General features: G+C 41.3%; 4 protein-coding genes and 1 non-coding gene across 7 annotated transcripts; 2 read left to right on the forward strand and 3 right to left on the reverse strand.

Moving 5' to 3' along the window:
- The first annotated feature begins 2269 nt into the window (after positions 1 to 2269).
- Positions 2270 to 2341, forward strand: trnah-gug (transfer RNA histidin (anticodon GUG)). The gene has a single exon. It is a non-coding gene; the product is annotated as a tRNA-His (tRNA).
- A 1904-nt stretch (positions 2342 to 4245) lies between these two features.
- On the forward strand, positions 4246 to 88660 carry LOC139646568 (FERM domain-containing protein 5-like). Its single transcript, XM_071522469.1, has 14 exons — positions 4246 to 4347; positions 62126 to 62230; positions 66427 to 66469; positions 66710 to 66788; positions 71563 to 71660; positions 76649 to 76772; positions 79877 to 79964; positions 80428 to 80516; positions 81619 to 81682; positions 82328 to 82419; positions 82536 to 82610; positions 82794 to 82862; positions 83009 to 83115; positions 88071 to 88660. Exons 1-14 carry the CDS (start codon positions 4246 to 4248, stop codon positions 88658 to 88660), a joined length of 1725 nt encoding a protein of 574 aa, XP_071378570.1.
- Positions 88661 to 92683: 4023 nt separating this feature from the next.
- On the reverse strand, positions 92684 to 100950 carry wdr76 (WD repeat domain 76). Of its 2 annotated transcripts, none has more exons than XM_071522481.1 (15): positions 100815 to 100950; positions 99475 to 99609; positions 99269 to 99379; positions 98906 to 98998; positions 98453 to 98511; positions 97788 to 97905; positions 97376 to 97477; positions 96562 to 96602; positions 96206 to 96359; positions 95735 to 95893; positions 95164 to 95279; positions 94852 to 94950; positions 94533 to 94685; positions 94371 to 94424; positions 92684 to 93833 (listed from the first exon to the last, which is right to left on the reverse strand). In XM_071522481.1, exons 1-15 carry the CDS (start codon positions 100845 to 100847, stop codon positions 93578 to 93580), a joined length of 1683 nt encoding a protein of 560 aa, XP_071378582.1. In that variant the 5' UTR covers positions 100848 to 100950; the 3' UTR covers positions 92684 to 93577. The 2 variants fall into 2 exon arrangements, with proteins under 2 accessions (XP_071378582.1, XP_071378581.1); XM_071522480.1 differs by having other exon boundaries at positions 100794 to 100929.
- A 301-nt stretch (positions 100951 to 101251) lies between these two features.
- Positions 101252 to 107317, reverse strand: LOC139646553 (pro-cathepsin H-like). 2 transcript variants are annotated; one of them, XM_071522454.1, is made up of 12 exons: positions 107243 to 107317; positions 106950 to 106981; positions 106670 to 106775; positions 106403 to 106473; positions 106177 to 106281; positions 105127 to 105213; positions 104904 to 104959; positions 104702 to 104783; positions 104547 to 104615; positions 104035 to 104141; positions 102830 to 102958; positions 101252 to 102685 (listed from the first exon to the last, which is right to left on the reverse strand). In XM_071522454.1, exons 1-12 carry the CDS (start codon positions 107313 to 107315, stop codon positions 102610 to 102612), a joined length of 993 nt encoding a protein of 330 aa, XP_071378555.1. In that variant the 5' UTR covers positions 107316 to 107317; the 3' UTR covers positions 101252 to 102609. The 2 variants fall into 2 exon arrangements, with proteins under 2 accessions (XP_071378555.1, XP_071378556.1); XM_071522455.1 differs by having other exon boundaries at positions 106950 to 106970; positions 107243 to 107313.
- A 1955-nt stretch (positions 107318 to 109272) lies between these two features.
- On the reverse strand, positions 109273 to 138872 carry LOC139646552 (ras-specific guanine nucleotide-releasing factor 1-like). The gene is made up of 27 exons (XM_071522453.1): positions 138597 to 138872; positions 133328 to 133434; positions 131727 to 131874; positions 130604 to 130696; positions 129563 to 129816; positions 129364 to 129443; positions 128513 to 128706; positions 127007 to 127116; positions 125523 to 125641; positions 124992 to 125152; positions 124319 to 124382; positions 123298 to 123434; positions 122734 to 122816; positions 121782 to 122030; positions 119500 to 119885; positions 118900 to 119010; positions 116254 to 116424; positions 115639 to 115745; positions 113998 to 114110; positions 113526 to 113586; positions 113210 to 113316; positions 112976 to 113060; positions 112539 to 112736; positions 110876 to 110955; positions 110415 to 110532; positions 110118 to 110186; positions 109273 to 109365 (listed from the first exon to the last, which is right to left on the reverse strand). Exons 1-27 carry the CDS (start codon positions 138870 to 138872, stop codon positions 109273 to 109275), a joined length of 3774 nt encoding a protein of 1257 aa, XP_071378554.1.
- Between the last annotated feature and the right edge of the window lie 5307 nt (positions 138873 to 144179).

Genomic DNA, 144179 nt, shown 5'->3' on the forward strand with positions numbered 1-144179 from the left:
AGCGGCAAAGGTGATGATATGGTCTTTCTTTTACAACATATCGAACTGTGCATATACAATAGGCTGGCTAAACCACAAATTCAAAATGATGAAGAGGCCATTCTCGGACCTTAAACAATTCAAACTGTTTGAAGTCACTTAGAAAAATACTTATTTTCCAGTGAACAATTTCCTTTAACTCTTGATAAGATGGTTGTCACATCTGTCGGTACCTTTGTTGCAAAGCTAATACGTCCTCCTGATGTTCATGTTGTTTGGTTAGGTCCATTCATAAAACTGCTTGAAATGGACATGTGTGCACGATATGAGCAATTGCATTGACTCGAATTCCTGTCATATTTCTTAGACATACAAGATGGAACATTTTTGGAGACAATGTGAATTGTGAAGTTGGACCTCCATACAATTAACCAACTAGATAGCGACATAACGTTACTTTCTACCAGATACATGCAGTGCAGCGACGGGGAGTCACATCCTGCAGTTACATGAGGACGATGCACGATTGTAACATTTCAGTTTAGAGCTTACCTTCGAGTTTGTTAACCAAATTCCCCTCGAGTTTCAAGATGTTGTGTTTACTGGAGAATTTTGTTTGATAACCTCCACGTTGTGCGTTACAAAACGTAGGAGGTTCCCTGTTACGTATGCAGCAGCGACCAGCCAACCAGAGGAAAGACGGCGAAACCCTGAGAGACGTTCCAGTCCCACCAGTTTGTCATTTGTCCACCAGGTGTCGCTACTGCAAACAAAATTTGGAGTAGACGGTCAAAGCGCTGCCAACCTCTAGTACTGACCCGTACATGACCTACAGCAGTAGTTCTCAACCATGAACAGAGAAAGTAGGTTTTCATACTAACCAAACACTACAGCAACTGATTCCACTGATTAGTTCTTCCTCTCTGGTTGAAGCTGTGCTTATCTGGTAACAGATAGATCAAACAAATGGAGTAGTTGAGCGTGAGGTCTGAGGTCAGCATGCCTTCCATTTAGTCTCTTGAGCGCAGGTGTGTTTGAGTCCAGTGTTTGGACCCTTGTGGGAGATCAGTAACTTATCATTTGGTGCCTTTCCCACTGTGGTCACTCCATCCTAATAAGACAGATTCTTCAAAGATGATGAATATACAAAAGGGGGGACTGTCATAATCTGGGTCAGGTCTTTTGTCATTGTGCAGAGGACTCAGATCTAGGGTCAGATTTTGGAATTGCAGTGGCAATGTAACATGTTTTTGATCTGATATTGCAAAGATGAATGAATGAATGAATGAATGAATATTTATTTGTCCGTTAGGAAATTTGTTCTGTACAATCATCGGTGGCAAACGACAAACAAAAAGAAAAGAAACATCATCACAAGACAAACAGGACATCACATTAATGTCATAACAGGACACAAAACATACATGATTGGACATGGGGGGGAAATGGGGAACAGTGGGGAACCGTGGGGAACAGTGATCAGAGTCCGTTGTTGATTAGACCTATGGATGTGGGGATGAATGTTTTATTTGTTCGTGTTGTCCTGTGGAGTGGGGTCCGAAACCTACGTCCTGATGGGAGTAGTTCATATTGGCTGTTGAGTGGATGAGTAGTGTCTTCTATGATCCGGGTTGCCTTGTGTATCGCACGTGATTTGAACAGTGATGTAATGTCCCGGCATTTGATTCTGCAGATTTTGCTTGAGATATTAATGATTTGTGTTACTTGTTTTTATTGACGAGTGTTAAGGAACTGAACCAGACGAGGAATCCAAAGGTGAGAATGTTTTCCATGAAGGTTTGGTAAAACCCCCTGTTGTTTTCTCCACACGTGGGACTAGTGTGTAGACATTTACACAATTAAAAAATGAATCAGTAACAAAAATCTTCTCTTATGAGGGTCGCTGGGATAAATCCCTCAGATGGGGGCTATGGACTTAAAGTGTGTCTATTTGGGGGAATGTGACATGAAAAGGTTTGAGAAGCCCTGCCTTTGAGATAAACTGTCAGGTATGGGTATATCCCACTCAAAGCCAAAAACGTATTGACTATCTGCATATGGAGAGTTACATTTCATAGTAGCCTATTTTAAAGTATTTTTTTTTTAAGATCGAACAAGACAGGTTCTGGTTTTTATTTCAGCCATTAAATGTAGGGTTTGTTCTAGTAGGGAGGAAGAAATGACACAAACCAACAGCTGAATTCTCTCCAGTAGACCTGTCCCTCCCAGTTGTACAGCATTCAAAACAGCATGTCTGAGCCTCATGCGGCACGACAGCTCATCGTAGCTCGCCGTGATCGTATAGTGGTTAGTACTCTGCGTTGTGGCCGCAGCAACCTCGGTTCGAATCCGAGTCACGGCATTGTGGAACAATGTCACGGCAGATGAGCTGTGTTTTGAATAAACTACAGACAGCTACAGTGGGTACTATTTGGCTGTTCCTGATCTTGTAACAGAACCCGACTCGGTATTTACTTTAGGCGAACGTGCAGCACCCTTACCGCATGGTTGAATCGGCTATTATCTCTATTGCCTGCAGGCCAGGCGGTGCTTATCTTCTGCATAAACATTTGAAAAGGCTTTTAAAGATTCAGACTCATGCCAGTAGTCTCCGATCATTGTACCATCGAAAGCAAAGGTGTATGCAGGTTTTCATTCCAACCAAACACTACACCAACTGAGTTTAATGATCAGCACACCCTCAACCAGAGACGGGATCAGCTGGTGTAGTGTTTGGTTGGAATGGAAACCTGCAGACTCGTAGATGATGGGAAAGGGGGATCCGGAGTTTCAGAGAGATTCAATGTGTCAAAGGCAAGATGAAGCCAAATATTCTGTATCTAGAATAATATGAACTCTTATACGGATATTTTCCCTACTTCAATGCGCTTCCCGTAAAGCGCCACCAGAAGGAGACATATTATAAAGAAACATGATACTTCAAACTCACCGGGGCATGGCGGGAGTTTTTCTCTATTTCTCTATCGTCCTCAGACGTCATCGGAAGTTGAAACCTATTCGTGACAAAATGTTCTCAGAAAAAGATGAACAGGCGCAATTTGATTAAGATGGGCAGCGCCACAAGCTGGCGTTTGCTTGTGGCAGGAAGGTTGCCAACATGAATGCCGGCTCGGAAATGTGGGTGGAGAAAGTGCATGAGTACCGCTCTCCTCTCCCTGAACCCACGAGCAAGGCATTTATCTCTCAGCTGGTCCAGTGGAGCTGCTCAGTGGCCAACGGTAGAAGACTGTGCAGGATGTCAGGTGTGAATGTAACAACTTGGATGTAGTGCTGGAAAACAGCATGGTGCTCTGACAAATAAAGGTTAAAAACATACAAATCTGGCAAAGATACACACCTACTACTCGCGGATGTGCCTTGGTGCATTAATTTACGTGAGGCGCGTGAGGGGAATCCTGTAGCCTATATAGGATGGAAACAATGTTTCTCTTTACCGCTTTGCGTAGCCTACACAATACCATTAATGTACAAGGAGTATTTGCTGTAGTCGTGCTGACTGAGAGAGAGAGAGAGATCAACCTGTGGATGATGGAATGATGGTATCTCTTGCTGCCTTCAGGGGCTGTGGGAAATATCGCGATTACCTGACCAGCGCATGAACGACCCAACAATGTAGTAACAATGGTAAGGTTAATGTGATAATATAATGGCTGTATATTTCTAATTTTACGACTTGTTTAACTTGTTGTCAAATAATAAAATGTACACCAAAATACACATCATTGGTTAACAGCTAACAAAAAGAAAAAATAAATTACATGACCATTGTACATTTTCTCTACTTCATGGCTATTTACTGAATGTCGGAGCTTATTTCGAAGTCTCTGAAGGCAGCATCTCTTTCATGGCTCGCCATTGGCTGACAGCCCCGCCATTCAACCCCTGCTCCGCCCAGCAGCATTGAGAGCGGCAACGACGAGGAGGGGGGTAAAGGTATGGTGATGAGGGGAACAGAGTAGCTGGAGCAGAGCAGAGCAGCGGCAGTAGCGCTCTTCTCACTCCTCGCTGACTGAAGAAACGCAGCGTGGTATTCCAGCCAGCGAGCTGTCTGTGCGAGCACACACACTTGCACAGCCACACTGGTAAAACGATGCACCACCACCGCCACCACCTCTCCACACTGTCGTTGCTGCTAGTCAGGTGTTGGACCAAAGACCAAGGACGCCGTTAACGTGACAACATCTAAACTTGTCTGTATGTGCTGTGCGCCGTTCTTCCTGGTCCCGTACGCAGACGAACGAGAAGATGCTGAGCCGATTGATGAGTGGCAGCATCAGGAGTCTAGACAGGGAATGCGACTGTACTGTGAGATTGCTGGACGATTCGGAGTACACCTGCACGATTCAGGTCAGTGGGGACAAACATTTCCTATTTATGAAATTAACCTGGTAACCTATATTTGCGCAGGATGTTTTATTGCCATGTAACAAGCGGGTGACGAGCAGGTAAAATTGCGCTTCCCTACACATTTAACCCCCCCCCCCCCCCCCCATTTATTACCAACGCATAGAGAGTGTCCTAATTAATATGAGAGGTGTCATCTCCCTAAACTCCCCCTCTAATGGTCTACCACCTATGTGCATGTTGTTGCTGTGTGTTTATGATATAAGGCCTCTGTCATCATGAGGCTGCAGACCTGATGTTGCTTTCGTCACAGACATTACCTGTGTGGACATCCCATGACTGCATTTGGTGTGAGGCACGCACCTGCATTGCGTAGCAAATTCAGTGGTTACCCAAAAGCAATTTTCCGTATTCCATTGGAAGGTGTGCAGTGTGGAAAAAAACACTCTATACTGACAGTTTTTAATCTGTATAAACTGTTGCCATTCTGCAGCTTCACAGGCTTTACATGCATACGAATGCCTTAGAAAACTAATCTTGATAATCTGATCTTGAATGATGCATTCCAGTCAAGGGCTCAGCTAGGATTTCCGGATCCTCTGGCTAGGTGAGACAGAGGCACAGCAGAAGCACCAGAGCTAATTTAGTTCATATTTAACCAGGGGAAAATGTTGTTTACCCAGAGTCTACAGTTAGGCTAAATAGGGGGAACATGTTTGTGTTAACAAGGTACAGTAGATGTCCTCTCCTTGCCCTTCAGTTTGACCATGGGTGTGACCAAGGAGTGTCAGTGTGCTGTCGTGGAAAAACCTTGTAACTCCAATTTTTGTGATTTTCATGTTTTTATTTGAACCAAAGGTTTACATGTTCCTTAGATCAATTTCCGTGATACTAGGGCCTATTAAATTAATTTACAACTGTTGATAAGGTTTTGTGGTTGTCAGTCTTAAAATAAGGCTGTTTTTCTCAATTCCTGAAAAGCTCCATGGGGGTGGGAGGGGTCCCTCTGCCTAATATAGCTTGCTTTCTCTTTGGCATCTTGACTGATGAGTAGCCAGCCAAAATTTGTTTTACCAATCGTGCTGAACCACAGTGTGCAAAGCTTAAAAAAAGCAAAATACTGTTTTTCTGCTGTGCAGTATAAAGCACATGACTTAATACATAACAGCACCACTCTTGCATGGCCTTGCCAAAAATAACTGAAGTCATTAGCGAAGTAAGAGGAAACAAATTGAGGATAACCTTCGGAATACATTCATTAAAACTGAGAAATGAAAATAGTAGGCTTTAAAACAAAGTCAAAAGTAAAGATATGGGAAGGAGCACTGCATAGGGTCTTTAGTGTAGACTGGACAGATGCTCTTTGGATATAGCTAACAGCTTAGTCGATTGAGCCAATGTGTAGGAAGTCTGTGAAATTCTACATGAAGATCTAGTAAAAACCGTGTAGTTTCCTGTAGAAAAACCTCCAAGGCACTCTGTCTGTCTGGCAAGAATAGATTAAAACATTGCAACTAGTCTGGTCCTCGCCAGGGAACAATACACAGCAAAGGACAAAGGTATATGGATATATTTGAGTATTACATTACTATATTCATGTAGACCAGTGTTTCTTGAAAGGCGTTCCATGCATTCATTACCCTGGTACTAACAATTAATTTGTCACTCACTCACTCACTTGCTCACTCACTCCCAATTTCTCCCAGGTCAGACTTCTTAAAAGTATTTGTCTTTATTTCTTGTTCTTTGAGTTGTCTCAAAAATCAATTGTTATATTGACAGTGAGGGAGGGAGAGACATGACTAGAGTCAATAAACAGACCGTGTGTTTATGAGGGAGAGAGCAGAAGAGGGTGAGAGCAAGCGATGGGGATTAGTGTGTATTACCTCCTTTGTAGATCAAGTGTGTGTGTGTGCATGTGCGGTCTTTTGTGTGGGTGCGTCAGTAAGAAGTCTGGTTGTGTGCATCAGCTAACCTGGTCGTTTGAGTTGCTGGAGTTGCTTTTTGATGCTTGTTACTCTGAGGGATTCTTTCGCTGCTGAATTAGGGATGACAACACACAAAGACCATCACCACCTGCTCGTTTCTTGGATCTGACGGCAAAGCCGAGGCAAGCCTTTCAACGTCTGACTAACAACTTAAAGTGGCAGTGCTCTGGGGACAGATGAAATGGTGATTTTACATCAGCCTTTCATTATTTCTCCTCATCCTGTCAGTAACTAAAAAAAAAAACCCCAACAAGTGGGAGGCCCATAATTGTTCATCAGATATCACACAGGTAATGATGATGCTTTTAAACGTAATTTGTGTAGGATTACACTGTCAAATGAATTGTGGTTGTGAACATCGGCGCTATGTTCAGTAGCCGCTGTTTTTTGTCTTTTGGCATCTTTCATCATTTCCACTCCCACGGGCTTTTGATGAAGCACAACTCCAAAACTGGTCTCAATGGAAGCAGAAATCAGATCATCGGGGCTATTGTTTGCAACAACAATAGTCACATATTTGCTGGCATTAAAATGTGTAACAACTTTTAGAGAGAGATGTTAATAAGAATGTCTTACACATCTGCCAAAAGGACATGGTAATGACTGGTACTGGAGCGTGACAACATTGTTGGCTCACAGCAGATGAGAGCGGATGGCTGTTCTCATTTCCTGGCTCACCTTGGAGATGTGGCCCAGAATAAAGGGCCCTCATGGGGCTCGGCAAGGGTCACACCTCCCATTTAGCTCGATTAGCCTACACCTGGAACCACCGCTGCTGCATGTTGTACTGAATTCACATCATAGGGGAAGGGAGATAGATACGACCGCCCTACTTGGGGGAAAAAAGTGCAGTGTGAAGGCGGTGTGGAGTGGGATGAGAAGGGTCACTGGCTATAGGCAGCCAGAAGGGGATCAAAGACAACATGTTAAACATGTTTTTCAAAAGGTTGGACACCTCTCCACCTTTCAGCATGGCAGGACGGCCTAATAGGACCCCACTTACCACGACCCATCCACCTCACACTCATGCTGTCCGCTTCTTCCCCTCTGTCCACTTCTTCTCCTCCCTTACTGACAAAAATGTGGCTGAGTACACCATGGCCCTGGAAGCATGATGAGAAACATGATTTGATTTCTCCAGTGCTCAGAGAGAAGCTTGGATTGATGCAGGTGGACTGTGATGACTCACATGGACGACACCATGGTTTCCTGGATTACGGACTATCTAACAGATAGGCCACGTTTTGTCCACCTCTGCAGCAGTGTGTCGGACATGCTGCAGAGTGGCAGGAGGACAGCTTTCTTGTTCACAGCCTACACCTCTGACTTCAGATTCCACTCTGGGTCAGGCCCCCTCCAGACCTTCTCTGATGAGTCCTCTATTGTGGGATGTATCAGTGAGAGCAAGGACAAGCATAGGAGTCTGGCGGGGAGCTTTGTTGGGCGGTGCAAGGAGAACCATCTGCAGCTCAATGTCAGTAAGACAAAGGAGCTAGTAGTGGATTTCCAACTGAGCAAGAAGCCACTGATACCACCGTCCAGGATGAGGTGATGGAGGTGGTGCAGTCCTATAAGTACATGGGGGTGCATATCAAAAATAAACTGGACTGGTCTGACAACATGGAGGCACTGTACAAGAACAGGCAGAGTAGGGGAGAAGTGGGAGGCAGGCAAGATAAACAAACTGATGAAAAAGGCTGGCTCTGTTGTTGGGGTGAGGCTTAACACCCAGGAGGCAGTAGCAGAGAGGGGGATGAGGACTAAACTGAACTCTATCCTAGGCAGCACCTCTCATCCTCTCCATGGTGAGCTGATGCAGTGACAGAGCACCTTCAGCCACCACCTCGTCCCCCCAAGGTGCAACACACAGTATCTTAAGCCTAGGTCACACTAGATGAGTTTTACGCTGATTCTAAGTCCACCTGGACCATCCTGACCATCGGGGGGAGTGGAGGCTGGTTTTTCATGCTTTTTTAAAACATGTTTGATTTTGTCAGGCCAAAGTCTGGTCAGGCTCACCAATGCTTAAATCTGAGAGTGACACTGGCAACAGCCAATGGGAGTTTACATCAGCAAGATTCCCAACTCCACTTGCTCCACTTTTGATAAGCTGCAAAACAATGTTATTTGGAGGAATAAATCATGTATAAAATGGCAACGTGCCTGGATCAGTCCACATAAATATGCAGTTGCAAATTAAGTTAAATAAGTCTTTGTAATTGTATCTATATTTTGTAATTATACCTATTTTAATTGTACTTCTTTTGTAACAGTTAACTGCTCTGAACTAATGGGAAAAAGCTTTTGAATGACAGAATCGGATAGTGTGTGATTCCTCGTCTTCATGTGTGAAATCGGGAAAAGATGGTCCATCTTTTCCCGACACGTTGTGTGAACAGTTTTTCGAGTGGGCGGCAAGCGGACCAGTCGTTTAGTCTGAACTGCCCTCGTTGGGCAAGATTTGAGCAGTCTTCAGGTGCTCTTTTGTGCCAACAGCCATCAGACTCTACAATGTGTCTTGTTCAAACGGTCCCAGCCTCAGCCAACTAGGAGGGTGCTGAGGCTGGGTGCCTGCATTGTCCATACAAATGATCCAGGACTGCTTTTTGCATTCATATACTGTGGACTAATCTGTACAACATCTGCTTGCACTGTTTCTAATCTGTACATGTCTTCTGGACATTTTTTGTCTGTACATATGCTGCCTTCATCTATAAATATGTTCCGATACTGGGAACAAACAACAGCGCACATTGTCAGTTTTCAGTACATATGACACCTTCATCTATAGAGTTTTTGATAAGGTGAATAGTGTGTAATGCACATATCCAGATCTGCACCTTCTGTAGACCTGTTAATGTGAATACTTTTGCACATCCTGTATAGGCTGAAATTTCACTTTGTTTTACTTCATATTCTCATTTTGATTTAATTTATGTCTTAAATATATTGATATATATCTGTATTTATTTCATACTGCATTCATTTTTTTCTTTTTTTTTCTTTGTCTTGATAAGGTCTATTGCTGTTATTTTGCACAACCTCTTAATGCTGGAATCCATACTTTTTGAAACTGAATATATTTAAGTATGAAAAAATATATACTGTATACTGTAGACATTTCAAATGAATGATTTTCACCACATAAGTAATTTTATGATTGATCATATCTTTTATATACCATGACAGGACACAACTATTTGCTGGAATTTTTTATTTTGTGTTATATAGTGTTTCATTTCGCTGTAAAATATAATCTCAAATGTATCATTCACTAAGTGCATGTGAAAAGGCTGCTCATGAGAAATAAAAGTCTACAGAAAACTTCAATCCTCGTGTTGGACGGCCTCAGACAAGTTTGAACATGTGAGCACTGTCTTTGCACTCATCGTTTGAACCGTCAGGTGGTTGCAGTGTGCCCATAGGACGTGAATGCAGCATCACTGCAGCTGTCCATTTCTCTTTCACAAAATGGATGAAAAGATGAAATTTCAGGGATCGGTAGAGTATCACAAAAGGAATAAAAGAATGGACCTCCATTATAGCCCTTTTAGCAGCATACCAAAATGACTGCTCATCTTCACCCTAGAGCTACACTTAACAATATATGAGGATGGAGGACATTCACAGGCCTGACAAGCATTTCTTAGGGCATTGTAGCTGGGCAGCAGTGCTCTCAAATGGGAGTGAAATACAGAGGGGCTTAAGAGAGAGCAAGAGGGAGAAGTTGGAAGAGAAGATACTATAGATTTAATGAGCGGGAGAGAGGCCCAATCAGACGGAGAGATTTGAACCTTTTTAGCTTGGGGCTTTACTCCTTGTGTGTCCTTTGCATTGATGCTTTCTAGTTGTGCTGTATATGTCAGGAGATCAGGCTTTCATTTACAGTATTTTGTCTGCAGTTTGGATTTAGCCATAGGCCATTTACCATAGAATCCTGGCTATATTGAGTGATATACAGGAGCAGAATGCCTCTCACTATCAAAATCAATACAGTGTGATTAAAAAACAAAGGGAAAATCCAGGGATTATTTAGATCCAGAGTTTGTTTGGATGGGTTTGAATTGTGTAATCATGAATTGTGATTGTGGTTTAACATCAAGAACTAGAAATTGCAGTTAATCAGCAGTGTCTCATGCCAGGCACTGGAGAATAGTAGAATAAACTCCATCCAATGAACTCTAATGGGTTCGTTAAAGGACTGTAGGCTATTGGACTCAAATCAGCCTTCATAGCATGAGATATAAAATGTAGGCCACATAATAAATGTAATATGGCTGATTGAGTAAAACTTACATTACAAATAAAACCTATAGTTCAGTTTTGTTGGAGGCATATAGGCCATTTGATCTAAATTAATATTCCTACTGTGAGCCAAAAGATATATTGTGTATCAGAGAATGAAAACAAGATGAATGATAGAATAGCACTGATCCAGAGAGACATACCTCATCACTAAGAGTAAGTGGTTTAGTCACCTGGCACAGCCCAAGATCCTCTATAGCCCACTAATGAAATTAGGGCTGTTCCTTTGAAGCCAAATGCAGAACTTGGAAGGAGCTCCTCTTGTTTTGCATTGTGAATGCATTATTGAAATAGGTTGCTCTTGTCTCCTAAGTGGTCTCTCTGCACTCATTGTTTTCTGCTTGGTGTGCACTGCTAAAATTGGAATAGAGGTTGTAACATATTTTGTTTTCATAGAGACATGCAAGTCTGGTCTTGCTGGTGTTGTCTTCGCCTCACTGGTTTCAGACTAAAATAATAATAGCTAAAGATAGCAATAGTTTATCCCTAAATCAGACAATAAACAAATTCATTGAACGTTTGCCCAAACCAGACCTGGGCCAAATAGTAATTTGCAAATGCCTTTTATGGTTTGTTTTGATCCAGAAGGGTGGGGTTTGCTACACTGGACAACACAATGAGTGCCAGAACATTTACATAATCACAGGAAAGTGTTTGAAAGTCAATTTAGTATGCTTGTCTGTGATTGGCATCTATTGTAATTGTCCTGATGCAGTTAACTGCAGCTATCCTTGATTTATCCTTGATATATTACAATGCATTTCAGTTGTTTGACTTGGTCCCAGGGTTTTCAATATATCATCTGTCAGTTACAGGCAAAATTAAAGAATGGTTTTTCACAGATGCTTAGATCTTTTATGCCTTTGTGGCTCACCTTCAGTCAAAATAACCAGTGTTTTATGACAAATGTGGGGAAGTGATAGCCTAAAAGTTTGAGACCCGGCCCTGTGACCATAAGGGAGCTGGTTCGAAACCTGAGCCAGCTGGGAAATGAATGAATGCTCTCCTTTGCTAGACAACTGGTGTCAAAACGCCTTCGATCAAGGCACCTAATCCCAGTGGATCTGCTCGGTGGCCAGTAACCCAAGACTGGTTGTATTGGGAAGCTCCCAGGTGTAGGCTAATGGAGCTAAATGGGAAATATTTTTAAAGGTGCTATGTTTAGCATTTTTAAACATCTACTGTATATATTATTGTCAGAAACAGTGCAATACGTTAGTGTAATTGCTGAAAATAAATGAGACCATGGTCGAGACGATTGGTATCCTGTATCTCACACCAGTGATATTGTTAGTGCTGGTGTTTCTCAAATGAAGACCCCATTGTTTCCTGTCACAAAGAGGATGTTGAGACTTGACCTTTACTGTGAGATCCGATCCGATGGCACACAATGTAAAATGCAGTGTGGAGGCCGACAGAGGCTGCCAATCTACTCAGCTTTTTTGTCTTTTTTGTTTACTGTAATTATACGAATGTCTCAAAATCAATGTGGTCATGATTTGTTGATGTTAAAATGCTACACATAGCACTTTTAACTGTATGAATGTGAAGCAGGGTGGTGCTAAAACAAAGATCGTGCCTGCTCAGTCAACCTTCGCCAAATAAATAAAGGTTTAAAAATATATATGTAAATAACGTTGGATAGGAACATGAATATGAATTTCACCTGACGTCCAAACGTTTAGCCTGTGGATCAGAAGCATGGGATTCAGGCAGAGCTTTTTGCCCATAATAATCCATAGACTGGGAATGCTGGTCCCCTAAGTAGATTTATTTCTAACCGCTCAAGGCTTAATATAGAATAAAAGTAGGATGTGCTTTAGACAGGGCTCCTGCTTATCAGCCTCGCTGCCAGCTATGTGCCGCCCTGCTGAAATCTGTGAGAGAGACATGTCTTCCTGATTTGAAGGCGCCCTGCTAAATAACATGTTAATCCATAATGTGGAGAAATGGTGAGATAAGCCCTCAAGGCTTTGGTGTGCTCTCAGATTAGGACACTCGGCTGTTGGCCATGACAGTAATATCTACGATTCCAGTGATGTCAGTGCCTCAACTCCACTCACCCCGTTGATTGTCATTTTATTCTGCACACACACACTCAGTGGTCTGAGATTATAACCAACTGATTAAAGTAGCTTTCATTATTCGGTAGTAACTTCAGGTTTCTTTTGTTCTTTCAAGCTGCATCTGAATTCAAATGCTTTTCCCTTAATGCTATAGGCCCATATAAACCAAGACATTATATTGGCTGCTTCATGGTAATGAGCAATCAGTTATTTTGGGGGATTATTTTCATCTGACACAATACCAATTAGTGATTAATTAGTGCAGCTGATTACATTGTATTTTTTTGATGACAAAATGACTATTCCAAAGCTTATTACACAGTGGATTTACTTACATATTTAGTTTTGTATTATATACATTTAACATAAACAATGTGTTTGAAATAATGTGCTTTAATAGTCAGCTTTGCAACTTTAGTCTTTCATTTAACCTCATGAATGTTCCATAAAGGTAAATGATTCATAAACAATACAAAATACAACGACTTCAAATAGTTGCAGGGATACACCTGAGCTGTCTGGCTCATTGTATGTAGGAGTAAAAGAATGAATACCCCATTTGTGGGGAAAATGAGAATTTTGACAAACAAACACAAAGGTTGCGAATCAGTCGGTCATTGCAGTGCTCCATTATACTTTCCCACTGTACTCTTCTCCATTGTACTACATGGCACTTTGTGTGTTGGCCAGGCTTTTTGAGCCCCAATACAATATAATACAATATTTTGGCAGCAGGTTTCATCTAGAGCTTTTGGTCATTTTGTTTGGTCTTTATTTTAACACTTCAGTTTTACTTGATCTTAATAGATTATTCAGTCTTATACATGACATTGGATTCCTAATACTATACTATGCTATACCTCCAAAATCTTTAAACATCTATTTGAGTTTGTTGGGGAATATGCAAATCCTTTGCTGTATTACTTGCTGTATTTAAATAAGATTTTGAGCCATATCTACAAAGATTCTTGATAATCTTCTATCTGTATTGGGATTTTAAAGCCAGATGTGAATGGGGCCTAAAGCCTAGAAGGCACTGCATTCTGTCAAAAGCTTCCATGGCGATGATGACGGTTGAAATGGTGTATTTAGGGTTGGAGTTGCTGAGTTGTTGCTTTTCTAGAACGTGTGAATAATTAAAATGTGTGACAAGAGTGAATATTTAATGATATGTTACCTCGGATGCACATGTTGCTGGCGGGGTTCGATGAGGTTGGCCTGCAGTATGTGATGCAGCGATAGGATAATCTGCCAGTTCACTTAGGCAGTGGCTGCTCCGTGGTGATTTCATCGGGTTAGCTGAAGGAGCCACAGTTAATAGTGAAGGGAAGCTTATATTCTGCATGCTTGCTTGCTCTCTCTCTCTCTCTCTCTCGCTCTCTCTCTCTCTTTGTCGGTCTCTCTTTGTTTCTCTCTTCTTCTCTCTTTTTCTTTCTGTGTTTTGTCTCCTGGCTGGCCCCTGGATTCCACAGAATCCCCTCTTTGTTCCTCTTCACTCTCATCTCTCTCTCTCTCTCTCTCTCTCTCTCTCTCTCTCTCTCTCTCTCTCTCTCTCTTTCTCTCTCTTTCTTTCTTTCTTTCTCTCTCTCTCTGTCTCTCTCTCTCTCTCTCTCTCTCTCTCTCTCTCTCTGCTGCAGTTCAGCGGATTAATGAGCTCACCCTGAGAGAACCTGACACCGGTAGATGACATAGCACAGACACACTATACATGACACAGCAATAAAGAAAGACACTGGAGGCCGTTCACTGAAAGCTATAGGCATTACAGCTGTTGTTATACAGTTAAACGGCCAGAGGCTGTAAATATGCACAGTTCACTCAAAGAGCTGAGTCGATATGAAGCAGCTGCGTTAAAACATAACACGTTTGCACATGACCAGCATTAGTTTGCACTAGTAGTAAGGAAATGGTCACTTTCACATACACACATGCAATCTTATGTCTGTGTCGCCCCAACTGCCAGTCTCTCCGTTTCTTTTCACATTGCTTTAACCAGAACAATCTCAATATTTTTCTTCTCACACCAAAGTTTCACAGTCAGCGGTCATAATAACACAGGAAATGATTATATATAGATATAGGTGCAAGTTTCTCTCATAACGAAAAATCACGTGGTGTGCAATGGCTTTTTACTCTAGGTAAAACAAACCTTAAGGCAACAAACAGAAGCCAGGTAACGTACAATATATTCATTCTCTGCTTGTTTTTTTTTTGCAGTGATGAATTGCGTCTCTCAGGGAGGCGGTGTGTCTTTGCAGTTGCCTTTGATGCTTTTAGTAATAGAACGGGAGAAACTGGAGACTAGAAAACATCTCCATTGTGAGGCATTAGGTGTTTGTCTGTACGCACACACCTGAAACACCAGGGCGCTCAACTCCACACACACTCATAAGGAAATGAGGGAGTGACTGCAGAAGAGTAGGTAAAGAGCACGTAGAGTCAAGCTGAGCTTCATCAGTTTAATTAAAATAGTATAACGATCCAGTGTTGGAGGTTTTATGCACCACATAGTGTGAATCTCAGTCCCCTCAATGGCTCATTTTAATTTCATAGCTGAAACATAATTAAGTAATTTTCCTGTCATATTTGGGAGGCATCAAGGAGATTATGGTTTTAATGTGGGGAACAGAGCAGCAGAAAGACTGTAACTAACACAACTAAAATCACCCCTCTGCTTGTATGGGGGCAGTTACATCACAGAGAATATGTAGTGGTACCACTGCAGGCCTGAGCTGAAGTGAAAAAGTTTTAGAAACTGAAGTTCCTTAGTGTCTCTCTCTCTCACTCTCTTTAACACTTACTCTTTTGAATGATTGAATGTTTCTTTGATTCATTCATTCATTCATTATTCATTCATTCATAATCCATCCATGCAGTATCTTCTATCCATCCATCTGTCTCTCAGTTAATACATTCTGTCACTGTTCCATGCTCAGCAGCTGCAGTAAGGAGTTACAGGTACAACTTTTCCTCAGAGAGTGGCAGTGAAGTTCCCCAGACTTGAGGAGAATGCATCTGTATCAGCCTCTCAACACCAGTTCATATGAAGAATGCCTTTTACCCAAGCACAGGCGTTCCATCTGGGAAACCTTTAACACTTTACTGAAATAAGAGAGCAGTTTCTTGTTGTCAATGGAGTCTTCTCTCCTCCTCCTCTTCCTCCTCGCCCCCCTCCTCCTTTCTCTCTCTTCTTCTTTTATGTCAAACTTGAAAGGGGAGACAAGGCTTATTTGAGAGCGCAGAGGCTTGCTGCAGAGTCGAGGACGTCACTGGAGGAGAAGAGTTCAGAGACTGTGGTGATTCCATGTAGACCGACGATTGTGTCGGCCGCAGTCAACTTGAAAATTATTCTGTTATTTCGGCGTCGACTTGGGTACTCATGTGTAATTCATCATCCGATTCCATTAGGTCTCCTGCGTTTGATATTTAATCAGCATATTAATGATGTTTTCGTCGAGGTGCTCATAATTGTCGCCGTGCATATGTGCGCTATCTGTATGTATGTGTGTGTGTGTGTGTGTACGGGGTATTAGTGCGACGTTCGAGAGAGAGAGTTGATTTATGTTTTTGTATTTTCTTGCGTGCGTGTACAACATTCTCGTGTGAATTTGCGGATTAACGAGAGATGGCACCAAAAAAATGTAGCTGGTGTCAAGTCCACCGGGGGATGAATTGGGTGCTTTGTAAAGGAAAGGCAAAAAGCTTTAATTACACACGGATGCTGATGCCCTGTAGGGCTGCCTGCTGGCTCGGCACATTACAGACAACAATATCCTTTGTGTGTGTGTGTGTGTGTGTGTGTGTGTGTGTGTTTGTGCTTGCTCGTTTGGATGTGCATATGCGTGAGTGTTAATGTGTGTGTGTACAGGTGCTTTAGGAAGGAAGGTTTACATTGGAAAGGGGAAATGGAAAGAAAGGAAGAGGGAGAGAGAGAGAGACAGAGAAAGCGATGGAGACATTACAACACTAAAGATGCACTGTAATGAGTGTCTCTCCGTGACTCTCACAAGGGTAACACTGCCTCTGCTAATTATGCTGCGGCATAGTGACACTATATGCAGATACACTAATGATTGATGTGATTTAAGAGATCACAAATTGTTTGTTTTTTTCCTCAGGCTAATTATGTGTGGGTGTACGTCTATGTGGGTGTGAAGTGTATCACATTACTGAGCATCACATTTTTTTGTACAGCCATGAAAGTGCTGTTTGTAATCTGCCTTTATCTAGCCTATTGAGTGCTGTGTATGTGCATGTGTAGTATACAGGCTTACCATAATATATTCTGTGTGTGTGTGGTCAGTGTGGGCTGCGTGTCTCTGTGTGCGGTGTGTGTATTTATGTCGTAGTTGTCTTGTTTGTCGTCTCTTGGCGGTGTGTGGCTTCCTGCGCTGTGATGTTGGCTGAAGCGGTGCTGTTTGGATCCACACGGTGAGTTTGAGGGGTATAGAGGGGTAGAGGTGGGAACCATACAGCCTAATATTGCAATTAAGTCCATGTTGATACTATACAATAGGGATGGGACGATATGATTATCGCATGATACAATTTGATACGTGATATGGGGTTCCTGATTCAATACCACCACGATACGATGTAATAAATAAAAGTTCAATGACTGTGCACAAAGTCTGACTGTGCAGAATTATGTTCATTTCTGAGCCACAGATCTTTCTAGCAATAGCATTGGCTTGTATCTCATCTGTGATTATTACAGCAGAATAAGATGTAGCTAATATCATGATTAATTTTTCGGCCCCACGATACGTATTGTCACATTCTTATATTGCGATATAATGAATTTCGATATATTGTCCCATCCCGCCAAGTATCAGTATTTTTATTTAGAATCATAATCGTATGATAGAGACATGCAAGGTAAGAAATACAAAGGGTTTAACTCAGCAGATGATGTGCGGTTGTCTAGGATCACACCCAATGCCACTTTAAAGTGCTCAATAGTAGAACTGTCTTTCAATGGAAGAATGATACTCTTGTTCTTGTAATGGGTTTTGTTATCTTATTGCCTTAAATTATATTGTTTCAGCTGTTTACTGCAGTCACATAAAAACTCAAAATGCACAATATATTGTAGTATCGACTCGCAGTGCTTACAGTAAGCAAAACATTCAGAATTGGGAGTTCTGTATCATGGAGGATCTGCCATAATAATGTTGTATAGGTGAACTTATTGGTGATATTCACCCTAGTGAATGTGCTGTTCTGTAGGAGTTAGCAACTTTTCAGTCCGGAGCTCACACACACACACACACACACACACACACACACACACTCACACACACACACACAAACACAGGAGATACACAGAAGGGGAGCGCTTCCTGAACAAAATAGATGTGCTTGTTGTTTCTAAAGTCATATTCAGCAATTATTCTCTTTCTATTATCATCCTGGCCAAAATGCTGATGTTCATTTTGACTTATTTCCCTGTATGCATCTAATTTACATATGATTTCCTTGAAATTATTGAAAGTTAAACACAAACATGATGAAAACTGGAGGTATATATTATGAAATCTTGACAAGAATGTTACAAAAGCTACGCAGTTGAATCCATTATACCATACATTATAGATAAAGGTTGGATTGATTATTTCACTAATAGCATCACTGATAATAGCAGTGTGTCATGCCAGTTTGCACATCTGGGGATTGCATGTCCACTGAATTTGCCCACCTCACACCTTCACTATGCCAAGATATGTGCTACAATAATATTCTGTTTTTCTTTTTGCATGCATTTCCTTTGTATTTTATATATATTCAAGCAAAATAGCCCTGAGATCATTCTCACATCTGAATTTGTGTACACTTGTTTCTGTTCATGTTACAGATACACATAATGACAAAATAGCATACAATATTTATTGAAACCTTCCACTTCAATCTGCCATTTTTTAAATCAGGAAGTCTGACAAATCATAGCCTACAGGAATGTAACGCTGAAATAGGCTGACCTAATGTTTAATTTTCTTTTTAGCAGAACAATTTGTCTTTGAGGATGCAGCATGGTCAATGAATTTCTAGTTGTATCAATATGAGACAGCAGCAATGCAGAGCAGCACTCGACTCCACTCCTAACATAGCAGAAAGACAATGCAGCATCTCCCTCCTGATTAGAATGCAAATCAGCCTGCGTGATTCCATTCACGTGATTGGAGGAAATCTTCTTCCACCATGTATTCTCTGGAGGGCACGACCAAAAGTGGGAGGTTTTTGGTGCCTTTGAGAATGGGCCTATCATGTTGAATCTTGCACTCTAACTGAAGCTGTAAGAATTTCATAAATCAAACATAACATGTTTCCTACAATCATCTCAATGCTTGAATTTATGGTATTAGTGTTACTGTCTGTATAAATACCTGTTTACCTGCTCATCATCTTTCAGTTAAATTTGTGCAAAATTCTAGCTACAGTACATACAGCTAATTTAACATGATTAATGGCTGATCTTTCAAAGTATAATCACTCCAACTGTAAACTGAAATACCAACAGTTGACTAAATGAGATGAGGTTCTTTTTAGTTCATGGGTTCAAGCCTGCAATACAGCAGGTCTCAACATGTAGACAAAACTTTATTGTTTTCGCCACAAACTGCTTACTCTGTTCCTCTGTCTTTTAAAATCAAGACAATGATGTGAGACAGACCCAGATTTCTCCCAGTATATCCATATTGTTTACCTCGTCTGCCAGGGAACCTTCGCTTTTCGTTGGCTTATTCTAAACTGAAGCGTTGTGAATGTCAGCGGTAGGATCTTCTCCCGGGAAAACATAGGAACAGAAGTTAAAACAAACCTCCTCGGCTCTTCGGCTGGCTGGATCGGGATTTCCATTCGGGAGTTGAGCTGGGAAAAGAGTAAAACTCTGCTTGCAGTCTGCACTGATATAAATTGCATCTAGACCTATCAATTTTTCACAGGGCTTCGGAAGAGAAACATTGTTGATATGCTCAAGAAGTGCTTTTGTTAAATCTCCTTGGTTGGTCCCATGTGGTTTGAAAACTAGTGACTCTGAATTTAGCAACAGTACGTTTCCCAGTGCTAGATACTTCAAAACATCTCATTCTGGTGCGGCTGATACATTTCTTAGGGTTAATTTTGTAGTTCATGGCTCCTGTGGTGCCTTTGCCCTTTAATTCAGTGGCATCATTTATCACAACAATTGAACAACTGAATGAATGTTGACTTCATTGTGATGTATTGTGCGCTGTCATGTTGCTCAAGATATTTTGCCTTTTTTCTGCACCATGCCTCCACATACCTCTAGAAACAGATTAGAAACTGGATGAAAGTCGGAGTTCTGACACTGGCTGAGATGTGACACAGTCTGTGCCACTGTGCTCTGCATTTTATGTGAGTGCATCTGAAGGCCTACATTGCCAAATGTGGAAATGTGTAATAAGAAAGAGGATATTTCCATACCAATCTGATACAGTTGTTTTTTATGTAAGGAATGTTGAAAGTTTTGAATCAGTGTTTAAATAAATAAGATCTTGCGCTCAGAGATGTCAAAGAATGTGAAGCTATTCATTAGTACATGCAATGCCAACCACGTAATGCGTCATAACGTGGCAAATTTTCTGCCTCATGAAGTTTTTCTGGAATATCAGAACAGGCCAATCACTGATCTCACACTTTGATTGAATATCTGTTCACAACGGCTAATGAGCCAGAACATTTCTAATGCAGGAATGACTGTAGCTGCATCAGGTAGGCAATTCACATATATTTGACAAGGATAGTGTTTCACATATATAGATTTACAGTATTTGTTGTGGCCCAGTAAGTCATATATCAGCAGCCATATCAGCAGTCTTCAGCAGTGTTACTTTCCACCACCACAAAAAACCTATAGAGACACTCAAGGGGAATCTGCAGATCGATTCTTTCCCAAGCTCTGTATTTAACAGGGGGAATACATTCAATAATTTTTATTAACAAAGGCAACACCTTCCACCTTTTCCCCTTCAAATGCCCCCCTGACTGTGTCCGGATCCCTGGTGCGACCTAATGGCAGGCTACTGTACCTCTCTGTTAGGCGTGAGTGTCAGCTGCTCCGTCCAGTAGTCCACTGTGGTCTATTTTTACACTCTTGCTATAGCAGAGCGACTGTATGTGCATGGAATATTAAGCACTCCCCCTCCCGCTCGCTGTTGGTAAGTCAAGTCGTCATCGGCTCGATTCCATACGCACAACGGTGCACACTTCAGTCAAGTGCCAGCCAAAGAGCTCCCGCTTCTTCTCCTCCACTGCTCTCTCGCTTTCTCTCTCGCTCTTCCATACACACATACAAACACTCGCTCACAGTCTTCCTCTTTCTCTCCTTCTGTCCTCTCTCTCATCCCTCTATATCCCCTTGTCTCTTTACTGAGCTTAGCTTCTCCAGCCTAGCCTCCTCTTCCTGGCATAGGAAGCAGCGTGATTACTAAGTAGACAGGGCAAGAGGCTACTTTGTAATCTCCTGACGTCCCGGGGAGAGCTGGTGTACCGATACATAGTACTGTGATCTGTGTATTTCTGTGAGTAATACATGATCAGACCAGGTCTTTTTCTCAGTGTGTGTGTGTGTGTGTATTTGTAAAGACTAGAAGAAGAAGAAGGCCTGTGGGAGCTCTTCCTCTCTCCCTCTTTCTTCTTGGCTCTCAGAGAGGTGGACGGCATGAGAATGACTCACTGTCAGAGAGATTGATCTCGCAGGCCTGATGCGCGCTCTCAGATATTGGCATTTCCTACTTTTAGCTGCTGACATTTTGTATAACATACTGCTTTATGTTAAAGTTATACAGCTATTTTGGACGTTCATGGACCGAGCTCTTGTTCTGCAGTGCAAAAGCTTGTGTTTGTGTAACGGACAGCAGCTTTTGAGTGAGTTGCGCGAGCAAGCATATAACTGGTAATTCTTCTTGATCAGGACTCCAGGAAATATAGATTTGTCTCAATGTTTGTTAAATATATTTAAAATTAAAATGTACAGCAAAAGAGACAAAGTGAAGCCCCCCCAATTTGGGATAGTTAACTTGAAATGCATGTTTAGCACTACATATGATGTTTTGAGCACCAGCTGCTCAGCAAACCTATGTGCAAAGTACAGTCAGACCAAGCTGATCAATATTGGTGACAGCATTATTTGACAGTCTTCTTATCAACACATTAGTGCTGAACAAGCTGCTACCTGACTTCTTTCTGTGTCTTTCTTAGACGCACGCACACACACGCACACACACACACACACACACACACACACATACATGCATGAGAGTACATACACAACTAGACAAACGGACCGCCAGAGACTCACGTACTGTACACACATACACACAAACACACACACACACACACACACACATACACATACATACATGTATGAGCGTGCATACATATACAAATAGACAAACGGACTGCCAGACACACACATACTGTACACACACACACACACACACACACGCCTTCACACAGTACCATGGCAATGAATCTATTCCAGACACGTTTTTCATCAATCACTGCAGCTCCAAGGGCCACAGTATGAAATATAGATTTGGACGTCCGCAGAAAATCTAATTGGCTGGATTGGCACTCAGCCCTTCTGCAGTAATGTGTGTTTTGGGCTGCAGTGGAGCTCTCTGTGCTCGTTTTAAGGATCTTGGCTCCAGCTTTTGAGATGGTCATCATGAAAACAGAGAGCTGGAAGGCGTAGCTAATGTTTGAGAGTCACCATCCTATCCAGCAGCTATCCTAGCTTGTCATTACAGCCAGGCCTGTTCAGGCTTTACAGACTACCCAGTCTGACTCAAGGGGGTTTTCATGGGGGAATAATGCCAAGTCAAGTCAAGTTGAGTTTATTTATGTAGCCCTTCATCACAAAAGCATGTCACAAATGAAAGAGCCTACCTAGATCTAACTAATCAACAATCAATCACAAAACAAAAAGATGCAATACAATGTACAAGCAAAACATTAGAAAGCAAAACAAAGCACAAGACACAAGATAACATGTTGGAAAGACATAACAGGCCTACCTAACCTACCTGGCCTAACCTACCCAACACTACCACCCTTAGACCCTCAGTGATGGCAGGAAAAACTACTAAGAAAACCTTACTAGGAAAAAAAAATGGGAGAAGCCTTGGGCGGCACAAGTCCAAGAGGGATCCCCCAATGGGACAGCTGAGTGTGCAATAGGTCCTGGGACAAAACTATGCCCTCTACTTCCCAACAAATTTGGCACACAGTCAACAGCAATTTATTTTTCCTCTATCCCTTTGCCACACCCTCAGCCTGCTGTTTGCATCTCGCTCAGTCTCTGTGTCCATGTGGGTGCGGCATGCAAACAACAGCCAGCTAGAATACACACAAAATGATACCCATCAACCCCATAGTTTTGAGGAACACGTTGGATTGTGACAGGTGTGTGTAAGACTACAAACTGACAGAAATTACATTAATGTGACTGTATGGTCCCTTGTCTTTTGATCATTGTTTGGAAGTAACAGGTCACATGTAGCATGCATGGTCATGATTGATTACAAAATTATAACTGTAATAATAATAATAATAATAAACTTTATTTGTATAGCACCTTTCATACAAGAAATACAGCTCAAAGTGCTTTACAACAAAGAAATTACATGCATGAAAATAGACATAGAATGAGCATAACATAAGATGGAAAATAAAACCCACTGAATAATAATAAAAATAAAGTTAAGAAATAGAGTACATAGAATGCATAAAATCAAGTAAAATACAACATTTTAAAAGAAGTGCAGCAGTGCATAAGTGTGAAGCAAAGTGCAAAAAAAAAGAGTTTCAGGCCTGTATCAAGAAAGTCATAGCTAGTTAAAGGCTAAAGTGAAGAGATAAGTTTTTAGCTTTCTTTTAAAAATATTTAGCGAGCTGGCTTCCCTGATATCTATAGGTAGTGTGTTCCATAGCTTTGGGGCGTAATTGACAAAGGCTGCATCCCCAATTTTCTTTCCGCTGTTGCTGGGAACCTCCAATAAACCAGCAGCAGATGAGCACAGTGTTCTTGAAGGCAAGTAGTGAACAAGGGAGTTAGCAATGTAGCTTGGTCCTAGCCCATTAAGGGCTTTGTATATAAGGAGGGGGACCTTAAAATCAATTCTAAATGTTACAGGAAGCCAGTGTAGAGCAGCTAAAACTGGACTAATGTGCTCTCTCCTCTTGGTTCTGGCTAATAGCCGAGCTGCAGAGTTTTGAATAAACTGAAGTCTCTCAGTGTTTTTTTTCGGGAGACCAGTAAAAAGTGTGTTACAGTAATCGAGTCGGCTTGAAATAAAGGCATGAATCAGTTTTTCAGCATCTTTTTGATTTATAAATGGTCGTACTTTAGCTATGTTTCTAAGGTGGAAAAATGATGTTTTCGTCACCTTGTTAATGTGGGACTTGAAGCTTAGATCTGAATCCAGGATAACACCAAGACTTGTAACCTCAGATTTAATCCAGGGAGTCAATGTTCCCAGATTATTAAACAGCATTTCCCTTTTTGTTTTAGGGCCGACTAGTAGCATTTCAGTTTTGTCCTCGTTTAACTTTAAAAAAAATTTGCTCATCCATTTATTTATTGCCAAAAGACAGGTAGTAATGGAGTTTATAGCTGCGGCATCATTTGGTTCAGCAGAGATGTACAGTTGCGTGTCATCCGCATAACTATGGAAACATACATTGTGCTCTCTAATGATGTCACCAAGTGGCAGCATGTATAGTGAGAATAATAATGGACCAAGGCAGCTCCCTTGTGCAACCCCAAAACAGATGTCATGTTTCTCAGACACATGATCTCCAAGACTGACGTAAAACTTTCTCCCTTTGATGTATGTTTTGAACCAGTTTAACACACAGTCAGAAAGACCAACCAACTTTTCAAGATGATTGATTAAGATATCATGATCAATCGTATCAAATGCTGCACTTAGGTCTAAGAGGACAAGAATTGAGACCTTATTTTCATCAGAATTTAGTCTGAGGTCGCTGATTATTTTAGTAAGAGCAGTTTCAGTGCTGTGGTATGTTCTAAAGACTGATTGAAATTCCTCCAGGATATTATTTTCTTTAAGAAAGGAGTTTATTTACACTGAAACTACTCATAATATTAGAGAACTTTGCTTCAGCCTTGCTATCTAGGAATCTCCAAATTTCTGGGAGTACTTATGAGAAACTTTGTTGGAAGGAACATGTTGATCTTAAATCCATTGGTATTATAAGGAACATTTGTTCTCCAACCAAGCTTGCTTTTTAACTTTATACTAAAGCTTGATATATCCTTACCTCACTTATTGCAATGTTGTGTGGGCAAGTAGCCTACTTATTCCTCATACCTAACCCTCCAAAAAACAAGGTAAAAAAAAAAGTTTGTCAGAACAGCTACCATCTCAAAATCTTCAGAGCCATCTGCACTTCTGTTTATGAAACTCCATCTTCTGACACTTTTTGATATCAACATCTTACGAACTTGTGTTTTCATGTTCAAGCTCAAACGAATGAACAACCTCTTGCCAGGGTGTTTCCAGTCTTATTTCCGCAGCAACTCCTTAATTCACTCCTACGGCACAAGACAGTCAAATAACCTTCACCTCCCACTGTGCCACACCTCAAGAAGTCAATTTTCAGTTCGATATACAGTAGAGGGGTCACAACTGGGAATACATTTTCTTATTTAGCCTATTTATCTCCCTCCTTAAATGCATTTAAAAGAAAAATAAAAGAGGTTCTTATTTTAGATAGCTGCTAATGTTCATAGTCATACATTTGATCGCTTACCACATATCCTGGAGATTCATGTCATTTATTAATATTAATTGTATTAGTTTTCTAAATACTATTATGTAACTATATTTCAGTGATTGCATTTTCTTTATTGTAATTACTTTAAATGAACTCTCCGTGATTGTAAATTCATTGGTATAACCTGGGTGAGGTTTTGACATAAGCTCATCTTGGGCTTTTTACCTCACCTGCACAATTAATTTTTCTCTTCTTTTTTATTCTTATGATTATTACTTAATATGTATATATTTCTCGTTTGTTATCTGTTTTTAATATGTGCAAATAAACTGAAACTGAAACTGTAAGAATGCCGAAACAAACACTATTTTATATATCTTGGACATGCTTGTGTATGAGCATAATTACACTATTAAACTTGCAGTCTTTAAATTAGCATAAATTGTCCATTTAGCTTCATATTGTATGGATTTGGAAAGAAAGTAATTATTAGTATTTTTTTTCAAATGGAAGTAATCCAAACATTACTGAATGCATTCAGATTAAAACTGTGAGCCATCCACTGGATTACATTAGCAAGTTTTTAAGCAGATAACCAGTTATTTGTAGCTTTATTTTTTTGAAAGTAACCTTCTCAACTTGCTTCTGGATAAAAATGGTTTTCTTTTAATGCCGTCTGAAACTGCCTTGCCTACTACTTATTTCTAATATACACAGGCATCATCTAATTAGTGTTCTCAGGTTGGTTTCTGGGCCTCCAGCACCGAGACAAGGGCAGCACTTCATTTCCATGCTTTGACACAATCCCTTGCTTTTCACTGATGATGAGATGCAAACTGCAACTCGTGTTCTCTTTGACTAGCCTCTCTTTTCTTCTATCTCTTCCCTCCCTCTCTTTCTAATTTTTCTCTTGGTCTTTCTGTCTTGTTGCTTCTCTTGTCTCTCTCTTTCTATTTTTCTCTCTCTCTCCAGAGCCTCATCGGGATCTCAAATCAGCTATATCAAAAGACTGAAAAGGTTCTCTGCCTCAATTAGGGATAAATACCAACTCAGAAGAGCCCATAATGGACGGGCTGCTGCTGTGGCTTCACTGTGAAAACTTTCCTCCATTTACATTTGCTCTGCATGGCTGGCCTGATGAAAGACAGCGGAGCCTCATTTGAAATTCAAGATTTCTTTTTCCCACCCGCTCTTCCCTAACAGAGATCTAAGCAGCAGTTTGATTGGAAGATTTACTCACTGACTGCACTGGCTGAGGATTTGACTAATCCCAGCAGGCCTGTTTGGACAAAAAGGCAAAAGATGACAAGGTCATTTCCTCTGCGTTTGATTTAGCCTCAATGGCTAACTTCCTTACATGAAAATCCCTTCCCTTCTTGTGAAGGTGCAAACATCTTTCTTTTCAGTTTTAACTCCATGGTCCTTGTAGGTTGCAGCCCATTTACACAGGATTTGATTTGTCCAAAGTGATAAAGGCTAATTATGCAAAACGCTGTATATATGTGTAATTCATTCTGTTTAATTCAGTTTGTTATTCAGTTTCTTACTCGAATAAGTTGGTCTTCCCAGAAAGTCGACACAGCAATATATTTATTGCACAACAAATGGGTTTTCTATTATACCTCTGTTATTTTTTGAGAAAATAGGTTTTGTTCAGCATAACATAACTTGCTGCACACATTAGTTTGAAGATAAGGTCCCAATCCAGCGAGCCAAGTCATTAGGCTTCTCTCTGGTCCTGGTTGTGTATGGTCTTGTCACAGCACTAGTGCCTCCCAGCCAGCCAGTGACTTTCTACCGTCCTTGGATTTTGGGTGACGCTAGGGAACCACGGGTCTCCATGGCAACAAGCTTATTACATCACTGCTCTCCAGCTGCTGTCGTCAAGCTGGTGTTTGGCCAGGCTCTGCGGCAGCCCAGCAGTGACTCGGCACACACACATACACACACACACACACACACACACACACACAGCTGAGCGTGCCAGAACCCTCACTCTAACCTCCTACTACTAGAAGAGCATGGTCAACGTACACAACAGGCTATGTGCTGGGTTACATTTGCACAGTGGGCAGTTTGTTTAAATACATCAGTGGGGATCGTGGGAAGGGAGATAATTGTTTCCATTCAGATTTTTAGTCTAAAATCTATAGTTAACAAGGAGATTGTTTTAGCACAACAATTTGTGCTAAAAAGCTGAGTGCCATCTCTCTTAAGCGTCCTGCATGTGCATGTCGGAGCCACACAATGTCAAGTTGAACCTCAAATGTGTATAATCAGTATAGTATAAGATCAGTAGTATAAGATCATAAAACCATTCATACTAGTGTCACATTTCACAGTTTTCTCACTCTTAATCAGAGCAGCTTACAGTAAACACAACTAGCAGAATAGGCGAACATTCATATGTTGCAATCATCACTAAGCCCAATGATACAGTACAAGAAACAAAGCTGAGAAAAGAAAGAGGAAATGGCAAGGAGCCAAGGAGGGCCTAAAGAAGATGATCCCCCTTATTAATACAATTTATTACACATGAACCAGTAGATTTTATGGAAACTGTATAAGTGAAAACAAGAATTTGTTAGACCACCATGAATTGGAGTTATTGAAATAACTGAACCTGTCCAGTGGTGCAGTACAGCGAGTTGAGTTTGTCAAGGTTTTGCTGTGGCTCCTGAGACTCTGATAGCTTAGCTTCACCTCTTCACTTGTAGCCTCCTTTACCCCAGTTTGGCTTTTGCCTGGGGGAAGGTTAGTTCTTAAAACATTTGGCACTTTTTAATGGGGTTAACAGTCTGTCTTAGCCCAATTTTCAGTGGGCTGCGTCCCTGTAGATCCCTGTGATAGATGGCCGTGTGAAAGTAGAAGCAGCTTCACTTTGGCTGGTTGAGATTTTTGTGGGTATGTGTGTGTGAAGGATGTGGTGGCGGTTGGGCCGAAAAGGTCCGAGATCACGAAGGTTTAAAAAGCCAACATCCTCAGCTCTGTCACTTACCAAACCCCAATGCAGCTGGTTCTCTTTTCTTAACCCATGTGCCTGCCAGCCAGGTTGTTTCAAGCTCAAGAAGGTTGAAAAAATCCATCCGTGTCCCCCGGCCCTGTCATTCATCAAGCCGCCATTACCGCCACAGACAGGACAGCGAATCCCAGAAGGCCTCTTGTACTTCCTGCCTCACCAGAGGTCAATGTGACCTTGCTGCCTGACTGAACTCTCTCCGTTCTGAGTGCGTCCCCGTAGACGCGAAACATTTATGCATACACGGTGTGCCGTGGACCTGGGGCTCTCCCACAGAGGAGAGAGATGAGGACAGAGGAGGTGGAGAGCATCAGGTGAGCTGTGGCCTGATTGAGAGGAGAGAAGAGGGAGGAGGAGAGGATGATGGGGAGAGAAGAGAGGTGAAGGAAATTTATACAGTTGCCTTTTATTTTATTATGTAAGTATCTGTTATCAGAGTACATAATTCTTTTTAGGTCATGTTTTGTATTTAGAATATAATGTCATTACGATCCAACCCAGTGCATGTCTGGATGTTTGTGTACAAGCATGTATGTGTGTGTTTCTGTGTGTTTCTGTGTGTGTGTGTGTGTAGACTGCCTGTCAATCATGTATTACTGCAGCCATTTATTTTGATAAGGTCAGTCATTCTCTAGCTGCTTGCACTGACAGGACTGCTTCATTTTGAGCAGGGATCAATCACAGGGAAAACCAAAGGTCTTTCTTATGAAAGTTCACAGTGGAGAAAGACAGGACAGAAGGGGGAGAGAGACTATGGCATGTCACAAACAATGCAAGCAGGATTTCAATCATAACTTGACAGCTATCAAGATGTTCCCCTCTTTTTTTTTCATTTTTTAAGAGGGGAAGTCTCTTCTCCGTCAGTATTTTACTACGTTTCTTCTAGTTAATACAGTGTAGATAGAAAGGAAAGTGAAGAAGGAGAGATGAGAATATTTTGACAGTTGGACCCATTATGACGTGGTTTGCATACTACAAGCTGAGCCACTACGAATTACATCTGCATGGTAGTGCAGGCAAGGGAAATGGACCCAAAATGCAGTAGCATGATTTAATATGAAAGCTGTTAATGAAACATAATAAATATCTATGCTTGACATGCCACCCTAGAGTCACAAATATACAGTAAATGCTGTATAGGGACCATGAGCTACAATTGGTGTTATTTTCTTGTTGACTTTAACATAGTTTAGCAATAAGGCCCATAAACACCCATTATCTAAAGCTAATTGACTCCTTTGCCTTCACTTTTTTGTGTGAATCCATATTGCACTGTAGATGAGTTAACATGAAAAAGACTATTTCAGCTCTTTGTCAGTGCTCAAGCTTCCCAATGGCTGTATCTCCTGATAAAACGTAATGCACTATTTGAAGATCTTGATTTGATTCATAATGACAGGTAATTGCAATTAGTGTAAGGCCAATGCTCTGATGTAATGAACCATTACCCAGCCACGGTACCCAGTTAACCCAAGACAGTTCTGCTCACCTACATCTGTTTAAATGAAAAGCACTTGAGCATGTTTTTTAGCTCATTTCTGCCACTCATGTGAGTGGAGTTGCCTTTAAACATTCAAGTGACCATCATTCAAAATTTCAGTTCAGTAACTGTATTACAGAAACATCCTAGCTGTAAATTCTTATTTTGCTTATGTGTGCAATTGGGATTGTTGCAGTCACAGAAGCATGGGTCTCAAGTGATGTTCAGTTCATAATCCAATCTTATCAAGTTAAACACAAGTTTATAAATTGTTTTTTATGTCTTAAAGGAAGATGCAGAATTAGCTTGTATTCTCTCAAGCATGTTCCTCCAAATTATAGAGGCTCTGATTATAAATGCTAGATCAATAATGGATAACTTTTATTAAACTTGTTTTGTGCCTTATAAACCTCTATGTTACCCACATTGGTTTTTCTCATTTACTGTTAACAATCGCTGTCTGTGCTGCATGGAATATTTCCCATCTCTATTGCTTCAAAAAGCATTATCATTGTCATAAAGGTAACATTTCATTATTTTAATGAAAGTGGTCATTTTGTCTCTGAATCAGTAGTAGGTTTAGAAAAATGTCATGTGTGTATAGCGTTGACATTCAACACCCGTCCACAGTGAAAGGTTTTCATTTGAATGGCAGTTTCACCCTGACCAAATGAGCAAACTGTTCACACCTCGCTTTAGCCTGAGGGGCTATTGAAGAGGTGCTAACTTTGGAATAAAATGTCTATTATTCAGATTAATGGACTGTCACCCATTTGACATTATTTCACAAAGGTCGTCCTCTTTAAACAGATAGTTAGTAGTGCCACAATCCAAAACCATTTCCATACTTTTTGCTTCTACTGAATGGTTAACAGCCTCTCTACTGTAACTCCATGAATTAACACATCCTCAAAGCTAATATTCCTCAATTAATATTTATTATACTAATTAATATTTAAACTAGCTATTTTGAAGTTAAGGTAAGGTAAGATAAGAGAATAATGTAAAATGGGTGACATATTCCTTTAATGTTACTGGTGACATGCAAATCACAAAATCAAGAGCACCTCTGTCTGAATGGGTGACGTAGAGCAGTGATTCTCAACCTTTTCCATATCAAGGACCCCTAATTTAGTCCACATTAGGGCCACGGACCCCCATTTCATGAGATTTTGTCTCTTGGACCTAAATCTGAGAATATGTTTTTTTGTTAGATATGATTTTGTCCAGAATTCTATGACTATATGTACTGTAGGTAGAGAGATAACAGTCAAACTATGATCAAAATAGTCATTCTTCTACATTCTCTAATTGTATTAACTTCTTGTAAATGAAATAATGCTGAAGTTTAACAATTCATCAATTTGCTGGGGACCCCCTGGAACCCCCTCAAGGACCCCTGGTGGTCCCCGGACCCCACGTTGAGAACCACTGACGTAGAGTGATTGAACGGTACTTCAAAGTGCATCAGTTCATCTAGGCTTTCACTTAAGCACCTTTCACATAATTATTTAGTGCAATTAGCATTTTCCATTAAGTCCTCAGCTGAATCAGATGATGTCAAAAATAGTTGGTTCGCTGAAAAATGGATTTCTATCTGATGACTTGACATGTTAAGCTATTGGTCTAAAGTGCTTACTGGTAGACCTTTAGACTTTCCCTGAACTCTCATCTGAAAGTATGAGTAAGACCCCACCATTGTCACTAATTAATGAGGCAAGCATGAGGTCAGTATCTCATGCAAAGCTGACTAGTCAAGCTGACTTGGCAAAATTTCTTTCACCCCCAGTTATTTCCTACAGCTTTCGATGTGGCTTTTGGTTGCATAATTGATCAGGCCTTGTGGGGCCAAACCACCTGAAAGTGCTTATGGGTGAAATCTGGCTCATGTCGAAGAGACTGCTTAGGTATATGTGATTAGTCTTTGACACTCTATCCCCGTCCAACACCTGAGCCCATCAGCCAAGCACGTTCAGTCCACTTCAGTTCAGTTTAGTCTTTATGATACTCCCAGAGGGAGATTGATTTGCAGCAAATAAAAAAACAACCACCACCCAGTACTCTAGTGCCTCTCACACAGGAGGAAAAGCGGTTTGAAACTACCTTTTGGCAGTGTGGTGTTAATTTTGAGACCAACATTAATCTGCTTTCCCACCAAGTAATGAGGCTGGTTTGATGATAATTTTTTTCTTATGTAAATAGGCCTAGTTATAGCAAAAATCCAGTATTTATCAAGATAAGAATTTGTGCATTGCCAAAGCACCCTTTTATTTATTCAAATTCTATGGTTTGATTATGATGAATGGTTCCAGCTCTGTAAATGCAGCATCGCTGGTTTTGGTGTTAAAGAATATACACCGGCCTTTTGGTGGCTTCGGAGGGGCAGTGTGAGTGGATCTGCATGTCTAAATAGCTTCCCTGTGTATTAGGACAATATGTATGTCCACCATGCCACCTCTCTCCCCCAGGACCAGCCTGGCTGAAGACAATTAGAATGCATCTAAAAGTCAATTACCAACTCAAAGGATCAATAACAGCTCTGTTCTTTACAGAGAACAGAGGCTAATAATGATACCGAGCCCTCAAAACCCAATTTTCTCTCAATTAATCCATGGTTTGTTGAGCTGGCTTGCTCTCAGTCTGGTGGGCTCTGGCATTCCAAGCGTCACATCATTTGTTCATTTGACATTTGTTCGATATTGCACCGTTGGAGTAATGATGAATGTTTAGCAGCCCTGACTGTTACTATAATATATTGCAACTCTGCCTTATAGACCTCATAGGATATCTGGATGCACATAATGCATATTATTTCACAGTATGCATATGTGCTGGTCAACTCTTTCATGCATACATTTACTGTTTTCAATTAGATGAAACGTTGGGGCTATGGACTGGCTGGTTTAAACAGGGCTTCAGAGCTACTTTCACAGCCTCTTTATCTGTCAGCCACTCTCTAGCCGATGCAGTGAGGGAAACGAGGCCTGTTATGTTAGAGGTATGGCAACATGTGGTCATTGAGCTCAGCAGCTGGCTGTCTCCCTTCCTCTCCCCCTTAGTGCGCAGTGACAGTGACTCAATTCTCTGAGGTATTTTAGCTTTTAATTGAAAGGCTTGTACTGGAAGTAGCTGTCCTTAATGGAGTGTTTTCTCATAGTGACTTTCACCCCTTCCTCCTGCTTGGCGAGGTGCGCGAGCTGCACCTCCTCCCTCTGTTCTCCAGGGATTCTGTCATAATAAAGCTCTGGGAACCAGGGACTGGAATCAATTTAGGCTCCCAAATTCTCTCTTACATATATGCAGGATAGCAGGGTGTTGAATTTTCATGAACAGGCTTCATCCTGTCCCGGTTTCTTGGAATTATGGTTTTGCATCTCTTTGTTGTAATGGCATCTAATGAGTTAATATACTCTTCCCAGAGATGGTGTTGTGGTCATGGTCAAGACCGCTGCCTCTAGAACCGCATGTACGTACTACTGACTAGAATCAAATCGCAGTGTAATCTTCTCTCTTAACCCCTTGAACTCTGATTTTCCCGTTAAATTTCACCTTAAGTAGCTCCAAAGTTATATACTATAGCACACTTATATTGAATGAAATATTCAAACTCAAGATTACATTATTTATGGCTGCACCATTACATTAAATGGTCTTGTGCATCATTTTATATACATTTCCATGTAATTAAGCATAACATATTTGGTATCTTTGGAAACCTGGGGATCTTGACTAGAATTTAAAATAAAGTTCTGTGGGTTTGAACAAAGCTTGGCTGTGTAATATACGTTTGTAATGATGGACTCACTGGTGGGGCCGGCAGGGTGGAAGGTATGTCTCCTCCAGGCTTTTATTCTTCTCAATCTTCCCACTGTCTGAATGAAGAAAAATTATGAATGAAGAAAAATATGAAGGGGAATGGAGTGCTCACTCTCCTGTTGTGGTGGTTAAATAAACTATTCATCACAACAACGTGTTGTCGTTTAATAAAGGCACACACAGTCTAAGTATGAAAATGATTTAATCAGCTGATCTGCAGAGTAGAGTAGAGGTCTTCAACAGACAAGAGCATCTGCTAAAGAGAGAGCTGGTCTCAACAAAGTGAACACAGTTTCTAAAGAGACAGGAGTGAAGTGTGTATGAGGTGACACCTGGAAGCTTAGGCCAGGTTGTGCATTATCTCAAGGACTGGTACATTGTGACTATTGTTATTCAGAGTGCCAGACATAACCTGTCTCACTGTCTTCTCAGCCCAAGCTGAGACAGCCACTTAGAGTCCTTTCTCAGGAAAAAGGAATGCTGCTTTGTGTATACACATACTGTTCTCATGGATCTGTCATTTTATAGCACTGTGAGCTTGCCTTTCTGTATGATCCTGTTCTACAGTTCTCTCTCAACAGTCCCCCCTTTTCTACTAGTTTGTACAGACTAGTATAACAAATGCATTAGTGTGCAGAGTACTGCACCAAGCTCCCTAGAAAATACAACCCTTGTACTAGAGGAATGAATCGTCAGATATCAATCATCATCAAGGCAGCAATGTCCACTGCGGGATCATACGGATAGGCGGGATGCACGACATTAATCTTAATTACGTTTACATTAGACATATAGTGATAAAGCAGTGTCTCAGCACAACACATAAAGCAGGAAGTAATCCGCATCAAGGGAATAGCGCACCGCATCACAAAGAACAGGATTTTCAGACCAGACTGTATTTTGGCAGAGATCCCCTATTTGAGCGCTGCTTAAAATGTGCTGCAGAGGGGAAGCTGGCATAGCTGTTGGGTTTGACCGTGCCTGCGCCCTCAGAAGAGGCTCCACTCACACCGCCGGTGCAAAGGAGCAACGGGGCAGTGCCGTGTGAAACGGGCCTGCTGGGCCCTACGTGGGTTTGTGCCTTTAAATGCTGTTCCAAGTGAAATATGCAGCTCGGGCTGAACTGCAGCTGTAGCCAGGGTGACCTGCTGTGTAGAGCCGTGCTCCACTGTAGGCCTCACACTCCCTTTTATCATACTTACATGGCAGTATGGTAAAACGTCAGTCAGTCCGTGTCAGTTGACTAGCAAATAAAAGCTTGAATAGGTTAGGGGTTAAGCTACCACAACTCAACAGAGAGACAGGACAGAAAGATAGACGGGCCATCAACCAGACAGACAGAACCTCTTAGTAGTCTGCTGCTGCTCTCTGTGAAGACATCCCCTCCTTGACATGTCTGTCTTGTCCGACGTAATGTCGAGGCCCAGACATAAACAATCTGAAACATGATTCGTGCTTTTTTTTTTCATTCCGCCAGTGCGCCTGGTCTGTGTGTGAGGAGTGTGTTGTTGAGCTGAGAGCTGTGTGACAGGAATAAGAACGACTCCTGGTTGTCCTCTCAGGGGCTCGGCGAATCTGCAGCTCAGCCAAATAATTGTCTCCTCCGCTGTGTCGCGGCATCCTAAATGCCGCAGCAATGTTGTCCCTGTCACTGGCTGCTGTTGCCACTGGCAGGAAAGGAGAAAATGCTGCCTCACCTGTAAAGCTTTGAAAAGATGTTTTGTGCCAGTATAAGATTATGTAAGTAAAATAATGGTTTGTTTTAAGAATTGCAATCTCAGCTTTTCACCCGAATGCCTACCTGGAGTTTTTTTTTTCCTTCATTAGTATGTATTGAATGCAGTAATTTCCAGAAAAGCCCAATTGACAGGAATGGGAAGGCATGCTCATTATCTACCGCTAATCCCAAGACCTTGTTTTCCTCAATATCGTCAGTCTGTGTATGCAGTGATTATTTGTGTCTATGTGTTTTCGTATAGTGTGTATCCGTGTCTGTGTGTGTCCAGTGCATGCATGTGCATCCATCTGTCTCCTCTGTGTTCTGTTTCTGTTTGTGTGTGTGTGTGTGTATGTTTGGGTCCCATTAGGCTTGCCAGCTTTACTGTCATTTTAAATGAGGGCAGTTTTATCCTTCTTATCCTTGTACCCTGGAATTGACCAGCCCAGAGAGCAGCATGGTAATAGGGGTGAGATATGATGTAATCCATCTGGGGCCTCCATCTTCTCAACCTAGTTACAGTCAAAAGCATAAGCATTGTGGTATTAGGCTCAAGTTAATTATTTTCACAGTTCAGTCAGTTTCAGTCAGTTTTCAAAGATGAATATGAAGCAAATGGCTTTCAATTTGAAACCATGTTACAGCAATGACACCAGCAAAAAAAAAACACTTTTTGAGTGTATTGGTATTGCACTAATCTGTCCACCATAAAGCTCCACTGTGACATCTTGGTCTAATGAGTCAACAGCTAATGTTGTAGTGCTGCTGTGACTATAGGAAACAACTGGTGTTCTAACAGATGAGGAAAAGCCAGGACACGCCAGCTGCTGATTCCACCATTTCATTGGATCTTAGTCATGTTAAATGTATCGGTTGGAAAGCAAGAATTTAGCTTTCCACCATCTCTCTTGTTAAATTAAGAAAAAACAACACCCACTGCCTATGAGCTGATGATGTTTTCAGTCCTTTGCTGTAGGACTGAAATGCAACTGCAGCACGTGGTGTGACTGACAGCTGTAATATGCTGGCTTTTCTTAATTTGTCCATGCATTGCCTTGGGCCAGCTATCTACTACTGGATGAGTCTGTGTTTATTTCTGTTTGACACACTTGCTGTGTTGCCGCCGAGTTGCATTTTAATGACTCAACAAAACCCACTTTCTGGCTTGCTTTGCGTCCCCCTTGATAATGCAGGCCATTGTGAATATGTGCACTACGGGGCGAACATAATATCTTTGAAGTTGTGTTGTTTACATGGACTCCAGCGGTGTCCCCGGTGTGCTGTCCCTGAAAGATGTACAGAGGGGCTGATATGATTAGAGCAATTAGTCAGTGGTTTCAGGGGGAGGATGAATGGTAGGAAGGCCCTTGAGGATGTTAGAGCTCAGCATGTTCACTGTCTGCTGCCGTCCCAAAGACTCCACACACCGCTCAATTCAGGAGTTTATGCATGAGGAGTTTCATTCCGAAAAAAGATATCCACTTTTTTTTTGGAAATAAATGTCACCTCGTCTGAAGAACTTTGCTTTTGTTTTTGAGGATTGAATGCTCTGTGATTTTGAAATATTAACTGAATTTCAATTGTTCTTATTACAATCAATTAGTATTCATGATGTTTGCTCTTAAAGTTAGAGACCACAGATCTAAAACTAATTTATACATACCACTGTACAGTCTGGAGCTGCTCCAGGCTTATGCAATGTTTGTCTTACAGTATACATCAAAATTAACTTAATTAACGAGGCTACTGTCAGTTCTGAACCAGATAATGTCTTGTGATCCTTTCAAAATCATCCTGGGGTCTGGCACAGTTATCTTTTCCAGTTCATTCTCTATGGAGCTGTACATTAGTGTGAATCTCCAATTAGTAGCTGACCAAACTCCTTTGGGAGATAGTTATGATTGTTCACTAACACAGACCGAAGCATCTGTTTGTTTTCATGTTCGCTGAATGGTGTAGTTTTAATTTCATTTTTTCCAAAGTTGTTTGATAGCAATCCTGCATGCACATATCGATTTCTTCCTGCATTCATGGATAACACATTTTTGAATGTTTTTAATTTTTTTTTAATTTTGAATATATCTTGTCTTTGCAATTAGCACAACATGTAGACGTCGACCATGACATAATATTTCGCTGTGAGGTTCAACCCATTGTGGGTTCACAGATCTCTAAAGTACTTGTTCAGAAAAGTTTTGAGGATTTCTGAACCTGTGCTAATACTACTTTTGCAAGGCAGGCATGGCGAGTGCTCATCATAGCCTATTTCACTAATGGAATCCAGCAGGCTGGGCTTATTGACATGATTCAGCCAGACTTTAATCTAGTTAGATGAGTTGGTTTGCAGTAACTCTTGTCACTGGAGATATTTGGTACTGATGCCTGGGATGAAATGTGACAGTGCTGCAGAAAGGCCAGAGCAGCAAGGAGAGACAGTTAAAGACTACTGAAGTCATCGCATGCCACTGGAGCAAATCTGAGCAATGAATGTGTTTTTGCAGTCGATTCAGTTCAGTGTATGTTTGTGTTACACTTGACAAATTAGCTGTGTCTGTGTTGCACCTGCTAACACTTAGAAGTGACAAGCTTTAACACGATAGGTGTTCACATGACTCTGCACGGCAGGACGTAATGGTACACCAAGGTGTTGTATAAAAGACAGCTGGCTGTGCTCATGCTTGGCTGATTATCATTTAGTAGGGAAAACAGAAAATTGTGGAAATGCCTTTGTCTCACCAAAGTGAATAAAATGCCTTTTCTAGCCGGTCTCTGTTTGGAACATGCCAAGCAGAAGCAATATACCTCTCCATCCTCTGGAGTGCTGTTTGTGCGCTGACCCTGCTGACTGTGTTTATGCCGTGCCCTACCATTGCCTTGATTCCCTAAACACATCCGTGATGATTTATTTTCTTCTCTCTCTCTCCTTTGTGTGCCCCTTTCCCCTTCGCCCATGACATTAGCGCTCCCTTTCTGTCGCGTGTTTCGGAGACAATCGGGCAGACTTGGGTACGACACCGGAGTGTTGTTTTGTGTATTGTAAGCAAGCACAACAAAGAGGAGACATCAGATACTGTACAAGGAGAAAAGTACACATTTCATCTTAAAATAGACCCGTTGACAAACTCTAAAAGCCTGGTTGAAAAGGGTTATACGTTCAGAGTGTTGCCCCTCGGCACACTTCAGAAATGAGGGCATGGAGATTTGGATCTCTCAAACGACTCAGCAGGAGGAAAGAGAGGCTTTGAGAGTGCTTCTTTATCCTGCAGGCGCTCACTCAGGCCTACACAGGAGCTACAGTGTGTTGGTCAAGACCTCATCCAGCAGAAAACCTGTCTCTACCAACTTCCACCCAAAGTTTCTAAAAAAGCTCTTCTCCTTGCCAGCTCAACCGATAGCCTGAACTGTTTAGAGACTACTAAAGTTCAAAAACAGTAAGAATAATAACAGCAAGGTCTTGTTTGAATGAAACCAAAGCATGGCAAACATTGAAGCATACAAAACCAGTAAGAAAAGTGCTGTCATTGTGGATGCCTCCCCTTTCATTTCGTCTTTTCATTTCATCTTCCTGGCTGAACCAAATGCTGATCTTGCTAAGAGGTTGGCTCAACGCTGTTGAAAGAGTGATAAGAGCATGTCACCTGAGACTGATGAGCACTGTAGTACAGTGTATCAAGCAAATATGCCACAGCAAATGTAATGAATGGTGGGCCAATTGGTCACCTTAGCAACCACAGTTAGTAACATAGCAACAATGATGCACTGTACAGTATGTTAGATATGTATAACAGAGAAGATAACATTTCATTGTGACTCCACATGAGAATTGATGAGTAAGCTACTGATTTAAAATGGACTGCCTATGTTAGAATTGTCTCTTCAACATTTTAGTGTATTTGATATTTAAAAAGCAGGCTTTTGTTGACCAAATACATTCTGCACAAATGGAGGACAAATGTTCAATTTGTATGTACAATATGGGTTGAAGGACAAGAAAGCTTCATGGATGATTTACTGTCAGCTTGTAATTCTCCACTATGGGCCATTGACTTTCTTATTTAAGCACACACCATCATGGATTTCAGAATCAGATCTTGCACTTCCAAGCTGTTTTTTTCCCCATCAAATGTGTGCATATGCAGTGTTAAAGGTGCTGTGTGGGTGGTTATTACTGTTCATGTGCTGAGGTTATATGGATGAGATGAATACAGCGGAGGACTGTGGTAACGCCTGCAGCTTAAAACATTGAACATTACAATACTGTGGTGTAGTGTGCAGAACAGGGTTAGAGAGGTAGAGAATTTCCATACCAGGCAACAGATTTAACAAAAATACTACTGATTTGAAAGAGCTTTTAGGAAAAAGAGCTTCTAAGGACAAATGGTGAACAGTAAAGCTGTGGAGAAAGAGGTGATCAATACCCAAAGAGGATCTCCTGATCTCTAATTCAGAACATTTTCTGCTTACTGTAAAGTGCAATAATATCCACTAGTGCACAGTCAGTGTTTGGCATCGCTAATGTAAACTGTGGTGTTCAAACAGAAAGGTTTGCCATACAAGGTGGCAATTTTCTCTGTGGGTAACTGTAAATGATTGCAGTGGTAGGTAAAAACGTCTAGGCAATTATACACATAAGAAAATTACTCTCGGTAGGGATTTTGAATGTATTTTTTAAAGATCAGCTTCTGAACAATGGAAATAATCCAGATAATGTTGCGCAAATGAGCAGGCATCCAAGGAGCTTCAAATCAAATTAAAACTAGTAATGAGTAAATGGTAAGCATACAGAGTAAATACCAATTTAGTGGCCTTTTTGTTCTATTGACAGTTCATTCAAATTTGACAAAGGTGAATTGTTTTCCTCACTTTTCCCCTAAAATGTAGGCTATATTAAACAAGGAGGGAATATAGCAATTAATTTTAAACAAAGAGAACAGGCCTGAAAGTAAAATGTTCAGAATTTGTGTCCAAGATCATATTAGAGATTAGACTTGTTTGAAATAGTCTTTTTTTTTCTTTGTGCCACTTGGCTTTGTTCCTGCGAATTGCATGTCTGTGAGCCAGTGTATGTGGAGGTCAGCTTCTCGGGAGGGGCGTACAGCAAACACACACACACACACACAACACACCACAGGCCGCTCATCTTCGCAGCCAGCGTGATTCATGCGGCTTGTCTTATTGTAGCAAGAAGAGTGTGAGTTCAAGATGTTCATTTTCCCCAAACGCAATTCCCTATTCTCTTAGTCATTTGTAGAAGGCTCTGCCCTTTCCGGTCTCTTCCTCATCTCATCCGCCCACACCAATATTTGACCCTAACTGCAAGGGAATTGTCTCACATGGCTCAGAGTGAGTTTAGCTGGTGCGACCTTGCTTCAATCCCTTTGCCCATAATGTCAGAAAATGTATGTATGTGAAGTAGGTGCCTGAATGTTAAGTGCAGCTGTGGTTTCCTGAAGTGCTGAACCAGAACCCCGGTCTGTTTTACTCAGGTTTCTCTGCCTGCTTCAGTGCCATGTCCAGCTGCCTTTATCGACAGATCGGTACAAGAGGCAAACTGTTTTACTGCTGCCCTGGCTCAGTTTTCCCTTCACATAAACTTTTTGGCAGCGTCCGGGTTGTTATGACAGAGCGTCGACGACCACATTGTCCCCAGAGGAAATGGATTAATACATCAAATGTACACGTGTTCTGGGGCGTCCTGGTGGCTCAGTTGGCCGAGGTGCGTGGCCGCGATGTCCTGGGTTCGAGTCTGGCATGGGACCTTTTGTCACATGTCGTCTCCCTCTCTCTTCCCCCTTTCCTGTCTCAGATGCAGTGCTTCTACAGTGTCTGTGCGAGAATATCTTTCTGTGTGCACACCATCTGGAGCTGAAAAGTACATTAATGAAATAAGATAATGATAAACCATATGTGTGTGTGTGTGTGTGTGTGTGTGAGCGTGGTTGTAAGATAGCTGAGCCTAAGGACGTGATGTCTGAGCTCTGTGACACCGCTGTGTCCTTCTGACTCCTCGTCTGGATGCAAACGCAGCAGATGTGGGGCGCCTCCCTCTATCATGGGCCGTGATCAGTAACACGTTTGACCTGCTGACTGCTCAGTCAGGGCAACATTATCGGCTGTTAGCACTTTTTACAGAGGAGAGTCTGTGGTGTCGGAGAAGTTGAAGCCTTTTGTTACAGTCTTGCCCTCAGATGGAGGGTATCTTCTGGAGGCAAAGCCTAGCATGAAACCAACGTCTTTCCATAAAGAATATTGAAAGGTTTGTGCAAAAATACACAATCGAATGGCTGACATGGGATCAGCGTCTAGAGCACAAGTTAAATTTATGTGTAGCATATTTTTTTTGCATGACAAATCTTATTTGCAGCCCAGATGTTTTTCACTGCATAGCTTTCAAATGGTGTCCATGCTAATTTATCAGTGTATCGGTTGATAAATTAGGTTCTTTGCTCATTATTTCAACCACAATATTATACTGCAGCGAATCTTATCGCTTAACTCTTCACGCTGAACCAAGTGGTTGCTCAGCCAAGTAATAACATCTATTAGCAGCACTCCTTCAGTTAATCTCTTAAATGGACTTCCATTATAGGACCTAGGAAGCAGAGTAATTGTTGGGTAAAGTGACTTCGGGGCATTTGCTCCAGTTAGCCTCTCTGTTTCAATACTTGAGCCACTTATTTCTGCCACTTTGCATGAATGGAGTAACTTTGAAGCCAACATTGGACTAAACTGACTCTCTAGAAGTTTAAACTGCTACTAGAGTTAAAAACAACAAAGGAAGAATAGCATAGTTGATTCTGTTTACCACTTAGTATTTCTGTAAAGTTGCAGGTTTGTCTTGCTCACAGCGATCCACATTCATATCTGCAGTACCTGTAGCACACAACACGTACTGCAATTACAACAGCTAATGTTAAAGGACTACTTCCACTCTTGTCATTCAACTAATTTGTGATGAGAGGATTGGCACCAAACCTCCTAAAAGTGACAAAATGGGAACTTGTAGAAGCTGGATGGATAATTTTAACGACACATCTAAACAAAGGCTTGTTTAGGGGAACTGGTAAAACAGACATAAAATCTGACAAAAAGAATGAATTCCTTCCTTCAAGACTTCAAGACACAGATATGATTTTGGTACTCATTCCCACAGAGATGTCCCAATCAAGTCATCAGCTTATGCGCAGTACATATCTGCTGTAATGAAATTCCTTGGCAGTTTTCCCTTTTATATTCATCTGTCAGTACCAACAGCTGGTTGACCAACAAGTCCAGCTATTGAAGCATCCAGATTGTGTTTGATGTCTTGCACCATCATTCAAGTAACAAGCGTTGTAGAAAGTGTGGGCTACTTTGAGATGTAAGCAAAGTAGACATTTGAGTAAAGAGAACCTTAACACTATTAAACAGCTGACAAACCAAGTCACATTTGCAGCTGGATCCCTTGTCCCTTAGAATGTATTATTCCAGAGAAATCCACTGTCGCTGATGTTATTGATCGTGGCAGTGTTTTTGAAAGCCTGTGAAGCTTCTGAAAGAACATTGCTCTAAATGCTTCTGAATTATATAATACAGTATCAATAGCTGCTTGCCTATCCACACTGTAGTTTAATAATTGTGAAAAATTACTAGGCTTACTAATCTATTTACTATTGATTATGAATGATGAAACGTGAGTTTTAATAGACATCATACACAGCACGGCCCTAGAGTGCATTTTAGTTGTTTCTTGATTTTCCTTTAGCTTAAGATTCATCCTACCAGAGTTGTACTTTATTTATTTCAATTGGTCTACCTCTCCTTTCTAGTCTTTTTCCAATAGGATTGCTTGGCTTTTGCTGCCTGCCAAAAAAACAAGTTAGGAACAGATTGTGTTCTAGGCTATAATAAACCCCTTTTTCACTGGGACTGCTTTAGATCAAGTTTTTGTAGACATGATTGGTTTAAAATTGATTCAAACATTATTTTAAGGGTTTGCTTCATGGAGATCAGAACTCTTCTGCATTTTAATGCTTTCTGCTGTCTATTTTTTTTCTGTCCCCTCTGCCTGTGTATCCCTGGTGTCCTTTTGTCTTCTGTTGGGCCAGGCAAGTGTACAAGCTGTTGGTGCCCTTAATAATACATACAACAGGAGCATCTTGCTGCCAGACCTTGCAGCATTGGAGTCATCAATAATAAACGTGTCTGTGGTTGTGTTGTCTGGTCACTATGTGAGGTGGACTTCTCTCTGTCAGCACCCCATGGAGTTGCTGTCACACCCAAATAATCTATTAAGCTAGAGTAGTGCTTTATTAATCTATTGATTGTTATCCAAAGTGAGCCGCTGGCTTGTTTCTGGTGGAGCTACACATCATAAGAAGGCTGGTATGTTTTCATGAGACTGGATCCCTCTGGGAGAGACAAAATGTCTCAAACAGCAACCCCGATCTAAAAGTTTCAAACATGTGGGTGCTGTCACTCCAGCTATGACATGAATCTATATGTCAGACCATTATTTGGAATCTCTATTTAGGTGTTTAGTGCTATTTTGTGCCATCACTGCCATCCCTCCCATTCTATCTAATGTGTATTATTTCAACCAGAGAGACTATGGAAACATAAAATGAGTGAACACAAAATTATTTATTGAATGAGATTTGGCAGGACCCCCAGGACCAGGAATAGACTTTTTGGGATAGGGAAGGCCAATATGGAATCCGACCTCACACTGGCAGCGGTGTGGAGGTGGAGTGGCGAAGAGCCTGAAACGACAAAAAACTGTGAACAGCAAGAGGTGTGCTTTTAAGCTGTGTGAACTAATTGGTTACAGCTGGTTGCCGATTGAGAGCCGGTGTGCTAGGGTGAGTCTCCCTGCTAGAACTTGCGTTCCAACTCCCATAAGCACCTCAAAAACATTAGATAATGATGCCATATGGTAAAACATTGTGATGTTTTATGTTGGTAGAAAAAAAAAGGCAAGATTGATGTACTTGACAGGTAATCTAGTCCAGAAATGGGAAGCATTATAAAGACACAATTTCAAAGTAAACCCATTAAACAGCACTCATTAAGTTAACTTTTTTGTTTTTTCCTCCAAATTTAAGGTTTTGACAGTCGACTGTAATCCATGCACTGACACTGATGGCTGACTGCAGAGTGGCTGTTTTAGTCCAGTAGTCATGGGCTAATATCATTTAGCACTGCTGCATCAGGCTGTATGAGATCAGCAGGAGCAGCAGCCCCCTGTGGCCTGACGCTTTGTTCAGTCAGTATTGTGTTCTACTCATTTTTAACTTATGTAGCAAAGGATTAAAACTGTTTCCGTTATCAAAAGCCCTGTTTTCTCAGCTCAGTATATTACTCAGGATAGCTTTTCTATATGATTGGCTCCTTTGAAAACCAAACAGGCAGCCATAACATGTCATTAGCAGGAATCAATACACCTCAAGCACTAAGAGGTGATGTTAGTGTTATGCTGGAGGCACTAGATGTCAAAAACATGAGGGTGATAGTCTGAATTCTAGGGAAGTGAGCTTGTGACTGGAAGGTTGCCAGTTTGAAGCCCCAGACTGGCTGGGAAATTGGATTGTGGGAAGTGAATGAGCAGTGTTCACCTCACTCTCAGTGGTAAACATTGAAGTGTCCTTGAGTAGGAAACTCCCCCGACTAAGCTAACTAGGAGCGAGTGTGTATGTGTAAAATCTACTCCTGCAACAACACTACAGACCTTCACTGTGCATAATAATGTGTTGGGTGCTATCCCATTTAACGTTTTAAACATGTGTGAATTAGTTCACTCTGTCTATGTACACATCAAACATACACCTGCAGCAGAGGCTGCAGAGTGTACATCACTCTGCCTTGTCGTTGTGGGCGCTTCCTTGTCTCCTATTGGCATCTGTCACAATCAAGGAAGCTCCATTTAAAATTAAACGCCAGCTTACCATAATTATGTATGCAAGACAATATAATACTGTGAACATAATTGGACTGAAGATGATTGATGGGTTATTTTTTGTTTACCTGATTTTTTTTTATTGGAGATTGAGCCCTTGGTGTGCTATGCCTTGTGTAATGAGCTTTCTATGGGAGTCTATCTTAGACACATCTGTGAGTTTACTAGCACCGTCTCACACTCTGACAGACGCCAGATGGTGCAGGTATCAAGTGGTGTGTTTGCAGTGGTGCTCGAAGTGGATCGGAATTAACTCTGTCGATGCAGTGATAAAACATGGTATGATGCTTAAAATAGCACCATAGAATATCATTATAATTTAGGTGAAATGATAGTGAAATTTAGTTTTGGCAAAGGTGTTTATGCGCAGCCTGAAACTATTCCTTGATCTTGCTCTCAATCCTGAAGGCAATATAATGACAACCGACAGTAAGCATTTATTTTTTCTTCTGTGCCTTATTCTGATACCTTTTATTACAAATTTGGTTTCATATTCAAAGCTGCAGTAGGTAAGTTTGTAGAAAAACAGTAAAACAAACGGCCTTAGCTCCCCTCTCCCCTCCCTCCCCTACCCACTCAGTCAGTTGCAATTGACGTGCAGCTGATTGACAGGTCTCCAGCTCCAGAGCTGCCTCAATTGGTCAGATGCCTGAGCCACAAAATCTACTTTGAAAGCAAATAGCAGAGCCATGGCACTATTAATATGCTGACATTCTGACATATTACCATATTAATTTATGTTCATCCAACATGGGGATTACTTTTGCTGAATTCAAACAAAATGGCAACTTATACACCTTACCTAAGGAAGCTTTAAGTTTCCAAGACTGAAATTCCCATCATCCCCACTCAACAGTTAAAACTTAGTGTTTTTTCACTCTTAATGCAATTATATTTCTAATTATGTGCAATTATATTTCTAAAGAAGCTGCAACACTAAAGTGAGGTCTCATGCCAGAAACCCTCAAACACTAATAATTGAAGCTGTAGAGGACATTACATTACATTCCTATTTGCAGGAAGTCTCTTGTGATTAGGAGCAGTGTTCCAGATTTCTGGCACAGTTTAATGTCTTTGAGTGGATCCAATTTAGTGTGACCCTTTATTCCTTAAAAGGCTCCATTCAGAATGATGGTAATAGTCAGATGTGATTTACAAATCAGTAATAGCTCAAGGCCAGTGTCATCTCCAGTGCTTCTTGGGGATTGAAGATGACATCACTCCCTCATCAATAACATGCATTTAATTGTTTTTGTATCACTCAGTCAGTTAAATGTGTACATCAGATTTTCATCAGCCCCTCATTCCAGATTCAGGACCACAACGTTCACATTATCCATATTGTGATTGTCTGCCTTAATCAATTAGGACATTCCCATTGAACAGTGCATTGAATATTCTGACTTTCTTACTCCCAAACACTGTGCACATGAAATAATGCTCATTTCCATGATATTATTGAACCTCCCTTGGTGCATCTGTTGATGTCATATCAGCCAAGTCCTCCTGGTGAAGAGCAGCAGGAGGCTCAGGCAAAAGCAGCACTCTCAAATACAGCTGACAGTGTCTCTGTTTACATGCACAGTGAATTACACTCTTAACCCAGTTCTTCAAGTAACCTGGTTTTGGATTGACACATGTAAATGTCATAATTAAGTCAGAATAACCCGGTTAAGCTCTTACTCTGATATTAAATGGGTTAGTGTGGCATGTAAACATCTTACTTCTTTCTCTTTTGTTTTTGGCTATTTTGACTATTGGGATCATTATTTCTTCCAACGTATTAAAAGTAACGTACTACTGCTCCAAGAGGGAGGTGGTACCAGGCAGTCACACATTTTCATGCTGGCAGACCGTTTTATCTGTGGACAGGAAAATTCTGTTAATTGGTTTATTCCTGGCAACAGGGTATCAAAGGTCCATGTAAACCGCTTAACCCGAATAAGACCTTTACTGAAGTATGGCCAATAGCACGGTTTCTCTGTGCATGTAAATATAGCCAAGTGTGTCTAATACAGAATCCAGTATATATACACAAGGAGGTGTGGAGCTGAACATGAAACCAAAACCGAAATAAAACTGGGAAAAAACACAGTAGCATTCCTGCTTGTAGATTTCAAACCACGTATTTTTACATTTCCAGTGAACCAAATGTTAGTTTGTGTATTTTTGTTGGCTTCTCATGATGTTAACCAAGTCAGTTTATATATTTGGCTGTCTCTGATAGGCTTGGCAATAGTCACTAGACTGAGAAACAATGTGAATGAGTAACATTTTACACATTATACACATAAATTACAGGCATTAAAAGAGACTGGTAGTATCAAAAGTCATTTAGCTGTACCCTGCAATTACACAAATGGCCCCAGTGTATCTATCTTAGCTCTACTAAAGGAGATGGTGATGTTATACCAGGATGTGCGAGTTGCATTGATTTTACATGGTCTGCCCTTGGTTCCTCTGTTGATGTCAGATCAGCCAAGTTCTACGGATCCAGAACAGCAGGAAGCTCAGGCAGAAGCAGCGCTCTCAAATACAGCTGACAGTGCATCTGTTACAGGGACCAGTATGGGAAATGTGATGCACATAATTTCCTCATCAAGTTGTAGATCTATCCCTTGTGTCTTCATTATTGAGGCCATCGTCTGTCACACACACACACACACACACACACACACACACACACACACTGGTGTGTGCGCTACATGTGGGGCATCCAAAACCAGACACAAACTTTGGGCTCTTCCTTGACGATACAGGAGAATGCTGTTCCCCTGAAGCCCTACGGAAAGGAAGACGTTTTTCAGAGCAATGCATTATTCAGACGGTTGACATACATTTAAATAGCAGGAGAAAACAATTTCAAACAAATTCAGATTCTACATGTGTAAATAAAACCCTGAAAATTCTAAATAGCAAAACTTTTAATTGTGTGTGACAACAACATTTTAATGATCCCACCCAATCCACTTTGCTGTGGATAGTGTTTTTCACTAGGCCAGTTTGATTAAGGTCCAGATAACTAAGGTTAAGCTATACAATGAAAGTGTTAGCTGGGCATACATTACTTCAGAGCGTGTCTAAATGCCTGACACGGCATCAGTCCACCGCTTTATTACAGACAGCAAGGATTCAGCTGCACTCCCACTTGACTTTACAACGGAGCCATTTCCCTGCTCTGAATGCTTATCTTTATTATCAATTCATAGTTATTTTCACATTTCATGGTCACGGTCTGTTGAAACGGCGGTGAAAGAGTTTTGCTCTTTTTTTCCTCCTGCCTGTTCAAGACGTGCACACACCACAAAGTCTTTTACAAGACTCGGAGGGCGACCTGTGAGTTCTGCCTTCACCGTGAGTCACTCGCTCGCCGGGATGTTTACACAGGCCCGGTTCGCCGGGTGTGTGGACGAGATGGTAGTTGACGCACACTCACTTACATGAGATTATTATGTCGGATAGTCAATGCAGGTGACAGGCTGCCAAGTCCGCTCTCTTCTCTGGCCATAAAGATGATGGGATGTGTAGATGACTGGCTGGCTGGCTCTCTGTCCGTCCATCTGTGTCGATCCATTTGTCTGTCTCTCCATCTATCCATCTGTGTCCTGAAACATATTTCAGCAAATGTTAACTCAGAATTATTATAGACCCGCTTGCATATTCAATGAAAGATTTAACTGGCTAATTCAGTGTATTAATTCAGATGTGTTGATGTAGAATCCCACCAGAGGAACCATGTTTAATAGATACATCCTCCTTTGATCAACTCATTTGTTCTAATGCCTCTAATTTATGTGTATAATGTATAATATGTTCACACCATATCTCAGTCTAATAACTATTGCCAAGCCTATTGGAGATTATATTCTTTTTGGAGACCAAATTAAGCAAACTTACTCTATTTAACAGGCTTGTGTGTAATAAAAGATCAAAACTAGATGGATTAATTAAACTCACTGACAACATTTTTCTGCTAAAATCTGTTCAACTCTGTAGAAAGATGGGCAGTATCTTGCCATGTGAAGGAAAGGCACCTTTTAGCTACAATTTTGAATTGGCCTCCACTCTGGGTTCATGCATTCAAGTCAGTACACTCATTATTGTAATAGAGCAGTGTTTCTTAACAATGCCCAGTTTGCATCTCCACATGCCAAGAATACTAGTTGCGGAAGTTTTATTGAATTTGCATATCCCCAGACAAGACAAAGTTTACTAAATGTGAGTTCCAACCTGAAGACATGTTCCTTCTGCTGTAGAGGTCGAATTTGCATAGCAGCACGCAGACGTCATCAGTATGCAGCACAGTTAACTCCATTTATCAATAATTCCGACGTGTGGAACATTGAAGGATGTGGAGATCGGTCGGCCATTTTTTGAATGAAATATGCAGTTGTTAATTTCTATTGGTTAGCTGATTATGCAAGACTTGAGAGACGAGACTTGTGTCAGAAAAGGTGGATTCTATGTGACGCACTTTATTTGTAAAGGCTGGAAAAAACATTGACACACTGTGTAGGCATACTTGAGTTAGTTTATTATCATTATTATTATTATTATTATTATTATTATTTTGTACACAATGCAGTGTGTGGTCTGGATGTAGTATCTAGAGTTCATAACAAAATTAAAATCCAAATATTAAATATGTCACATATTGTAAGTGCATTTCCAGATAAATCCAGTTTACCAGTTTTTTTTTGTTCTTTTCAACAGCTTGATATGTTCACCTACACTAAGCAGACAAGCTTTAAAGCATTACTCCATCCTCTTTCGAAATGGATCCTATTTTCCCATCATATTCCACCATACTGATCGAGTCTGACCAAAATCTTGTCATTTGCTTCATGATAGAGCTACTTACTTGCTTGCCTGGGCGTGTGACTCTCCACTAGTCCTACAGGGCCAAAAGACACTCCAGAAATCACCCCTGAAAGCACCCAAAGCATGTCTTTTCCAACATATTGACGCTCACTCTGTAATGATGGGAAAAAGACGCTCACTCGGGTATGATGGAAAATGGCCGGAAAATGAGGTTGAGGTTGAAAATGGCCAGAGTGACGCTTTAAGCTGTAGGACTTCAGTGAGGACTTAGTTTAAGTGCACTGCTCTGTCCCTCGAGCTGGAGGGTTAAAGGAAGGACAGAGAGAACAGATGCTCAGTTTGGCTCCTTTTCATGCCATGCACATCGTTGCCCTTTTCCTGGAGAAATACCTCAGAGACTGTTAGATCGGGGCAACAAGGCACTTCACGACTGTTATCTTTCTTTTCTGTACTGTCGTCTCTGCTTTTCTCTTCTCTTGTTCTGTTTTTCTCTCCTTTCCTTTATCCTTTCTTCTCCTCCCCTCTACTCTCCTACATTCCCTTGTGCTCCCCTCCCTTTCCCACTCATAGCTTCCCTTCTGCTCTCCTCTCCTCTCTGCCCTTCCTCTCCTCCTCTCCTCTCCTCTCCTCTCCTCTCCTCCTCCATCCCTTACCAGTGCGATCATCCGGCCGTGAGAGCTTGCAGAGCAGTTCGGCCCCCTGCCAGCCCTTGTGTTCACACAGGCGTGAGGTGGAGGGAGGGTTTCCTGCTCTCAGGGCTGCTGCCCCACTGTGGCATTGCTGTAATGGAGCCCCAAGGGGCCCGAGCCGCTCTCTAAAGGAGGAATGATTTACACGGCCCACCACTGATTGTGAACGCAGACGCAGCATAGTTGAGTCCCACTGGGCCACTTCAAGGGCAGTAACACTGCAGCCTGCTGACGGCGATCGTCTTTTAAAGAGGATCGCTGTCTTTTCTTCTGGCAGCTGAGAGGGTTTTTAGGGACATGTGGATGAGCATCAACAAGGGAATGGCGGAGGCGTATTACATTGAAGACGTACTCCAGTAATGTCATACCTGGTGAAAGCACTTTGTTGTCTCAAGGGTTTGCTTGGCGCCAGTTTGCATTGTTCTGCCTTGTGAATACAGGAGCTGTTGTGTTTCGTTGGAAGAGCCTTTTGTCGGAAGGAGGATGTCTGTCTTTGAGAATACTAAACTGTGTACAATTGCAGCAAAATAAAATCCACAGCACAGAGTGGTAAATTAGCTAGTGGTGGGTGGTATATCAGTAGAAACAATACACCGGTAGAAATCTTTGCCAGTGTTTAGATTTGATGATATCAATTCTGCCGGATAAGCCAGAAAGGCTGGAGTTTTGGTTGAACATTAGCCATGTGGACGTATTTAAATTCTACAGACTAAACGTGAAGCAGGTTGTCATCTTTTGCACAATTGCTGAACACAGTCTTTATGAGTAGTGGCCATGTGCATTTGTATATGTAAGCGGGCACTGCTTTCCGACCAAGCGAAAGCCAACAGAATGAAGAGATTGTCTTAGACAAAAAGAGAGGCAATTGCCATACTGTGGGCTTGGTTAGGTTATAAAAACAGAAAACTATAGAAAATCATATGCAAGCTTTGTAGCGCAACTCTCATTGCCAAGGCTGGTAATACCAGCAACCAATTTTACCACCTTAACACGAAACATGAGTACAGGTATTGTAAAAAAAATAAATAAATAATCAGTCTTATCAAAACGTTTGTGAGTTCCAAATAAGAAGAATCAAAATACTGTGAATAGTGTGATACCTGCCCTTAAATTTACAAAATGTTAAAGTAACTGCACTATTGAAACGCACAAAAACAGGCGTTCCCACAGGGTTCTTTTAACAATTTTCAAATGATACTACTGGAAAAATGAGTATGAGTATGAGTATTTGATATATACCCTACTGTCCACAATTTAAAAAACATTGTGATATAAAATTCAGGCCATACCACCCACCACTAATTGTGGCACAGGTGTGTATGGCTGGATAACTGTAGCATAACTGTTTAGATGAGTTTCAGTGCTGTTTCTTGAGGTATGTTGAGGTTAAATCCAGGAACAAGCAAAAACCTTGAGCAATTTAAATAATTGCAACTGTGCTTCACCAGCTTATAGCCAAATGTCAAGAAAGTAGAGTATGATGGCTGTACAGAGATCCATAGGCACCAATCTTTGGGAATTACATGCTGAGCGAGTCTAATCCATAAGCACTGAGATGAGTCATCCCCATAGAATAACCATTGAGTAGGGTTTTATTCACAGATTTAACCCCAGTCAGCAGTTTTGACATTGCACTGGTGTGTGGCTCATGTTTTTAGATGAGTTGTGTTGAACTGGTGTCACTCATGGAACAACAGCCAGTGTCTTCCACGCTTTTACTCAAGTATAACACTACACTTGATCAGAGCACTGGAAAATAAAACTCTAGCCTACAGTTTCTGAGAACAATTGCTATTCTCGCTGTATACATATGACCCAGTTAGTGTTTTTGGTCTTGACTTTGGTTTTATGAAGTGGTGTGATGCGTTTACAACAGGATTACAAAGAGGCTTGTCAGAATACCCACCATTCACCTGTCTGTGTTTGGCTAACGTGCTCGAGGTAAAAAATAGTCCATGAAATAATGGATTCAGCAGTAAAATTCTCACTTTCATTAACTATTGAACTCAGCTTTAAGAAGCGTGGCTCATCATGAACTGCTTGTTGTTTCGGTCCATCCGAAATCCTCCTGCCCCAGTGTCTTTGTTTTGGATGGACTGAAATTACTCCCAGTTAATGATAATCAGATTGTCAGAAATATGAACTATCCCTTTAAGTTTCCCTTGAGGTAGCTCTGTATTCAAGGGAAATTCCAGCACATATTCTTTATCTGCCAATAAACACTTCATTTCAGCTGTGGAATGCCATTTTGTAATTTTCGTTCCACTGCACCATGTTGCTGAAATTTATAGTAGCACCATTACATCACCATGGTGTTGAACTTGTTTTGAAGTCAGTCAAAATGTAGAACTCCTATTGATCAAAGTGTGAAAAGGTTTTTTTTCAAGTTTGCAAACCTTGTCTGGTGTAACCTACCTGTATAACGTCTCAACTTGCTGTATCTGCGCACAGCGTTACAGACTTGTTCCTTCCAACACACCCAAGCCTAGACTGCCAGAGAAGGCATGTGAAGAGTAAATGGCAGTCAATACCATTCAGCTGCCAATCTACAGGAGCATCCACTACAGTCTCTCACTCCTGTGTCGGCTCCCTAGAGTATACAAAGTACACATTACCATATCATATGATTATAGTAAACCATTTACAGGCTTAGCTGTTGCCTTGGAGGCAGCACCTTTAAACGCAGTGAAAATATGCATGGAGATTATGCAATGGGGGGGCTGGGACATGCTGACTGGCAACACTGAGGTTGAGCCCCACAGTAGCAGGAGCTGTTAAAGCCCGCCATGTTAAATTTTCCCACTTAATCACCCGCTATACCCAGGAGCTCAGAGCTCTATGTAGAAAACCCATCATCGTCTAGCATCAATGAAACAAGCCGCTATACCAGAAGCGGTAACCTTTCAGGGCCCTTTCCTCAGTTGTTGCAATTTCCATCCTCAGCTTAAAATGACACCATCATTTATTGATGTGGTGTTTCCCAAGCTGATATGGAACCTGTCTCAATAATTAATCTGACGCAAGGCCCCGCCCAGCCGTGAGAGCGGCACGCTGCTGCTGACACTCCACCAAGGACCCCAGTGATCATTTGGCCCCAGTCTGGGTTATTTCCATCCCTCCGTTTGTCACTTTTATTATATCTGTGATGAAGCGCTGCGCGTGCTTCCATAAAGCTCTAACAGCCCTCCGCCTGTTTAAAACATTCCTCTCCAACTGACAGGCCTGCACTAATCCCATTTACCCATGAGTCACAGCAGCTGATATTGCTGTGCCCACTGCACACCCCCCATCTTACCATCATTAATACTATCATGACTACTATTACTACCACTGCTACTACTTCAGCTACTAATGCTACTTCAGCTGTTTCAATGTGACAAGACCATACTCCATTCTGCCTATGAAACCACACATTTATTGTTCAGAAACTGTAGCTTTTCTAGTTATTTATACTAATGTACATGAGTTCAGATACATCCAGAGGTTCAGCATGGCTTGCTCAAGGACATTTAAAGATTGTCATCTCATTCACACAGACCGCTTACCAGACTGAACAGAATTTTGCTCGTTGTTTGGCCCTTTTTTGATAAGCCTGTAGTCTGTAGTAAGTTTGTGAACATATCCAAGGCTGCCAAATATCACACACACACACACACACACACACATACACACACACACACACACATACACACACAAATATGCAACACGTACAGAGCAGGCCCTCCAGGCCACCCGTTTGTCCAGACCATGCAGACAGACCAAGGAGTGAAATCAAATCGCCTGGCTTTAATGATGTCCCCATGAACTGAATGGAAGGCGACAATGTAATCACGGCTCTGACTCCCTCCTTCCCTTCTCTTTGCCAACATGAGGTCCCAGCCCAGACGGTGCCATGACTCTATAGGCCGTTCATTCACTATGGTAATTAGGATGAGACTGCTTTGAGGAAAGGTTTTAGTGCTGAGGGTCCAAGTGGGCTTGGAAAGTAGTTGATGAATGAAGTTTAATTAGTTAGTTGGTTTAATTACCCCTGGAAATTGGTTTGGGGGGTTGACTGATCAGTGGAAGAGATGGAAGAAACACAAAAGTGCAGTAGAGATACAAAGACTTAACTAAGCCTAGTCTTAAACTTAATTTATTTATTTGTTTGTTTTAATGGAGATCCACATTTTACCAAGTGAAAACAAGCACTAGTTACATGACTGCCAGTTGTGAGCGTTTGGCAAATAATGTGGCAAGTTTAAGGTATTTTTCTATGACAGTTACATTTTTTAGCAAGACCACTTACTGAGATGACAAAGGGTTTGGAGTTGAAAGATAGTACAAGTCATTTGTTTACAGTGTTGGATAACATCATGAGTGACAAGATTAATAGGTTGGGCATAGGGAACAACAACACATGTTGTTTTGATGTATTTTCTCAGTGAGGAGTTATGCATTGTAATTGTTGTTTTATGATGTTGTGTTTGATAAGGTAGGCCTACAGTAATTTTTTGTACATTCGCAAGGTTGTGGAGAGTGGTTGTTTTATGTTTTTTTTTTTGTCTTTTACAGGCTGCAGGTTTACAGGTTGCAGGTATAATGTAGAAGTTTAGGCATGGCAGTTGAAATTTGCGAATAAATAATTTTCAATAAAGCTGGTTAGTTTTATGTGTTGAGTGATAGCTTTGAATGAATCAGGGGCATAACATTGATATGTTATGTCTTTTTACAACAGTGTTTGTCACACAATGTTGTGTCATAAGAGTGAGTTTACATGAGGGCCATCAACTGGCCTATAAAGGTTACTACCAAGGACCTATTAAAAATCCTACAGTCATTTAGTGACTTCAGCAGATCCAGAGGGATCTAGATGTATGTGCTTGCTCTGCTGGCAAGCATAAACAGAGTCTAAAAGACACAACTTTACATGTGCTTATAGACTCCATTAAGTCTGTTAAAGTTGTCCAGTCCTGGGCAAGAATATATGAGTTCAGGTGCACTTGATTTAGTTTGCTTAATCTTAATTTAACTTAATCAACCTCAAGAGTGGGCTCATTATTTGCTGCAGAAATCATTATATATTCAAATGTATTCAACCACTGTTTTGCTGAAGTCTGTTATCAACTCGATGTGGGTACAGAATGATTCCAAGTGAACCCATAGGAAAACGGGTCAGCATTAAGCTCATGAATAAGTCCAATTCTCCACAACGTGATGAGATGAGCTGACAGTAGGCAATTCCTAAGCCGCCCTTGGTTCACTCTGAAATGAGATGTAGCATTATTTCACGATTAAAACTCAACTCATTAAAACCTTTCTAAAAACCCAATTATTATGGCCTCACTGCAGGACTTAGCTGTCGCATGAAAAACTCCTGACTCCATTTCCATGATTTTCCTGCTTGTATGTTTATACACAGTGTAACAAACATGACTTTGAATTGAATGAATTTCATGACTATTCATGAAATAGGCCAGGTGACACCTACTGTGTGATGCGTTTCACCTAAATGTACTTGAAGGGGACATGGAGATGAAGGGGAGGGGGCAGGTTGTGCCTTGAGGGTTGTGCAAAATGTGTGCAACTAAGAAGAATTTGATTACAATATTTGTAGTAAGTTTGTAGGGCCAACAAAAATCAATCTAAACTCAATTGTACAAGTTCCAAAATGTATGGCCATTAATCTAAAAAAAAAAGTTATTTTATTTCCTGGTGTTTTGGTGATGAAAAGTTTTAATCCCAAAATAGCATGGAGCTAATTATTTCTGCAGGGCAATACAGCCTTACATAAGGGAGAGAGAATAAGGGAGAGAAAGCAGTGAGAGAAGCAATTCCCACACTGAAATCACATGACCTCAAACCACATAATAGATCTGCAGTGCATCTACTCAGAAACAATAACGCAGTGCTTTAACTGGTAATGTATAGTATTTCCTCTCTCTAACCACCAGTCTATTGCAGTTTGGCTCTGCGCTTCAATCTCATAAGGATGTTGAAGGACACTTAACTTCAGATCGATAATGTTTCTGCCTCAGAGCCAGCTTTCCTATCCCTCCGGACCCATGGTCAGCTTGCTCAAGTTCAACGCATCTCATCAGTATGCAACACAACACAACATATGCATTACAAGTGTTTGGTCAGCTGCCTATATACCAGAGATTATGCTGCTTTATGCTACTGCTGTATTTGGTTTGAGGGCAGGCGGTAGGAGCCGAGCATGGAACAAAAGAAGGGTATACTATGAACTCCAAACTTTTTAGAGGACATCAGGGCGCAGACTCATGGACATTACCAGGAACAACAGGATTGCCTACGCTCAAAATAATGAAATGTTTTGTAATCACATTATTTTTTTTTTCTTTTCAGTCTGCCTTCAATCAGGAAGCTGAGCTCCTGGCACAATAAAATGGCTACTTTAGGCTCTACATTCATTTATAGGCACAGAGCCGACAAGACAGATAACAAACTGGGCTACAGAGCAATTGAATCTAGAGAAAAAAAGATCTAAAAGAAAAAACACCTAGCGAAAAATCTCACAGGGACTTAGTGTCTCTGGTACTCTATAGTGAGTTTATAGTGATCATTCATTCACTGGTTTCAATCGGGAAATTTAAGAGATTATATAATATATTCAAATAACTGTAGACATTGGCCAATCTGGGATCTGTGGTGTAGCAGACCTGTTCTTTACCAGCTGAGCTAAACTCAAACTGATGCAGCAGCCTGGCTCAGAGTCTCTACAGTTGTGTTCTGTCCCACATTGGCACATGCACAGTTTTTTTTTACATTTTTGGAACCAACTGTCCAACCTACAGAGTGACTTATGCTAGCTGCTGGTCGCAGCTAATAACATCTATGATGAATTTGTCTTGGTGCAGAAACTCACATGAAACAGTGCAAGACACGCATTTATTCAGTAGTCTATACATATACAGTCTACTCCTTCACAATGCAAATGTCAAAAAAATCCCCAAGCAGCCCTTGGGGCTTTGTCAGAACAGCTGATAAAGCCAGTGTAGGAAGCTTGTGTGTTTATGACTGCTGCTGCTGCTAGAAGGCAGTGAAACGCATCTTTTTTCGGAAGTATGGAAATTTTTGCTTTGGGAGTTGAGCATTCTTCATGAATGGCTGCTACTAATACATTTCATTCCAGTTCATTTCTTTGCTAATTTTTTGTACTGAGATAAATGGCCCTGCCTCTCTGTTGTTGTTTAGTAACTACTGACTTGGACGTGGGTCATCAATAACATCTCAGACGCATGCAGGCCGACACATACACACTCACAGATACACATATGGAAACACAAACACACATTCAGGCTTGGGCATACACACACATACACTCCCAAACACTGGTGCACACCCATGAGAACACACACACACACACACACACACACAGTAACAACGTGATTAATTAGGAATGCTTTTTTGGGCTTCGCTGAAGTTTACACTACAGTGCATGCCAGATGGAGGGAGTGGGAGGTACAGCCTCTGAAAATGTTCTGGATCTAGAGGTTTCACAGGTGTACCACAGACATTTATAATAGAACAAGAAGCATTGAGGCTCTGTGTGTGTGTGTGTGTATGTGTGTGTGTGTGTGTGTGTGTATGTGTGTGTGATTCTATTTTTGCTGCAGGGCTAGTCAGCAGGCCTGTCCTGGTGAGTCGGTTTGTGTGTTGTGACAATGACATACAGACACACTGACAGAGGAGAGAGAAGATCAGCCCTGTGTCCCTGTGCACCCTGGGAAAGGTCGGGCCAGTGTACAGCCTGACACAACTGGACCCGATGGGTTTGGGTTGGGTCGTGCTGAATTTCTCATGTCATTGACTGCGCAATAATCTGATATTAACCCGATTAAGACAGTAGGCCAAATAAGAAATTGCCATATAAACAGCATTTACCCGAATAAGGTCATTGTCAGAGTAAGCATAATCACATTAAGACATGTGGAGGATTTTAGTCACATTATTGAAGCACGTTTTAGAAGTGTATACACCTCAATCCAACTACGACTCTCAGAGTATTTGTGGCTTTTTGCGACACAAGTGGCAATCCAACTGCTTGACGACGCATGCTCTACCTTCCAGTGACTGCAAATTTGTTTACAGAGGAAAAAGATGACTGACACTAGAAAAAAGAAGTCCCAAAATTTTTGAAAAACTGTCACCATGTTCAGGATTCTATTTGCAAGTCTGTTTGCACCTTCAATAAAGGCTTAAACTGTCCATGTGCTCCAGTGACTTCTCATTTGTCCCATTAATCAGGCTTTGCTCTGTAGCATGTAAACAGGAATATGAATGGAATAGTTCTATAAGCAACCCATGTAAACAGCTTAATCAGAATATTGTCTTATTTAGAATAAGGCTAATAGTAATATTGCTGTCCATGTAAACATAGTCATTGCTTTGGTTTGGTTCAAAACCATTCTTGAAAAATACTATTATCAGAAGTAAATTATTAGCATTTTCAGCCTTACTAGAATAATTCAGGCATATACCCCTTTGGTGGTATACTGTAGTTCACAAAGTTATTGGGAACAGTTTAGGCCAGAATGGCCAGTCCAACAACAGTCTGTACTGTTGGCCACTGAGCAGCTGCTCTTGGAGGTTATGCACCTTGGTCAAGGTCACCTTTTCAGTAGTTACAGGAGTAGAGAATGTATGATCGTGATGCAAGGAATGAACTTAATAAAAAGTCAGATTCTGTTGTATTGTTGAACTGTTGCAACACTCAGAACACAGCCTCACGAATGACAGTAAGTGCAGGTTGAGCCAGAAGAGCACATGTTTCATCTGCATCCAAAGAGAGTCCTTAGGCTAACTCAAATCAGAATTAATGTTGTCCCAGTCTAAGTCTCTGCCACCTGTCACCTGAGGTGCGTTTCGGTATCGAGCAGAGCAGAAGTGTGGAGGGGCTTCATCACAGGGATCCACACATTGTCTTAAATGGTACATATCAGTGGGCTTTATATCATATCTCCATGTTGATATATGGAGCAACTATTTTCCTTAAGGCCAAAACACATACTCCCTCCCCCCACAACCGCTGCTGAAAGAAAAATCTAGCAGAAACGCCATTGTTCTTATTATGTTTAGGCTGCTATTATTAAATGAAACCACTCCTAAGTCCATACACATCCTACCTGTTCTTTTACAGCTGATTGGCATTTCTGTCTCCCTCTCGCTCTCCAGGCCGGACTCTTGGCTGTGTCCGCCTTGCTTAAAGATGAAAATTGTAGACGCAGTTCAGAGGCTACTATTCCAAAGCAAAGATGTCAATTCTTTTGATTTTCATTAGGCTATTGCGTTCGATGTGAACAGGTCATGAGCTGTCCATAGTGCTGAAACAGGGCTATTCATTGTAAATGTATATTAAATACAAAATTGCAATACAGCCTGCTTCTGAGGCTTAGCTTCTAAGTTATAAAGTTAGATTTTACCAGCAATAAAAAAAATAATTGCTACTTACCCATGGCGTTGTTTACAGCAGCACAGCTGAAAAGTTTGCATGCGGCTCGAAGCGGAAGCTGCTTCCTATTGGTGTTCAGGCGCATGCATGACGCACATCATAATACGCGACGCACCGCAGCGACTTCTGTGTGTTTTCGGCTTTAGTTTGCTGTGCTGTGGCATGCTGTATTGGGATGCATTAATCAGTGTCAACTGGCCTTGCTCTCTCTCTCCTTGCTCAGGGTCTCTTCTCTTTTTTTCCCTCTCTCTATTTGGTTTTCTCTTTCCCTCTTCTTTTTCCCCCTTCCGTTCTCATATATCTGCCTTTGTCTTTCTCTGACTGTGCATTTTTGTGTCATATTCTGTGAATGCAGTGTCTGTCCTAAAGGACAGAGTAGGGTATTTTATAGCGTGTCTCATCTCTAAAAGAGGAAATGCTACATCCTAACAGAGTTGGAGAAATCGTTCAAACCCACTCCAATGTCAGAAATGCTATCCTTCATCCAATGAAAGAGCGAAGCTTTGAAATTGGTAGCACTGGCACCTATTATGCAGGCAGCACAGGTCTCCCTTCTTCGAGAACAGGAAGGCGACCCGCCCCGAAAAGCAAGCTGTAGTAGTAAGAGCTGCAAGATTGAGAGGACTGGAACTATTTTAATATGGCAGTGACTCAGTTCGGAGCAAAATTTTACTTGCTATGCAATATTAACCAAAGCTCCAGTTACTGGCTGATGTTGTATTTGTCTCTGCAAGTTACAGTATTCAGTTGCAGCCTTGTTGCTGTGTATCTTATTGTTCTAATTAGAATAATTGTTATTGTTGATTAAGACTTCAAAAAATCCCAAATAAAGAATCCATTGAAAATATTTTGGGTCTTTTTGAGGCAGATACAGCTTTCTGTTACGGCCAAGAATACAATATATCTGAATTTGGTTTCAAATATTTTAACTAATAGAGGTGTGTTTGACTTTTCCTGCCAGACTACTTAGTGACCCAAAAATGCGGGCACTTTATTTTCAGGGCAAGACAAATCAAGGCTGTTTTTTAAGAATACAAAAGGTATTCAGTTAATATATTTGCCAGGGTCTGATTTCTGCACTACACCGCATGGGAAATTCCTCCATTCTTCTTCCCCCAGCTATTCACCCTACCTACACCTTGTCTCGCTACTTCTCCAAGTCTTTTTCTGCAGCTGAGATTTCTCAAAGCCTTCGCATATGGCTGCTGCCGGGTATGAATATTTGATAGCCCTCAGATATCTCCCCCGAGGGCTGGTGAAATATTAAAACACTTTCTGGTGTCCGTTATTGAAATTTCAGCTTCTCATAGGCCCCGAAAAATGGTCTTCCTGATTCATGTGACAATGTCCATATTTTTCCTCAAACTTCAAACCTCTCCTCTACGTATTTGATAATCTGTGACATACTTGCTGCTTTACCTGGGAAATACATATATCCAAAGAGCCTTACAGCATCTTTGTCTGAGTTAAGATTTCAATGTTAACATTTTTGCACTATTCATTCATCGCTGTGTATTCATTCAGTGTGTCAGTGTATATGCAAATAGGAGGGGTGAGGGGGCAGTGGAGTCCTGTGAAAGGGAGTAAAGTTGCTGTTATGTATAATTTGCAACACTGGGTATATATGCAAAAGCCTTTCTTTTGATGCAACAGATTACAGTATTAAAGTCTTTTGAATCACATGAGAAGGAGTAAATTAAACTTTGTCTAACATTCTCTCTCTGTTCCAGCGGGATGCCAAGGGCCAGTACCTATTTGACCTCATCTGCCACCACCTCAACCTGCTGGAGAAGGACTACTTTGGCATTAGATATGTTGACCCAGACAAGCAGAGGGTAAGTCTTATTTTGACATCAGGCCCAACAAAATTTCAGATGAATTGGATTTGATCCGACTGGATGAGTGTCAGCCGGTGATGTGTCACTCTGTCACACCATGACTCATAGTTTTTTTTTCCCTGTCATCTATCCATCTTTTCTTTCTCATTTCCCTTAACTCTCTTTCAGTAAACGGTAAACATCAGGTTTTGGTGTCAGCCCTTCAGAATCAAAGAGCAAGGCCTTCTTTAGACTCATGATTTTGCACCGAGGTTCAGCAATCATCCATCATAGAAGAGGAAGAGATACCAATTTCTCCACTGACACAAGCCTCAATAGGCCAGAATGCAAAGCAGCCACAAGACATGTTGCGTTTGCACAAGGGGCAAAAGACAGCTACCAGCAAAGACAGCTATCGCTATCGCTATTGCTCTCTCCACGCATAAAAACTGGAGTAGAGTTAGCTTTATAGTGGATATTGGACATTTGTTGCATATTTGTTTTTATACCCTCAATAACTTGTAAAGCAAACAGGTAAAATCACAGTAATGTATATATTGATTGCTAAAAGAGGAAGAACCATTTACAATCACTGGTCTCAGTGTATGAAAGTAACCACACACATAATGTGCTTTTACTCTGCTTTAAGTTATTTAAGTCTTTTAGTGACTTCTGTTATGGTGATTAAGTTTTGTAACCTCAGGGCACAAATACACGGATTCATATCAACAATGCATGGGTATCAAACAAAGAATGAGGAAATTTTTTATGAGAAATTGACTTTTTGAAAATACAAGCTATTTATAACAGTAAGGCAGCTGCTGTAGCTGTTTCCATAAATGGATCTCTGAGAATCCATAATCTTATTCACAGTGTGGTTTAAGAGAACCATGAAACGATTAGCAACACTTCTCCTTCTTGGAAACTTTTCCTAATTGCATGTTTGTGCTGAAACGGTAACTGGTTTGTGTTGGTTTGCAGAGACGGTGTGGTTTTATCAGGTTGTTTTGTAAAGATGATAAGCTATTCAAATGCAAATCAAAAAGCTCAGAGGGACTTTATGCTGATGCAAGGATAAGAAATCATCTGTGGCCACTTCCTTTAAAAAAAAGCCCTCTTTAGTCTGTAACTCTCTGTGCGTCCTTTATCTTTGTGCCAGTCAATCTTCACCACCCCTACACTGTCATTCAGGCTGCTGGAGCCTGTAGATCAGCAGGCAGAGCAGACAGGGATTACCAGTGGAGTCTCAGATACAGAGGCACAGCCAGATACTTCTCTCAAAGGATGTTAGGTAGATAAAAGCTCGGTCTTCCCAGTCTAATGAGTCTCTCTGTTCTACTGATATAAATATTCATGACTGGTGGGTGGGCCTACAGGTCAATTGCACAAGAATGCAAAATGCTGAGACTGAAATATCATGAATATCAATCAAAGATAGGGATGCACAATTTAACAATCTGAGTTAATGATCAATTATCAATGTTCGTTAGGCCCAAACATGTTACAAGCCCCCCCAACACACACACACACACACACACACGCCACACCACACACACTTCAAATCAAAGCATTTTCCAAACCAAGGTTCGTGCTATTATTGCTTGTTCATGAGTCGGATCCGGATCCGCTCCAAAATTTAATGGGTTCTTCCTTGGCCCATGCTACACCCTTCCACAAAGTTTCGTGAAAATCGGGCCAGTAGTAGCCAGACAAACAAACAAACAAACGGCACCGAAAACATAACCTCCTTGGCGGAGGTAATAAATCATCAATTTTTTTGTGAATATCCCTAAAAAGAGGTGAAAAATGAATATAGTCCTTGCATGGCTTGAACTGAGCGGTTGCTAATCTTGCACTTTTGAACTGTGAACTGGATTACAAATTATTCCAAGGCTTGAAGTGGTTATCCACTGTCTTTGTGGGTTCTTTGTGGACCATCTTTGGATTGTAGTAGTGAAGCCGTCAACCAACTGCTGTCCTTCCTCACAGCAGAGAGGCGTGAGAACAGGTGAAAGCTGTGTGAGAACATTGTCAAGTCATAATAAAAAGCTTTTTTTTCAGACCAAGTGTGAGTGCTAATTTTGAGTATGCATCAAATTTAAGTACTTGGAGTACTTTTTTTTATATTGACTATTTTGGCCAATCACTCTTTAACCATAAGGCCTATAGAATCAAAAGATTTGTTTCCTCAGATTCCTTGGCTCCAGTTTGCACGCAGCATATATGGACTTCCTAGATTACAGCTATTGCCCAGAGTTTTGAAAATACAAACCATGGTGCATGAATGAAGTTGACGGTGAAGATTTGCAAAGTCTAAATGCTTGATGCTAGAGCAACCAAAACTTCATTGTGACAAACCACATTTGGTCAAGCTCCATTGTGCCACCATCATGCCAACCTTGCAATAGCAACTATTTTTTAAAATCTCTCCCACAAAGTTTCCTTAAATCACTACCAAATTTTACACACCGCATATTTCAGCTGCCTACATCATCTTTGTATCACAGCATTTTGGCCATGACACACAGAAGAAGTTCACAGAACAGCAAGGGAGGCATATTTCTAAATGCTTAATGTTAGACCATCCAAACGTCACATACCTGTTGGCCTCAAGGTGTGTCAGACCACATTTGGTCATGCTGAATAATAGCACCATCATCAGGACAAATTGGCTTATCACTGAGATGTACAGCTTTTCCATAATGATGAATCAAGCTTATATTCTCACTGTCAAATCATTTGCCCCATAGGCATGGACTCCACTATATTTAATTATTGTAATTGTAATAGATTTTCAGCTGTGTGAAATAGCATTGTGCTCTAGGAAAGTCTGAGTGGAAAAGTGAATAAGCAACCGCCTTCCCTGCCTCAGTAACTCCTAACTGCTTCAGTGTATCTGTTCAGTGTATTTTCACTGGGCAGCTCCTCGCTGTGTAACTGTATGAATGTGCGTTACCAAAGAAGTTAATAATTAAAAGCTACAAAATGCATCATGACATCGGTGTAATTGCACAACTATTGTACTGTCAGCATATTAGTGTGCATCTATTGTCAACACTTGTCATTATCCAGTGGTGGAAGAAGTACTCTGATCCTTTACTTAGGTAAAAGTACCAATACAGCAATGTAAAAATACTCCATTACAAGTAAAAGTCCTGCATGAAAAATCCTACTTAAGTAAAAGTACATAAGTATTAGCAGCAAAATGGTCCCTCTGAGTGATATTTTATTATATATGACATCATTAGATTATTAATACTGAAGCATCAGTGTGTACCCAGCATGTTACTGTTGTAGCTGCTGGAGGTGGAGCTAGTTTGAACTACTTTATATACAGTTAGCTAGTTTAGTCCAGTGGTTCCCAACCTAGGGGTCTGGCCTCTCCAAAGGGTCACCAGATAAATCTGAGGGCTCGTGAGATGATTAATCAGAGAGGAAAGAAGAAAAAACAAAGTTCTGATACACAAATCTGTTTTCAGTTTTTGGACTTTTTCTCTAATCTTTGATTTTTGCTGAAATATTGGATCATTTGAACATTTATTGAAATTAAACCATGTGAGGTTTAGAGGGAAAAATCACTATTTGGTGGAGCTGTTAACAACTCATAGACATCTGAAATGTGACCCTGACTACACACTGCTTTTTGTAAGACGTCAAAAGCCTAAATGGTTGGAAACCACTGGTTTAATCTTTAACAATGTGTTGTATTTTAAAAGCTTGTTATATTATCCATTGTGTCAAATCTCCATCTGAAAAGTAACTAGAGTACAACATTTCCCTCTGAAATGTAGTGGAGTGGAAGTATAAAGTAGCATCAAATGGAAATACTCAAATAAAGTACAAGTATCTCAAAATTGTACAATACTTGAGTAAATGTACTAAGTTACTTTCCACCACTGTCATTATCTCAACTCACTAGAGACAGTTCTCCTCATGATGGTTAGCACTAACAGAAAACAGGCTTCTCTTGATTATCTTCCAACCAGCTTTCTTTCATCTCTTCTCTGTAGAGTGGCTGGGTGGGAGTGAGTCTAAATAAACAGGAGGCAAGGAGAGTGAGAGTAGTCCTCGTGTGCCTCCCAGCTACAGACTACAACGCGTCATGCTCAGCTGCAGAGCAGTCAGGCCTCAGACTGTCAGTTTAGCAGCTAAGGATTCAGCTCCAAAAGAGCCGGTGCTACAATCAAATGTTTTTCTCTTTCTCTCCCTTTCAGCATTGGTTGGAGTTTACAAAGTCAATTGCCAAACAAATGAAATGTAAGTATTTAATTTAACATCCCTGATTAATCTTTGCCCATTATTTTAACTGCATGGTTTTATCCACTATTTCCAAATCTGACCAGATCAATAAACACTTGAAGAGGAGAATTTTGTTATCTCTCATGGCGCAATACACAAATATACAAAACACACAAATCACATCAACCAGAGGCAAAAATAAAAGAGGTGACAAATTATAATGGCATCAAATTTTAAGTCTTTGTTTTGCTTCCCCAGCCCAGCCTCCATTCACTATGTGTTTGCGTGTCAAGTTTTACCCACCTGACCCTGCTGCCCTGAAAGAAGAAATCACCAGGTAAGATTTTGAGATGGCTCGGTGGGTGGGGGGGCATCACATGTACTCATGTGTTGTGAGTTTGATTCCGACAACCTTTGCATGTCATCTAGGGCTGAACGATTTTGAAAAAATATCTAATTGCAATTATTTTGACTGATATTACAATTGTGATTTGCGATGTTAGAGGGAATGATAATTTTTACATCATTATTCTCATTTTCATTGAAAAACGTATTAAAATGATTATGGTGTGATTTTTGCGGGGATCTGTACCAAACAAAGATGTTTTCTTAAGTGTGTAGAATATGATGTGTAGGCCAGGACATCTCTGCAGCACGACAATATTTAATTTAAAATGGTATTTTGACACACATTTTGCCTTTAACAAATGTTGCGCCTCCTGCGATTTGAAAATTGCAGTAGGCCATATTGCGATTTCGATAAAATTTTGATTAATTGTTCAGCCCTAATATCATCACCGGGTGTCTCTTCTATTGTTCCTGTCACTCTCGACTATATTCTCTATAATAAACTAGAATTACCATAAACATCTTCAAAAAATAAGGTGGTATCACCCAGTGAGTGTAACCATCTTATAAAATAATCCAACCTATTTTTAATCTCAATGCAGCTTTAATATTGAAAGGGCAGAAAGTGATACATGTACAAAAAAAAGCACACAAGCTCAATTTCATAACATTATCAAGAAACTGACAGTGATTCCATGTGCAGGGGGATTTGAGTATTCCCTTTTTTTATAAGCTGCAATGTCAGGATGCTCTGCACCGCTACTGGATTGTGTGTGGCAGTCTTGACAGCCAAACAAACTGCTGTGAGGAGTAAAGCCAGAGAAGCTACTGAGCACAGAGATCCTTATAAATCACATCTCTCAGCCGGCTGCCATGCAGTGAAATCTCTTATTCACTTTCCAGCTCTACTTGATGACATAGAGCTCCAGCAAGGGAGAGCTTCACCATCTGTTCTGACACTGACCCACAAATGCATGCACACACACACACACTAGGATTATTATAGATATATATAGATATATATTATTTAAACAATAACGTATCTTCCACTAACTTAAAGTTAGTTAACGTAAAGCAACAGCAAACTCAGCAGCAATCTGAATTCAATCCATTTAGGTCAAAATAATAAAGTATTTTTGACATGAGTTGTGCAAACTGCGCTGACACTACAAGATGAAAACATTTCACATACACAGACAATCACACAAATGAACATACAAACATAAACACACATATAAACATACACACAAATACACATATAAGAAGGGAACACCTGCATACTATAATATAAAAAGGCTCAGTGTATTCCCACACACCCTAACTCTTCTATGACTTTTTGCAGCAGTGCTCAATACTACTGTACTATTTATTGCTTTGTTGCTTGGAGAGGAGCAGAATCACAGATGTATGAAATGAACACTGGGTGGGAGATTTGAGATGGGAGCATTCTCTGGATGCAGTGGATGCAGCCAGAAGATTTGGTGGCTCCCGATGGACCTCAGCCCAACTCAGCAATCATATTATGAATCACAGTCAGTTCTCAAAATGATTATAGCTCGGGTTCGGCCTCAAGTTAGGCCACACAATCCATATCCCTTATGTCTAATGAAAACCTTGTATGTCCAACATGGCAACTTGTTTTGGATTGGCAGTCATGCATTCATTTCTCAAATTCTACCTGTTAAACTTATATTAATTATAAATGGAGTTTTAATGGGGGTTGAAAGGTAGGGTCGTGCAGTTTACTCAGCACATAAAGGGTAATGTAGATCTCATTTGAGATACAAGTTTTCAGGCACAACACCATGGTTCACTATGATATCTACAAAGAGGAGCTCCAAAACTACAACATAGAATTGAGAAATGCCAGACAATCCTTTTTTGCCAAGATCATTAGTGAAAATACAAACAATGCACGTACACCTTTTACTACTGTTGATAGACTGATAAATCCCCCAGCATCAATTGCCCCAGAGCTTCTTTCTACTGCTAAATGTAATGAATTTGCCGCCTTTTTCAGTGATAGGATTGTGAGTATCAGACAAACTATCAGTGCTTCCATGTCTAACAGGAAGGTGCCTCCATTTCCTTCACGCATAAATAATGTAAGTAATATGGCAAATTTTACTGCTATTGACTACACAACACTTGAGAACACTATACAACAGCTTAAGTCATCCACCTGCTGCCTTGTCCCCATGTCTTTAGCTGTTTGGCGAATGAGCTATTGCAAATTGTTAACAGCTCTCTTTTATCTGGTGTTTTCCCAAATGCTTTGAAAACTGCTGTTATTAAGCCTCTGTTAAAGAAGAGTTGCCTGGATGCCTCTGTGATAAGTAATTACAGACCTATTTCCAATATCCCTTTTATTAGTAAGATCCTGGAAAAAAATGTCTTCAACCAGCTTAACAACTATTTAATTTCAAATGCTCACTTTGACCATTTCCAATCCGGATTTAGACCCCATCATAGTACTGAGACAGCCCTTATTAGAGTTGTGAATGATCTTCGTATTAACACAGATTCAGGCAAGCTTTCTATCCTTGTACTTCTGGATGTACTTCTTTGACACTGTTGATCACACAATATTATTAGATAGAGTAGAAAATTGGGTTGGACTCTCTGGCCCGGTCTTAAATTGGTTCAAGACCTACCTGCAAGGGAGGAACTACTTTGTGTCTATCGGTGAGTTTGTCTCTGAAAGGGTCAGTATGACATGTGGAGTTCCACAGGGCTCAATCCTTGGCCCTCTTTTATTCAACCTCTACATGCTTCCACTAGGACATATCATACAGAAAAATAGCATTCGTTACCACCAATTATGCAGATGACACTTAGCTCTATATATCTCTTTCTTCAAGTGACTTTGGTCCTGTAGATTTTCTGATTCAGTGTATTTGAGGAAATTAATGACTGGCTGTGCCAAAACTTTCTTCAGCTAAATAAAGACAAAACTGAGGTAATTATCTTTGGTACTAAGGAAAAGAGGCAGACAATTAGGGCTCACCTTGACTCCCTGTCTCTCAAGAGTAAAGACCAAGCTAGGAATCTTGGTGTTATTATGGATGCCGATCTCAATTTTAACAAACAGATCAATACCATTACATGATCAGCCTTTTATCATCTTAAAAATATAACCAAAGTACGGGGTCTTATGTCAAAACCTGGTTTAGAAAAGCTGATACAAGCTTTCATTACCAGCAGGTTAGACTACTGCAATGGTCTTCTCTCCAGTCTCCCCCAAAAACACTCTGGGGTGGTTACAGCTCATTCAGAATGCTGCTGCCAGAGTTCTGACCATGTTATATCTCTATGGTTCTGACTAAAAAAACAGAACACATTACACCAGTTCTTAGATCACTGCATTGGCTTCCAGTGTGCTATAGAATTGATTTTAAAATTCTGCTGCTTGTCTATAAAGCGCTAAATGGCTTAGCTCCAAAATACATTTCTGTCCTGCTCCTAGGATATGAGCCACCCAGACCTCTGAGGTCATCTGGGACCAGTCTGTTAGTTGTTCCGAATGGTTTTTAATGGAATGCCTTGAGACTGGCAGTGCCAGTCACAACGGAGCTACTGCTGTGCTAGACCCAAACAGGACTAGCAAAACCAGGAGACTGTATTACTGTCACTCTAGCAAGCTTGCACGTTATGCTACCCAACAGCGACGTTTATAATTTTTATTATTGACCTGTAAGAAAATGCCTGCCGCAAAACCCGGTCATGAGTGGTTGCTGCCAGCCTGTTAGATGCAGACGGCCTGTAAACTAATTGTCTATATCCACCGATTCCGTTAGGTTGCTATAAAACAGAAAAAGCCAAAAACTTATCCATTATGTACCAAGCTATATTTGGCATTACAGCCCCAAACACAACCCAATTTCGGCATAATCGCTAATGTTTTGTTTAGTTGACTCATATTTACCGCTACTTAAAACGAACGATTTCCGCTGCCAACAGGTGCGAGTTATCCACCCGGAAGTATAGCCAATCTGTTTGTTTACAAACATTCTGATTTGGCCTATAGGGGCTGTGGGGCCTGCCTATAGGGTGGGGTAAGACCACTGGAAAGATTCTAGGCTCCTTCGAAGAATCCTTCAAGATCTCATCTAAATTGATTTCCTTTTGAGAGGAAAAATTGTTATACTGGCTGACCAGAGGTATCACCAGTGTGAGAGTGACTGCTCAATATCTTTCTTTCTTTAATTTTTAATGTAATTTTATGTATTTTTTCTGTTTATGTGAAGCACATTGTATTTGCCTTGTGTATGAAATGTGCTATATAAATAAAGTTTGCCTTGCCTTGCCTTAACTGGCAGGGCCACTGGAGGCTTATGCTGTAGCAGAACAAAGCGAGAATTCACTATCTGGGTGACTATCAGGAAGCAAGAGGTCCCAATTAAGGGAGGAGACGACAGATCAGAAGAAGCCTATCTGTCTGTGTTTGTGAGTTTTGCCGCTGCTCTAACTACATGTTGGTCTCTGGGGTCTCTAGACCAGCGGCAAGAACAGACACACACACAAACAATCAGACAACACTCAGTCCACAGGCCCTCATTTACCAAATATTCTCAAGCCTTCTTCTCCACAGCCCCTCTCTAAACTTAAAAACCAAGCCTCAAAATTGTATGGCACAAGGGACATCTTAAATTGTAAATATCCACCGTGTGTTGTCTGGAAAAGGAAAACAGGCCCTTGTCGGTATCAGTCCTATCTATATGATAATGACCTGAATCGGTGTTTGTCTGTGTTCCATTCCACAGATATCTAGTCTTCCTGCAGATCAAGAGGGATCTGTACCATGGCCGCCTCCTGTGCAAGACATCAGACGCCGCTCTGTTGGCTGCCTACATACTGCAAGGTAAGGTTTGATTGTAATTTTTTTGCTGATGTCGCTAAGAGGCTGTAGGACTTTCATTAGGTCCTTGGTGAACTGCGCAGGTCTGAAATGCCTGTGGTAGTTACCTTTACAGACCAGCTGATGGCCTGTAAGTTACTGCTCCTGCTGCAGCTGTTTTTCTGTGCAGTTTCACTTGAAGATTGCTCACTCCATATCACATCTCTCAATCATTCAAATTGCTCATGGAAGTGTTTTGCTAGCTAGTAGAAGATTAATTTCAAGTTTACTGGTTTCCATGACAAGGTAAGTCATGTCATTTTACAACATTAGATTGTTTGACGAAATGAGTAGAATGTGCGCTTTAACAGTGTGAAAACATATTACTATAGTGGTGCTCTTTGGAAATGGGTAAGTAACTTAGATAGTTTGACTTAGCTTTTGCATATTGTTGAACTTCTTTGTTAGTGTGCTTAATATTTTGTTAAAGATGTAACGTCACGGTACTAGTCCTTGATAAAGTTATCAGTAATGTTAGCTGCAGTAGTGAGCTATTATTGGTGATTTGATTTGATTTTTCATTGTTTAATTTCAGGGCACTTTTCAAAATTTGTAAATGTGGAGGGTTTTTTTTGTGCTCAGCTTTGTTGTCATCAGCTGTAGTCGGGTGCCATTGTTGGCAATCCTGGCTTTGTAGTCTAGACAGTGTTGTAAAGATGCTCACAGCTGGAATTTATGTATGTAGTCCTAAGGTAGTTTTAGCTTTAGTTTTAACAATGCCCAAAACTGCCAAAGTGTACCTAAGTGTACCTAGTCTGTCTATGTACTGTATGTGTAAATGTATGTAACAATTTGAACTGATTTACTGTGAGGAGGCTGGAAGTGTCATTTACTATGAGGAGGCCAGAAGGCATGTGTGGGGGTGTACGAGCATGCTGTCTTTACAAATAAACCCACAGATACATGAGTGTATCATTCTTTGGTAGTACACCTTATTGGTAATGCTTGCAACAACATGAGATTACCTTGACTAGAGATGCCCCTCTGCAGGCTTTTCAGTCATATGATTTCCATGCGACCTTGACTTGTTGAAAAACACTTGCCAGCTGTATAGTCAGCTGTGTTCCATGTTTTGGTGTGTGTGTGTGTGTGTGTGTGTGTGTGTGTGTGTGTGTGTGTTTGTGCACACGCAGGCACATTCTTGCGTACAGGCACGTGTTTGTGTGTTTGACAGTGTGGGTGTGTGCAAATGTGTGAGCCTGTGTGCTTGTGTGTTTGCTCTCTGAAATCTTAGATGTGTGTGTTAAGAGGTTGAACTAGTGCAGACTTGTTCCCTTCACTGTTGTTAGATGGAGACCTTGTAAATCTGAATTTTTTGCTTTTATCTTGAATCGAAAGTCCTTTATAGGCTGAGTAATTTTCATAACCCTAAGGTCCATAAAACCAATTTAGATCCCATTATCATTTTTAAAATGGAGGGGACATCAATGAGAAAATCAGCCAGTTTCTCTGTGAATTTTCAAAATAAGGTGACCGTTTTTGGGAGATGCTAGGTTTTCATCTGACAGGCCCCTTTGGCTGTCAGGCTCATTGGCATGCAGGTAGCGGAGCCACATTAAAGAACAGTTCCCCTGTCTCACACTCTGCCAGCCAACCGGCCAGCCTGCCAGCCTTCCCCCTCTCGGTCACTCCCTGAATCTAAATGCTTCTGTGTCCCTGTGTGCCCCTACCTACCACAAGAAAGAGCTCCGAGCCGTGTTTTCGAGGGTCTCACATTTTTTGACCTCCATTTTCAAACAGAATCATGAAAAACTGGATGTGTTGTGAAAACTTGCAGGATTTGTCCAGTAACCTCATGATTTTGCTCCAGCCTGACACATGGGACAGCTGCATACCTGGTTCTGATCACTGAACAGAACTGAATCTGAGTTTATTTTACTGTTTCTTCATGACAGCGAAGCAGATGGTTCCACACTCATCTCACGCTGTTGTCATCGCAGGTATTTAGGATGCTTAGGATAGTTGAAATTCAAGTTAAAATGTTCATCCTCAGCACAGAAAATTGTGCTGTTTTCAACACTTTCTCTGTTACACTTGATGTTTATGTGGCTATGCCACCCTTATGGTACGGCATGCAGGGTGGCCTTGTTAGTGAGGGTCACAGGTTCAAGCCCTGCAACAGCTAATGTGTCCATCCATCACTGCCAAAGTATCATTTAGCAAAATGCCAAACCCCTACCTGCTCCAGTGGGGGCTTTTTTGCCTGTTGTATACATACTGTGCATGTGTCTTGGAGAGATAGGCAAAGACACAATTAATTACGGTTATGGTTCATATAGTGATAAATAGATAGATACTGGAGAGCATTGAAATAGATTCAATTAGTTGATAATCTTTTGTAAACAGGGAGTTTAGACTGACAGCGAGGCTCTAATTTTCAGGGAGGCAGCCAGGTGTACAGAGGAGAACAAAGCAAGGTTACAGTATATTATAGGATGTTAAAACTTATTAAGTACATATACATTTTTTTAGATTTCACCAAAGGTGCAATCTCCCACTCATCATGCAGTCCTGGCAGACTAAAAGCAAGCACTCAAGGATAGTGACAGGCTTTCATTTAACAGATTATTCAAGGTGTCTCTTATCTGGTATCTATACCTTTCAATTCAGGTAACATGTTTCACTAGATTGGGAGCAGCTCATTTTTCAAAATGGCATATATGGATGCTTTTGTGTCCTTTATTCCATCTCTTGCACTGGTCCTGTTGGGGTGTATTGAATTGTAGAGTGGCCATGCTAAGCCTTGCTTAATAGCTCAAAACTCCAGTGATGAGATATCCATTAAAAATTGAACGGCATGATGCCACATACAGAAGAAATTTATTCTCGGTTGATTTGTGTTAGCTTACATTAATTATATTTTAGATTTACATTGTTGTACTTGCAGTGTTTGCATTTGCATCAGTACTAATCCCATTGGAGAGGAATCAGGAAATGGAAGAATCCCACAGAATAGAATGCATAATCAAATGTTTATCTTAATAGTTTAGTCATTTTACATTTGTACTTGATGTGCTGTACATTCTTACTCCTATTATATGTTCAAAACGAAACATCATTAAAAGATGCAATAGAGAATTTATTTGTCCATGTAGATTTTTGGTGTATTCATGTATGTTCTTGAAATGTTTGACCTGTAATGGAAAATAGGCATACTAGAACTTTTCCAGCCCATCATAACAGAAAATACAGGTCTGCATTACTCAAATGTTTACAAACACTATATGAACTAAAAATGCAGCTGTCACATACTTCACATCATTCCATGTGACAAAAAGATCAAACAATAGAAATCACTGTCAGCCTGATTCAGACTGTTATGTGGGTCTTTTGCTGATCTGAATGCTGGAGCTGTTCCTAGTCAGACTTGGACTATTCAATGCACACACTGAGGATTGTTGGTGTGCCTTTGCTTGTGGACAGGTTTATTGAACACCTCGGCTTCTTTGTCCTTCCCTTGGTATAGTGGAAAATCAGGCCATTGACTTTTCTCCTTTTCATGTCTTTCTGCAGAGGCAATGCCTTTATATACCGTGCATCTTCAATTCAATTTTGTTTAGGGCAGCAGCACACAAAGATTGAATTGGCAACTTGCCCATGGGACATTAATTGAATACAAACACAATAAAATATACTCTCAAAATCTGAAATGAAGATTTTTTTCATATCAAAAAATACATTTTTTAATTGCAACTTCGTTCTACTCGCCAATTGCTCATTGCATTTAAACTTTGTACAAATGCTTGCCATGTCTGCATCACATTCCAGTTGAATGTTTATGGAATGTTGTGTTTCTTATTTCTATGGATTTGCTCTTCTGCTCCCTGATGGCCCCATGTTGATGACACCTATGATGTTTAGAAAGCCCACAATATGATGGGAACTGTCCTTGATTGTGCGTCTTTGCGTGTCACTGTCTGGCCAATGCCTACAGTATTCTTGTGTCTGTTCAGTACTATTAAGAGCTCCGCCAGGCAGAGAGAGAGAGAGAGAGAGAGAGAGAGAGAGAGGCTTGAGATATTCCTACAACATCCTTGGACTCCCAGTCCAGCTGACACAGCGCCTGTCATCAGGAGGGAGAGAGGACCTGGAGTGACATGGGAGGGATGTCAGCTGTGTGATCTGGCTCTGCAAATCATCACTGTAGAGCAGTGATTCTCAGTTCTCATTATCAAGGACCCTTATTTAGTACACATTAGGGCCACAAACCCCCATTTGATGAGATTTTGTCCAGAATCCCATGACTGTATTCTAGGTTGAGAGATGACAGTGTAACTATGATCAAAATAGTCATTCTTCTACATTCTCTAATTGTGTTAGCTTCTTGTAAATGAAATAATGGTGAAGTTTAACACTTCATCGATTTGCTAGGGACCTCCTGGAACCACCTCAAGGACCCCTGGTGGTCCCCGGACCCCACGTTGAGAACCGCTGCTCTAAAGGCAGCACGGCAGTCAAGGCCCTATCGATGCGTAAACACTGGATGCCCGGGATGTCTATTACACTCAGCACATTTAAACAATTCCCCTGCAGCCCCTGCGCGCCCTGCGGTGCCGGGCCTTTTGATGATCCCTTACAAAATCAACTGACTTGTGTGTGAGCTGAAGCTGTTTATCAGCTGTGTGTTAGAGTGTGGGCTGGAGGAAGAAGGCAAGAAAAGAGTCTGCATTCCTTGCTCTTTTGAACATGTACTTCATTTTGATGATATTGGTTATAGCTTTGAGCTTTTTGTGACCCAACAATTCATATCCTGATTGCTGTCATTGGCATTAATTAGTATGGAGTTAAATGGATTTAAGTCAAAATCAGAATCTGCATATCACAATGTGAATATACATGAACATAATCAATGGTTGGAATCGGTGGAGTGGGGCACACATGTACATGAAATATAGAGTGTCCTCCTCAACAGGGAAGTTAAGTTCTACTTTGTTTGCCCTCCTATTTTCCAGCTGAGATCGGTGACTACGACCCTGGGAAACACCCGGAGGGCTACAGCTCCAAGTTCCAGTTCTTCCCCAAGCACTCGGAGAGGCTGGAGCGGCGGATCGCTGAAATCCACAAGACTGAGCTGATGTAAGCTGACACCTGTCTAAGTCCCTGTGTCCTCCTTCAGGTTCACTCCCACAGCCGCCACAGTGCAGCCCCTCGCTCAGACACACCTAACTCTTTAGTTTGCTGTCATGTCTTCCACTCGTTGAACTCTTCATCTTCATCTGTTTCTTAAACTCGGGGTCAGGAACCAAACTGCACCACTGCCCCAATGCTGCTAGGTTTCCATATGGCAACAGTAGCATCATGTTTTGACATAGTGATAATACCTGAGAGGGCTTTGTTAATTGTGATTATGGGTACAACAGTGATCCAATAGGTACGAGCTGTAGCCGATTCATAACTTTCCATTATGGTGGGAAGGAAAGTTATGAATCAAAAGCAGTTAGGAAGGAGAGCCAGCGGTTACTATCACAACTTTTTTGACAATAAGCGAAATAGGAGAAAATCTTTCACGGATTACCTTAAAAAGTATCACACACAGGATATTTCCTGTCATCAATGATCAGGAAATAAAATTCATTTTTAGCCTCAGTCCGACCAGAAAAGGAAATCTCATATTCAGTATGAAAGTAGATATTGTGATTAGATATGCAAGGCCATAGGTTTGTAATTTCATAGCTGCTTTATGTGCTGAGTGTTCACTCTGCTCATTTGGTTTGACGCATGAGTGTGTGTGTGTGTGTGTGTGTGTGTTAGTGTGTGGTTTCTCTTTGACGCCGTAGTATTTCATTAGTTGGTGATTAACCTGGGTCAACCCTGCCTGTCAACAGAACCTTTCTATACCTCTCTCTCTCTCTCTCTCTCTCTCTCTCTCTCTCTCTCTCTCTCTGTCTCTCTCTCTCTCTCTCTCACACACACACTCACTCACACACACACACACACACACACACACAGGTGGACACAGGTGCTTGTAGATTTTATCCTGCACTGCCCTCTAGTGCTCACCTTGCCTCTTGTTTGAATCAGTTGTCTTAGTTTTGCCTGAAGCTGTTTTACATGGGAATAAAGGTAGGGGAGGGTAATAATTTATTTTACCAATCACAATGCAGGGCAGCGTTCAAAACTTTGGGGTAGATGGGTCTTAAATTATGTATACGGTAGGTTGGCTAAGGTGTAATTGCATGTGCACCCATGTGAGACGCAGAAAGTGGGATGGTGGAAAGAAATCATGACTATCTACGAGCACCAGAGTGGAAGCAGAGAGCTCTGTTCTCCATCTGAGTCAGACTAGTTTGACTCAGACAATAACTGTGTCTGTCACTACTGATTAAAAGTAGAAAAAAGTGTATACGGCAGCTGGATTTTGTAGTTGTTTTTCGTTTAATCCTTTATTTCCTTTTGTCAGTACACCAAATCTGAGTGCAGCAGCTGTGAGAATGTTATCTATACCATCTCTCATTTATCATTATTTATAACAGACAAGGTCAGTGGGTTTTTTATGCCTCCGCGCCGGCGAAAGCCGTGGCCAGAGGCATTATGTTTTCGGGTTGTCCGTCCATCCATCCATCTGTCCCATTCTCGTGAACGTTATATCTCAGAAACGCCTTGAGGGAATTTTTTCAAATTTGGCACAAATGTCCACTTGGACTCAAGGATGAACTGATTAGATTTTGGTGGTCAAAGGTCAAGGTCACTGTGACCTCACGTCCGTCCCATTCTCATGAACGCGATATCTCAGGAATGCCTGGGGGAATTTCATTACATCTGGCACAAACGTCCACTTGGACTCAAGGATGAACTGATTACAATTTGGTGGTCAAAGGTCAAGGTCACTGTGACCTCACAAAAAATGTTTTTGGCCATAACTCAAGAATTTGTATGCGAATTCATACGCTAATTATGGCTACGCTAAATATTACAAAATTTCACACAAATGTCTAATAGGATAAAATGATGAAGTGGTGACATTTTATATCCAGAAGTTCAAAGGTCAACTTCACTATCATCATAATGTTTTGCTTACCACTGTAGCTGAGAAAACGTTCTTGGGTCATTCTACAAAAACAATGGAAGTGCTGTCACTTACTTTTGCAGACACCAAAATCCTTTAAGTTGACCTAATAATCACATTAATTACTGTATATGTGTTCAATAAATAAAGACTGTCCTTGCAATGATAAAACAAAGTTTATTGGCGGAGGCATACAACCACGAGGCGGTTATTTATTTCTAGTTTAAGCTTTGGGCTGGGAAAACTAGAGGAATAGCCAGCACTCCTGAAAAATGAATGAGCTTCATTCATTAGTTACAATGAACACTTCTCGGTTATACATCCTTCATCAGCATAAGAAAGCTTTCTCAAACAAACTGGCTCAGTATTTGAACAAACTGGCAGCTAAAGATTTGTTTGGCCTCAAGTACCATCGACTGGAGTGCTGGATAAAGTCTGTTTCTAACAAAACCAGACACCGTGTGTCTGCACACTTAGAAACAGTGATGTGGTGTAGTTCATTCACTACATCTACATCCCCACATGAGTACTAAGATATTTTAGTGGGTCCAGGTTACCTGGGCAAGATACATTTCATTTTCTGCTACACATTCAAACAGGGCTGCCTGGGGTTTACTCAGCATTTATTCCACCCAGTTATTCCTAAATCATTTCTGTGGTTTATTTTACATCTCGATGCCAAATGAGCCAACAGATGGGCTATATTTGCAAATAAAAAGCTAAACCTTTTGGATACTCTTATGGATCAGCAGGCCATGTGCGAGGGAAGTCATGGCCATGGGTTCAGGTCCACATTATTTATTATTATATATAATTTTGTGACTTCCACAGGGAGGTCAGAGGTCAGGGTCAGATACAACAACAGCAGCCCTGGAGCTGGTGGGGGTTCAGTGTGTTGTTTGAAGACACTTAAGCAGGGTGGGTGTTTGGTTTCATGGGGTCTTGAACCTGCACCCTCTGCTTGACAGTGTCTCTACTCACTACACCACCCTGCTGTCCAAAGCATACTGTACATCTGTATATTGTCCCACTATGTACAGCATATCTCCCATTTTTCCTGTCACCCTCCACTGTAAACTACCTTGGAAACCTGAAATGCCATAAAAAATAGTGCCTTGACTTACATGTTACTGTAACTAGTTCTGACAGACTGACTTATTGTCTTTCCTCCCAGAGGTCAGACTCCCGAAACGTCCGAGCTCAACTTCCTTCAGAAGGCTCAGATGCTGGAAACGTATGGAGTCGACCCTCATCCATGCAAGGTGGAGCACACAACAAACATCCTCTATATTTATGAGCATGTGTTTATTTCTCAGTTCATGTTTTCTTCATGTGCAATATACAATAGACAGCAGAGATGGAACCACAGGACACAAACACTTGTTGTTTTGTTGTCTTTAGTTTTTTTTTTAGTTAACACAACCTTGCAGTCCTTCTTAACTCGTAACGATCAAGTTCATCTGTATTTTCAAAATGTTGTGAGATGATCTATATGGCTTATATATAAGATCATGGTATAAACCTGATTTAACTCCAAGATCATGATGTTAACCTGATTTAGCTCCGACTTTGTCATTAATCAGGAAATCTGTAAGAAATATCATAAAATCATTGTGATTTTGCATCCTGATGTCTAGATTATTTGAAATAATTATAGATTTTATGTGTGTGTGTGTGTGCGTGTGTGTGTGTGCGTGTGCGTGTGTGTGTGTGTGTGTGTGTCAGGATGTGTCTGGCAACCCAGCTTTTCTGGCTTTCACTCCTTTTGGATTCACTGTGCTCCAAGGAAACAGGAGGGTCCATTTCCTCAAATGGTGAGTACAGATGAATACTTACAACTACAGAGGATTCCTGAAATGGACATGACGGAACTACCAAATAATTAATTAAATACAAATGAAAGGTCCTGGTTTATGTGTGTGTGTGCGTGTGTGTGTCCGTGTGTGTGCGTGTGTGTTTGTAGTGCCCTCTGACCAGAAGCAAGTTAACCTGTAAATTAGAGACACTAATCAAGGAGTAAGAAATAGGCAACTAGATAGTAGATACTTATAATTAAGTTCTGTAAAATTCAAAACACTAACATACATCTTCCCTGCATCAAAAGCTTTTAGTGATCACTTGAAATGTCAAACAAAGCCTAATGGTTTCATGTCAAGGGCCAGCAAACACAACAAGCAGCTTTAAGTCAGTGTTAAAGTTTCGTTCAGTGACAACATTTGCAAAAAAAAACATCACTTCTCTCCAGCTTGGCACCACTGTTGTGAAGTAATTGATAACATGTAATAGGATTACAGTAATGGGATTAAAAAGTGGTATAAAGAATTCATTACAGTTACTACGAAAACATAGCAATCAGATTACAGATATGCTGTTAAAAACGTATACATTCACTCAGAACCAAAAAAGTGTATTTACATAGTGAGATTATTGACAGACATTATTCGACACATCTTCTTGTTAGTGATGATGCATTTAGGAATTATGCCTCCCTTCCTGTTTGCACATCATAGTCATCAACTTTGTTCGTGCATCATGGCCAAACACGAGTATGAAAATTCTGTGAAATATGCATGATGTAGACAGTTCAATGATGTTGTTCTCTTGCAGCTTCTGAGTCTGAAACCAGTTTGTCTAAACTTTTCAACGCAGAAGCTAAAGTTGGTCTTAGAATTTGCCTCCAGTCCCAATGAATATTTTACCACCTTTCCCCATCTCTCTCGCTCTCTGTCTCCCTCTCACCCTGTCTCTCTCTTTAATCTCTCTCTCTCTCTCTCTCTCTCTCTCTCTCTCTCTCTCTCTCTCTCTCACTCACTCACTCACTCTCTCTCTCTATCTCTCTCTCTCTCTCTCTCTCTCTCTCTCTCTCTCTCTCTCTGTCTCTCTCTCTTGCTCTCTCTCTCTGTATCTCACACTCAGGGAGGAGGTGACCAAGCTCAAGTTTGAAGCAAAGACATTCCATATATATGCAAATCAGAAGGAGGTAGGTGTATGCATTATTGAAACGGCCGCCTTCTGTAGCCTGTGGATCTCAAGAAGTGAAATGAGTGTAGCCTTGTTTTATGCATGGAGAAGCTGCCGCCGGCGAGGCAGTGTAATCTATCCTTAATAAGGCAGTAAATGAAAAATGGCTGGACAAAGATGTGTGTTAGGCTTTGGTTTTGAGAGACAAAGGAGCACTTTAAAGCCACAGTCTGTGATTTGATTAGTGTATATATACCACAGGTCTACAGGAATTGATTCTTGAGGGGTAGCTTTTGCTGATGGGTCTTAATGCCTTTTTATGAAGAGCTCAGTCAATCTGAGAGTGGAATGAGAAGAAGTGGGATGACAGTGTTGCCCCTGGAGATGCTTTAATCTATGAGCCCTGGTTCAGTGGTGGAGAGTTAAGAGCAGTTAACAACTACACTGAGCAAATAAACTGACCAGATGAATCCAGTTGAAAACTATGACTTTATTGTTTCCATTGTTGATCCACTTTGGCTGTGAAGGGAAAATGTAGCGGAAATGGGTTAAAGAAGGATTTTTAAGCCTTTAGACAAATTAACTGTCCCAAAGTGGGTGCCACTCAGTATTCTTCATATTCTGTACACTCTACATAATCTACTACATAATGGATTCATTACAGGACAGGAAGATCATACTGACATACTTTGCACCTACACCTGAGGCCTGTAAGCACCTATGGAAGTGTGGCGTTGAGAATCAGGCCTTTTTCAAGTGAGTCACGTGACTTTTACCAATACTCCTCCCGTCTTGCATTTTCACACAGCAATCTGCCATTTTACATGACGTTCTTGTTTTCTTTCACTTCATCTCTCTCCATTCACTCATAGGTTGGAGAAGTCGAGTCAGGTCCGCACTGTGTCCAGTAGTAATCTCTTCTTCAAGGGTAGTCGCTTTAGATACAGGTACAGAATAATATTATATAATAATAATAATATGATCATTTATCACATTACAGAGATAGAACTTGGCATATGACATTGCAATGTTTAGTAATAGTAGTAGTAAAAGTATTAGTTGTAGTTATGTTTTTGTATTTTTTGTGTTTTGTGTCTTTCCCTAACTGTTGCTTTTGTTTTTTCTCTCAGTGGAAGAGTTGCAAAAGAGGTAATGGAACAAAGTGCCAAAATTAAGCGAGATCCCCCTGAGATTCACAGGTCAGACTTTTTGTAGAATATTATGTGCAATCTACTATACTGTAGTTAGATTTTGTATGACTTTAATTGGGGTATGTGTTATCAGTGGTTTATACATGTTGTGTTTGTGTGTGTGTGTGTGTGTGTGTGTGTGTGTGTGTGTCCAGGGCTGGCCTGGTGCCCAGTAGGAGCTGTCCGTCCATCACACACGGCCCTCGCTTGACCAGCGTGCCCAGGACCCGACGGAGAGCTGTACACATCTCCATCATGGAGGGTAAAACACACACACACACACACACACAAACACACACCCACACACACACAGGAGGTCAGTGGTGTGAATCCCAAGAATACCTGGAAAATGAAAGAAGCCATCTCCCCTCTCTCATCAACTTCTGTTAAAATGCCCTTGAGCATGGCACTCAACACCCAGTAGCACTGTTAAGTGGCTAATGATACAAGACTGGGGAGTGTCCATGTGTGTGTGCAACCTGCACTCTCATTGCAACTACTCCACACTGGAAAACATGAAAATGGGTTCTTGATATTTCGAAAAATAGAGTCCGCACACTGTATCCAAAATGCTCCCCAGACTTTAATCTGTGATTTAAAAATACATCACAAAAACATTGAGGTTTCTTCTTGATGAAGACCCCTGGGGTAGAAATCAATGTTTTTGTGATTCATTTTTAAATTATAAATTAAAGTCTGGGCATTTTGGATACATTGTGCGGACTCTATTTTTCAAGGTTGATTTTGAAACACACACAAATAACCACATCTTCCACAGAGAAGTAACCTAAGTGCCTTTCCATGTGAACAATGGCACACTTGTGTGCGTCAGTCACTCTGTGCTTAGTGAGATATCTCTCTCTCGCTCTTTCTCTCTTGGGCATGTGATCTTTCTCAAACACACACATACATACGCGCGTACACACACACACACACACACACACACACACACACTGAAGGAGCACCCTGTCAGTTTTTAAAGGGCATGTACTGTCTCTACAAGTCAATACATATATTTTAATTCAACCCCCTGTCTCCTTTAGCAGGCTATTAACCTTTTGCCAATGCTGTCATCGCAAGTGAGAGTTTCTTCTTAGTTGACCAGCCTGGATAAAATGAAATAGAACAAAATAAAATAAACTTCTAGCATAGTCTTTTCACAACAAAAAAGGTCTTTTGTCAAACCAGCCCCTCTTGCCTGTCATCGACAGGCAAGAGGGGACATCGACATGGAGAGTGCAGGCTTTGACATTGCGCCCCGCTGTCACAACAGTGAAACAAACCCCCTGTGTGTTGTCCTGTTGCTCTGTCTGCGCTGGTATTTCCACTGGTAATAATATCCAGCCTGAAAATAGCTCCCGCTGTCAGGGCCACGCCATGTATGTCACGACCGACAGCGGGGGGGGAGGTGAACTGTGGCACAAGTGGACCACATTCCAGGGCCTTGTCTTTCACTCTCTGCCAGTCTTTCTATCTATCTGTCACTCTGTCAGCTTGCGTGCCAGCGTATGGGAGCTCACTGCTTAGAGAGGGCTGCTTAGCCAGCCAGCCGCAGTCGGGGACAAAGACAGACAGCAGGGGGGTAGAGACAAGAGAGACAGTTCTGAGAAAGAAAGAGAAACAAATAGAGAGAGCAGGAAAGTTGGGTTGGAAGGTAGTAAGGCTAGACTAACTTTTAGTGTAGTGTTCTTTGCTTTCCTGGAGCCATGGTGAAGTGCCTGATCCGGATCAAGACCAAGGTGAACGTTCACCTGCGCATGATCAACCATTGCTACCGCGATGTGAAGGTGCGCGTGCTCTCCCTGGGACCCAGGCTTCTGGGCAAGGCTCTGGGGGTCCTGCCTCTCTTCCCCTCCCTCCCCGGGGCTTCCTCCGCTTCAGGGTCCGGGTCCGGGGGGGAGAGCTCCAGGGCCTCCTCCAGGCTGGGCGTCCCACCCCAGCTCTACGGTACTGGGCATGGCTCCAGCCGACCAGCCAGCTCTGCAGGTAAAAAAAAAAAACGGGCTGGCTTTATTATGCGGGATTGCCGTGTATATAATTTTTCTGTGGTTTGTGGAAGCGAACGGCCATTGCAGTGGGCAGCTTTGAAAATGTTCAGGTTGGAGTGATTCACCTAATTGATTCATTTAGTATTATACTGATGTTTGTGTGGCTAATAGAGAAAAAAAAACATACATTCCAGGGTCACATGATTCTCTCAGGCCAAAACAAAACTGAATATTACATAAAAATTAGGAATTACTATCCGTTAATCTATAGCTGAAGTGCATCAAAATGGATGCCAGACCTTTCAGGGTGCGATTATCTGGCTTCCAGAGAGCAGCTTTGAAAGTCATTAGGATTAAGAGAGAGCTCAGTAAGAGTAATGTTCTTAGTTCTTAGTAGAAGCTCTTCTTGTGTTGCATGTTTACTTTAGGGGGGAAAGACGACACCCAACGCCACTCGGAAGTATTTCATTTAGACATGGATTACATGACAGGATGACACTGTCTTGAGCACATGTTATGACAAGCTACCCATTAAAAACATAGTGGCACTCCAAAAACATTTTTCCCCCCTCTGGCCACATCGGGCTAATGCATTTTGGCACAGTGTTCAACAGTGCATCGTGTACTTGAATATTCTGGCAGCCAAGCGAGCCAGGCTCAAAATCAAAGAGGTTGAGTGGATCTCTGCTTTAGGACTAATTAAACTCCAGCTGAACATAATTTCCCATTAGGCCTCCTCTTAAGTAGCTTCAAATCGAAAAACAAGCGCAGGTTCTGTACAGCCCCATGACGCATTTGTGTCGATGATATATATACCCAAAATTTTGCAAGTTTTTGGAATGTGATCTCTGCTTTCTGGCTCCTTTAGTTGATCAGCAGCCTTAAGTCTCTTCTATGAACAATACAGTAACATTAGGCGACTTGGCGTGCTAGTTAACATTACCAAACATAACTTATATTACCTACATACATAGAAGCACTGCTTACACAACAGTGTTTAATTATAAAATGCCAGATGCATCTATTGTCTTATGATCATAAAAAGATGTAGCTATTTATATATTGCAATGCATCACTGAATGGCACCAGTCCATGCAAACTGATAGATGAGCAACCCAGAAGTATGAGTGACTCATTTACATTCATTTGCATATGAGAAGATGAATGAGTTGAACAATAATTTTTTAAACTAGAATACAGAACAGATATGATTTGTGAACTGTGATGGAAGTTTGATGGTGGATAGGTTGAGAGGAGTGAAGTGTCTCGTCCCTCACTGACTGACCCGAATGAGTGCTGTGCTAAAATTAATTTTAGTTTCAACTGTAATATAGAAAAACTTTAAGCTTAGGTCTTAGGTTATTATCTTCATCTGCTTAATTTGAGTTACAGCATGTTTTCACTGAGGGATATTTTCAGACCAGATAGACCAGTTCCTTATGGCACTGTATCACAATATCATGTCTGGTGTCATTGTAAACCATAGAATCTCTAGTTATGCCTCCACACTGGTGACAGCCGTGGCCGGAGGCGTTATGTTTTCGTGTTGTCCGTCCGTCCGTCCGTCCATCCGTCCCTCCGTCCGTCCCTCCGTCCGTCCCTCCGTCCGTCCCATTCTCATGAACGCGATATCTCAGGAACGCCTTGAGGGAATTTCTTCAAATTTGGCTTCAAAAATGTCCACTTGGACTCAAGGATGAACTGATCAGATTTTGGTGGTCAAAGGTCAAAGGTCAAGGTCACTGTGACCTCACAAAAGACGTTTTTGGCCATAACGCAAGAATTCATACGCTAATTATGGCTACGCTAAATATTACAATATTTCACACAAATGTCTAATAGGATAAAATGATGAAGTGATGACATTTTATATCCAAAAGTTCAAAGGTCAACTTCACTGTGACATCATAATGTTTTGCTTACCACTGTAGCTGAGAAAACGGTCTTTGGTCATTCTACAAAAACGGTGGAAGTACTGTCACTTACTTTTGCAGACACCAAAATCCTTTAAGTTGACCTAATAATCACATTAATTATATATGTTCAATAAATAAAGACTGTCCTTGCAATGATAAAACAAAGTTTATTGGCGCAGGCATACAACTGTGAGGCGGTTATTTCTAGTTTTATTTGTAATTCACCACTCTAAATGTGCATAAAACCTCATGTTACAACACCTTCTACACAAAGGTTACATTCAGAAAATAGTTTTTTTAGTGCATGATGTGTCCAGGTTTCACTGGAGCTAAATGTATGATCCATAGAGTACAAAGTTTTTGGTGTGGATTATTTCAAAGTGGACTTGATCTCCTCTCTTCAGTGTCTCCTGCCCTTGGGCTTGACACTAACCACCACCCTGATGCCAACACACACAAATATGCACACATGCATGCAAAAAATACAAACAAAGAATTTTTTCCTCATTCTTTTAGCTCAAGCTATTACTATAAATAAGTTTTGTGTTGTTTTTTCCACATTTGCATTTATTTTGATACTGGTTGAGGCTTTTCCATCAAATCTAGTTTAGATTATTTATTTGCACAATGATAACACACACACACACACACACACACACACACAATGTGCGTATTGCTTGGTATGGTTTCTAACTACATTTGTGTGAGGATGGACAGATACCACTAAAGTTTGAATGGATTTGCTCGCAAAAAAGTAGAAAATCATCATTTTCTGAGAGACTTTCTTTAGCACCCTAATCTATAAAAAATATTTGTGAAAACAACGTCGGTACTTCATTTAGTTCAAATAATCTGGAGTATGTGTATTATACTGTTCACTTTATACAGGATTTCTTTGACACATTCTCAGTTTCCTTCTATAGGCCAGTGATATTTTAACATTTATATACAGCAGAGGTGTACAAACCTTTTCATCTTCAGGGCCAAAGGACAAAATGTATATTGATGATGGATTTATAAAGTAATGCTACTAAATATTGATTATTTGGAAATGTAACAGGTAGATTATACTCTTTTGGGTCCTATATCATCATGTTCCTTATGAGTCTTATCATCACTATGCCTTGTAATAAGAAAATCATCTCAAAATCGCTCTTCAAGTATAAATATTTTGCAATAATAACAGCCAGTTATAAGAATATCTATAGAATATATATTAATAGAATATCTTATCTGCCCCGCAGCTCTAACCTCCAGTAGCCTATTGTAGTTCTATGGCTAAGTGACTGCATTTCTCTTGCCTCTGCTTCCAGGTCTGGAGTCCCTTCGAGACAGCGCCCACTCCACGCCGGTGCGCTCCGTCTCCCACGGCGACTCCTTCATGCCTCGATCTCGGGGCCAGATGGTGGACGGCAGCGAGGCGGGCGCATCGGCGATCATCTCCGACGAGGCCTACAGCCCCTCCGACAGCGTGCTGCCCACGCCTGTGGCCGAACACGGCATGGAGCTGGCGGTGGCGCGCCACCTCAACGGCGCTCCCTGCAGCATCGAGGAGGAGAAGGAGTCGGAGGCCGGGACGCCGATGGAGGGGCAGGCGGAGTTCGGGGCTGGCAGGAGGGTGCTGCGGACGGGCAGGAGCAGGTCGTCGCCTCCAAGCGACGTGGAGGAGCTGAACAAGTTCATCCTGAGCGTGCTGCGTCTGTTCCTGGTCACCATAGGACTGCTGTTCGCCCTGCTGCTGCTCCTCATCATGCTCACTGAGTCGGACCTGGACATTGCCTTCCTGAGGGACATCCGCAAGACGCCCGAATTCCAGCAGTTCCACTTTGAGTACTTCTGCCCTCTGCGGCGCTGGTTCGCCTGTAAGTTGCGCTGGATGGGAGGCTTCCTCATCAGCAAGTGAGACAAAGTGAGAGATAAAGAGACTAAATGAAACAACACAGGCCTCCGCTGAGGGAGATGGGACACACACGAGAGATAAAGACCGGCCAGGAGAGAGGGTGGGAGGAGGGAAAGGAACAGACGCCAGCCCTATCCGAACATTAACCCAGCTTCTCCCAGGACAGAGTTCCTGTCCCAAGCCACGGACTGTCCCATGAAGAGCCTTGTCTATTTTGTTTGACCATCACTGCGAGGAAATGCTCACATTTTACTTTGGAAATTCAGGTCATTTCAAGGTACTTTTATTTTTACACAAAGTTTAATTAAACACTGAAAGGGACACCAAGTCTGGCACAGACTTGATGAGTGAACACATTATTCAACCACAGATTACAGTTGCCTTTATTTTTTATTAATTTATATGGTGTAACATTAATGTAAGACAGAGAATGATCTGAGATGTTGGGGTGTGTGTGTGGGATTGAGAAAAGTTTTGAGAGAAAGAGAGAAAGGGGGGCCAGTCTAGCTCATGTCATTCTCTTATTTCAAAGTCAACAGACATCCATGATGATAACATATTTTAGTATGGCTGCTGCTATGAGATTGAGAACTGCTCTCTTGAGTTGTACCAGTATATGGAGGTTGGAGAAAGTGTGAAATGGAAAATTAAGTGGCACTTTTTGAATGTAGACCAAAACTGAGTCAAATGCTATTTGCGAATACTTATTACGGTTTGTTTTATCCTACCTAGGCAGATGAGTGGGTGCCAGAAAGTGCCAGAAAGTTAGGACAATCATCAGTACATGTTTCAGTGATTGACAACTTCCCTGACATTGCCTGAATTGTCCTGATGTGGTATACACCACCCATCTGGTACTCCCCATAAGTTAAAACAAGCGCTAACAATTACTTGCAACTACTATTTGACCCAGGTGTGATGTTGACACTGTCCTGTAAGAAGGCTTGAAAGATTATTTTTCTAACGACTGTGACTTGGTTTATGGTCAGACATTAGACTTCCATCAACAGTGTGCTCACGTTTCTATTTTTGTCTTGACACTAGAGCAACATTAAAGCTGTCTTGTATAGTCCAATGACTATAAAGCCTAAGCCTTTGTAAGGATATATGTAATGAAGGTGTTATGTTTGCTGATTTCACAAAATAGCAGCCAAATAATACTAATAATTACAATCAACTTCTGCGTGTAAGGAACAGTTGTCAGTTTGCCGTAGTTACTTTTACAATATTACAAACCTAGATGTGAAGGTGACGGGACTATGTGAGCTGTAGTGGTAGAGAAGTGCTGGTGAGCTCTTTGATCCCCACACTCTAGACTGTAGAAGGAGTTTAACTTGATGTGCAATACTGTTTATATAAAAACCAACATCCTTTCCGTGATGGGAAATTTGACGTTGTTTTACCTTCGTAAAGTGCACTCTAAAATAAAAAAAATTGTGATATTTTCCCATAGTATACAGTTAAGAAAGCTAATATATTTGTTTTTGCTTCAAGACCCATGTTGAGTGTTACGGTCATTTAACTTTGTTTAACCCTGCTGTGTTCAGAATACATTATCTAGTTTATCTGTAAAGGCTGAATATATTGAGGTCATGTTTCTGTTTTGTATAAATCCATGTCTCCTCAGCATACTGAGAGAACTCCTTACAGTTCACTTTTACTGGAATTTAAACCTTATTTTTTACAATGGGTGTGTAGTTTTTAGCTCTGTGGGTCAGATTAGAACTCACACTTACAAGAGATAGCCGAAGATAAGTCATGTTTACGTCCCGTTGCAATTTTCTGACATCATCACGCCTACCAAAGAAACCCCTGTTGTCTCTGACATTTCTGGCAGAACATCGGTTTGGGTCAACAGGTGGAACCTTCCATAGACTGCTGTCCTTCTCTAGCCTTACTGTGTGTAATTTCACTGGCCACTCACCGTACGTCTTTACAGCCCAGAGCGAACAACAGTATGAGTTCAAACCATCTTTAAATAAGGTCAGTTTGTGACAGGTAAAAAGTTATTCACCTCAACAAGCCTAGGAGGAGGTGGGCATGCTGTGGCCCCACAATTGGCATGTGTGTCAGTGGCCAAGCAGGCTGATCAGTGGGTATACAACATTAAAAAAGTGGATCTACACTGTATGCAGCAGGGGAATGGTTAGTGATAGTGGTTGGTTGAAGGTTTGGGATATGCATGAACCATTAGGCAGCTTGTTCTGTAAAGTGTGGGCCGCCAAGGAAAGGTATATCAATACTGAAAGCTCTCCTCCTGAGTAAACTACACTTAAAACTCCACAGGTTGCAAGTTACCACTCAACAGTAGTTTGTTTGTTTCGAGATTCCCTGTAGTATCAAAGGACTTATCAACCCTTGAAATATAAATAGGCTTTAAATGTTTCAAATTTTTATTTTAATTTGTACAGTAGTGATATTTTCTAACTCAAAAACAATGAAATGACCAGAAGTATAAGTAACATATTCTCAGTCTATTTTTTCTCTTAGTTCAGAGTGGATGGAGTTAGAGTAACAGACATATCGACTGTTTGATATATTTATATTTAATACAAATCCCTCATATTTTATGGTTGTTTTTAAGAGTTGATAAATTAACTTATTGATGTATGTGCTTTAATGATATTCAGATGGTGCTAGGTGGTTCTTGATCGATGTGTTAGATGAAAAGTGATTGTGTATGAAAAAACCTGGAAGTGGCCAGTCAAGGCAGAAAATTGACATTTTTTATACCTCCTATAGTATTATATACCTTGAATTCTCATTTTCTGTTTATGTGTATGAGAAACTGTACAACATAATTTGAGCAATAATTACTAAAACAGATAATATTGAAATGAATATGAAGAACCTTAAACAGCAAAGTAATATTTTGCTCTCTGCTAGACATGCAATGTTTGTTTTGAATCCTCTTAAAAGGGAAGAAAGAAAATAGCCTGTAGATGCATGTGTGAAGGGAAGGATGGGCAGTGTTCCAGATTAGCCACATCGATGCCGCTGTGCAGCGTAGGAGATAGATCGCTAACATTTCTAGTGTCACAACTTTGTGTTAATTTAAATCCTGTTTAGCTGTTGCCAAGGCAGCAGCTAAGCCTAGAGTGCTCTCCCTTGTCTTCATCTAAAACAACAAATTAGACATGTTTTTGTTGTGACTGTACATGTAGATGAGCTGGAAGATCTCAGACAGTAGCCCCATTTTCACCAGACTCAAGAACAGGTTTTACTGCAACGGTAGCAGAACAATTTGTATTTTTAGCCTATTTTAACACCAGAAGTAGCATATTCCACTAAGTGACTACCGGAATCTTGCTTTGTGGGATCCAAGTTCAACATATGGAGTATTTTTGAGCTTTATTGCAAAAATCTGTTTCACAACACTTTCAAAGTCACGGTGAAAAGGGGGTCACAGTTCCATTCACAGGCAACTCTTGTGTTCATTTCACTGAATTACGTACACAGGAAGATGGCCTCAGCTGTGGTCCTGCTGTCAGCTCCCTTCCTGACCATGGCCATGCATATGGACATGTCTCTGTAAGCATGTGTTCTGCATTTTGTTACCTCTGAACAAGACTGCTTATTTCCAATTACAGATTGAAGACTGGTGTATTCAATTAATTTATCAATAAATATAATATATTCTTAACATCTGGCACCTTATTGGCTATTCAAGTTGAGGTTTGATTTTAAATTTGGATTCACACAAAATCAATGTGACCCAGATCTGCTCATTCTTAGATTTATATCAAAAAATAAAGATTCAATCAGAACCAAATGTTGGATCAAAATATTTTTCAGTGTGTTTTTGTAAATGTGGAATTGGTTCACCCTCATTTTCTCAGGTAGGTCTGGCAACACACACACTTTATTTTTAGGTTACAATACTGCCATCTAAAGTTGACAATGACACACTCCCACAACTCCCAAAACTGAGCTGGGCTTTTTAGCCTCAATAACCTTCACACTCATTTAAACAGTATTAAAAAAATGTTTTTATTCTGTTTAAGAAACATAACGTAACTTGCTTCATGTAACATATAGCTACTTAACACATAACAAAACATAACAAAGTTGACAATTAACTTTCCAACAGACACTTTTTACAGTCCAAGTTGCAGCCATTTAGGAATCTCAAACTGTGATGCATTTCCCTGTTCCTCAGACAACACAGAGAAAAAACTGTTTTGCTCATTTTAGTTAGTCAGTGAAACAACTTTGCAAATATGAGAGGGAATGCACACAAAAACATGCAACCAACTCAACACAAAGAAGTTTTCAACAGTGCAAACAGTTGGCACCTATTCAAGATCCTGAAGCTGTGATGCATTTCCCTGCAGCTCTACAGCAACAGCAGTGATTGAAGACGCACCAAACCTGAACGGCCTTCAGAGAAACAGCTAACAAACCTGCCCAATCAATTCTACACCCTGATGAACTGTACCAAACTATGACTGACTACCTACCCAGTGTAGCAATGCATGAGTATTTGGCTGCGATTAGGGGAAGGAAGAGATTAATGTTATATTGCAATACTTTACCAGTGATAGCTCTATTCACATTTTTAGTAATTTAATTGATATTCTTGAAAGTCATGCTGAAGAAGTATAATCGATTTGACATTTTATTGCCTTAGAAGGATCTTACTGTATTGTGGCTCGAGTATTGTGATAATACTGTATCAGGAGCTCTATAGAGATTGCAATCCAGAAGGGAGAGCAAGCAAGAGAAAATATTGTCACGAGTCACGACACGACAGAACAGGAGGCCTCTCGTACAGTTTCCAGCAGTGAGATGTCTGTCTCCACTGCATAAGTGTTGTGCACCCCAATAATGCCTGGCTGTGACAAAATGGTTTCTTCCTCATTCTTCCTTCCCTCCTGAGGGCAACTGGCCGTGTTCTTCGTGCAGGTTTTGGTCCTCGTCTCAGTCGGTGAAGACATGCAGGCGTCCTGAGGCGTTGCCCCCCAGCAAGGCATTCCTTGTGGGGTGGAAGGCTGTGACGGACAGCACCGTGCTGAGGTGGTCGTCATCTCTGAAGGCGTGCTGCAGCTGGCCGCTTTCGTGGAACACCTGCACCCTGCGAGGCCGCTCCATGCTTCCCACCACGAAGCAGTCCTCCTGTTTAGGGTCCCACACTGCAGACAGTTTGGTCAGCCAGCGGCCTGTGTGCATGTCATGTCTGAAAATAAAGATGTTTCAGAAAAAAAAGGTTTGAAGCAGGTTATGTCTGAAAATAGATTTCTGAGAACTTAACATATAGCCTGATGAAGATTGCTTTACCCACTTCTATTAAAAACTGCATGGACTCATAGTAACATGAGTAATGGAGTGTAAACAATTGCACTGGCTCTTCATGTGGTTCTTTCCACCGAAGACACACTGATTGTTAAAATTTTTTGATTTTCCTTTCTGTTTGATTTTTGTATGTAATTTAAGTTGTTGTTGCTGTGTTGGACGTTCTGTGTGTGGACCAAGGAAAGGCTTGCTGTCGCTGCGATATTGGCTTATAATAAAACTGGTATAAAAATAGAAACAGGGTGACTAAGTATTATGAGGGCCTGAGATAAACCTTCACAGCCCCTACTACCCAATACTCAAATTTATCAATGACTGTGCCACTCATAGATTGGGACAGCTTTCCTGATTTCCCCTCCTCTGACCAGGTAAAATAATGACTGTTCCCATTGAGAGGCAATGTTCAAGTGAGTGGTTGTACCTGATCGAGGTCAGCAAGGGAGCTGTGGTGGTCATTGCTGAGGTGTCATATATCCTATGAAAAAAAAAAAAAAAAAAAGGTACATACACATTTAATTTAGAGATGTAATTCCAAAACAAACATAGTGCAGTGCAATTGCTTTAAGTGCTGTGTCAGCCTCACCTAATCTTGTTGTCCATACAGGAGGTGAGCACTCTGTTCCCTGTACTAGGGGAGAAATAAGCGCTGGATATGCTTAAAGAGTGGCCGTGCAGCTGGGAGACCGCCTGGCTCTTGGTCTTCTTCAGACAGCGGCTATCATAAATACTCACTACCCTGCGAAGAAGAAGGAAACACTGGTTTGCCACTTTTATAGACTGGACAGACTACCACTGAACAGACTACAAACAGGCAATCCAATTTAACAACTGATGGAAAACTATGGATCAAACTAATTACTGCTCTGGAGAAAAAATAAATGAATCAAAGATATGAGTCATACTTGCTCTCTGCCACTGCAAAGTACTGCTTGTGTAGAGGATGGACGCTAACACAGCGAAGGCTCTTGGGGTCCAGGGTGTGGAGGGACTCATGGGAGTTGCTGCAGAGAAATTAAAAACATTAGACATTAGAAGCAGCTTTATGCATGTTTATGACAATGTTGTTTATAATTTTTTTTTTTTTTAAAAGAGAGTTAGTTGACACTTCATGCTTAGTGATGTTCTTCAACATGATGAAGAGAGATGTGAAAGCAGAGAAGTGCTGCATTTTTTTAATAATAATACAACAGCTTAAGAAGACAGCGGTATGTTACCCTGGGGTGCGCCTATCGACAATTGCAACATATCCATTCCAATGCCCGACCACTAGTGTCATACAGTCATGTGACAGGAAGTCAAAGGTTTTCAGGCCATCTTCAATGTCATACACCTGGTAGGATGTAGAAAAGGATTCAGATGAACTGGTGAAGTGGGGATATTTTAAAACTGGAGTGAGTTTACATGCAGGGAGTTTACCTTATATAGACATTATAAGACAGCATGACATGAACACACTTAATTACCACCAGGAAAGGTTAAAGCATTCTATCTGAAGAAGCTACAAAACTGAGGACATGGATTATTTTTTAAACATCTCCACTGATTTTCACCAATTTAAAATGTTGTTGCCAAGCAGTAACTGCGCAGCTATCAAAAAAGCCAACCCCCACCCCAAAAGGTGAAAATTATCAGTCCATAATATTTCAGGGAAATGAAGAGACCATTTTCCATTGCCTTGAAGTTAAGAAGTAGTGGAACAGTTTTTCTAGAAACTTTCTAGAGAAATGCCTCTGAGGAAATGAACAAAAAAAATAAATACATTTTAAGGAAAAAAAATTATCTTACATCATCAAAGAGGGCCTTCTCTACATCCATGCAGCGTAGAGATCCATCGTAGCTGAGACTCAGCAGATGGGTAGGATGAGTCCTGGAGAACGCCATGCAGCTCACTGGACGAGTGTGAGGCTCAAAGAGCAGCACGCCATCGTCACCCCAACCACCACCCTTAAGGAGTACAACCATGTTAAAAAAACAAAAAACACTTATTTTGCGTCCCTATTGTAGATTTTCTACCAGTCTAATGATCATTATTGGTGAAATTAAGTTGTAACATTGTGTACTTTTTTTTTCTAAGTGCCCAGCGATTGATGCTTTACTTACAGGAATTTATTGCCTGTCATTTTAGCTGAAACAGCCTGCAGGCTGGCAAAAGTATCAACCACATTTAGTCTTTGGTTTTGCTGGAATAAGCTTCAGACCATCCAGAGTCCCAAATTATAAGTAGCAAATAGTTATGATCAAAGCAAAGAAACTCACCAAGTTCCAGAGTCCTACACGCCCCCACTTGTCTCCTGTAGCTATGAGCAGACTGCTGGTGCAGGGGTGGAAGGCAGCAGAGAAGATGCGATCTTTCACCACTTTGGCCACTCGATCCCCAGTTATCCTCATGGTCTTAAGGGCAGAGCGATATCTGCATCAAGACAACGGTCCATATTTTAAAAATCTAAATATAATATTTTTTTCCACTTGTATGAACCATCTCAGTGGTTTTCTCAAAATGCTACCAAGAATGCAGTGACCAAAAGATGTAACTGTTTTGCCTAAGAGGTGGAGTGGAGTGTGTTTATAGGCTTAAATGGCAGATTGTAGAACCAAAACTTTTGAAAACCTACTCTTTCAGATCAGGCTCCATCTTTTCTTCTTTTGTGGAGTCCTGTGAAAAGAATGACAGCGTTTCCAGATTTACTGAATAATTAGTATTCTGGATTAGACTGGTGAAAACAAAACATCATTAGATGCAGGGTTAAACCAGGAACAACATGCAACAACACTTAATACCTCCACTAACAAAGTTGGAAGGTTAGGTTTTCACCCGTCTGTCTGTTTGCTAGCAAGATATTTCAAAAGGTTCCTAACAATTTTGGTTTAAATTTGGTGGACAAATAGCTCTTGGCCCAAGGATCACTTGATTAGGTTTTGGTGGTGATTAACCAGCGTAATAATACCAGCAGCGTAATAACCATTACGCTGTGTTCATGTGCTGGTGGGAATGTACAACATCTAGGACTTCCATGTTGGTTGCTAAAGAGAATTGCATACATGTGCCATTTTGTTACATGTACACTATGCATTTGTTTGAACCCCGAAAACAAATTATAAATAAACAAACAGTTATGGAGGCTGCAGCTTTGCAAAGCTGGAGAATGGATCAGTGTTGGCAGAGGTTTATGCTCTACCAAGTGTATTCTAATTTCCACTGTGGTTGTCAGTGCAGCAAAAGGAGAGGCAGACATTGTGAGGACGATCTGGAGAGCCACCAGGTTGATGGCATCTTGAACATGGAGCTTAAATTTCAGGTCTGTGATGAGGACAACATGAAACACATGAAATCTGTAATCTCTGCGAGCTGTGTCCAAAAACTCTGAAAAATAAAACCCTGAAAAGTCACCACCTCTGCACAACTGAAAGTAGAAGGCTGACTCCTACCTCGGAGCAGAGCTCAAGCAGCTGTGGAGGTAGTCGACTGCCCTCTTCCATGTTCACTGGAACCACGGGCAGAGGGCCGGGAGGCTTCTTAGACGGCTGAGACTTTCATGTGAGAGAGAAAGAGAACAATGAGAGCGAGCAAAGAAACAAAGAAGGAACAAATGGGAGCGAGCAAGTGAGAGAGCGAGCAAAAGACAAAAGAAAAAGACACCTTAGAAATAGAGTGGCATTCATGAAGTGACACAGTATACTCTATCATTTTTGTCCAACAACACCAACAATTGAATCTATATTGTTCATTAAAAGTAATGGATCAATTTAGTACTCTTCGTAGGCCAATACCTTTAAGTTTAGTGAGAAATGTTATTGGTGCATGGGAAATTAAAGCGAGTCATTACAGTCAGTCACTTACATATTCATAGGTCAATACTCCTCGGGGTTCAGGGGGAAGTGTGAGGGTCTCCGCCTCTTTATTTTGGAGACGTAAGGACTTGCGAGGAGGCGGCACTTCTCTCACAGTAGCCTTTGACCTGCCACAACGAAAAGTAGTGTTACAGTGACATCAAGAAAGACACTTAGAGAGCTTAGATTATCGACTTCTTCAGTGGGCATTTTCAGTATACATTTAAAGTAAAAAAAACAAACTGAAAAAATGAAACTAATGTGGGACAGAACATAGTTAACTACACTATATGGTTGTTGGGTTATGTATATAGATAATATGTGTGGATATTGTTTTTGTATTCAGACTTAATATTATTTAATAGGCAGCATAGAGTGCAAGCTTTCAGACACAGCCACAGCTTGAACTCCTACACATTTGGCTTCTTGCTTGGTGATGCCATGCTGAATACCATGACCTGTGAGTGAGTAGGCTGACGTCGTGTGCATGACAAGGCGTTCAACTATGACTTTGTATATTGTCCAAGGTAAATTCTTATCCTGTTCAGTCACACTCCAACTCTACAGTCGTGAAGCCCCAGTCATGCCAGAAATCCCCTTACTGATTTTATTCATAAACCGTTGCTGAATTAAATAAAACATTCTTATCAGTAGCCAGTAGTTAATCAGCTTTACCTCATGAGACCCCGCTGTGATGGCTTCGGCCGTACCGACTGCTTCAGATCCTCAGTCGCCTTTTGACAGAGAAAAGCAATAATTACCCTCCATTGTATCTATTCATAGACACCAAGGCTAAAGACACTAGTCATGTGGTGAAATGAGCGCGCACACACATCCATATTTGCATAAACACACATGCCGGTGCATGCAAACACAAGCACAAACGTTTTTCATACGTCATGTATGCAATAGGATGATCTTGTTCATTTGGTCACTACTGTTAAAGGGCGTTTTGAAGGAGGATGAAGAGGTGGATGGCATTGTCCTTGTTAACTACATTGTTGATTAAATATTTGAGGATTAAACCATTTACCTTGACTTGCACAAACCAAAAGTGCCCTGGATTCGTGAAAGAAAAAAAAAGAAAAAGAAAAAAATAAGTCATCCCATGCTCAACCGTCTACCTACTTCCAATAAGTTGATGGAAGACAGAAAGGCTTGGTTCTGTCTGATGTTCTCCAGGCGCTCCAGTTCATATGCCGACAGTCCTCCATATCCATTCTGTAGTAAACAAATACAGAAGATTCATAACTTTTCAAGTTGAGAAAACTGACTGACTTTTCTTTGACACATACACATATAAATTTCACAATACATTTTCAATGGTCTGGCTTGGCACTGAAGTCATGAAATGCTTTTTATCTATATATCGAGTAACGTTAGCATTGACAGACAGGTTTCGACAGGATACAGACATATTATGAATTAAAACAAAATGCCTTGCTACTTCTTAAATGACCATGACAAATTATACAGGGTTGTAAAACTTACAGATGTATGCTCCACATCGCTGTTTTCAACATCAGAGGAGTCCTCCTTTTTGATCTTGCTCTCAGTCTGGCTCTTTTCTTCATCATGTATTTTCTCCTTCAACGTTGCTCTCTAACAAGGAATAAAAACAGTAACTAAACGAAATATCCAAAACAGAAATGTCAATTAGGTACTGCTTTTATGTGAAGTGTCTCTGGCCTCCTCACCTTCCTCTTCTTGGCAGAATTGTCTTTATTGGTGTAGTTGAGGCGTTTAGGTCCCAGGACCCCCTTCTTCTGTCGAGCTGACCGGCGGACTGCTCTCTCTGTCCCGGGCTCCTCAGGCCCAGGGGGGGTTATTTCCTACAAGTGTGTGATGTCCAGTAAGTTATGTAATTAAGAGTAACCTAATGAGTGCTTAACTAACTTAATTTGCTTTACTGAAAGATGAATTCAGCTGCAATTAACTCAGACGGCAGTTTTAGTAAAACACCGGACTGACGCTTGCAAAACGATACTTGCTGGTGTCTATCATCCTATCAAATTTACAAAATTATATAACTTTAATCTACACTCACCGAGCACTTTATTAGGAACACCTGTACACCTGCTTATTCATGCACTTATCCATTCAGCCAATCATGTGGCAGCAGTGCAATGCATAAGATCATGCAGATACAGGTCAGCAGCTTCAGTTCATGTTCACATCAAACATCAGAATGGGGAAAAAATGTGATCTCAGCGACTTTGACCGTGGCATGGTTGTTGGTGCCTGACGGGTTGGTTTGAGTATTTCTTAAACTGCTGATCTCCTGGGATTTTCACGCACAACAGTCTCTAGAGCAGTGGTTCTCAACGTGGGGTCCGGGGACCACCAAGGGTCCTTGAGGGGGTTCCAGGGGTCCCCATCAAATTGATAAATTGTTAAACTTCACCATTATTTAATTTACAAGAAGTTAACGCAATTCGAAAATGTAGAAGAATGAGTATTTTGATCATAGTTTCATTGTTATCTCTCTACCTACAATACAGATAGTCATGGAATTCTGGACAAAATCATATCTAACAATAACAATATTCTCAGATTTGGGTCCGAGGGACAAAGTCTCATCAAATGGGGGTCCGTGGCACTAATGTGGACTAAATAAGGGGTCTTGGTATGAAAAAGGTTGAGAATCACTGCTCTAGAGTTTACACAGAATGGTGCGAAAAACAAAAGACATCCAGTGAGCGGCGGTTCTGCGGACGGAAAAGCCTCGTTGATGAGAGAGGTCAGAGGAGAATGACCAGACTGGTTGGAGCTGAAGGAAAGGCGACAGTAACTCAGATAACCTCTTTACAACTGTGGGGAGCAGAAAAGCGCCTCAGAATTCAACACGTCCAACCTAGAGGTGGATGGCACTTTGGTGGCTACCCAGTATTCGTATGGTATTCCTAATAAAGTGCTCGGTGAGTGTAGGTAAAGTTAGCTCCTGCAATTAACGTCAACATTATTTAGCAACTTAACGATAATGAACGACGAAAATTCACGGCTTCGATAACCTCACCTGTAATAAATGTATCTTGACCACAGCTTCGTGTTTCATAACTTCTGTCGCCATTTCAGGACAATGCTAACGACACTATTTGAAGAAGTGATGCTGTTGCCCCGACACCAAACAAACGGCAACGTGTGATAACAAGAGAAACTCCGGAAGAATCATGTTGGCGCCACACGGCAATGTTTTGTAACTAGCTCCTCCCCTCTGCGTTGTGAAACAGCATTCTAACAGCTCATTGGTCAATATTTCCACGTGGCAGTTATGTCATGCGGGAAAGGCGGTCCTCTGCTGCCAGTGATCGAGGTGGGCGTTCCCTTGCTGTTACAACATCGATCGATTTGATTGGCATCCCATCTCTTTTGCGTTGGGCAACATCGCTATCTTCTGGCTCTTTTGCATAATGCACCATATTATAAAATTGCCAGTAGTATTTATTTCATAAGCTAAAATCAGAACATCTTTATTGATAATTACATGAAGAATTTGTCCAAACATTGTGCTGTGACATGACTAAAAACAGGTGACAAGACACAGTACTAACTCACCCGCATATAGGACCTCACATCAGAATCCACATTAGAAAAAGAAAACCCTTTTATTGTCAAGTCCAACAAATGTACAGCAGTTAAGTCTCGGTGGCATCGGGGTAGAGATATACTGATGACTTACAGGGTTTCACAGTACATAACCCTAACCATGTGTGTCAGCATGGTAAAAGGACAACACAACATCACATAAAATGCAAAGGGAGAAAGTAAGGCACATGCTAGACAGTTGACTACAGAGTTTCTCATGCTATGGTTTCATTTGAGCAGCCTGCTCTTGTACCAGTTCACCCAATGACAAAGTGACAAAAAAAAATCTTTAAAAATGTATTCTAAACAGATACTTACTTTAACTGTGTATTGCTGAACAGTGCAAACTGGCTTTACACTGTTGCACATCTATTCTCCTCATATTGTGCTACTGCCTGTCCCCCTTGTCACTGTGTGGCACACACATTCATACACACACACAAACACATACACGTGCATGTGCGCTCTGATATTACGCTCAGTTAGTTTAGGACCAAGAGGGCACAGCTTCCTGCTTGGGTTCAATGAATAAAGCAATATGATTGGATACAGAAATGTGTCTAGCCTCGGCCTAGAATCCCACAAGATGGGATGTTCATTTGAAAACACATTTTTCAAATGGTAAGTATGGTGTAAGTTAGCCTCACCATTCAATTGAAAATAACATGAACACTGATGTACAAAATGTGATCCAACCTGGAACAAAAGGTATATTGTCAGAGAAAGTTTTTTGTTTTTCACAGATCATTGATTTTTGTGTTCAGAACTAATGGAATCTTACATAATAGGGGCCAATAAAGTATTTTGTTTGAATTAATCAAAAAAGTTAATTGTAATTGTAAAATTGGTCTGCTGTTAAGTTAAATGAGCTTGGTTTCATGGCATTTGGTTCCAAATAAATGTCATATTTCAGAGAAATTACTTTCAGATGTGGACAAGTTCATATTTAATTCTTCCTGTATTTGGCTTTATATGTTCTTATTTCTGTCTTTAATAATTAGATGATATATACTGTATATTGTTGAGAAATCAAACTTCCAGAATAGGCCTTAGTAGCCTTCAATTTATATGTAATTCTAGGATGGGGCATATAAAAACACTGAGGGGAACATAATAAAAACACTTGAAATATTAAAAACATCAACTTCCCATTAAAATATCACACAGACTCCATTTATATTGTCTGTGGGCGAGGTTTTCCTGAGTTTTACCAGTCCTCTTCTTCTTCTCTGTTGTCATGTTGTTGCTCAAACCAAAGGCAGAGGGTAAGAGGAGCAAGCAGCCAGTCCACACATGTTCTTCCCTCGCTCAATCAAAAAATATCTGAGGGAATAAAAAAATACCAGGTGTCCATATTCCTTGAAAGGAAGTTGTCACAGTGAAATCCACACCCACCCATCAACACACACGCACACACACACACACACACACACACACAGAATCAGACTTTTTGTGTTCTATATTTACCCCTCCATTCCCCAGGCTGTGCCCCAAGAGTTCTTCACAATCCAATATGGCGTGCCGTTCTCTTCGACACCGTAACCCACAGCAAGGACTGCATGATTCACCATGTCTGTAGTGTTCTTACACTGGGTGCTAGAGAGGGAACATTGATGATTTTAGATCAATATAGAGTACATCTCTTTTGTAGGCAGAGTGGGCTGTCCGTCCTCCCTCAGTATCTTATTGCATCCTGCCTTTGCAGAGATGTGTCGGTGGCTGTCTGTTAGCTGTTTTTTCCTCTAGATATTTTTGCAACTGTTGAAGACGGAGCCATGACACAAAAAAACAGAATGCTCAGTGGAGCTGTAGGGCAAAAAATATCCATGATTTTGACCTTAAAAAAGTGGCTCATTTTTTTTTAAAGGTTCAAAAAGGGGGTAGCATTACAAGCTGTTACAATGTTGTAGTCTTCTGACTTAACTTTTCATAAAGCACAGTTAAGATAGACAGGAGAGCAAGGTGAGAGAACTCAACACTGTAAGGACATTAGGACAAAAAGAAAAGGAGCCATCTGAATAGCTCCTTATTAGGGATGGAACCTCTCCTAACCTAGCAGTCTGACTAGTATTTTTTCTGTCCTGGGAAGTGCAAAATCTTTCTGATAGTCCAAAATTTGGGCCGAATGGAGATGATATGGACACAACAACCTAATGGTAAAATCCTTGAAAGAATACACTCACTTTTTGGCCACTATGTTGTGTCCAATACTTATTTATGTCACAAATCTTATGCGAATGTTGAAGCAAACTGTGTAAGTATAGTGGACAGTACTACCTCCATTAGCTCTGCATGATCTAAAAAGCACCACAGCAGCACACTAAATACTGAACATACAAAAGTAAAACTGCTACCCATCTTGTCATTACACTGGGAAGGTGATTAAGGAGCTTTTTTGCCCAAAATCCAGTACATTCATTGTGGGCTCTCATGTGATGCAAGAGGATTACATCTATCAAATCCCACCAACAGCCACCGATTAACATTTTGGTCCATGACTGTTGCTAAAAAACTTTCTGTGCTACTTGATTTCTACAAAGTCAGGAATTTCACCATGGCAATGTTTTTCCATAGTCCAATCTGACCAAACTCTTATCGACACATCTGACCACACTTAGTTCATGTTCAACAGTAAATAAGTATTTGTTAAGCCATAGAGGCTGTCCTCTCACCTGGTATAAACACCTTCTTTGTAGTGCATAAAATCAGCTGTGACCTGGTAGCCAAAACTCACAGGGTTGAGCCTGGCCACAGCATCAACCATGGCCTTTTCATCGTACTGTTGTTGGACAAACACAGACATTTCAATGAGTAAATGAGTAAGAAAATGCTGCGAGGAGGGAAAATTACAGCAGTTATAGTAATACTATATACTAAACTACTACCAGTACTCCCAATACTGGCATCATAGTATATTTTCTTGGAATAAAGTTTACACTAATTTCCATATGAAAAGATAATTTTACTTTGTGTTTCTTCCTCATTATTAGGAATTAAAATGGATAAGGACACTGTCTTAGTCATGGAATTGTAAAACTGATTAATGAACTCTGTTGACCAGCAGCAGTTGGTTAAAAGAAATGATAGCTATAACTGACAGTACAATACATTTTTGAGCTCTAACATACACACAAGTAATGTAACACATATGTGACAATGAATTTTTGCATATCTATACACTCACACTTGTTATGTTGACAACATCAGAGATGAAAGCAGCTGCCAGTGCAGGTTTGAAAATGCAAGTGCCATCCTGAGACAGGAAGGACAAAAGTCATTTATTAAGAAAAAAAAATGTAAATTAAAAAACTACAAGATAATATTCCAGAAAAATCATACATAGCCTTTGTAGGGATAGTCATCCTCTGTCATGAGCCCATTGTTGTATTTGATGTACTCAAACGCCTGGCTGGGGAGCCCACTGAAACAAACCAGTTACTGTTACCTTAACTGGGCACTGGTCAAATATTACTACCACTGGTTGAAGGCCTACAGTATATAGGAATGCTAATCTTATAATAACTTCATTAATGTTACTAACCCCATGCATCCATGGTTGTTGAAGTCTTGGGCACAGTCTATCAGTTGTTGCTCAGACTGAAACAGAGGTAAACAAAAAATGCATTATTTATTAGAGATACAATGCAATAATACAGTTCTTGGGCTCCCTTCCAGTTCTCAGCACAGAGCTGATTGACCTGAAAGGAAGCCAGTGAGCTCTAGATTGTTGAGTTACTCCTAAATAATAGATCAACAAATCTCACCAGAAGTAATAGCTTCCCGGTAGCGATAGCAGTGACTGACTCCAGGCAGCCAGTGGTGGAGAAGGTCCAGCAGCTTCCACAGTGACCCTCAGGGACCAAACACAACATAACTGAAACATGTGTAGGGTAACAAAGTGCTGTGCCAATGTACTTTAAGTGATAATTCCCTTTGGCATTTTAGGTGTACATATTCCCATGTGGGTTAATCAAGAATAACCAATATTCAGTGTCACACTTACCTCTAATGATGCTGCTTACTTGCCTTCATTTTGCTAATGTTATTCTGATAATCACACTTCTATTACACACTGTTACACATACAGTAAAAAGCGGAAATGGATGTTTGTTTCTGCTTCCTTTGTTGTGTTTTTCAAGGGGGAGATTTGCCTATTTACAGTCATGCCAATGTGAGCATACCGCAAAAGAAAAAAAAGGTTACAGAACAGTGCCCACAGTCAAATTAAAGTAGTTTGAAAACTCTGCCTTGCATAGATACCACCTGGATGGTTATTAAGATAGCCTTTTAGAGTGCACACAAAAGATAGCTAGCAAAATGAGCTCTTTGCTCATTTTGTCATGCTTATAACATAATGTGTATGAATTACATAACATGGCTACACACTGAATGTACAAAATATTAGGGACACTTACTCTTTTCATCAAGTACACTGATGAGGTGGATCCAGGTAAAAGCCATTATCCCTTACTGATTTCCCTTATTAAATCTAAACCAATCACAAAGGAGATGTAGATAAAGAGAAGCAGACGAGTTAGAGAAGGATTTTTAAGCTTTGAGACAATTGAGATGTGAATTGTGCCAAAGGGGCTGCAACTCAATATCAGGAAGATGCCCCTCATATTCAGTGTATCATCATGGAATGAGCATGATAGGCAATTAATGTCCCCTCTATTGAATTAGGCATGACAGCCCTGACAAAAAATATTTAATCCTAATTCTCTCCCTAAATCGGGCTGGTTCTTCTTTGGCCAACTGGTAGATGTTTGGTGTCAACAAGAGACAATGGGGTTGTAATCCAGTCTATCACATACCTGGTTCTTCACAGGAGACACAAAGTTGCCCTTCTGTCTCCAGTCCACAAAGTCGGGGTAAGGACCGTTCCTGCTGACATGACCCCCTTTAGTGGCTGAGCAGTTCTGTGGAAGAGCAGGATCACAGGATCATTTAGAATTAGCTTTCTGGCTGATCATGAAAACTAATATAAACTTGAATCATTCTGGATAAGAGCACCAGCTAAATACCTAAAACGTCACATACCTGAGGCTCTGTCAAAAGGAAAGACTTCCTGAATTCCTCAAAGGTCATGTCTGAGAACTGATTCAGCCCCACTAGGAGAAAATTGAAAATGAACTATGTGAGAATTGAATAATAATCTAAAGAAGTTACATAGTTTTTAATGTAAAATAATTTTTCAAAGAGAGGTGGCAGTCCACCCTCTGTGGAAGTAATCCATTTATTTGTGGTTAGTACTACGAATTAGGAGACAACCCATCATTGTTAAATTGGTAGTATTGTATACTGTACTTGTGAAGGAGTGATTCCCAGCATTATGATGTTCGATTCTCCTCTTATTCTCAGTGAATATCTGAAGCCGATGGTAATACTCTTCAATTTCATAAACTTTGCTGTGCTGCACATCAGAAAGTTAGAAATATGTTGCAGTAGATATCCAAATGGAGAGGAATGAATACATAAATGCAGTTAAAAAAAAATTACTCTTTTACTGTTTTTACTGTTCTGACCATGTAAAATACTCATAGGAACTGTATATTTTCAGAAACTTTATTTCTTAATATGTACATACCTGTGACATCCATCCTTTAAACTGATATTCCTCTGATAGGACGGGAGGAAGTCATATTAGTTAATTAGTTATGTACAACTATCAATTGCACGCTGTTTTTCAATCCTCAGTCTTTTGAGATCAATTTTACAGTTATCAGGTACCATTTATCAACTAAAGCAAAAATAATTTGTTGAATTTGCTGCCCACTGCTTTCAATGAGACATCCGAAGACAACAATAACAACGGCAACAAAACTCTCTCATTGACAACAAAATAATTCGACTAGTTTCTACAACTTTTTCCCTACTTACCTTCGAGTAAAATTAACGGTGTTAAATTAACTAAGCCGAGAACAGTTAACCATGCAACGGCACCGAGCGCCATACTTCCGCGTAGGCTGCAAAGGTTTTGCGCGTCACATGACTTGGTGTGTTTTCATAACGCCTTTTTTTTCTTCTTCTTTGTTACATTGTAGCAGAAGCCTTTGATCTTCAAAAAGTTATGACCATAAAGTTTTAATTAAAGCACAAAACTGTCTGCATTTCTCTACAGTTTGAAACTCATTCGGTACCCTTGAAGACACGTTTTCCCCCTGAGAAAGAATAGATTTATTAACAAGAGGTAATCAGGAAAGAATACAGTTTTATACAAAACTGGAAATACTACTCAAGCTGTTGAAATAGACTGAAAGATAATTCTCATACCACTGGGTATTGCTCACTGCAAACATTTGATGTGTCTGTTTATAGGGTATAGATTCATGTGCATGGGTGGGAGTTAAATACAGTACACATACTGTTCTAGATATAGATTTGATTTGAACACGTGAAAGTGGTACATGCCTGCCACTTAAGCCTTAGGTATTTTTCTATACAAAGCTTGTAAAAAATACATATAAATATTCCAAGAATAAGCACAATATTACTACTGTATAGTCCTGCTAAAACATTGGAATAGACAGGATACAGTATGTGTTACACTTCTAAGTTGTTTTCAACATGTGTTATATTATCATACACAGAAAAGGTATTACAGAGTTGAACGATCATAAGGATAACACATTTCAAGGGATATGTTTTTAACACATTACACATTAGGAAATGCATCAGACTGCCTGTACAAAATATTGTACACAGCAAATATTTCTGTTTCATTGGCAAATTGTAGAACAAAATAGTTTACATACTTTTGTGATATATATATATATTTATATATACTAATCCATTTCATGATTAAGGCAAAAACCATAATGCACTGGCCAAAGAGGATTAACCATGAAAACAATGCTCTCACTGTCTGAGTGTAAAAGCTGGGAATTTAACTTCCTGAAGTGGCTCAATATTGGTTACATCTGCTACATACGTTGCCCGGTGCTTATATATATACATCATGTTGCCCACCAGGGGAATAAGGAGACAGAAGCAAAGCATTAAAACCCATTACTCCGAACTGAAAAGGTAAGTGTCCCAACTCAATCAGAAATCAACAGGTCACCTCGTGTCAGTTTGACTCTGACACTTCTTTATCTTTGCGTGAGGTCTCTATCTCTGTCTTTGAGTGGCTACATAAAATATCACAACACAAGATGCAACTCCTGCCATCATAGCGGTCCCACTTTTCACTGCACATGCTGCATCCAATGGCAGACTTGTGCTGACCGCTCTCCCTCTATTCCTCTGTTCCTCTGTTCCTCCGCCCCTGAGAGGAATTATTTGGAAAATTACAATTTTGCCAATTTTTACCAGTATGTAATGAATCATCTGGCAACCAGTGGATTAGCAGATATATGAGCTTTGTATTAAAATATTTAGTTGTACTTTTGAGATCTTCAATTGAGGAAGAATAGGTAGCGGCTGCAGTATCAATGCAGAATATTTGGGGACTTGTATAAAGACTAGCACAGTCACTTCTCCCTTGACTCTAACATCTTGGTAGAAAAGTGGGACCTGATCATCATGTGCCAAACTACATTATGTGACCGTCATCTGTCGTGAATGAGAGTCCTACTGTACCCCACCTTCCTATTAGGACAGGACTAAATATCTTGTCAAAATAATCTGTACTCTGTTTATTCTGTGGTTGAAAATAACTTCATCATAAGATGATTTTGAAGACAATAAATAACATATCAATACTCTGTAACTCTATAAATAAAACCTCTCTGGGCTTCTACTCAATCTCTAATAACGATTATACACAACGAGTCCATTGGGGAGCACATACTGGAAGGGCACGGCCTAATGTGTCTAATACAAATAGTAGTTTATTTACACTATGATATATAGTTCCTGTACACTCCATGTGGTTGAGGGAGAGCGAGAGCGAGACAGTCAGATCCTCTTCATGATGAAGTTTTGGGCTCGATTCTCAGAGACGCTTCATATAGACTCTCCTCATCCAGCACTGAACTGCTGTCCAGCAAATACTGTGCTGCCTAATCAAACAGGAACACAGACAAAACAGTTAGTTCATTATTTCATTATTAGAGCTCTACATTTACAATGGATATGTTGAATGAGGGTGTGAATACCTGAATACCTGCTTCTATTCAAAGTACTGAATATTTTGCGCATGGTTGGTCAAATACTGCCCACTTTAGCAGGAAATCAACCTGTGTTTCTATTCTAAAAAACGATGTGGTGCACTCATGTGACAGAAGTAAAAATCTTTTCATGAACCTGTGTCCCAGTGTGACAGACTAAATTTATCATTTGGGTTCCATAATGAAAGACCTCTGCCTATTCACTGTTTTTCTGAACAAGCAATTACAGAAATGGTAAAGGTACCACTTTTTTGCTGATCTTCACTGAGCTTAACTTCCGGTATCGGACAATAATGAGTACTGATGAGTTCCATACTTTTACTGAACAATATAGACTTACATCTTTAAGCCAACTGGACAAAGATGTTTGAAATACCCATTTTTCTAGATCTAGATCTCTTGCTGTGTGGGGAAAACAGAGAATCAAGGCACCATGCTTTAACTTTGGACATGTTCCACATGCTTGTTAGTATCAGATTTTAGCATCAGGTACATTTTTATATACCAGTACCCTATTTTGTAGCTGGTTCTAACCTGATATCCAATATCGGAGTATCATTATTGGAAATGATATGAGATAGTAGGTTCCTGGAATGGTATAAACTGTATAACAAAACAACAATATAGACTAAAAATCATCTCACCTTTGGCTGATAATCGATCTTGTAAGCCGTTTGCTGAAACTGGCGTATCTCTCTGATTATGTGAGATATCTGGAGAGAAATTAAATGAAAATCATATAAAACTTATATGATTTTACATGAACATATAAACTAGATTCTATCTTTAATAAATTAAGGATTTTTATACACACAAATGCAGTAAAAGAGCAATAGGATTGTTGACATCCAACAAAAGCGAGGAGCTGGATTTAAACCGGCAACAATGTAAGTGCATGTTACTGTATGTAGGCCAACACACTGAGCGAACAGCACATTTACCATTCTCATCTTGGAGAAGTTGACCAGGTTGTCCTCAGTGTAGTTGGGCGTCCCCTCCTCTATGAAGGCCAGGTCGGTCAAGTACATTCCCAGATATGGGACGCATGGAGGGTCACAGCTGAGGGACACCAGAGGAAGACAAAACCTATACATATATACTCATACACGTACACAAGGAGGTACACACACACACAGTCAATCACTCACACACATACAGAAAAAACTCACGTATTCACTCACATATGCACTCACAGTCATATTCTCTCTCTCTCACGCACACGCACACACACACACGCATGTGCGCACAAACACACACACGCACCTACACACACACACACACACACACCCCCACACACACACAAACACACAGAGTATGTGCCCAAACAAACCCCTTGCACCAACTCTAATGTGTGAGCACTCACAGGAAAGTGGAAGTGAAACTCTTATTTTTAAATACTTACTTCTTCAGAGCCTCTCTCAGGTTTTTGAATCTTCCCTCAGATGATACTAGCTTCTGTAGCTTGTCAATCACTGTCTTGGTCTAACAAAGGGATGAAAACAAAAATATTATTGCCAGCGGCCAATTTGTTCAAACTTAACGAGAAGTGATAAGGTGGTAAAGCATTATTTACTCTATAAAAATCCATAAAATAATGGCAATATCGAGTTAAAAACTGGGTTGACATTCCCTTTCACTCTTACTGCCATACAGTAATACAGCAGTTGCCGAGGGCATCCCAAGGTGAACCCGGCTGGGACACGCTTGTTGTTCAATGCTTTGTGACTTTTGAAGTTATTGAAGTCGGCTACTCGTCAGTGGTGTTGGAAAATGAGCTAAAATGTACGTTTTTTTGGTTTATTTTAACATCGTGATCGCATGATTCAGATATTATTGCAGATATCTGCTGTTAACCTAGCCTTAGCCTCACTTTTTTGTGTCCCCTGGAAACAGATCCGTTGTCGTCTGTGCTACTTGCAGCGCGTTTGTCTATTTGGTTGTGTTGTGTGTATTTGCAGCACGTTTGTGTATTTGTAGCTTGTTTGTGTATTTGCAGCGCATGTGTTGTCAAATTGATGAAGATGTTTTCTTAATTTGCTCGTGTTTTGTCTATTTGCATGTGTTTTCTTAAGTTGCAGTGCGTTGAGCTCTCTCGGCCACCGCATTTTTAGCTTACAATTGGAGCCAATTATTTCCGGGTTGACGGCTAAAAAGGTACGAGGGAAGTCAGAAAGTAACGGGAGTAGAGCAAACTCATTGTTGATTTTGTTATTTTCATAGGATTTGTTGATGGTAAGCAATGCGTTAAAAAACGCCAGCCTTATCCTTTAACCATTAGCTAACCTTATCACATGACAAACAAGTGAAAATAGCATGTCCAATTCATGCTATTGTCACATAATCAAATTTGTGGTGGAGGAACGTGATCTTCACATAATTCGTGTCAACAACGCATACTATGCGTTTCAGAGTCGGTGCTCATTTCACACAATTTTATGAGACTGTGTTGTGTTCAACACAAGCTTCTTCTACGGTCTCAGCCTGACATTCCCCCCAGCCTCAGCTAGCTGTGTGTTTCTGATGCTGTGAGTAACTGTATTTCCTACATTTTAAAATGCTGCATCATCTCTATATTGTTATGTGTCAAAGCAATTTGAATTTCAGAGTGAGCAAGCATCTATACAAAACACATTTAAAAATAGAATCATATCCTAAAGGGAAAAATCTATTTTTCAACATTATACTGACATTTCCCTTTGGTATACCATTTGCAATTTATTGCAAGTGTAACCCCATGTTGATTAATGAATGGACAACCATCATTATCATCAGCCTTTCTGGGGGTCAGTAGTCCCTACCACTCATTTACTTTCATTCTGACTAAATTATAGCCATACGTATAAAACAAACAAAAGAAAATAGACACAAATATTATTAATTCATTCTTTATAAAGGGAGTAACATTTTGAGAAGAAATTTTGACTGTTTAAAATTATCATTATGGCTGTAGGCAAAAAGAAAGCCTGAATGCCAGAAGTGTGTATGCGAAAACCTGAAAACACTCTATCTAAGTGAAATATGGCTTCACATCACTGCTGAGAGAATACAGCAGAGACGACCCGTACCTGCTTGGAGACTTTGAGCCAGGTCTTCTTGAGGCGGAAGACGGAGCTGCGGTTGAGAGAGGAAGTGATCTCCAGCACGGCGTTGTAGTTGTGGAGACAGCGGCAGATGTCGGCCACTGCCACCCACTTCTCTATCACTGCCACCCGCATGTTCACATCGTCCCACTGCAGGATCTCTGTGGCGATCAGGTTGCTGATCTGACAGTCGGGGGAAAAGGGATGGTAATAATAATGAGAAGAAACAATACCAGGGAAATTTGTTTCAAGGTTTCTTTCTTTCTCTCTCTCTCTCTCTCTCTCTCTCTCTCTCTCTCTCTTTCTCTCTCTCTCTCTCTCTCTCTCTCTCTCCTCTCTTTCTCTCTCTCTCGCTCTATCTATCTACCACCCTACCTACATTATACATTTATTTTTTTTACAATACCAGAGTACACACGTACATCGTTGAAATGCTTGGTTGTTTTCATAATGTATGGAGTTCTCTCGTTCTTGTCATTCTTCATCCAGCCTTGACCAAAGAACTCCCTGTAGAATGGGTGACAATACGTTTTCAAATAAACAAAATTGAAAAACACGTGTATGTGCTTTCTCTCCCCCTCCCACTCACATCCCAAGGGGATGTGTTTACATGCGGCTGTGTGTGTGTGAGCGTGCGCACGTGCTTGTGTACTCACTCGTATGGGATGACCTTGAAGACCAGGTGGTCCAGCAGTGTGACTTGCTCAGCGATCTCCAGGGCAGAGTGGTTCTCAAACGGCTCCGTCTTACAATCCTCCATGGCCTGACACATGCGCACACACACACACACACACGCACACGCACACACACACACACCCACACACACACACACACAGCAAAAGGCACTATTACAATGAAAGACATTTCTACAGGACACCAAGCAACTCTGATTAAGTTGTGTTCACTTTCGGCTGCATTATAGTGAAATATGAGGTGATAATATTGAATATGCTTCTGTAATGTTTCCCTTACCATCTGCATGACCTCTTCCAGGCTGACCTGGTTGTCTCCGGGGTCTTCCTGGGTTAGAGTCCTGCACACAGAAACACATAAGTGCCACTATTTGACATTTTTGTCTAAAACTGCCAGGACCTGAATGCATCTGACATGCACTTAATGCACCCAACAGCACCCAACAGCAGAACAACTGGACCCAACTAGCTAGCTTCATTTCTCAAATAATTGCTTGAGTTCGGGTCAGGCACTGATTTAGAAATATAGTTGAAAAATACTGTTATTTGGGGGTGTTGGATCAAGCCAGGCTCAACGTTTCATAGCTAGATATTAGACTGGTACTAAAGACAGAAATTAAGGCTAAACCAAGGTCTTTCTTAGGTTAGCATAGCTGGCTTTATTTGTCAAATGTCACCATTTCTACAGAGTATTGACATATGTCATATATGATTGTATGTGCGATCATGCAATGATATAGCAGTAAACCTACCTGATAATGTTGGCAGCTGCCTTCCTCTCCTGTGTCAGCAGTTCTGGGTCATGCATCACCTCCTCCAGGAAGCCAATCACCCTCATCTTCAGCTCTGTGTTCACCTCAAAGTCCTAATGGGGACCAACACAGGAAAACAGTGTCACTACTGTAGTATCGTTTGAATGTGTATGTTTGGAGAGAGAGAGAGCGTGAAAGAGAAAGGGAGAGAGCGCAAAGAAAAAGAGCATGAGGGAGGCAGAGAAAGCAAGAAAGAAAGCAAGAAAGCAAGCAAGAAAAACCACCAAATCCTCCTCTCCACACTCCACACACTGAGCTTGGCTTCTCAGGATCTGCTCTCTGCTGGTTTGAGTCCTACCTCTCAGGGAGATCCTTTAGAGTGTCTTGGAGAGGGGAAGTGTCTAAATCCCACTGCTTGTCCACAGGGGTACCTCAAGGGTCAGTACTTGGACCCCTTCTCTTTTCAATTGGTGCAGTCATCCACTCACATGGCTTCTCATACCATTCATATGCTGACGATACCCAGCTCCTCCTATTGTTCCCGCCAGACGACCCCACAGTCTCGGCATGGATATCGGCATGCCTTGCCGATATCTCGGCATGGATGAAGGAACGCCACTTTCAGCTTAACCTGTCAAAGACTGAGCTCCTTGTCATCCCAGCCAGTCCCTCACAACAGATCAGTATCCAGCTCGAATCAGCTCAGCTCATTCCCACAAAGTCTGCCAGAAACTTGGGTGTCATGATTGATGACCAACTAACCTTTAAGGAGCATGTGGCTTCTCGGTCATGCCGATTTGCCCTGTACAACATCAGGAAGATCAGACCCTACCTGTCTGAACATGCAGCACAACTCCTAGTACAGGCGCTTGTAATATCACGCCTTGACTACTGCAACTCCTTACTGGCAGGGCTCCCGGCATGTGCGCTCAAACCTCTGCAGATGATCCAGAACGCGGCGGCGCGTCTGGTCTTCAACTAGCCCAAAAGAGCACATGTCACTCCGCTGTTCATATCCCTCCACTGGCTCCATGTCGCTGCCCGCATCAAGTTCAAGTCCTTGATGCTCACCTAGAAAAGCAGCAACCAAAATGGCTCTGACCTACCTGAACTCCCTCATTCAGGTCTATGCTCCCTCCCGCTCACTACGCTCTGCCAAGGAACGGCGCCTGGTGCTGCCACCACAACAAGGCCCTAAGTCTCTAGCCAGACTCTTCTTCTGTGGTTCCTCGGTGGTGGAACGAGTTACCAAACTCCATTTGATCCGCAGAGTTCCTCTCAATCTTTAAGAAAAGGCTAAAGACCCAGCTCTTTAGTGAACACCTTCTCACCTGATGGACTGTGTAACCAAAAAAAAACAAAAAAAACAACTCTTTATCTGCCTCTATGCACTCTATGCACTCTATGCACTCTATGCATTGCCTCTATGTACTGCCTCGTAGCTCCTATGTCCTGTTGGACCAGTACTTAGCTTTATGGCACTTACTCTCGTTGTTCTCTCCTGACTAGAACCTTGCTTGTGTTGTATTAAAATCTCATGTGTATGTCGCTTTGGATAAAAGCGTCTGCCAAATGGGAAATTGTAATTATGATTGTAAAGAAAGAAAGAAAGAAAGAAAGAAAGAAAGTGGTTATCTATACCTGGGAGTGTTTGGAGACCCAGTGACGCAGCACGTTGAGGACTCTGTTGGTGGCAGCCCTCCTGATGACAAACTCTTTGTCCCCATTCCTCTGGTCTGTAGGAAAACCTGGAGGCAAAGCCAAGACAGTTACATTCAAAATGTAATCACTAGATTACTGATTACAGAAAACTATAATCAGTTAATAATTCAATGGAACACTCTGATTCAGTAACGTAACCTGATTGCTTTTACCTGTAACCTGGTTCTTTTTTGTTATTTTGCTTCCAAATGATACAAGACATTGAATTTTAATATATTTAATCCAATTTAAAGACTATAATTTAAATAGTTTCCACATCTACAACCAGTCAATAATCAGTCAAGATATATAAATGTATGTTAGCGCATCTATAACTTCACAATCTAAATATCTGTTTCCCTTCAAATGTGTTTGAGTAATCCAACAGTTAATCACTAAATTATCTGTCACCTGATTATTTATGTGGTGACTGTAATGGATTACAGCTACTGTTTTTCAGATTACAGTAGATTACTTTGGATTAAAATAAAGAAAATACAGAGTCCTCAACAACCCTAAAGCTCAGCAGCAGTCCCACCACCCCGAGCGGCTGACCTGTGCTGGCAAGAGACATGCGGCGGTACTTCTCCTTGGTGGGTGTGCCTTCATTGGCACCGGCGGTGGCGATGGCGAAGGCTGAGGCGGCAGAAAGGGCACTGCGGTTATTGTCCAGCTCCCGGCAAGATGACACGACCATGCCATTGTTGAAGGAAAACAGGGAAAACTCTGGAGGGAGGAAGAGAAAACGGAGAAGAGTGAATAAAACTGTGTAGAGTGTGCCAATATTTTGTGAGCGCAGTCTGAACTTCACATGCTGCCTCACATTCATGAGGAACTTGAGTGAAGTGTATTGAAGAGGGTGACCATTAATCTAATTTTTTTAAAAGGGCCAAACCAGAGATAGAACCTTGTAATTCTGTAAGATCTGGGTTTGGGTTGGTTCTATAAGGTTCTATCTGACTATTTACAATGACCTAACCTCGGTTTCAGTGGGAAACTGGATAAATATGATTTTATGGTAAAATTATCAAGGCAGTTGCAAAGCACATTAAGACTAGATTCCATCAAGTTAGATCAATTATGGTAAAATATTTTTGATTCCAGAAAAAGTCCAGAAAAACACTATTATGTTAAACTGCATTTACTCATATTAATATCACAACAAATGTAGATTGTGGTCCTGTATATCTCATGTAGTATGTGCATGGACATGTAGTAGCCTAATACCAGGGCCACCCATGCTAAAAATTGTATGCACCCATGATACTGTAAGGCAATCATTCAGACTAATATTGTTCCAAGCTACAACCAGTGGAGGGCAACAGAGAGCTAAAAAAATACCCCACTTTTTACATCTCCAGATCTCCATCTGGCTACACTCAAGACTTGCATAGCGTTCATGACGCCTCCAGTCTCCTAACTAAGCCATAGCAATGATTTCAAACAGTAAAGTGAACCCTGAGAATTTAGGGCCTCGAATCACCATGTTAGTGCAGGACACATATTCATGTCACCAGAGGGGTCACAGCACAGGGTCAGAGATGTGCTGCGTCCCTGAATCAAGTAAGAACTCAAATGTCAAATCAGTGTTCAAAGACACTTTGGCATGGATGGACACTGGTGGTGATGGCATATAAACCCTGTGGCCTGCCTGTGGCCTCCCCCTGTGGGCTGCCCCTAAATGGTACACCGGATATTTATCAGTAACAACTGCCTCCCTCCTTCCTCACCCTGTGTTCAGCAGGAAGCACAGGGGTTGTGATGCTGCTCTCGGCCATACAGCACAGCCTGCTTGTCCTTGTCTCCTACTGCAACATAGCAGAGTGGGTGTGAGCTGAGGAGGAGTAATCCACACAGGCATGTCAGTGCTAACAATGGAGAATAGGGAACAATGCGTGTGTGTGTGTGCGTGTGTGCGCGCGTTTGAACTCTCTGAACTTCAAGACAGCGTGTCCTGCACCTCATGGCAGTGACGGTGTGCACTCCACTGTGCCTGCCTTTCTGCCTCCCTCCCTAACTCCCTCCCTCCCTCCCTTCCTTCCTGCCTTCCTCCGTTCAACCGGGGGCGGCATAGAAGAACACGCACATGGTTGCTAAGGTACAAGGTTTCCTTCCACCTACACACACGAGGCGCTGGCTTCCCTTGTATCCAGCACCGTGGGAAGAGAACACACTGGGGATGAATTGTGCTTGACTACCTACGGGGTGGATGCTCCCTCTCTGTGCACTATGGGGAGGGCCAGGGGGCTGCAGGTGGTTTTTATCAAGAGCTTCTTTGGTTATAGTTTCACTTGTCATTTTCTGAAAACGTCCATTATATGTGTCCTGTGGCTGTATTTACTTAAATCTGAGTCTGAATTACTTTTTCCCACTCTTCTTATTTCAATCTTTTTACACTGCTCATATGCACATTATGGCTTTCCTGTATTTTGTAGATCTGATTACCATCTATTCAGTTCTGATAGAAAGTTAAATGTCTTGGCATGATTGGATGGTAAAAACCACAGTGAAACCAGGCATGGCCTTCAATATTGTTGATGTCCTGCAAAAATTGTGTCGGACTTCAAAATTTCCCCTTTTGCTTACTGTTAATTGACAGCTGCCATTGTCTCCCATAAGAAATATTTCAAGACCAAGTTATCAATATTTCAAGACCAAGTTGATGTCACTAAGAGACTGTAGGATTTTCATTAGGTCCTTGTTGAACTGCGCAGGTCTGTGGTAGTAACCTTTAGCTGATGGCCTGTAAGTTACTGCTCCTGCTGCAGCTGTTTTTCAGTGCAGGTGTGCTGGATTGCTTCTTCCATTTTTCTAGCATTTTGCCACCTAGAATAATTCATTTAAAGTTCCCTGCTTTCCTGAAAAGGTAAATCATGTAATTTTACAACATTAGATTGTTTGATTTAGCTTTTGCAAATTGCTTGTCGGACTTCTTTGTTCAAGTGGGCTTAGCCTTTAGCATAGTAGGCCTTGCTAAGTGTATGTTGTGGTAGTGAGCTATTATTGGTGGTTTTATTTTATTTATTTTTTATTTATTTTATTATTTTTCATTGTTAAGTTTTCATTTACCAAGACACTCACAGCTGACAAGCATGCAACTAGCGCTAAGCTAGCTCAGATCTCAGACATAGAGCAACATAAAATATTGGGTCATGACACCATGGTGGATGGACAGACAGACAGACAGACAGACAGACATACCAGAGTTTTTGGATTTGACATTCTTGGGTGTAGTTGGTGACTTGGGAGGGGACATCTCTGACTCTGCCTCGTCACTCTGACTTGGATCTTCATCACATTCCTCTCTCAGATCTGGACAGAAATAATAATAAAAACATTATTTACATGGCTTAAGGGCAAGGCGTGGTGATACCCTGGTTAGGGTTGGTGGTGGGGGAATCATTAGACATACTCAGCCAAGTTATCTCTGATATAAAACCCTTGGACAGCTTATACAACCCCATCCTCCATGTGAGATCCACTGTTTGCTGCACTACTGCCACTTTGTTGATCAACCCCAAATTATATTGTTTAAAGCCATTTCTTCTCCCTTTAGGCTTCAGAGGGCATAAGCAAGGATCTGGCAATCACTTGAAGAGACAAGGCTATGCCCACAATATGCGTTCAATATACCCATTCAGTACTTACATTACACATTCAGTACAACATTTGAGATGAGCAGCAAAAGCTCCCCTAGTACTAATGGAGGATACATACAAGATAAATGCATGACAGGGGACTTGTACAATTGCTACCATTGTACATGTGAACCACATTAATATTTAGCAAAAGCCCTCAGGCAGTGATTCTGACCTTGCTTGCTAAGGCCCGACTCTTCGGCCTTGCCTTCGGCTTTGGAATCCCCCTCGTCTGAAATTTTGCTTGCCATGGTGCTGGACACATAGAGCTTGTTGATGTCAAGGGTGGTCTTGCTGAAGGGTGACATAGTGGAGTGCATGCTTGCATAGCCATTGGGGGAACAGCTGAGCGCAGCCAGGTCCAGGGCTTTGCCCCCAGTGATGATGGGGATGTTGAGTGAAAGCTTGCGACGGCGGTTGGGCGAGGAGGTCTTGGTGATAGAGAGAGGTGGAGGAGAGGAGAACTTGCGGCTGGCACGCGGTGACTTGGGTGGCTCGCCATACAGGAGTTTGCTGTTCTGGCTGCTGGCAAAGAATAGCTCCAGAGAACTGGAGCAACGAGGGGAAGAGTAGAAAGTAGAGGAACAAGGAGAGAAGAGGTGGAAAAATAAGAGGAGGGAAGGGAGAAGAAAAAGGAGAGAAAGAAAGCAAGATGAACAACAGTATAAACGGCACGTTTCATGGATCGCATAGACACACAACACACTAAAACAGATAAGAGAACACTTTTTTTGCATTTTGGGTGAATCTTTCCTGTGACCCAAATAGGAGCGAGTGGGAAGGGGAGGAATGGCGATGATGGGGTGCATGGTACACTTGGTGTTCGAACAGAGAAGGAGAGAGGGAACACATTAACCACGGGGGCTCTTCGGGAGCTCCTGCCTCTTTTATTTAAGCTACATTGTTTAAGACAGCATCCTCCTCGCAGTGAGAGCCACCCCCTCTGAAGGCCTATAAATAGCATGTCAAGTGACAGTGTGGGAGGCACGGGTGCTGCCAACAGCAACCAGCCCAGGGGAGGCCCACAGAGACATGGGGAGAGAGAGAGAGAGAAAGAGAGAGAGACAGAGACAGAGAGGGAAAGTGAGAGAAAGAGAGGGAGACAGAGACAAAGGCGCAATAGGAAAAAAAACAAGCAGGGGAGAAAACAGTGAGTGAGACAGTGAGAGAGGGAGCGAGCAAGAGCGAGAAGGAGAGAGAGGCAATGATAGAGCATGATCGAGCAACAGAATGAGAGAGAGAGACAGAGAGAAAAAGAGAGAGAGTGAGGATATGGATTCCACCACAGTGGGGGCTGCTGGCTGGGAGTGGGCGAGCGGGGAGCCTCCAGCCCTGCATGGTGTTAGTTGCGGCCATGTTGTGTCTCCTCGCCTAAATCACAAAACAAGAGAGGAGAGGAGATGAAAAGAGTAAAGAGAAGAGGAGAGGGAAGGAGGGGAGAGACGAGGGGAGGAGAAGAGGAGAGAGGAGAATAGAGGAAAGGAGAGGGATGGTAAGCACGGGTGAGGAGAGAAGAGGAGGCAAAAGGAGATGAGAGTGGAAAAAAGAACAAAAGCGAATAGGAGAGGTGAGAGAGGAGATAAGTAAAGAGGAAAAGAGCAATGAGGAGAGGAGATAATTAAGCAGGAGAGGAGAGGAGAGGAGAGGAGAGGAGAGGAGGGTCTGGGTGCAAAGCACCACCATCAATATTTAATACCGTAGAGCCGCTGCAGACGATGGGAGAAAGGGAGAGAGAGAGAGAGAGAGAGAGAGGGAGAAAGAGAGACAGAGAGGGAGGGAGAAGAGAAGGAGAGAAGGAGAGGGTGGGGTCCTGCAGCAGAGTGAAGGGTTGCCATGGTGACAGCGCAGCGGAGAGAGGGATGGTCAGACTAGGGGAAAGAAAAAGAAAAGAGAGAGAATGGAGAAGGGGAATGAGAGGAAGAGAGAGTAAGAAAGAAAAAGAGGGGAGAAGAACTAGAGAGAGAGAGAGGAGGGGGAGGGTGCAGGACCCAATTACTGTGATGGTGGACAGAACACACAGGAGTGAATGCGTTGGTGTGACCTCTCTCTGCCTCTCCTCTCTTCCCCTCTCTCCCTTATTCCCCTCTCACCTGGACAAGGTATGATAGCATGATGGGCCAGTCACAGACACTTCATGTGAAAGCCAAGACAAATCTAGATATTGTAGGAGTCCCACCTTTTTACTGCACCATTACTGCACTGTTGCTGCATCCTCAAGAGAAAATATATGGAAATTTCAAATTTTGTTCCCTTTTCAGTTGACACAAGGTGCAAGGAATGGTCTTTTGTCATCAGCCAAGAGTGTTTGACTGCTATCTTCATACCTTCTCCATTAGCCCACAACCACATTGTGGTTAGTGAGGACAATTTCCTACCGGTGAGCTAATAAAATGTCCATCCCTGATTAAAAACCCTTGGCATCGACTCACTCGCGGTGTCACTCACCGCGCTGGGATGGCACTGATGGGCTTCTTGTAGATGGTGATGAGCTTGTCCAGCACCACGTCGGCGCTGGTGAAGACGCGGTAAGAGTGGAGGAAGGTGTTGAGGAAGTCGATGGAGAGGAAGCGCAGGTCGGTCAGCCTCTCCAGCAAGCGCTCCACACTGGCGTAGCGGATCTGCAGCACCTTGCAGGAGTTCATCATCTTGCTAAAGCGGATGTCAACATCGTCGCAGTACAGGCTGGTGTCCGACCTGTGTCGGAGGAGGAGGGAGAGGTTAGGAATATCACTCTCAGGGATTTCCCTCCCAACACTTATGCGGCCCACCTACTGTATGTGTTTTCTGGTCATGTGTAGCTGAATGGGTGGAGCACTAACATGGCCATGGTTAGGGGTTTGTTTCCCAACTGGAAAAATCCACTTTTGCTGGTGAATGGAGATATATTTTAACCACCTGAATGAAAATGTGAAATATCAAACACCAATAATGTTATGCCAAAATACTGTTTTTATCCTTGCGCTTCAGATTTATCTCTCTCCTGGTCATCTAAAATATGTGATGTGTTCCCATTTAACGGGAGCAGGGGTGTGAGTGGGGTCAAAGATTGAAACCTACAAGGAGAAGTTAATGTTAACACGATGTGTGATTTGTTAAATCTTTAATCAAATCATGCCACTACAAACACACAGACTCAGACACACGCACAGAAACTCACTGTACCTGCACACACGCACACAGTTAGGCACAAACACACTCACACACACACAGATGAAGACATGGTAATTTGTTCAGCTATATTTCATATGTATGAATGTATGTGTGTGTGTGTGCAGCGCATGTGCATACATGTGTGTCATGCAAGCATGTACATACATGGAAGTGCGTATGCAATATGCCTATCTACATTTGTGCATGTGTTATTTATGAGCATTGCTATGTTTTGTCCGACTCTTACTTAATCATCTGCGGCACGGTGACTTTACTATTCTCCTCGAAGGCATTCATCATCAGACCGTTGCAGCGGATGTTGTCGATGCACTGTAAGGCAGACAGACAGACAGACCGACAGACAGACAGACAGACAGACAGGCAGACTCATTGTGAGCACAATAAAGCTCCAGGAGGGTGAGCGAGTTCACAAACCAGTGGATGCCATGAGTCCCTACTCCAACAACAGGGTGTCATTTGTCAGCAGGGACCATAATGGTAATTAGCCACAGGGCTCTACTGTTGTTATCCTTTTAATGATTAGGCTCTGTCCCAACTTGATCTCACGAGACATGGAGCTATGGTAACATGCTGAGGTAAAGATTAAAAGACAGATCACTGGAAGCCATGTCACCCCCACAATGTTGGTCTTTTATTTTGCTATTAAAAGAGGGCCTGGTATTTTGTGTTTTCATTTTTTTTTTTTTAACCATATTTAGTCTATCTCATGTCATGTCAAAGCAGAATTTCTCCATTGTGTTATGGATTTGTTTGGAACATATTTGTTATAAAGCATGCTGAGGAGACGTGCCTGGCTGATGTCACTCGTCCAGGCCGACTTCTCCTGCCGGGACGAGGCCACAAGGATGACGGTGTAGGACTGACTGTCTTTAGGCTCCACCATCACTTTAAAGTCCAGGTGCTCTGTGTCCTGACCACTCTTCTCCACTTTGGCTGGAAGGCACAAATTCAGTAACCTTTATTTAAAGAGCTAGGGAAAAATAAAATACACTGAGAGCAAATGCTTTTTTCCAGGAGCCTTTTTTGCAAGGCAATAAAAGCAAGAACAAAAGAACAGACAAGACAAAATAAAATGAAGACAGTGTGGTCTGTATGAACATTGGTATGCTATCAGTGTGATCTCCCATCGCCAGAAACAAGAGAGTACAGTTTGTCCCACCCCCTAATTTTATACCACAGTTACAGAGGGAGTGAAGAAGAAAAGGAACAAAAGGTGGCACTGCTAGAATCCAGGATAATTTTCTGGGAATGACGGTACATTTTGTTGTTTGGAAATGATAGAATCACTACAAGTTAATTTGTACAAACCCTACAATTGTACAACCACACAAACTCAGTCTCCCTGTTATTGTCAATGGAGCATTGGTTGGCTTGATATCCCAGATTCTTGAAATTATGGTTTCTATAACTGGGACAGTTGTTCATGTTCAATACTGATGGGACTCCCAGGCAATAGGACAATTATTAAGAGGTATTTTCCTTTGATTTTGTCTAAACTGTAAAATTGACATATTTACTGTAAAATTTAAATATAAGTATCTGTGTTGGCTCAGGCGGGGAATTTTCTTATCCAAATATAATAATTTTTCCAGTAGTGAAAATTCTAAAATCGTGTGGTGATTTTGGTCTATTTTGAGATTTCAAGATTTGAGACTGAGATTTCATAATTAACAGCAAATATTTGAAGTTTTGACCAATTACTGCAATTTTACCACAATAGTCATCATCATATGACTCATCATATGACAGTCTATTATTTCTTATGCATCTATGTAATATATTAAGAAAATGTTTGAAAATATGTAACTTACACTCATCATCTGTCCCCTCTGGCTCCTCCATCAGTGTGCAATCTATGAGAGAGACCACTCCATTCTGAGAGAGGGTTGAAAGGTGACATACAGTAAATTACCAACTGATATACAGTGAAGACTTCTGTATAGGTTAATATATTTAAAAAAAATATATATATTTGATATTGATATTTATTGATGTCTATATTTTAATACACTATTATAGGCCTACACAATTTATTTAAAAATACTAATTTATGTAAATAAACACAAATTTATTTCCTGAAATCTGTCCTGTTTGGATTTTCAATTGGTAATTATCCAGGCTATGTCATTGGTCAGTTTCTGTTAATCAATAATGCACTTAAATTAAAATAATTTGTGAACCATAGTTCAGTTCCCTTTTTTACATCATACATAAATACTGTATATGATAATGTAAGGTCACAGAGTAAAATGCAAAATTCTTGGTAGAAAGCATATAGGCCTACTTTTGATTGAATATAGAAATAAATTCCCATTATGGCAAAGTAACGCCAAGTTTGATTTCTTTACCTGTCTGTCCCACAGTACAAATGGTCCGATGCTCGAATTTGCTCTTATCAACAACCTGTTTGCTTTTGACTGTGAGGATGTGAGGACAAGTTGACATCGATTCAGAGGGCTTGGTGCCCTCTGGTTACAGCCTTACCTTAGTGATGTGCAGTTTTCCCCCGGAGCCTCTGGTGCAGATGATGAGATGTTTGGAGAACATGAAACACTGTCTCTCGCCTTCCTTCTTCAGAGATAGAGAGCCCAGTCTCCCCCTCGTGATCTTCCCCTTCTCGCTCATTGGCACCTGGATCAAGGAACCTGTGGAGATCCAGTAACACACACACACACACACACACACACACACACACACACACACACAGTCACTTATGTTGTATGTACAACAAACTTACATGATTACACCAGCAAACAGGACCAATATTTGACTGCATCAATAGATTTCTTCTTTTTAGTGCCACTGTTATCATCCTAATAGAAACTGTAGTGTGATGCCTATGCTATAGACCAGGGTTCCCTCTCAATTCAATGCATTTAAGAAGATGCAATGTTCAAAAATCTTTTTTTTCATAAAATTATTGACAAAGTATGCTCAGTGTAAATTTAAATGTAAGTTTCACTACACTGAAAATGTGTTCATCCCAACACTGCTGTGCTGTGCAGTGTTTCTTACCTTGCCTGACGAACGTCTGGCTGGTGTCCAGCAGAACCTCACAACCCTCAACGATCATGCGCTCAATAGCCAGGTTCTTCCTGATGTTCTCGGTCTCGCTCACCTCGTCATGCATGATTCTGAAGGGGACACAGGAAATACTCATGAGCTCAGTCACTTCAACATGAAAGTTGTAACTTCCATTAATTTCCTCATGATAGAGTATCCATTCACTGCACACTGTCAACACTGAATTTTTTGGAGTTTGGCCCATTGGTCACCTTACCCAGTATGTGACGAGAGGATTGGCATCAAAATTATCTCTGTGAGTCCAGTAGATGGGGATTGCCCATTGTTCCGAGGGCCCATTATTCCGAAACCCCAATAGTCTGAAAAATGTCCACCCATTGGACCGAAAGCCCATTTGTCCGACAGCCCGTTATACCGGAGGTGGTTGAGTTGAGGCATGGGGTCACTGAGGTTAGGGTTAGAGCAAGCTTACGGTCAAGGCTGTCAGAAGCCACGGTTGTGGATGGAGCCAGGCATGGAGTTTTCGGACTATTGGAGTTTCAGAATGATGGGCCGTCGGAACAATGGCATGGCACCCAGTAGATATCTCTGTCTGGAGCGCAAGCTAACGCTTAGCATACAGCATGTTAAGTAATCGTAGGTGACTAGCATTATTTTAAAAGTGAGAAAATTAGAACTTAGCTACTCTAAGGCTGAATGGTTAGTTACTTTTGTGTGTATTCAAAAATAATTAATTCTCAATGCCAGTCACTTTTCCTGAAAGACTTAAAGCATAACTTGTTTTGTTTACACAAAAGTGAGCAAAGTTAGCCAGACAGCTAGAGTTTTTGCGCTGTTGATTCATAAAGGACTTCACTGAGGAAGATTGAGATTTTGTTTTCAGAAGTTATGAGTCTAGAGGCCATAGAATAAAAACCAATACCAATTTTGGATTACTAAAAGGTTTTTCTTCATACTTTGGATGGAGGCCTATGGTACTGTATGCTACAGTGTTAGCATGTGCACTGGACAGGGCTATCAACCAGAGACACAGACATGATTTTGGTGCCAATCCTCTTGTCTAATATTGGGTGAGATGACCAATGGGCCAAACTCCCCAACAGCTGGTGTTGGGTGCGTAACAACACGTTTCTCAAACACAAATCCTGCTGTAAAATTTGCCTTGATGTGGTATCTTGCCACCGCAAGAAAGTAGCTTAATTCACAGCCAATGGGCACTCATCAATAGATTTACATGTCAGTCTTTTAGTGTGGAATTATTTCCTGATCGGGTAAATCATGAATATCTGTAAAGGAAGTTTGTACAGAAGAGGGTTAAGTCCTGCCAAGCCCAAGATCTAGCACACTGAGTTTCTTTGAGTGTAACAAATAATGTATAATAAAGTTTTGATTGATTGATTGATTGACTGACTGACTGACTGACTGACTGACTGACTGACTGACTGACTGACTGACTGGTGCTGTGCACAAGTTACCTGGAAAGTTCCTCCAGTTTTGACTTGGCATAGTCCAAACTGTTTCTCTCCACATGCTCATGGGGGGTGTGAGCCAGCAGCTCATGCAGGGTCAGGATGTAACGAGGGATCTGAGCGAGAGAGAGAGAGAGAGAGAGAGAGAGAGAGAGACTGATTGAACCACTTACTGAGGACTACAATGACCTTCAACAGGTGGATAGCTGGTCATGAAGGCTGTCTGGGGTTGTCTCATCCTGAAAGCTCATCTTTGAAATTAGAAAATTGCATTGATCTAAATGTGTCTTTGATCTTTTCCTCTGCTAGACAGCTAATAATATTGGCACAACAACCACTTGTGTACGCTTTTGCTTCACACATGAGGCTAACCCCACGAACATTACATTTCCAATAATATTCACCACAACAACCACTTCTGTGTTTTCATTTCAAGCATGGGGTAGCCTCAACACCATTGTTCTGCTAATAATATCACTTTGAAAACCGAGGCCCTCACTTCAACACAAAGAGTATTCTATAATAGTGCCGCAGAACCAGTAAGTGGAGAACAATGTCATCTGATTGCTGAAATTCATCATGCATTGGGGCCAGGTCTTCATTTTTTAAACAGTGACCAGTCAAGTGATTTTATTCCAGTGTCATGGGAACATGACATCTGACATGACACAGGACGCCTCTCATTCACAGTGATGGACTACCTTTACCAACCGAATTAGAAGTCTTTAAAACTAGATGGGAGTGAATGAGCCCGAGAGGTATGGCAAAACTGATTCAAAAATATCTTTAACCGTAGCACATTCATGCAAAAACTGTCATTTATATTAAAGGGATGGAAATGTAAAAAATTAGCAAAAACTCAAATCACAATGGAATTGTCGCGCTATAATTAGGTCAAAATTTCTAACTTTGAAAGTAATTTAGCCTCCTGTTAAAGGCCCTAACACCTGCACCATGAATCCAACTGACATGAAACTTGCTACACAAATCCAGCTATCCATACAAATTACACTGATTGGTCTTATGGGGGCGCTATAATTAAAGGTCAAAATTACAAACTTTGAAAGGTCATAACTGCTACACCACAGATCTGATTTTGATGAAACTTGGAGGGATGAGGCATCTTGTTTCTGATTGGCCCTAGGGTGCCTGCATCGTTCTTGGAGGACAACATGTTTACTTGTATTTAAGTATCAAACTTTATACAACCTTAGTACAACCTTCTGAAAGGAAAAGAAGGCTGCTGGAGCTGTAATACCTGAGAGGGTGCTCTTTGTTGTATTTCGGAGAATGACTGTGACATGAATACTGTTAGGATCAACAGTAGTACCCAAGTACCCAAATAACATTAAAATCACGGTCAAGTGCATTATGGCTTTTATAAAATGCTGTCTGAAGTTGTTTCAGAGGAATAATAATAAAAAAAACAAAAAAATAACCAGAGGAATGTGAGGATCCATTGTGTGTGATAATAATACTGCTACCACTAACACTGTCCCCTTATAATCTTACTTGAAACATGGGGTAGGTGAGGAAGGTCTCCAGCGTCCTCTCCTCACAGTCGGGCTTGGCCTCGTACTGCTTCAGCAGCTTGTCGAAGTCCCGGTTCTGCTTGCAGTGGGCCAGGATCTGCAGGCTGTACTGGTGGTTCCTCACAAACTCCTGGTAGATGTTCAGCATGGGCAGCAGGATGTCAAACAGGTCAGCTGTGGGGAGAAGCAGGAACTTTCTTGAATATATTTTAACAGCATACTAAATCTAATTCATTCATATGTTACTTGTATACTACTAATAAAATCCTGTTTTTATGTAGCAAAAAAACAGCTATTATAATAACAACCAAGGACACAAATAAGTCATGAGCGAGAGATCAGAGCACAGGTGTCCTTGTTCTGTTTTTAGAGTCACATAAGACATAAGTCTGAATTCAAAGAAGTGTCAGGCAGTCAGATTATTGCCCAGTAATTCTGAAAATGGCTGCATAGTCCTAATGTAGGCCTCAGTACTCAGAAACAATAGATTGTAATTTGTTTTCGCACTGACCTGTATTCTCCTCTAATCTTGTTTCATCTCATCTCAAGCATGTGTTTTTCATTTTACAAACAACCCATTTTAGAATGAGGCGCTCTGGTGCCTTGATGGGTTTAAAGTGCACCATGAACACATGACGGTTTTGGTTTGAATCCAGCTCACAGGCTTTGCCGCTCATCACCCCCCTCTTGCTTTCTCCGGTACTTTTGTCCCTCTTCATTATATCCTATCTAACAGCACAGCAATGCCTTAAACATCCTAACAGAAAAAAGAACAGATTAAAGTGTGAGTTAAAACATCCGAGTGACTGAGCATTTCTGTCCGTCTCTTACCCAGCACCAGTGTCGGCCAGCTGGCTATCCTGGCCTTCAGGCCCTGGTAGAAGATCTGGTGGAGGAACATGATGGTCTCGCTGCAAAACAAACAAGCAAAGATGGAGGTCATGAGCTCTCATTCTGTAAGTTTCTCCCTCCCGTGTCGATTATTATTGGCCGCTCCCACTGTACCAAATCACATCACTATACCAGCCACCTGTTGAGGAAGATGCTGCTGACGTCGTCGTGGGTGATGGGCGGCTTCTTGGAGCTGGCGGCCATGCGGAGCGGCCGCAGGAAGTTGTTGACCAGGATGTGGAGCTGCTGGACGTATTCGGCCTCTGCCTCCAGCATGCTAAACACTACCTGGTTCCTCTTTCTCATGCTCTCGGCATGCGGCGAACGGATATAGTCCTGGATGATGGTTTTCCACTTTCTGCGGCAGATCCAGCCACGCAGGAAACTCTGGACCTGGGGTGAAAAAAGGTTAGCGCAAAAAAGGTAAGGCTGTGTGTAAGTCTAAGACTAAGTGTTGGCTGTCTGTGTTTTGTGTGTGTGTGCATACAGTATATGCATATATTGTATATTTGGCAAAAAAAATATTACATTAAAGCAATACTTGGGAGACGTAATGGTTTTATCACTCACTGGCAAGTCTGTGAAATGTTATATTAGCCAAGAGGCCAACCGCTCCGAACATCAGGGAGCAGAGTTAGCCTCATAGTTAGAAAAGCTGATGATTACAAGATAACCAGTTCCAGTTTAAATTTATGGACTGACAGTGAAATTCAGGCTGAGGGAAGTACATGAGTAATGCTCTCTCCACTGTTACTGACAGCAGCTCTTGAGCAGGGCACTTGACTCTTAGCTGCTTCAGTAGAGCTGCTCAGTGGCCAGCAGTAGAAGACTGTGGTTACACTGGGGAGCTCCCCGCTGTGGATGTAAGTGTGAAGCAGGCTGCTGAAAAAGAGCAAGTGTGTTCAGCCAACCTTCCCTGAATAAATGAAGGTTAAAAATAAAGATTGCAGGTGCCCAGAGATGATGTAGTGTTTAAAAACCCCCTGTCTCAGAAACCATATGTATCTCTGCTGGCCCAGAATCAAACCCCAGCTCTGCCTTCCCGACTCTCTCCCTCCCTCTTTGTGTTTCTACTGTCTCAATAAAGAAAATTGCTCAGGGAAGTTGAGCTGTGCATTTTCCTTTAAAAAACAAACTGCACACCAGAATTGCTAATATCGCCGCTGCAGACAGATCTCACCTTTTTGATCTTCTTGATCTCAGTGTCGTCATCGCTGGGTGGGACCTCTGGACTTGATTGGATCTTCTCATTGTCCTTGAGCAGTCCAGAAATCTGATATTCACCACAACGAAACATTTCATTATTTTCAACCAAACTGTGCAAGCTGTAGACATTCCATTGGCTCAGTGGGCTAAGACACATACCACATACTGTCCATGGGTTTAAATAATCATCACTGTCCCTTATTTCTTGTCTCCACAGTAATCATGTCAGGTATATAAATAATACCAGTTGTTTTATGCCGATTATGCTTGTTTTATTTTATGTTTTCATTTGCGTTTTGTTCAACTTTTTTTTTCCTTTGTTCATTCTTTCCATTTTATGTACTATGCATTAGCTGCTTTCAAAGAATCTGCATGAGTTCACCAGTCTCCTATTTGAATGACAACATATACCAGCTGCATCAAACTTCAGTATCTTTATCAGTCTATACTTGTTTCAGTTGTTTCTCCCATTAGAATGACACAGTATATGAATGAGGATTGACCTAAGGAAAACAGCTTTTAATAAAGGACTAAAATGAAGAAAACAAACCCTAAATCCATTGCTACTCCATATTTTAGCATAATGAGTGAGACAGTGGATTATCATTTTCTGGTGCAGGCTGCAGTATCAGGTACAATGGACGCTGATTCATGAATATTGAGAACATGGATTCAATTGGAGCTAGCCATTAGCACATTAAAGAGAGATGCATTTGATCTGGTTTAGACTGAATAATGAGGATACAAAGCACTCAACACTATCACATAGGTCTCTAACAAGGACATCCTGGTGGCTCTGCTGGCTCAGGCACATGTCCTGTACTCTCAGCATTGTGGTTTTCAATCTGGGTCATGACCTTTGTCCCATGCCCCCTCTCTCTCTTTGTCCTCCCTCTGCCTGACCGCTCCTCTCTCTGCCATCTTTTCTGTCTCTCTCCACTGTGTACAATCCAATAAGACAGAAGACAGAAGACAGAAGACAGAACCACAGAACCACAGAACACACACACACACACACACACACACACACACACACACACACACACATACACACACACACTCAGGTATTAGTAGCATGAAATTACAAGACAAGTTACCTCTGATTTTAGTCGCTCTATCTCGATTTCCCCATCCTCTATCTGTTGTCGAAGTTGCTTAGCAACCGTTTTCTCCGTCTCCACTATTTGGAGTAGATGGAGATACTTCTGCATGAGGGTCTCATGCTCTGTAGCCAGGTTCCTGTAACTATACAGACACACACAAACAGACATTGTAAGGACCTCATTAATGCACGTTTTATAGGATTATCAAAGCGACAGCAGACTTCTTATCACCATGTGTTTGACCCATAGACCTTCCATCAGCACAGAGCAAAGGCACTTATGCAACCAATTCTTCAGATACCAGCGGGCTTAGCAAACCATGTGTAAAAGCCGCTTCTGCATGAGCAGTAATTCTGTACATTGCCCACTTCATCACTTTATGTGCATACTAGTGAGGCTTGAATTCAGTGCAGCCTATTCGTTCGATCTAGTGTACAACAGACCACAAACGATTCTGAATTAAATTCTGCTGGATCCTTCCTGACACTTGGAGACCCAGCAAAAGGCTCTTAGCCAAATTCAAAACAACACATTTAAATTTGACTTGCCAATCAAAGGTAGTCAAACTTGAATGTGAGCTGAAATAAAAGAAAAATAAGGGTCAATGTCTCTCATTAGGATATGGCATCCAGATCTTGACAGCCTCCAGAATATAATAGAATATGCAAACACATGAACCTCTTCCTTTCCCTGCCGTGTAGTACATGCTTACAGACCAACTTACTCCTGTACAGTAAGTGCTGCTGCCTTTGAGTGAGCGCAAAAATCAATGTAATCTTCAATGAGTCCATCTAATCAATTGACCTTTCACCATACAAATGTATACGACTGACATTTACAGTGATAGTGTTGCTTGGCTGTCATGGCCCTCTTAGTCTGATTCTTACAGGGGCATTTCTCTAATTAAACACCTCAATACTATTTTGTCCATTCCTTGGAAGCAATTTATTCTCGGATAAAGGTAACTATGATCTCCAGTTCATTAATTTAGTTTGAATTTTCGATTGTTCCTTTTGCCATGCTTATTTTTAATCTTAATTTAGACAACTCAGCATCCTCCAGATGCCATCAGGGAGAAGATAATGTTACAAAGTTTTGAGAAATGTGTAAGATAATGTAAGAAACAAATCAGTTCTCTATGAAAATGGCCCTTTCATAACGACAGCACTGTGTGGGACAGCAGCAATCATTCAGTCAGAAGATCAATCTATCACTTTGTGATTTATCAGCACAGTCAATCACAACATGGTCCGTACATCGAGTCTAAAAGGCATCTACACAAAACCAAACTCAGCTCACCCACCTTTCTATGACTGACATACACTTTGTCCACCTTGTTAAGATGATACAAATTTCTCAGATAAAAATCCATGGTAAATACATTACATTGAAAAGTATCAGGCTTCACTTTCACTGTAGGTTTGAGGTAAATATAACTTATCATTTATTGACTTGTAAACTTAATTATCCCACCACATCGCTGCATTTATGCTTACACAGTAATGAGAATTTTCTTTCTAAAAATGACTTGCTTGTCCTCAGCATGTCCTCGGTTAAAGGTGGAGAGGTGAGAGGTGAACGCTCATGTGAGGTACCTGGCCTGTGTGATGGCAGCCACCCACTCGTCACAGTCCTTGACGTCCTCCGTGCGCAGTTCCAAAGCCTTCTGGTTGTCATGATTGAAAGTGACGGTGAAGTAATACTGGAAAACAGAAAAGATACAGAAAGACTCAAAATATTTTGTTTAGAATATTTGGAGGGTATCTTATTTGACCCGCTTGGTTTTCATAAAAGCACCATTTTGCGACATGAGGCAACAACCTAACCACAGCTGTCTGATATTCATAACATAAAACTTCACACCATAATCATCTTTCCCTTCAGTATTCAGTTTGCAGAATTGTGAATTTCCACAAAAGTTGTACGTTTATGCACATGCAAGCCTATGTGTTTGTGCATGTGCGTGTGCGTGTGTGTGTGAGAGAGAGAGGGAGAGAGAGAGGGAGAGAGGGAGAGAGAGAGGGAGAGAGGGAGAGATCCTATGGGAGAAGTCCTTGGAGATTAATTATATAGCCTGTGTGCATTCAGTCTGTAACCTGGCAACTCACCTCTGAATTGGTGGAAGCCTCTCCAGTGACTCCATGTTTTGGGGTTTTTTTGTTTTGTTTTTTGTCTTTTCTTCCAGTGATTCGGCTGCATTTTAGTGACACAAACCCCTCCGAGTCCTCACCCCGCTTTGTTCTCCCACCAAATAACACCAATGGCACTAGCCTCAAATGTTAAATTATGGCAATTATAGCAAATGTGTGTGAATTTCTTTTCAAACAGGCTTATCAAATAAAATCCTCAAATCAACAAAGTGGTGGTCATTGCAATAATAGCTCAGCCAGCCTATTTGTGGCACAAATGCATCAAATTATATAACACTGATGCATTGTAAATAGACCCCCACAAATCCAATATATTGGATTTTTATCCCTTCCAAATGCCAAGAGCAAATCATCTGTGAAGGGGAGTAATGTTCCATATTTCCTGATGAGCAGCAGAACGGGCCTTTGTCAATAATGTGCTTCCCATCTCCCGCTTCCTGTGAGCTGGTGTGTCAAGCCTTTTAGGCAGCTATATTTAGCACGACGCCACTACATTTTTTTGCCACAGAGACATTATCTCTCAGTGAGTGAGACAACATAGCCCATCAAGCGTTTCCACTTGTTCTGATTTCCAGAAACCAAATGTATCATCCTGCAGCCGACACAGCCCCCCCCCCCCCCACCCCCCACCCCCCACCCCACCTCCCTTCAGCCCCCTCCCCAACAAGACGCACCTCATATATCTCATATGAGCAAATTTGCAGTATTTGCTAAGCGAAGCACAATGCCGAGCCATGTTGTTGCACATTTTGTTGGCCCCTTCAAATGCACTTTTTCAGATGCAAATAGGGGTTGCCATAGTAACTGTGGGCTTAAACGTAGCTCTCCTTCTAAATGGGGAATAAGAACATTTAAAAAGTAGAACACTCCAGAGAATACAATGAGAAAGGAGAGAGATAGAGAGAAAGGGAGAAAGAGAGAGAAAGATGGAGAGAGAGAGTGGGGGAGAGAAAGATCCTTTTGAGGAGTGAGGCTATAAAAAGCGCTATAGCCCTGCAAGGTGGCAGTTGACTTGGCATCTATTCTCTGCATTGTCCCTCTCCCTGTCACACACAGATAAGATCCAGCACTCACCCAGCCATTCCTCCTGCGTCTCTGTCACACACACACACACACATGCACACACACACACACACACATACACACACACACACACACACACACACAACTAGCACGGTCAGCAGTGGAATCTACTGTGATCTGTACATGTCGTATGTCTTATGTAAGAAATATAGGATCGCCTCACACACACTCTACAGTCATTAACCTAAGCGTCATTCTTTGTTTTTCCATAGTGGAGAAAGTGAAAAGGAAATCTGTATGCCCTCAAACACCTAGACCATGATTGATTACTTTTTCTGTCCTCATCTCACCTTTCTATGGAGCTGCTCAGTTTTATAGATCACTGGCGTCGCTGTACGCAGGAGGACACATTGTTACGAACATAGACTTCAAGGAACACACACACACACACATACACACACACACACACACACACACATACATGTGCAGAGATGTGCACACATGTATACATGCACATCGGCATGCATGCACACATGTACAGACACACATTTGTGCGCACACATATCCACATTTTATATGCACACACACAATACAAAACTGACACAATTTATGCCTGACAAATATTATATGTAAGGGGACACGTGCTGAACAGAAGACTGTGTTATGCTGATTAAAGGCTTTCAAATTCATTGAATTCACTGCTGAAATAAATTCACTGGAGCAGCCTGTATGAACGGCTGTCATCTTGGATGTCACTCAGTCCATCATTTCATCCCCAGATTGTCTCGTCTTGACATGGTTTTAAGATGCTCGGCAGGAAATAGGCTTGACAGTGAACAAGTTCTAATAATTCACACCATGGGAGTAACAGGTGTTTGTATATTTTGAAGTAACAAAGCAAGTAGCAAAGGGGTTCAATATCATTCCAAATCCTAAATTCAACTTTATTCTCTCACATGACAGGAAAAATCTTCTCTCAGATAAAATGGACATGCATTTGCTTGTCAGAATGGCAAAATTTGTGCTGGCCCATCTCTGCAGAGTGTTCCTTATGACACTGATACTAATCCTGACAGCTCTGCCGACAAAGAGCAGAGGGCATGGAGTTTGAGGAATCTGACTTGACAGCAGAGTTCAGCACCGTGGACAGCGACACCAGGCAATGTTGCCCATACAGTTGCAGCTAATGGACCGTGCACATAACAGTGTTAGCTGTTGGAGAAGAAGTCCCCCATCATGCATTTACCCTGCATCTATCCTGCATTTGTACATCAAACAACATTTTATTTCAGGTTATACAGTAAAATCATATATTATATTATATAACACAAAACTTGAGACTGTAAACCAACTAGTAACCAGACAAACTAGTAAGCAACTAGCAACCTATCATAGTACTAACATCTCACAGCTGGAAAGTTGAGTTTTCCAATCAGGCAAAAGTGAAGTTCAACATTTAGCAGATTTGGATGTTGTTGGATTTAGCTGTTTCCATGAAATAAGCCCTGTCAAAGAATGATACATAATCAATCAACATGGCACCCAGGGAAATACATTATATATTCTGCATTTTCAATGGATGTTTATGTATTCAGACTAGGAGTCAGCTATTTTTTTTTCTCAGGACCCAGAACATTAAAATTTGCTTCTGGGAGAGCAAAGAAACTGTTGCACCAGTCCTGCAAAGCCATGCAAACCTTTTCTTGGCCTGCTGTATATTGGGGGTTTGGAAACTTTCTCTGGAATCCAACAGGTTTTTTTTCTCATGATCCAAACTTTAATTTTGCAGGCTCATCTAACAAACTGTAGCCTTGTCAGGCCACTGATATTATTTTCTTACCTTGCACTGGAAGGATTTGAAATGACTTCTGAAACATAACCTAACCAGTAGCTTTCCATCCCCATTTCTACAGAAGTGACCCATTTTAACACTCATATGCCATCCACTGGTGCCACTTAATCAGCTACGTGGACAGCGACACCAGGCAATGTTGCCCATACAGTTGCAGCTAATGGACCGTGCACATAACAGTGTTACCTGTTGAAGAAGAAGTCCCCCATCATCAAGCTAATCAGTATGAAACTTGATTGACATTAATTTGTCCTGTCAACTTTCATATGAAAGTTTGGTTGGGACAATATGGCATGAAATAAATATACATTATACATTTGGATTTTTGTAAAGCCTAATAGTGTGATAGAGGTTTTACAGCATTGTATTGGGGGAACTGTAACCTCTCACAGGGTGGTAGAGTGAATACTTTCACACATACAGTCAGAAGTGTAAGTAGTGGGACAGTGAGCCAAAGTTGGTCTTTTCCCTTCTTGTCATTAATGTGTTTTAACATGGAGGACAATAAAGACCTTTCAAAAGCTGACAACCTGTTTGTTTTCCTCATAACCATTGCAAGGCATTAGATGCATGCTTTGTGTATAGATTAATTAACACAAAAAATGACTAACTCAGCTTACTGAGCCATCACTTTGACTTTTGACTTGGATTCTGTATCACCCATGGTGCAGGGAAGCAGAGACATGCTGCTGTGTGGACTGCAGCTGGCAGAGCAGATTTCAGAAGGTGACTGCAGTCATAGCTCAGCTGCTTGACCACTTCTCTGCCTCTTAAATGCTTTCATACCACAAGCTTTATTTCTTTCAATAGCAACCTTCAGCAACTTATTAAAACTGTTTGGCTAAAAACAACCAAGTGTTTTGTCTGGGTTCATTTTGACTGTATGTCACACTGCTGTTAAAACTGTGCCAATGGTTTAGCCCTCACACATTTTAATCCATGGCACAAAACGACAGAGAAATTGAAATGAAAAGGAGATGTATTGAGTAACAACAACATGCATAGGAACATCGCTTGGTTTTCATTCATGCGTGTCGTTAACAAGCCCATGATAATGAGAGGGCTATCAAATGAACCGAGCCGCTATAAACCGGGGAGACGCAGTTGCCAAGGTAGGATGCTATTAATATCAAGACGAGGAATTAAATCAATACGTCAAAACGACAGGGAAGGGGCAGCTCTCCTCCGCAAGATGGCAACCTGCAAAGTTTGGATACAGTTTAAGTTTACTCCCCACATAGTATTCCCGGAACACTGTTGATGTATAAAAATAAACTCTCTATGAAGGCTGACGCCAACAAGAAATATTATGGCGATGATGAGAAATGAACTGCCTATGCAAAGTAAAGCAGCTATGTGTTTACAAAGTTTCCATAGACTATTACATTTTATACAGCTAACTTTGAACCGCTGTTTATTTTTTGCATTTTATGCATTTGATAAGTTACCTTTGAGACAGGCTGTGATGCTATTTTAGTGCAGAATCAAGACAATCAATCAGTTAGGATGACGCCACTACGTAACACTGAACGTCAAGTCAACTATAATGCAAAAGCATCTCTGGGAAATTGTTGGCGTGATAAATAGATATTGGAGGGGAAAAAAACAACTAATCTCGTTTGCATTTTTGCTGTGTCTTCAAAATGAGCCGTGAGATAACTGCTGCTTTAATGAGAAGCCAGCTTAATAAAAATATGTTTCTTCTATAAAGAGAAACAGCTACCCAGTTTCACTCACATAACAAGCATAACATTAATGAGTCGATCCCTTTTGAGAGACGGATTATGTTGACAGTGTCAGTCAGACTTATCGGAGCTCCCTGTGTGATCAATATCTTACCTGCTTCTCTAAGCATTCCTTCGCTGAGAGAGATGGTTTTGGTGACGGCGCCCTGTCACAAACACATCCCTCCAACAGGTACAGTCCGGAGGGGCGTGAGCTGGAGTCATTTTCGAAATAAAACAGCATATTCTGCAACAAAGCGAACCACTTTGCATGCCATTTTGTGTTGTCTGAGCTTTTCTTACTCAGGCAACCTCGTCTCGTACCATCCTTCTTCGCCAAAAGAGCCAGATAGGTGATATGGCCATCATTTAGTCTCATCCCTTTCTGCATTTTGGCTGTGAATCCAAAAGGAACTGGGGGGGAGCCTGCAGATTCTTACATGTTCTTCTCACCGCCGCACAAACACAGTCCGACTTGGTGGGCAGCAGCCTACTCCTGTGTGCCCAGCCACAGTTGCCACACTAATGTTTGAAACCGTGGGAAAAAAAGAAAGAGAAGAAGAAAAATATATATATATATATATCAGCAAAGAGTCACAGTTACGCATTCAATTGCACAAATTCCACTCTAAAAGCACACTACAGCAAACCCGACGCCGTCTTAGAAAAGCCTTCCTCATGAGCCGAATTGCTCATGATGAGGATTGAAGTGTCCGCGCGCGCGCACACACACTCCACACACTCCACACACACACACACACACAGCATCCTGCTCTCTCAGAGGGAGGAAGCGCAGTCACGTGACGCGTCCCCGGAGAAGCAGATTTCAGCACCTTGGACAGAGACTCCGAGCAACCGAGACGAAGAGAGCCGCAGCATCAGCGCAGGGACGCCCGCTTCCTCATGTCGAGAACCCCCGGACAGATACAGACCCCCATTTCATAAGTTTTAATCCACTGATAACCCCCAACCCCCCTCCCCCACCTGAGAAGGCGTTTGTAGGTAGAGCTTATTTTTTATAGACGAAGAGACAACAATGGAGAGAGTGAAACCCGTGATCAAAATCGTCATTTTAGTACATTCCTTCACTATACTAACTTTGGTGCATTGAATATCAGTAATAAATATCTTTTATTTTGGACCCCCAGGACCCTTTTAAGGACCCGTATTGGGCCCCCGACCCCACTCTCTGTTAGAGAGTGAACAGGGATTTCCATTCGCTCTGAGATTTTGGCCAGATGGGAAAAGACTCTAATATTTTTTTCATGATGAGAAATCAAGACAAAACACCCCCGCTGACATTGTCATTCTCACTGTAAGCTACTTAAAACCAACGCCACTAAATTGCCCCTACAGAGCCAGGATTTACTTTACTTACTTAGATATACATGATCATCACTTAGCTGAGTCACTCTGTTATCTATGCAGGTTTTGGGTCCCTAATAGGCCACTAATCTCCATTAATAAATATGTGACAAAGAAGGGCTTTCAATCTTGTCTCCTGAGAAGTTAGCCCTTCCTTAAAACAGTAGGCTATCTCTAGGCTAATGTTTTGGACTTGGTAATGATTAGTATTACTATTTATAAAACATGACATCAGAAAATGACAATTAAATGCATGTTATGCAATACATTTAATACTCCATGAATTGGCCTTGGGTCTCCTCGGTTCATCAAGGATTCACACTGTCAACCTCTGCTCTATAGACAAAGACTGGCTGTGCATTGATGACATACAGCCATGATGAACCATGAGAGTCTGACTATTTGCTAGTATGTCCTGAATCAGCACATTTTCATCTTTGTAGTGAGCTACGTAGCTGAACAGAGAAAATCTCTCTACACATCCAGCAGAAATCCCCCTCTTCATCCCTCACCTTCCATGGGAAGAGGAGGAGGAGGAGAGCGTTACAAAAGCGCACTTCCGCTGGCTCTGCCCATGTTCACACTTCCTGTGTAATTAATAGGCTGAAAAACAATTCAGCACCCTCGCTCTCAGGGAGACAGGTGATGGTGAGTTGTTACTCTACATAACCCAGCAACAGCTAGACGAGATGGGTCAGGGTCAGTTTGTGTCATGCAGAGCTGTGTGTGTCGCTTATGGAGATGTAGGCTATGTATTGACATTTTCAACATTATCTCCACCTTGCTGTTTTCGGCAGGTTAGCACATAAATATCAAAGTTTCATTGCATTTTTAACTTTACTCAAAGACAGTCTCCCTGAGGTGAAGCTAACATCATAGACCTATACAGAGGGAGTTTGCACAGGACCATAGACCTAATTTTAACCCAGCAAGTTTTGTATTTTAAATAATCTATCATTAAACTATCTTAGAGCTTTGGAGAGAGCTTTGGAGCTTTGGAGATCTCAAAATAGAAAACACACCTGGTTGAATCTGGTCAATGTAGGCAAACAGGTGCTCAAACAGGAGATCTTCATACTACAATTTATAGGAAACCCACTGATAAAAACACAATTTGTCATGCTGATAGTTTTCATCCCATCATCTAATGAAGAATTACCCTTTGGTCAGTTTCAGAAGCTAAGATGCATTGTGACAGTGACACAGGCTTTGAACCTGAATCCATTGAGATGTAGGCTATTCCCATTTCTCCAGATGTGGCTATGGGGAAAAGGTCCTGAAGATTCATATCAGAGATCCAAATCATTTGACAGAAAAACCCTTTCGCAACAGAAATGGACACCTGGCAAATCAGTGAAGATCTTGTGAAGATCAAAATAGGCCTCTAACAGGCTTCTGGTATTAAAAGTATGATCAAACAGAATTGGGCTGGAAGTGATCCTGCACTCGGTGCGTTATTGAATGAGCTCCCCACCTTTGAGAGAAAATTGATTATTGGATGGATCAACTCAATTATCCAATCACTGACATTCTATAAGTGCATGGTGTGTTTGCTCATCTCTTTGACCTGTTTGGGTCCACATTGGTTGGTCATTTTAAATATGGATTCACTACAATAAAGGCTTTTCTTTTTTTATCTTTGTGCCTGCAAACGGAGTGCCTTTGGTTTTTTGGGAGATTTTACATGTTTTTTCACTGGCTATCTTCTGCAAGTTGTAGTTTTGGAAGAGACACCTTTCTGTAATTCTTCATTCTACCACGTTCCTTTTATATTGCCCACCCTGTGAAAAGAAGGACAGAGAGAGAGAGAGAGAGCAAGAGAGAGAGAACTGCATTGCAGTAGCATGATATTATAATCTCTCATTCATGCCCTTTCCCTCAGATCATAACCTAACTGCACACTAGCCAGCCTAAAACCAGCAGGCCTTTGCTTGTACCTTTGTCCTTGTCTGTCTCCATACTGCTATGTCTGTCTTTTAGAGCACAGAGAGGACAGAGTGAACAACTGCCTCTCCACACTGTCCACTGCTGGGACATTTACATATCTAAGAGGGCGAGAGAGATACTCATTAGGGTTGGCCCATAATTAACCCAGGATTAGCATATTGGGGCGAGGACACACACAATGGTTTATTTTATCATAGGGTGGCTCACAGTGGGATCACAGTGCTTTGTCTGTGTGGGATCATTAAAAGGATGCAGGGAGGGAACAGGGCATAATTGAACGGGATTTGACTGTTCTCCTTGCTAGATTCAACCTGGGTTTATTTTTTTCAAAAGCAGAGAGGGCAATCCACCTTTCTCAACTATTTTATTCGTTTTTTTGTGACAGGTACAGTGAAGAGTGACAGGAAAGTGGAGAGAGAGAGATGCAACAGTGTAGAATGAGCCGCAATTCAAACCCATGCAGCCATTAGCTGACTGAGCCACCGGGACGCCCCAGGCTCAACTCTGTTGCTGGGCTCCTTCCATCCCATAATCAGCCCCTCAGACAGGGGTGGTAATGAGGTGGTGATTTTCCTCTCTTACTGGGGGTGATAGTAAAGATTATTTTTATGGCATTCTATTATAGACGGTATAAAATGGAAAGTGACAAGGAAGATGGGAGAGAGAGTGGGGGATGACATTTGACAAAGGTCATGAATGGGATTCAGACCCACGATATTGAACGCACCTAGGTGTGTTGAGCCAGCAGGACGCTCCAACTGGAGGTCATTATAGTTGCTGTGCAACATGATTTTGGGGCAGGATGCCTGTCCATCCCATTAAACCACACAGAGTGCCACTTTAAGGCAATGAGACAATTTGAAGGCTGGAGACACTTTGTTAATTATGCTGGGTTGTTTCTGGGCTGCTGTGTATCTGCTGTGTTGATGAAGAATCACAGCCCATATAAACCAGTGCTGTTGGGACACAAAGCTGGGTTAAAGGAAGATTCACGTAGGCACAAAATATTCTTAGGAAATTGATCATACTGAAGGCTAGGATGTTTTACAATAAGTGTTAATATTGCCAGTTTGCCACTCAAGTCATCGTAAAGTTCATGTTACTTAAAAACTACTGTAAGAAGCTTAATGCACCCAGATCTCCATTCTGACCATCAGAGCTCAGTTCAGGTCTTAGGTTGGACTATACTTGAATATGGTTTTAAATATTACAATAACATGCAATGTGTTTGATTTTCCATTCAAAATGTATTTGTCCCGTGTCACAAGGTTTAAAAGACTGCCTTTTAAATTGTTTTAATTGTTGATACCTTTACAAATGTTTACCATTTCAGTATTTTTCGTTTATTTTTGATTTTCTCATCCTGTTAATGAGGACTGCACAATTGATTGTGTATAATCACGTATTGCAGTTTTAGTTTCCAAATGTAATAATCATGAGATATTGGCTATTTTGGGATATTTTATGGGATTATATGGGATATTTTATTTCATTTACTGTCTGCTGTAGTTGAAGATAGTCAAGATGTTGATACAATATGCCAGAACTGTGGTAAAGTTATTTTCTGCCTCAAATCATCAAGACTTAAAATCATGATTATAATATGTAGCTAAATATTTTTTGCCCTAAATGTGGAACCCTACAATAAATGTTTATGCAGTTCAGTTTTTGTTCATGTAAACTGACATATGAATACTGAAATTATTTGAACTTGAACTTGAACTTGAACTTGAAGGTGCACAGTTGCTTTTTAGTCCATGCAGGTCTGGTAATGTGTGTGGATGCAGACCGGCCAGCCAGCTGTCTCCCACCAGTTGTGAAGCTGTGAAGGCCTTGATTCCTCTCTGGACTGTGTCCCTTCAACCACAGTGATTGTCTGAAGTCACATCCCATTAGGGGCCCTGTCAGTCTTCAGGGGACATTGCAGGGATGCAAAGACTCATGAGAATAAGGAAGCTGTTTTGTTGACACTCACTGACATTTGCCTATGAAATACCAATTTACAGCACCAGGGTACGCATGCTTAGATCAGCAATCATCATACACAATTTCTATTGTGGTTTGACATGGGAAGATGTCAGTTACCAGTGTCTGACTGCTTGTTTTGGTCATGTTATATTACTGAATGACGGAAAGAGCTGGGATTCATCAAGTGGATTAATACTGCGTTGTGTTGCCAAGACATGGCATGCTGAGGCTGCACATTGCACCACATGTAGAAATGAAAGTGCTGGCCAGTAGAAGTTTCTCCCCTGTCTCTATCTGGCTGGAGACAGGAAGATGCCACCATGCATAGAAAACTAAGTTTGTTTCTTTAAAAAAGAGACTATGATGTCACAGCAGACAGTAGCATCCTATTTTGGGGAGATGACAATTTTTCAGAAAA

The sequence above is a fragment of the Centroberyx affinis genome, unplaced genomic scaffold (assembly GCF_046629955.1).
Source record: "Centroberyx affinis isolate AG114_WGS23_722 - 3 ecotype Tasmania unplaced genomic scaffold, CSIRO-AGI_Caff_v1 ptg000993l_1, whole genome shotgun sequence".
In the NCBI taxonomy this organism is placed as follows: domain Eukaryota; kingdom Metazoa; phylum Chordata; class Actinopteri; order Beryciformes; family Berycidae; genus Centroberyx; species Centroberyx affinis.

Excerpts from the sequence above, each read along its gene's own strand:
- LOC139646568 (XM_071522469.1), top strand. The coding sequence starts at position 4,246 with ATGCTGAGCCGATTGATGAGTGGCAGCATCAGGAGTCTAGACAGGGAA. Across the intron at positions 4,348-62,125 it reads AGTACACCTGCACGATTCAG|CGGGATGCCAAGGGCCAGTA; the intron begins GTCAGTGGGGAC and ends TCTCTGTTCCAG. Across the intron at positions 83,116-88,070 it reads ACACATCTCCATCATGGAGG|GTCTGGAGTCCCTTCGAGAC; the intron begins GTAAAACACACA and ends CTCTGCTTCCAG.
- wdr76 (XM_071522480.1), bottom strand. The coding sequence starts at position 100,847 with ATGGCGACAGAAGTTATGAAACACGAAGCTGTGGTCAAGATACATTTA. Across the intron at positions 99,380-99,474 it reads ATTCTGCCAAGAAGAGGAAG|AGAGCAACGTTGAAGGAGAA; the intron begins GTGAGGAGGCCA and ends ATTCCTTGTTAG. Across the intron at positions 97,478-97,787 it reads GAGTATTGACCTATGAATAT|TCTCAGCCGTCTAAGAAGCC; the intron begins GTAAGTGACTGA and ends CTCACATGAAAG.
- LOC139646553 (XM_071522454.1), bottom strand. The coding sequence starts at position 107,315 with ATGGCGCTCGGTGCCGTTGCATGGTTAACTGTTCTCGGCTTAGTTAAT. Across the intron at positions 106,982-107,242 it reads ACCGTTAATTTTACTCGAAG|AGGAATATCAGTTTAAAGGA; the intron begins GTAAGTAGGGAA and ends CCGTCCTATCAG. Across the intron at positions 104,142-104,546 it reads ATGTTGTCAACATAACAAGT|TACGATGAAAAGGCCATGGT; the intron begins GTGAGTGTATAG and ends GTCCAACAACAG.
- LOC139646552 (XM_071522453.1), bottom strand. The coding sequence starts at position 138,872 with ATGCAGAAAGGGATGAGACTAAATGATGGCCATATCACCTATCTGGCT. Across the intron at positions 129,444-129,562 it reads AGCAGCATCTTCCTCAACAG|CGAGACCATCATGTTCCTCC; the intron begins GTGGCTGGTATA and ends TTTGTTTTGCAG. Across the intron at positions 110,187-110,414 it reads ACTTCTCCAAGATGAGAATG|ATATCTCACATAATCAGAGA; the intron begins GTAAATGTGCTG and ends ATTTCTCTCCAG.